Here is a 144,179-nt window from a genome sequence, read left to right on the forward strand (position 1 = left end):
AGACCAATAAAATCAACACACTACAGTTGGCGAAAGAGAGAAAAAGTTAGAGAAATAGACAAAAGAAGAGAAAGACTGAGAGTCCAGGATCCAAATTAAGTGATAGAGAAAAGGTACTAGTGGCTTCTCCCCTCCCTCCCTCCCTCCCTCCCTCCCTCCCTCCCTCCCTCCCTCCCTCCCTCCCTCCCTCCCTCCCTCTCTCTCCCTCCCTCTCTCTCCCTCCCCCTCCCTCCCTCTTTCCATGAGGTGTCAATGTTATTTTGTTTCAGGAAGTGTGGCCGTTGAACACATGACTTGCACTGCCAAACACATAATTTACACTAGTTTTTCAAGGCTGCAGAAAAATAATCCCTCTCCCCCATGCCCTCAAATACATACCAACACACAGAGGCAATCTTAATCCTGTCAATCAAGGACAGGAAATGATAACGGCTTTATGGAAGAGTTGCTGTACCAAATACGTTTGGAAATAAAACTAGATTCGATTTAGATCTCCACAGTAGCCATTTCCGTTTGTAAAATGTTCCATATTTTATGGATTAGAAATGACAAGGAAGTTCCTCCTTTACCCTTTTAAGATTGGTCTACTCATGAGAGAGAATTTGAAACATTTGTAATGTCATCATGACCTAATAGAATGACAATACGGGGTAGAAAGTACATTACTGAGTCACCTGTTAACGAGTCAAAGCAGTGATTCCAAAATTGCTAGGCCCTTTAGGCCTCTGTCAAGAAACAATGTCTTTGTTTACTTGGTGAATCACAAGACACTTCAAAAAGCTTTAGGTGGGTCACAGTGCAAAAAAATGTGTGGGAAGTGAATCACTGAATGAGAACAAGGGTCATGTATGTATAGTTACAGCGCAGTGCAAGAAAGAAGAACTTGGAAGATTTACAGTCAGCTTTACAGTCAGATAGTCAGCTGACATCTGTTTTGATGGCTAGTATGGGTCGGGGGACCTGCTCTTGCCGTACTTTGTAATCATAGGCTACTATCTCAATCTCCCATCTCTGCTCAATCTCCCATTTCTGTGAAGCCAACATCCTCCTGCTCTCCATCTCTGCGAAGCCAACAGCCTCCTCCTTTCCATTTCTGTGACGCCAACATCCTCCTGCTCTCCATCTCTGTGAAGCCAACAGCCTCCTCCTCTCTATCTCTGTGAAGCCAACAGCCTCCTGCTCTCCATCTCTGTGAAGCCAACAGCCTGAAGCTATCCATCTCTGTGAAGACAACAGCCTCCTGCTCTGCTCTCAGTGAAGCCAACAGCCTCCTGCTCTGCTCTCTGTGAAGCCAACAGCCTGCAGCTATCCAGCTCTGTGAAGCCAACAGCCTCCTGCTCTGCTCTCTGTGAAGCCAACAGCCTCCTGCTCTGCTCTCTGTGAAGCCAACAGCCTCCTGCTCTTCTCTCTGTGAAGCCAACAGCCTGCAGCTATCCATCTCTGTGAAGCCAACAGCCTGCAGCTATCCATCTCTATGAAGCCAACAGCCTCCTACTCTGCTCTCTGTGAAGTCAACAGCCTCCTGCTCTGCTCTCTGTGAAGCCAACAGCCTCCTGCTCTCCATCTATCCAGCGTGCTCATGTCCTAATCAGTCAAAGCCTTTAATGTTTAACCTGAGTATTAAGGGTTCAAGTCAATGATAAACCAGCAAGTCGGTGATCCCAGCTTTTTTTTTACACCCAACCAGACAACACCATGTGTGCTGGCTGGTATATTTCCACAATTGAAATATTATCCAATATCAAGTGTGCAGTGTCAGTAAACATGATATTATCAGAACACATACTCCAACATGTTTTTAATACCACGTATTGTAAAGATATTACATTTAAAAAATTGAATCATTCATGAATGTGTCATAAATAATGCAGTTTGGATCAATGAGAATTAGTCATTGGCTTTGGTTTCAACACATTTTATGACACATTTCACAAACAATTCTGCACCAAGCTTCAAAGTTCATCATAATATTATGCCACATGTTTGATGGATCTGCAGTCACACTTAATCTATATAACATGTTTTCTACCTGTGTCAGGAACGCTATCTAGGACTGATGATTGTGGTTTGTTTTAAACTGGATCTTCAGTACTATGTGGCATGTGTCAATGTGACATGGATTTGGTGTAAAATAAACTGGGCTTCAGTACTTCACACCCAATACTGGTCTGTTGTAAACCAAACTGGAGCTTCAGTACTGTGTGGGTCAGTGAAATTGGTCTGTTGTAAACCAAACTGGAGTTTCAGGAGTGTGCTGGTAATTTGTGTCATAGCTGACATTGTTGACAAAGCAGGACATCTGGAGAACTACAGTAACTCCTCACTCCCCCTTCTCCCAGACTACTAGAATCTTCTGGAGGTCCTGGAGTCCTGTGGGGGCAATTACCACAGCTGAGAAAGCTTAAACAGGGGGTTTGTGGTCTTACAGCTAGCTCTAAGGGGCTGGGTCACTATCCCCATGACTGGGGTGCAAAGTTGTGGACTCCAGTCACATGACTTGGACTAGAGTCTGACTTGACAGAAAATAAAAAACTTGTCACTTGACTTGGAGCCTCAAGTCTCGGGATTTGAGACTGGTGACTTGAAATGATCTGACCAGGTTTTGTAATGTTTTGTCACAGAGTCAACGTGGAATACTCTACACACAGCCAGAGACAGTAGCCGCAGTATGGCCCTTGCAAAACACGCACACTCGGCACTCTGATTGGACCAGCAAACTGTCAATCAACAGGTCTGGTGAATTGTTTGCTGTTGCTTTCACACGTTTAAATGGATAGGCCCTATGTGGTAAATCTAAATTCCATCTAATACTTCGATAATTGGTGGTGTTTCATCAATCCATCCCCGTACTGTTTATTGCAACATGTAGACATTTTTGTTTCCTGTTTGATAGGCCTACGATACATTTTTATTTGATAGCCAACCATTTATTACCCTGCTCTGAGTGGGCTCGATGTTTATAGTGCGCATGAACATTCGTAGAAGTTCTGAAGGTAGAAAGTAGAAGGTAGAAGTTCTGTTTATTTAATTACCGCGTTCAAGACAACTTAGAACTCGGAAATATCTGACTTCCAAGCGTTCAAAACAACTGGGAACTCGGGGGAAAAAAACAGACTGGGGAAAGTTCAGACTGGGGCAAATCGATTTGAACTCCGAATTTAATCTCGGGCCTCTTTCTAGAGCTCCGACTTTTCGACTTGCAGATCAGTGAAGGCAAAATCTGACCTCGTATTCTTCCTAGTTCCCAGTTGTTTGAACGCGGCATAAATCTTACGTCTCGGTCATTTTTGTTGTGCGTAATAGGGAGCGCGCACGCCTCAATCCGCATAGCAATAAACTACGTGGCCTACGTGGAGTTTGAACAATAATTTTCTCTTAATCGACGTATGCATGGTGTTGAAACGTCATGAATAATCATTAAGTCTGGTTAAGACGGACAATAAACGTGTAAATTGCCTTTTACGCAGTAGAACCAGTTTATTGGTTTGAATTGCCAACTGGGTAATTGTATGGTCCAGGGGGCCAAGCCCTTATATTATGTAGGCCTACATAACAGGGGGGGGGGGGGGGGGGGGGGGGGGGGTGTACAGTTTTTCCCTCTACCAGTGTCTGTTCAGATTGTATCAGGGTTAACCTGTTCTTCTGGGCTATTGCCGGTGTATATTTGGTAAATCTAATTGTATATTATGTATGATATGGCGCTTCCACCATTGGACCACCAAGACCTGTATATAAATCTACACTGAGCAGCCAACCTGCATTTCCTTCTTCTGATTTCTGCCCTTATGACTGCTACAAGGTCCCGATTTTACAATGACATAGGCTGACATATCGTAGACAAAATAATGAAAAGGGCGGTCTGGTAGCCTCAGTAAATAGACACAGATTTGTAGCTGAACAAGTCGTTGAATGTATAGATTTAGTTATTACTTGGTGCTCCTGCCTCTAAGTGTTTCTCAGGTTCCCTTTTCACCTTGTGGGTTCCAGGATAATGTGCCTGGTGATTTAAATAAAAACTTAAAAACAGCAATACAGAAGACTTGGATGACTTATTCTGTTTTTCAAAAATATATTTTATTCAAACTATAAATGCAAAAATGACGCATGAAACAGACCAGAAAAAAAAGAGAGACTACATTCTTTTCAATATGTTCAACATTGATTGGAGCTTCTTTAACATTGCAATGGTTGGAGGATACCAAAACCCTTTCAATCATTTTGGGAACACACTTGTCGAATAGTGTGTTCCCAAAGTGGAATAGAACTAGTGTTGGGGACACTACTCTGAAAATATATTTTACCAAGCTACCAATTACTTCACACTGAAACAAGTTAAGCTACACTAAAGTCACCCTTCGAAAAAAAGATAGTTTACTTAACTAGTTACTTTGAAAAAGTAGTTCACTACATCAAACTACTTTGATAAAAAATATCATATGTAAATCTGAAATGTCAAGACTATAAATTACAAGGCAGATGCCTTTGGGGTTAACAGCCTATTAAAAACAATTCTTTGAAGTGAGAATTAGGCAGGTCTGATGCCGAAAAAAATAGACAACATCCATATTTTATTTTTGCAAAAAAAAAAAAGTAGTGTGTAGTTCCAGTAGTTAGCTACACCACTACATGGTAAAACATTTATTCACGAGTGAAAACACTACCTAGATTTGAATTATATTAGTGCCGAGCTACTACAAAATGTAGTTAAATTACTAGCTGAACTACATCTAGTTTACTACTCCCCAACACTGGTGAGAACCCAGCGCTTTGGATTCATTCACCTCCTCTAGCTCTATCAGCAAGGGCTTTACTAAAACACACAAACCCAACCGGTTACTGAAGACAACAGCCTTACAGCTTTACTAAGAAGAGGAGAAATAAAATCAGAATACATTAAATAAAATTCACAGATGCACAAGAGTTTCAAGTTTTAGCCATGTGAGAGAAAAGTCAGACTGACAAGAACCGACAACAAAACGAGAAAGAGAGACCTTTGGCATCACCATTGACTTTAGAAAACGTATTGCCAAGATTGATTAACGGCAGGCCTGTATCCACTATCTAGGTCAACATAGACAAAATACCAAAAGTAGAACATTAATACTTTTTCATTTGGCCCTTCTCAACATTGTCTGAAAAGAATTCTCTTTTAATACCCAGTTTAATATTTACTATCAAATGCCTGCATATAACAGTAAGGCTTCAAAAGGCTTGTCACAATCAATAAAGATCCCATGCTACAGATGGCAACTGTGAAGATTACTTATTTTCAGAAGATTATCTTGTATTGCTCTCCCCTATAGGTTATTTCTTACATTTAGGAACTCCACTTTAGAGTTGTGCAGCATAGCACAGGAGAAAAGAGGTTTGTACTGAACATGGGTTTCAGACAGTCATTAATACAGATGGCAACCGCCTTTAAGGCTTTTTCTGTAAGTCCTAGGGCACACTATAAATTCACACTTCATCGTCTCTGTTTTACCACTTCTGAAGGAGCAGACTACACCCCGGTCTCTACAATAAGAGATTGTGTCATTAATTCATATACAGGTCTTCACATTAAAATGAGAGAAAACAATGTACAGGGGGAAAAAAATGTTTACAACAGTAACATTAAGAATAAAAAAGAAACATAATAAAAAGCATACTACATCCTCTGATATGTTCATATACTGATATATACACACACACACACACACACACTGCCAGTCAAAAGTTTGGATACACCTACTCATTCAAGGGTTTTCATTTATTTGTACTATTTTCTACATTGTACAATAATAGTGAAGACATCAAAACTATGAAATAACACATATGGAATCATGTAGCAACCAAATAAGTGTTTTTTGAGATTCTTCAAAGTAGCCACCCTTGAAAACAGCTTGGCACACTCTTGGCATTCTCTCCACCAGCTTCATGAGGTATTCACCTTTTCAATTAACAGGTGTGCCTTGTTAAAAGGTCATTTGTGGAATTTCCTTCTTAATGTGTTTGAGCCAATCAGTTGTGTTGTGACAAGGTAGGGGTGGTATACAGAAGATGGCCTTATTTGGTAAAAGACCAAGTCCATATTATGGCAATAACAGCTCAAATAAGCAAAGAGAAACGACAGTCCATCATTACTTTAAGACATGAAGGTCAGTCAATACAGGAAAATTAAAGAACCCTGAAAGTTTCTTCAAGTGCAGTAGCAAAAACCATCAAGAGCTATGATGAAACTGGCTCTCATGAGAACCGCCACAGGAAAGGAAGACCCAGAGTTACCTCTGCTGCAGAGGATAAGTTCATTAGAGTTACCAGCCACAGAAATGGTAGCCCAAATAAATGCCTCACCGAGTTCAAGTAACAGACACATCTCAACATCAACTGTTCAGAGGAGATTGCGTGAATCAGGCCTTTATGGTCGAATTGCTGCAAAGAAACCACTAAAAGGACACCGATAAGAAGAGACTTGCTTGGGCCAAGAAACATGAGCAATGGACATTAGACCGGTGGAAATCTGTCCTTAGGTCTGATGAGTCCAAATATGAGCTTTTTGGTTCCAACCACCGTGTCTTTGTGAGACACAGAGTAGGTGAACGAATGATCTCTGCATATGTAGTTCCCACCATAAAGCATGGAGGAGGTGTGATGGTCTGTTGACACTGTCAGTGATTTATTTAGAATTCAAGGCACACTTAACCAGCATGGCTACCACAGCATTCTGCAGCGATACGCCATCCCATCTTGTATGCACTTAGTGGGATTGTCATTTGTTTTTCAACAGGACAATGACCCAAAACACCTCCAGGCTGTGTAAGGGCAATTTGACCAAGAGTGATGGAGTGCTGCATCAGATGACCTGGCCACCACAATCACCCGACCTCAACCCAATTGAGATGGTTTGGGATGAGTTGGACCGCAGAGTGAAGGAAAAGCAGCCAACAAGCAGCCAAGCAGCCAAGCATTCCAGGTGAAGCTGGTTGAGAGAATGCCAATTGTGCAAAGCTATATTTGAAGAATCTCAAATATAAACTATAGTTTGATTTGTTTAACACTTATTTTGTTACTACATGATTCCATATGTGTTATTTCCTAGTTGATGTCTTCACTATTATTCTACAATGTAGAAAATATTAAAAATAAAGAAAAACCTTGAATGAGGTGTCCAAACTTTTGACTAGTACTACATATAGAGTGCCTTGCAAAAAGTATTCACCCCCCTTGGCTTTTTTCCTATTTTGTTGCATAACAACCTGTAATTTGATTTGGATGTCATGTAATGGACATACAAAATAGTTGAAATTGGTGAAGTAAAGAAAAATTACTTCAAAGAAATTCTAAAGAATTGAAAACAGGAAAGTGGTGTGTGAATATGTATTCACCCCCTTTGCTATGAAGCCCCTAAATAAGATCTGGTGCAACCAATTACCTTCAGAAGTCACATAATTAGTTAAATAAAGTCCACCTGTGTGCAATCAATCTAAGTGGTGTTGCAAACTCTGGGGCCTTTCAGAACAGGTGTATGTATGCATGTATGTGTATGTATATGTACACACACACCTGTTCTGAAAGGCCCCAGTCTGCAACACCACTAAGAAAGTGGCACCATGAAGACCAAGGAACTCTCCAAACAGGTCAGGGACAAAGTTGTGGAGAAGTACAGATCAGGGTTGGGCTAAAAAACGTTGAACATCCCACAGAGCACCATTAAATCCTTTTTAAATTTTTTTATGGAAAGAATATGGCACCACAACAAACCTGCCAAGAGAGGGCCGCCCTCAAACTCACAGACCAGGCAAGGATAGCATTAATCAGAAATGCAACAAGGAGACCAAAGATGACCCTGCAAAGCGCCACAGCGGCGATTGGAGTATCTGTCCATTAGGACCACTTTAAGCCGTACACTCCACCGAGCTGGGCTTTACGGAAGAGTGTCCAGAAAAAAGCCATTGCTTGAAGAAAAAAAATTAGCAAACACTTTTGGTGTTCGCCAAAAGGCATGGGGAGACTCCCCAAACATAAATGGAAGAAGGAACTCTGGTCAGATGAGACTAAAAATGGAGCTTTTTGGCCACCATGGAAAATGCTATGTCTGGCGCAAACCCAACACCTCTCATCACCCCGAGAACCCTATCCCAACAGTGAAGCATGGTGGTGGCAGCATCATGCTGTGGGGATGTTTTTCCATCGGCAGGGACTGGGAAACTGGTCAGAATTGAAGGCATGACAGACGGCGCTAAATACAGAGGAATTCTTGAGGGAAAACGTTTCAGTCTTCCAGAGATTTGAGACAGGGACAGAGGTTCACCTTCCAGGAGAACAATGACCCTAAGCATACGGCTTAAGCAACACTTCAGTGGTTTAAGAGGAAACATTTAAATGTCTTGGAATGGCTTTGTCAAAGCCCAGACCTCAATCTAATTGAGAATTGGTGGTATGACTTAAAGATTGCTGTACACCAGTGGAACCCATCCAACTTGAAGGAGCTTGAGCAGTTTTGCCTTGATGTGGCTAGATGTGTCCCGCTTATAGAGACCTACCCCAAGAGACGTGCAGCTGTAATTGCAGCAAAAGGTGACTCTACAAAGTATTGACTTTGGGGGCGTAATGCACGCTCGAGTTCTGTTTGTCTTATTGCTGGTTTGTTTCACAATAAAACACATGTAGCATCTTCAAAGTGGTAGGCATGTTGTGTAAATCAAATGTAAAGCCCACAAAAACACATTTTAATTCAAGGTTGTAAGGCAACAAAATAGGAAAAATGTCAAGGGGGCAAATACTTTCACAAGCCACTGTACACAGTACACACAATCAATTGTCTATACAGATTTTTTTCCCCCCAGGTAAAAAATGAGAACCAAACAGGTCAGACCATGGGTTGCTATTGTTTTGAGACGGAGATGAGACAGTGTAGGCTACAGGCAGTCTTTGCCCTCCTGGGCGTGAGTGAGGCAGGATGTGTGGAAAGGAAAGCACGTTGAGCACCTGGGCAAGCGAGGGAGTAAGGGTTAAGACCTGAGGAGATCTAGGGTAGCAGAAAACTGAGGGAGGGATCCAGCAGCCCGTTGCAGCAGAAGGTCAAATCTTATTAGCACAGTCATTCACTTAAACCATTTTCAAATTAACTTTTATATTTATTTTTTTGCTTTAAAATGGAAAACAATCTCAATTGATATTGAAATGACCAAAACCAAATCAAAACGGTGTAACCTCACTCTGTCCAGCTTTCTAAAAGGCAATCGAAATGAAAGCTAGACAGTCAAGAAGAATCGAAAATTCCAAATGCGATGGAAAGAGGACTTTTAACACATTCTGACAGAGGAAATATAATTAATTGTACTTGCAGCCCTCCGGACCACGGCGAAGACCCATGTGGCAAAATGAGTTTGACTCCCCTGGCTTACACACACACACACACACTTGTACTTCGACCCTTCATGCCCGTCTCTGAAGCACTGAAAATAATGCACAGCATTGGGACGAACCCTCTATCCTCTCACTCAGTCGTTAGTAGAGTTGCAAAATCCTGGTTGGAGGATTCTGGATTTCCTCCTTATTCCCTCCGGATTCCAGAGTTCCGCCAAACTGGATTTTGGGATAACCAGGGAATTTCTTGAAAGTTCCCAGAATTTTGCAACCTTAGTAATCCTTACAGTAAAGTCAGTGGAGTTGCATGGTTTCTCCGCTTCCAAGTCGGAGAAGGTTGAGAGACAGCACATCAATATCGATTCCACCACCACCAGGCCAATTATCAGCAGCAAAAAAGTCTATTGGAGGAATAATGTAGAATTATCCAGAGGTGACATATGGTAAGGCCATCTTACGCTGAGAGACAGGCCACTGAAATAACTTAACCATTCAACCACGCTCCCTGGGGGGGGGCCATGGCACGCACACACGGAAGTAAACCTAGAAAAATAAATACCCAAAAATGTGTCTTGTCACAGAACAGTTCGTTTGTCAAGTTTTTCCTCTTCGGTTATTTTTTTGGTATTTTTCCTGGGTGTTTTTTCTAGGAAGTTAATATTCATTGGTTTCCAGCATGCGGTGTTGGGCAGTGAGGGTGAATGTGGAGGGCTACAGATCTTGGTAAGACAGGTAGGAGCGTATGCGGGGCGGGATGGGTAGCGTCTGCACCTGCTGGGTGGACATGACCCGTCGTAGTGCCATGCGACACAGGTGCTGCAGGCTGGCAATGCTCTTTGGGCACGCCCAGAAATGCACGCTGCCGTCTCGAGACCTGAGAGAGAGAGAGTTATTTCCAAGTCGATCTATCCCTCACAACAGCACTGAAAAGGTAGGTACTAGGTAGCTGTAGTCTACCTTACACAACTGGTTGAAGCAATGTTGTAAGAGACCCCAGTGCCTGGGTTTAACCACCAACATATAGGGGCCGCTGCCCTTCCTACAGCATGCAAATAAAAAGCTGGAAGACCTGTTTTTGGCAGCACATAAAGTCTTGATTGATCCCCTGACACTTGCCTAAAGACTGGGGTTTGTGCGATTCAAACAGGATTAATCCCTACCAGTATGTAATCGGACTGAGGTATGGGTGTGTGTGTGGCAGGGAAGTGTAGTTAAGTGTGTAGGAGTGTGTGTGCCTCACCCAGCTGCTAGGAAACTCCCGTCAGTAGAGAACGCACAGCAGAGGCCGTTAGTGAGGGGGGCGATGGCCTGGGGAGACATCTCATCAATTGTCCAGAAACGCACCATTCTGGGGAGAGAGGGAGGGACACACCGAGTTAGTGGGTGTGTGCATGGGGGGGTGGAGGGGTTAGCAGGTGGGTGTGTGTATGGGGGGGGGGGGGGGGGGGTTAGTGGGTGTAGGGGGGGTTAGCGGTGTGTGTATGGGGGGGGATTAGCGGGTGTGTGTGTATGGGGAGGGGTTAGCGGGTGTGTGTATGGGGAGGGGTTAGCGGGTGTGTGGGAGAGAGAGAGAGAGGAGAAAATAAAGAGGGGCGCTGGTCAGACAGAACACATGGGAACTGCACTAGGGCCTAAACAAGCTGGCTGAAATACAGCATAAAAACACACGACAACCATGTGAACAATGAACTGTAGGATTCATTCAGATTGTTCCACTTCAGTGGTTTTCTATTTTCAAAGTAAAAAAGGGTGAAGTTAATTCTAAATCAAAGAAGCCATTTATTTTCGCTATTCAATAAAACTTCAAATGTTTTCTCCTCATCCTATCTGAAAATCTCATCGTGGGAGCAACAACAAAAATTGTGTCCGCCATTTTGTCAGGCTCGTTCCTCCTCTCCCTCTAGCACTGCCTTCTCAATGGTAAACACTTAGCAGCCTAACCAATGAAGGGAAGGGCGGGGCTAAGGAGAAAAAGCATCAGCGGTTGATTAATGGCTGTCATGTGAGGGTCATGTGACCAATTCGCAAAGGGGGCCCTGCCTGGCTGCAACAGATATGCTCTCACTCAGACCCCATTAAGACTTGACTCTCTCGCTCTCTCTCTCTCGCTCTCTGCTTCACAGCGCTCTGCTACTGCAGCAAACACTTTTTCATCAGCAGAGACAGAGAGCATGCAGTTTACTGTGTACACTGAAGTGTGACAGTGCAAAAGGGTGTGGTGAAGCAGCTATGGTCAACACAAATATACACCAGCACATGCTCTACACCTGAGGTAGAAGAGAACGCCTTAGAGAGAGGAACAAGTGGACATTAGCCATAAGAATCTCAACCATTTTTAAAGCTGAGCTTTTCTTTCTAGGAACCTTCCGATGCGCCAGACACGGGCCTCAGGTGTTGTTCTTTACCGGTCGTCAGTGATGCTGGCAATGTGACGCCCGTCGTGACAGAACGCTACAGAGCGTACCCAGCGATCGTTGGCCCCTCCAGCAAAGATGGGCGAGGGGGGGGGGAAGAGGTGCCTGAAGGAGAGAAAAAAAACTGACATAAAAAGGCCTTAACATCGTGTCTTTGCTTTGCCTTAGTTCCTGGTGTGTCTGACTTACGCTAGCTCAAGCAGCACAGTGCCCATGTGAGGGTCCCAGATGATGACACGGGTGTCGTAGGAGGCGGTGGCGAGCAAGGCTCCGTCGGGAGAGAACTCACAGGACACCACGTCGTTATGGTGACCCTCCAGCTTCCGGATCAGGGAATATTTATCCATATCCCAAAGGAACACCTACAGAAGGAAGAGGTCCATGTTAGAGCCCACGGAATAACACTATGCAGGGACAAGCATTTAAAAGCTACTAGCATAAAATGTAAAAACAGACAATCTATATTACAAGTAATTAAATGAAGCCAAGAAAAAATAAAGCAAGAAATAAACAGAAAAATCATTGTATGCTCAGTGTCATTTTATGGCTTATGTCTTGAACTACAGACCAAACGATGCACAAAATAAATCTCATGCTACTCAAGCAGCAATTCCATGTTATGTTACAAAATGCATGTCACTGCACATCTGGTTTCTTAACATAGCTGCTAAAATTGTGCTCCATTTAAATTGTAATTTCTATGACCTAGGGCTAGCATTTAAACATATTGATATCTAATTACAATGTTTTCTTAATACTAACATTTAGGTCTACAGAAAAATGAGAAAATAAAACTTTAGGTAACATAATGTTACTCCACTGGTTTCCCCTTTCAGAGTTCTAGTTCACTGTGATTACAAAAGACTCGCACCTCCGGCGGAAGCCTACGAAGAGACATACTGCAAGAGAAAAAAAACATTTGATGGCCAAAAGGTTGACGCCTTTGGACACACATATTTGCAACATCTGCACACAGTTTTCAACAGTCAGCCACATGGGTTTGAACGATCCTTTGCTCCAGCGAAATGTAGTGCCTGCTCAAGAGCAACATGCCTTGTCGTTTGTTAAAACTTTCAATTCATCAGAACAGATCTAATTCAATTTAAATTCTACAGGAGGCTTTAACAGTGATGTTGAATTTATTTGTAACTTTTAGAACCAAAACCAGATTGTATAGGCCTATTCAAAACATAACAAGGAGTTCTGCAAACATTGCACTTGAGCAAAGGTGCAACATGTCCGTTAACGTAGATGAATGCCATTCCACAATCAAGTCAATGGTTTCTGGGGGCTACTTCAGTTCATATTCTCCTACGCCCTCCTCTAGCGTTAGTGTGAAATGAAAGGAATCCAAGTCATGAGGCTACTGCCTGCATTTTAGGCAAGCTGCACCACTCTACAGTTTAGAAGACACAGTTGCCAGTGACTGGATGAGGAAAATCTGCTCCGAAATGGCAGACAGTTACAGTTGCCTCTTTTGTATTCTGTAAACTTTTTAGTGAGGCTCAGTTCTTTTTAAACATTTCTGTTCAAGCAATTCAGAGTACAGTTCGAATGTATTTTGGATGAGGATTGGTTCAGTGCTAAGGCGAGTGTATGTAAGTTCAGTCACACTATGAGAGACTGTTCTTCCTCTCCCACTATGGTTCTCTCCCTCGGTTTTAACAGAAAAACTTGTGAATGCTAATCAAACATAGGGACATATCCGTGGGGGAGCCGAAAGAGGAAAATACTGCCCTTTGGCCAATTATGAGGCAACAGGGAATTCAATAACTAACAGCATGTTTTTTTTTGACTCCAACATTGTCCATGTTAATTTTGGGACAAAGGCGGACATTTATGGGGATGAAGGCAGTCTGCGGAGCCACAAAGAGTCCTTTCAATTCTCATTTACGCCAACAATGACCTGACCCCTGCACACTAACTCCATTACAAACGGAGCGGTGCGGCCACAACACAGACGGGTGTGCTGACTGGCCCTGAAATGTGGGCCACAGGAGAGAAGTCAGAAGGACGAGGGAGAACTAAGGCTATCAAACTACAATAACTGATGCTAAGAGCCTCATTATGGAGAGACAAATAAACAACGTAATTCATACAAGTTAGACTGTGGGCAGGCGGCGAGACTGGCAAAACACTACAAACCTAACAAAATGTCAGTTAAGGTGTGCTATAATAGGTAGGGTTTCTATTTAAGTGTGTGTGTGTGTGTGTGTGTGTGTGAGGGGGGGGGGGGGGGGGGGGTAGAGAGGGGCAGTAGGAGGTGAAGGAGAGGGGTAAGGGACTGTGTGGGTGGGAAAGGTTTTACTTTACTGCCATTTACAATCAAAGTTTCATAACGGATATAAAAGGAGGTACTGCAACAGCGGAGGTAGACAAACATGGAGACAGCAGCACCTACGTATGGGAGACCTTGCGGTCAGGTAGGTGCAAGACTGCCCCCTGGGCAGGGGCACAGTGCGTCCCAGCCCGGCAGTAGTAGTGGCACTGGTGCCACCAGCCAGCGGCCTGCACCGGCTGCTTTATGTCAGCGCGGCGCTCCCTCCCTTCAAAAACACTCACACACCTGCCACCTGTGACAGGGAAAGCAAGACACTTATGGACACACAGCCTAACAACAATCTAGCTGCACCCTGCACAAGGAGGATGGAGCTGGCTACAGTAACTAACTACTAGCATGTTGATGTGGTTGTTGCAAAGTGTATCTGTGACTGAGGCCATAGAGGTCCGATCCCTCACTGGCTGGGCAGCCATCTTGGGGACAACACTACTTAACCATCTAATTTTCTCCTTATGTAGAATGTATCAAAAAGGGAAGCCAATTTTTTTGATAGAACATTTCTTTGAATGATTTGGGTCTGCATTTGGGTCATTAAATAAAGCATAGCAATCTGTATCCCCCACTTTAAAACATCAAGTGAACTGTTTAGATTGTAGATCGAGAATAAATACTGGAACTATTACAAATGTGTGATCATTTGTTTAGTCTACATAGGTAACACTTCAAAACAAAGCCAAACCGAACTCCAGCCAGGGTTGTTGAACTATGACACCAAGCATAACGGTCAAGACTCAGTTGATGGGACGGGGGAAGGTGGGAGTGTTTCATTGGTAGGTCATTGAGCATAACTAGACACAAGCAATAGCACACAGAGTAGCAGTTCTCAAAAAGGAGAGAAAGGGGAACAGGTGTACATACCGATTTACCGGCTCCAACAGAGCAGAGGACTGAGGAGTCTGGTGAGAATGCGCTGCAATAGACCCAGTTCTGATGACTCCGCAACACTTTCACCATGTTACCTACAACACAGAATCACCGCTGGTTATGACATGTACTTTATGAAAAAATACACACTAATTATTTGCTTAAGAAATTATTGTGATGAAGTAACAGTAACAAAATCAGAGTTATGTTTCCAAAGTTCACAGGATTTTCTGCAAAAGGATTTTCTATAGGGATAATTTGGCTTTTTTAAATTAATGGGCTTAACTAGGGCTGTGGTGGTCATGAAATTCTGTCAGATGGAGAATGTCAAGCAAATAACTGCCGGTCTTGCGGTAATTGACCATTAATTAAAACACACATTTAGAATCTCCTGGCTTCCATGCATGGCCTACAAGCAAGCCACTGATGCAGACCTTTGGAACATCTACATTTTTAAAAGGCTAATAAATCCATGTAATATAGCCTACATCACAATAAATCCATTATTTTAGACAAAAAGAAAAGTAAAGAAACATAAGAAAATGTAGTCTATATCAGAAGAAAAGAATAGCCTACTCTTGGACCTGGGCCAAATGTGTCATTATTCTCTGTTCATGTGAGCCTAGAACGCATGTAGGGGGTGTGGGGCCTTTCAAGGTGGAACCGCCAGCAGCAGTAGCAAATTCCACTGGAACAAAGGCAACTCATCACATGCTACCTACTTCTTTAGCTTAATGTTTGTGGATGTGTATTAGCTCAACACTCAAAAACGTCATTTGCATGTATCAGTGTGGCTTGCTGGCACAGCTGTACAAAGCTATGTAAATAACCCTGAAAAACTGTTTCAGTTCCAAGATAATAAAAAACTGAGTCAAGCTAAATCAAAAGCTGTTCCTCAGGACTCTGTTCTTACCGTCATCTTTCAGGTCCCAGACCCTCAGGGTTTTGTCTCTGGATGCCGATACCAGCATGAGGCTGCCGTCAGGGGCGAAAGTCAGGTCTCGCACTATATCTGTATGGTCCATGAGATTGAGCAACAGCTTTCCTGTAAAGGCAAACAACCCCAGAGTTAATAATAAAACTAAATTAGATAAGTGTGGGTTCCTCACCCATGTGCAAAGTAACGAGGCTGCTGTCAGTTTATATAGAGGCACATAATTTATATATATAAAAAAATATATATAGAGATTGAGTAGAGAAAAGACAGAATTTAAGAGGGGGAAAGAAAGAGGGCGGTCACAAATGAAATCTCCATGTAACTACTAGATCCACCGACTGGGCTTTCTTCTCTCAATCTGATGAGGTAGAGCCTTGGAGAGCTCTATTTCAAAGGCTGGGCCTGGTGTTGACAGTCAGAGTGGCATGGGATACCCTCTGGGTAGACTGTCATAGAATAAGTGCAATCAAAGTAATCCAGACTTAATCCCGGCAATTTGTTGCTTCCTGATACGCAGTCCCAACACTGGTTACATTGAGGGGAGGATGGGACTCAATTACAGTAGTTATTCTCAAATAGTCTGCCAACAATATAACACCCTAATTGTTTTGATTAGTTTACTCCAATTGGGGAGGAGTGGTGGGGTTTGGAGATATATATATATAAAAAAAATAATTGAAGAAAAACCTTTAAGTGTGACATTCTGACATCAATCAAAATCTCCAGTTCACTTTATCCCCTGACTGTCTATAGTCTCTAGGCTTTGTTTCCTGTCCTCCATAGTGGGGAAAACACAAACTATTAAATCCTGGGCTACTGTTGTCTGGTGTGAGTTGGGACATTCCTAAAAAAAAAAATAAAAAAAAGTATAATCTATCCATCTTTTATTTTTAATAGTCATGACTCACACCAGACCACAGTAGGCCAGACACAGACGCTCATCAGCACAGCAGAAAATGGCAACATGGCTCTGGGACCAACCCCTGACAACTACATCTCCACCCAATTGCAACACAGCTAGCGGTTAACTGTAAATCATTGGCTGTCATTGTATCCCAGTACACACCCTCCCACCAATCAAGTCATACTCTGTGGAGATTACTATTTATCCACACAGAAGTTGGCCAAATACTTTGACTAGGGATTTCTATTTGTCCTTTGTACATACGTAGGCATTAACATACAGTGTTTCTGGTAGATACATTTTCAAAGGCAGGTTTAAAGGGCCCTGTATGTAGGTGTGTGAGAGAGAGAACTAAGAGAGCAGGGAGCCTGGCAGGGTTGGGACGTCAGCACTGTGTTGGCAGCAGCAAGAGAGAGTCCGTGGTCAAACATCATCAATCAGGTTTGTCAGTAAAAAAAACAACCTGGGAGCAGGACAGGAGGCGCAAGCAAACAACCAGCAGGGCTAAAACAAACGTCAACACGTTATATAACCCACTGACTGTCTGCAACACACAGACCATAAAACAGGATGCCAGCTAGAAGTGGGTGTGTAGATGACGTGATGGGTAGAAGGCAATGGCAACCTGGTTTCCCATCTGGAACAGAACAATGAGCATTCTCTTGGCTGTTCTATTAGAATAAAACTCATTTTATAGCCCTGTGTGCATCAGGAAGGCTTAGGTAACCCTACTGGGATAAGGTTACATCTACTCTCTTTAATGACAGGCTGCTTAAAAGATTACCAAAAATCCTGCATCTGTGCAACGGGTTGATGTAACAGCAATCACGCGTATGATCCCCAGCGGTTCCCCCATATTCATTTAAATCGTTGCCGACCACTCCAGATATTATGGAGAAAAAAAAAAAATCATGGCTCAAAATAATATCATCTTTGAGAACCTAGAATCACCCAAATAAAAATACATATCATGGCATTGGAGCCCCACTGACTTATGTTTGAGTCACTCAGATAGCATAAGAACACAACATAAATCAGAGCAAAACATGAAGAATTGCAGGAAAGTAGCTTTAAAACTGCAATTTTTTTCTCAGCTCAATGGATGTAGAAATGCAGAAAAGTAGCCTTTTCTTTATCGAATTTCCTCCCTGCCCATGACAAAATGTGTATAATTGCATGAAATGCCCTTAAAAACATCAAAAACATCTGTGGCCAAGAAGGGGGCCTCTAAATAATAAGCCCAATTTTTATAAAGAAAAAACCCCGGAGTGAAAAGTTACAAAGTATATTTATAGCATTTAACGCATTCAAAGTCTTTTGGGGGTATTCCAATTAGGGAAATATTTATTTAAAGCCACTACGCCGCTCAGTTGCGCAAATACAGTGGGGCAAAAAAGTATTTAGTCAGCCACCAATTGTGCAAGTTCTCCCACTTAAAAAGATGAAGGGCCTGTAATTTTCATCATAGGTACACTTCAACTACTACAGTCAAAATAAGAAAAAAAAAATCCAGAAAATCACATTGTAGGATTTTTAATGAATTTATTTGCAAATGATGGTGGAAAATAAGTATTTGGTCACCAACAAACAAGCAAGACCTGTAACTTCTTTAACCTGTTAGATCTCTAGGGGCGCTATTTCATTTTTGGATAAAAAACGTTCCCGTTTTAAGCGCGATATTTTGTCACGAAAAGATGCTCGACTATGCATATTCTTGACAGTTTTGGAAAGAAAACACTCTGAAGTTTCAGAATCTGCAAAGATTTTGTCTGTAAGTGCCCCAGAACTCATTCTACAGGCGAAACCAAGATGATGCATCAACCAGGAATTAGCAGAATTTCTGAAGCTCTGTTTTCCATTGTCTCCTTATATGGCTGTGATTGCGCAAGGAATGAGCCTACACTTTCTGTCGTTCGCCCAAGGTCTTAGCAGCATTGTGACGTATTTGTAGGCATATCATTGGAAGATTGACCATAAGAGACTACATTTTCCAAGTGTCCGCCTGGTGTCCTGCGTGGAATTCGGTGCGCAATTGCCAGCTGCTCGTACTTTTCCATTTGATATAGGGGAGAAACCATGTGTCCAAGAACGATGTATCAATGAAGAGATATGTGAAAAACACCTTGATGATTGATTCTAAACAACGTTTGCCATGTTTTCAGTCGATATTATGGAGTTAATTTGGAAAAAAGTTTGCGTTTTGAGGACTGAATTTTCGGATTTTTTTTGGTAGCCAAATGTGATGTATAAAACGGAGCTATTTCTAATACACAAAGAATCTTTTTGGAAAAACTGAGCATCTGCTATCTAACTGAGAGTATCCTCATTGAAAACATCAGAAGTTCTTCAAAGGTAAATGATTTTATTTGAAGGCTTTTATGTTTTTGTTGAAATGTTGCGTGCTGGATGCTAACGCTAATGCTAACGCTAAATGCTAACGCTAAATGCTAACGCTAAATGCTAACGCTAGCTAGCTACTTTTACACAAATGATTGTTTTCCTATGGTTGAGAAGCATATTTTGAAAATCTGAGATGACAGTGTTGTTTACAAAAGGCTAAGCTTGAGATATGGCATATTTATTTCATTTCATTTGCGATTTTCATGAATAGTTAACGTTGTGTTATGCTAATGAGCTTGCTGATAGATTTACACAATCCTGGATACAGGGGTTTTTTCATAGCTAAACGTGACGCAGAAAACGGAGCGATTTGTCCTAAACAAATAATCTTTCAGGAAAAACTGAACATTTGCTATCTGAGAGTCTCCTCATTGAAAACATCTGAAGTTCTTCAAAGGTAAATGATTTTATTTGAATGCTTTTGTTTTTTTGTGTAAATGTTGCCAGCTGAATGCTAATGCTAAATGCTACGTTAGCCATCAATACTGTTACACAAATGCTTGTTTTGCAATGGTTGAGAAGCATATTTTGAAAATCTGAGATGACAGTGTTGTTAACAAAAGGCTAAGCTTGAGAGCTGGCATATTTATTTCATTTCATTTGCGATTTTCATGAATAGTTAACGTTGCGTTATGGTAATGAGCTTGAGTCTGTATTCACGATCCCGGATCCGGGATGGGGAGATCAGAAAGGTTAAGAGGCTCCTCTGTCCTCCACTCGTTACCTGTATTAATAGCACCTGCTTGAACTTGTCATCAGTATAAAAGACACCTGTCCACAACCTCAAACAGTCACACTCCAAACTCCACTATGGCCAAGACCAAAGAGCTGTCAAAGGACACCAGAAACTAAATTGTAGACCTGCACCAGGCTGGGAAGACTGAATCTGCAAAAGGTAAGCAGCTTGGTTTGAAGAAATCAACTGTGGGAGCAATTATTAGGAAATGGAAGACATACAAGACCACTGATAATCTCCCTCGATCTGGGGCTCCACGCAAGATCTCACCCCGTGGGGTCAAAATGATCACAAGAACGGTGAGCAAAAATCCCAGAACCACACGGGAGGACCTAGTGAATGACCTGCAGAGAGCTGGGACCAAAGTAACAAAGCCTACCATCAGTAACACACTACGCCGCCAGGGACTCAAATCCTGCAGTGCCAGACATGTCCCCCTGCTTAAGCCAGTACATGTCCAGGCTCGTCTGAAGTTTGCTAGAGAGCATTTGGATGATCCAGAAGAAGATTGGGAGAATGTCATATGGTCAGATGAAACCAAAATATAACTTTTTGGTAAAAACTAATTGAGTTGAAAGTCCGTGTTGCCCAGCAACAGCCCCAAAACATCACTGCTCTAGAGGAGATCTGCATGGAGGAATGGGCCAAAATATCAGCAACAGTGTGTGAAAACCTTGTGAAGACTTACAGAAAACATTTGACCTCTGTCATTGCCAACAAAGGGTATATAACAAAGTATTGAGATAAACTTTTGTTATTGACCAAATACTTATTTTTCCACCATAATTTGCAAATAAATTCATAAAAAAATCCTACAATGTGATTTTCTGGATTTTTTTCTCTCATTTTGTCTGTCATAGTTGAAGTGTACCTATGATGAAAATTACAGGCCTCATCTTTTTAATGTTAGAACTTGCACAATTGGTGGCTAACTAAATACTTTTTTGCCCCACTGTAGGTTCTAGGTTCTAATGCTTTTGAAGGGGAAATTATATTTCAGATCCTGACAACATAATTGAATTTTCAATCATTTTGGAGTACATTTGGAGTACATGTCATTTTAAAAAGTCACCAGCAGTGACCTAAGTCATTCTACAGGAAAAAATATCACAGGAGTGCCCGACTCCCCCAACACTGCTGCTGTAAAGAATACTAGGGGAAACACAGCACAGCCAGTGATATTATAAAACCCTTAATTCCATTTAGGACACGACTGGCGAGCTAGCACCAGTTGAGCTCCAGGCAAGAGATAATATGTCCTCTCCCCTTCACATAGGTGCAAACAGCCACACCCAATTTTGGCCGTGCTGCTTTCAAATATAAGATCTGTGAGAAAGGACGAGGTGGACTTCCTGGAATGAAAACATAGTCCAGGATTTGTGTGGAGAAAGTTGGTCCGATAAACCCACCTATGAGGCTTCAACTTCCTCTACTGAGAACAGGCATGCTGATTCTAGAACTTGCATTGGTACATGGAACTAGAAATGATGCACTGTGAAAACAGAAGAGTACAGCTGATTGTGATGTTTATGTTTAAATCAGGTTCTCACCAGTATAGACATCCCAGATCTTGATGCGTCCGTTGTTGAGGCCCGTGGCAAGCAGCAGCTGGTCCTGACCGAACTTGAAACGGTGCCACTCGATGTTGACGCAGCGACTCTGCTTCTCTGGCACTGACGAGCCGAAGGCCAGGCCCCACACAATGTCACCGCAGTCGATGGTGTGCTCCCTGGGCTCGCCCACTGGCACCACTGTTCCACCCTCGCTGTTCTGCCGTGACAAACGGCGAGTGCCTGCTCTGTTGGAGCCTTCCCCACCACTGGAGAGGGGGATAGAAGGAGAGGGGTAATGTGGAAAGATGGGGAGCAAGATGGAGAGTTCAGAGAAAGAAAGAGAACAGAAATGGAAGACAGGGAAATGAGGGTAATGGAGGGAAAGGAGAGGGAGAAAGAGGAGTTACAGGTAGGCCTACAGTGCGATTGTCACATTAATTTTTAATGTAACAAACCTGAATTAAATTGATCTAGGTGCCAAACAGCTAAAAAAAACAATGCACATTCAGGAGGAGAGCACTGAGTGATACATGCAGTCTAAGTGGTGAGACGGTTGGCTAACATGTTCCATAAGTTGTCATATTGTTAAGAACGATATTATGATGATGATTATTCCCAATTGGAATTTGGCCTCCAGGTATCCTCTCAAAATGCAGAGCTCACCATAAAGCAGGTCTTAGTAACTGATATCCCGGCCCTTGAGCCATAAGAATCAGCCATTGGTGTCAAATGTATAGTCTATTGAACCACTAGGTCTCAGCCTTGATATAATGTTGTGACCCAGGGCAGGATGAGACAATGAACAGATGAGTATTTAGGTCTGCCCTGGTGGGAGAGAGATTTGCTGCTGACTTCTTAGAGCAGCCTTTCTCAAACCCTGGTCCGTGGACCGGTGCCGGTCTGGAGGAATGCTTGCCGGTACGCAGAATAATTGAATTAAATAAATACTTACCATAGGCCTATTTGCGCAATGGGCTGAACTATGCATACTGCAGTCTAGGTTGAAGACAGGATACAGCGCATTCGGGAAGTATTCAGACACCTTGACTTTTTCCACCTTGTTAAGTTAAAGCCTTATTCTAAAATAGATATCAATATATTATACACTGCTCAAAAAAATAAAGGGAACACTTAAACAACACAATGTAACTCCAAGTCAATCACACTTCTGTGAAATCAAACTGTCCACTTAGGAAGCAACACTGATTGACAATAAATTTCACATGCTGTTGTGCAAATGGAAAAGACAACAGGTGGAAATTATAGGCAATCAGCAAGACACCGCCAATAAAGGAGTGGTTCTGCAGGTGGGGACCACAGTGCTCAGTGTGAACCTGCTTTCATCTGTGAAGAGCACAGGGCGCCAGTGGCGAATTTGCCAATCTTGGTGTTCTCTGGCAAATGCCAAACGTCCTGCACGATGTTGGGCTGTAAGCACAACCCCCACCTGTGGACGTCGGGCCCTCATACCACCCTCATGGAGTCTGTTTCTGACTGTGAGCAGACACATGCACATTTGTGGCCTGCTGGAGGTCATTTTGCAGGGCTCTGGCAGTGCTCCTCCTGCGCCTCCTTGCACAAAGGCGGATGTAGCGGTCCTGCTGCTGGGTTGTTGCCCTCCTATGGCCTCCTCCACGTCTCCTGATGTACTGGCCTGTCTCCTAGTAGCGCCTCCATGCTCTGGACACTACGCTGACAGACACAGCAAACCTTCTTGCCACAGCTCGCATTGATGTGCCAACCTGGATGAGCTGCACTACCTGAGCCACTTGTGTGTGTTGTAGACTCCGTCTCATGCTACCACTAGAGTGAAAGCACCGCCAGCATTCAAAAGTGACCAAAACACCAGCCAGGAAGCATAGGAAATGAGAAGTGGTCTGTAGTCACCACCTGCAGAACCACTCCTTTATTGGGGTTGTCTTGCTAATTGCCTATAATTTTCACCTGTTGTCTATTCCATTTGCACAACAGCATGTGAAATGTATTGTCAATCAGTGTTGCTTCCTAAGTGGAGAGTTTGATTTCACAGAAGTGTGATTCACTTGGAGTTACATTGTGTTGTTTAAGTGTTCCCTTTACTTTTTTGAGCAGTGTATTTAATAAGAATATTTCATTCATTCAGATCTAGGATGTGTTTTGAGCAGTGTATATTGATTTGATTATATAGTCACCCCCTTCAATCTACACACAATACCCTATAATTACAAAGCACAAACAGGATATAAAAAATGTTACAAATGGAAATAACATTTGCATAAGTATTCAGACTGAGCAGGACTTTGTTGAAGCACCTTTGGCAGCGATTACAGCCTCAACTCTTCCTGGATGATACAAGCTTGGCACACCTGTATTTGGGGAGTTTCTCCCAATCTTCTCTGCAGACCCTCTCAAGCTCGGTCAGGTTGGATGGGGAGCGTCGCTGCACAGCTATTTTCAAGTCTCCCCAGAGATGTTTCATCAAGTTCAAATCCGAGCTCTGGCTGGGCCACTCGTGGACATTCAGACTTGTCCCAAAGCCACTCCTGCGTTGTCTTGGCTGTGTGCTTAGGGTCGTTGTCCTGTTGGAAGGTGAACAGTCGGAGGTCCCGAGCAGCTTTTTCATCACGGATCATCCTTTCCCTCGATCCTGACTCATCACACAGTCCCTGCCGCTGAAAAACCACCCCGCAGCATGATACCATACTGCCACCATGGTGACAGGTTTCCTCCAGACGTGATGCTTGGCATTCAGGCCAACGAGTTTGATGAGGAGTGGCTGTCTGTCTACCATAAAGGCCCAATTGGTCGAGTGCTGCAGTGACGGTTGTCCTTCTGGAAGGTTCTCCCATCTCTGCAGAGGAACTCTGGAGCTCTGTCAGTGGCCATCTGGTTCTTGGTCACCTCCCTGAAAAAGGCCCTTCTCACCTGTTTGCTTAGTTTGGCCGGGCAGCCAGCTCTAGGAAGAGACTTGGTGGTTCCAAACTCGTTCCATTTAAGAATGATGGAGGCCACTGTGTTTTTGGGGACCTTCAATGCTGCAGAAATGTTTGGGTACCCTTCCCCAGATCTGTGCCTCGACATAATCCTGTCTCGGAGCTCTACAGACAATTCCTTCGACCAATCAAGTTGTAGAAACATCTCAAGCATGATCAATGGAAACAGGATTCACCTGAGCTCGATTTTGAGTCTCATAGCAAAGGTTCTAAATACCTATGTGAACAAGGTAACTTTTTATTTTTTGCTAAAATATTATATGCAGGTATATCAATAGAATGAAAGACTGTTATTTGTTAATAAAGATTCAGTTGTTACATCGTTTTTATTGACAACGCAGGTACTGTGATCGTGTAATGACTAAGTTATATTTTTATTGTTTGTCAATTATAGACAGGCAGCCCCTGAAGAAAGCCCAGAGAGAGACACAGTTTCTCTCATATGCATATCTTTGTCTATTAAACCTTTACATCTAGAAGTTGTTGGCCTTATATGTTGCATCTTGCACACCTTGACCAGTTTTCAATTTCTAACAATATCTCTCTATTAGACAGGACTTGCCTAAACCATTCTGGCCTGGTTAACACAACAACACCCAATAGGTAAGACAAAACAGTGTACAACATGTCTACAAGCTGAAAGGCTCTGGGGGCATCGCATGACATTATTGTGTGGAAAAAGAGCCAGCTCTGCAGAAAGGCAACTGATAATACACTCCACAGCACACTGACCTCGGTTTCCTCCTCATAGGGAGGGATAGCACATATAATGAACTACTAGAATATTCTAGAAAGAGACCAATAACAACTAGAACTGTAAACAACAATTTTGACTATCAGAATCTAGAATGAATTTCAAGTTATGTGGTGTTATAGAATGTTGTGGATATTAGAAATCAGATTGGATGCACCTATGATTTAGTCTGGCTGACACCTAACTCAAAGTCCTCCCGACTTCAGAGTCTGTAAAAGCTATGATGATGTTGTCAGCACGATGCGTCAATAACGGGGGCTGTGCTTTTTAAATGATTTGTTCTCCTCTGTCTTTCTCACTCAAACACCCACACGGACAGCCACCTACAGTCCCTGAGCATCCACCCCCTTCTAATACAACTGTTAGATGTTCAAGCCCAAACAATGTGAGGTATCAACCCCCAAACAAAAAGTCAGAACCAATCAAAATTCAACAAGAATTAAGCACAACTCTGCGCAAATAATGCATTCGCAACAGCATCCTCTCCACACCAGTATGTCAGCGCTACATCTCTGACCATGTGAGCCACGTCAGCAAGGCTACTGAGGCCTATGACTCAAATAGGATGTAGCCATGAAATAATGTCAAAGTGCATTTACAGCCCTCAACATTGTTTTAGTATTGATTTGATGTGTCATTGTTTACAGAAGGGTTTACAGGCAGAAATGTAGAAGTTGACTTCATGGCAGTAAACCGTACATTATTTTACAACATAAGGACATAGTAATAAACCCCAAGCTGCTATGTTTTGCTTTCTCTTGCCAAAGACAAGACCGCCGTTGTACAAGTTTGACTGCATTTTAAAGCAGCTTTTGTACCGGGCCAAAATGATAAACGCAAGGCCCTTGAGTATATATCCACTCCTGAATAACAAGAAGCAGTGTTCTTTCCTCTAACTTGGTTTACCCAAAACTCCCCATTAATGAAAGTCCACTCTACGTGATCAACAATCAGCTGTTGCTCAAAAAAAAAAAAAGCAGACTCTAGTACAGAACGTTAAGATATTCAAGCAAAACAAAAGTACATATTGTAATAAGCACTAGGAGACAGGAAACAACAATAACTAAAAATATGTAACTCTGAAGAGAAATCTCAATAAAGGACCAGTCTGTTGAAGGGCATGAACACGATTGTTTGGGCTACAATGGGACTTTCCCAAACCCTGTTTCACCCAGCAGTGACCTTGGTACGTGTGCAGTAAGGTGAGATGTATCAGTGTGACCTGTGGAGTGGAGGAGCGCTGAAAGGGCCTTAAAACCACCAGATAATGTAACCGGCAAGGCAGCCGCCAAACCAATACCCAGTGGGCACCAGCAACATTCACCATCTCTCTTGCTCCCCTGCCCTCTCTGCCAAATAGGACTCCACATCAATCAGTGCATTCATTGCACAGGATATTCAGAAACATCATGGTTGAATTTCAAAACTCAAAGGAATTGTTGCCTCGAAAGGCCTCCCTCAAAATGTAAACAGACCTTTAAAAAAGGGCCTAACCATTTGTTTTATGTGGATAGACCTAGTACAGGTACTTACAAATTCTTCAGGCATTTTGACCAGGGAACGAGCCTCACGATGCGATGCCCTTGAGACCAAGCGAAGTAAGAACCATCAGGTGCAAAGGCTACAGTCCAGGTCTCTCGCCCAGACTTCTGGTCAAAGGGAGCAACAGGCACTAAGAGTTCACCGATGAACTTAGCCTTACCTTGAAACAGAAGAGCAACATCTGAATGACAGTGTAGAAAAGATGCTTCAAGCCCAACTGACCATAAATGGCCTGTTGGAACCAGCCTGAATGCTGCATTTATCATTCTATTACACAAGCCTGGTCGCTGCATTCATCAATCGATTTCACTTCATAGTGAAATAAAATGAACACGGATCAGGCTGCTTCCACCAGGCTCAGCTGACCTCTGGTGTAGCTGGATATGAATGTTCAATGTCAGAACAGATGCTTAAAATTATTTTTACTGAGAGATTGAGAGTCAAGACTTATTTGACGTCATTAGAAATGTAAACGAATGAGAATGAAGTTGGCTATAATACACAACATATTATTAGTCCAAGAAACGCATTTTAACTGGGTACCGTAAACATATGGTTGGCCAAGTAAATGAGACAACACATATATATCACGGGTTTTTACGCAACAGTGTTGCATCAAAACACCCGTTGTATAAAACATCTAGCGTGCGTAAGATATCAGTGCGTTCCCCCGACTAGTGAGGAATGAGTCATACTGAAGAAACGTAGTTATCACCACCACAGAAGGACATGGAAAACAAAGTGTGCCGACTGCTCGCGCTGTGGGTGGCCACAAAGTTTCTACCATACCGTCTTTGGTGTGGGGCCACCGAGCATAATCGGTGGGGGCATGGTGAATATGGGACAGGCGGTTAGTGTGCGAGTCTCTGGTTAAAATTATATAGGTTATGGAAGAAACGACTTGACCTATAAAATACATAAAGTAAGACAACTTATGGCGCCATCGACAGATAAAAGGTGTAAAATAGTAGCTAGCTAATACATATTAACTAGCTAGCTGAATATTCAAACAGTCAACCCCTCCCTCAAACACAACAGAGCAAGATAGTGAAAAGAATCTCAACTTACCTATTTCATTTTCATTTACAGAATCTGGGAAGCTTGCCATCTAAATAGAAACCGGATCCGTGGAGAAATGCCTATTGGTTTAATAACAAAGGTTTTTTGGGGAAGTAAACCAAAAAGGTAGCTAGCTGCTAATTTTAATATCGCGGTAGCCCAAAAAATCTATTATTTTTGTAAATATCTTCTTTGCAATCCGTGTGCAGACTAGGTTTTGATAAATTCAGCTGGATGTCTACAATCTGCGTTTATTAAAATCGACGAAATTACTGAGTTACAGCACACCACTGAATAGAGAGAACGGCGAAATACAATGGCTGAGGCGTAGACTAGATGGCATCTTTTCATTCTATAGGGGAGGTCTCTCTGATTGGGACGTTTCCGTCAAACGTCATCACAGTTACCAAGGTGATAAAATGGCACCGCCCCTTCATTTGTAAGCGTTTTCAAGTTTTCCCTCTCATTTATCACCATTGATATACAGTATTTCACTCTTATTGTGCACAGTTCTTTTGCAACGGCAAATAGTATATATCACACATATTATATTTCCAACTAGAACAATTTTTTTCTGTTGAAACTTAAAGCTGTGGGGGGGGGGACAACAAAGTCAATTTTGCATAATTTACATTGGGGGATGGGACACATCACGGACACATTTGTGTCAATGGTCACGTGACCTTTACCATTCATAAACATGAATGTCACAATACCAAAGATAGTTTATACTGCACCTATATACCTTTCTGACTGTAACAAGAAAGATGTGTGCAACCAGTGCATTATAGTATCTATTCCCAACGTGTTTTGTCTTAGCTACAAACATTTCACTTCAAATCTAGCACACAAAAGTCCTAGGTCTTTCTCTTTCTTCAAAAAGATAGGCCTCACCAGGAGCGTTGAGCAATAACAGTCATTTTCACGAGTCAGTTGTGACAATCTTGTGTAAGGGATTTATAGAAATGCATAGTCACTTTAATAACTATACTTACATGGTGCATGTGACAAATACAATTTGATTTGATTTGAAACAACTTTAATGAAAAGGGATGTTAATAAATCTTTACAAATGTAACACAATCACATCAGACAGGGTACAACACAACTTGATTACTTCAATAGCTATAAGAAACTTTCTTAAAGTGTAAGAAAGATCTGATCCGGAAATCAATTTTGAGTAAAACAATCACCTAAAGAACCTTAAACATATTTTGTGGGGAGAAACTGGCTTCTGACCTTGTCCTTCCAAAATATGACACAAACAAACACATTTTGAATCATACAAATTTTGAAGTTCTTTAAATGTATTTCAGTTTCAGTTTTGATAATGAGCATCGCTTTTCATATGTTTGACCTACATTGACTGGTAGGATTGGTTACAGCCCAATCCAGAAACAGATCTACAAAAATGGTTTAGGGGCTATAGGGGTTGTTTCTGGACAGACCACACAGATCTCATCGAGTTCAATACAAAAGAGGCTGAAAACCCTCAGCTCTGTGGTGGTAGTTATTCAAAGTAAATATAGCATACATTCTTATGATAGGGTTATGAGCCATAGAAGATTGCAGGCTCATGAGTGCATTGTAAACAAGCATGTTGTCTGCTAGTACTGGCCTCATCTATATTCATGTACATTCATCATGAAGCATATCACTGTCTGGCACACATACAGTACAATAAAATAATCTGTACGTCTCAACATCTCAACAACAACAAAAATCACTGACCAAGCATTTGTGGTGCTGTATGTCTATTGGTCAGAAAAGGTTAAAACGTTAGAGTGAGAAATTACTTTGAGTATGCTCTTCTCCATACAACAACTAGGCCTATATGCAGGTCCAGCATTTGAAATCATGTCTGGCCTCCAAAATCATATTTGAAGCTTCTGATGGAATAAACTACCGGCCTAGATTCTTAATTGTGCTTTTACCAAGTCGGACCAATTGGAAATGGAAGAACAGTAGAAAGAAGATGGAAACTTCCCTGAGACGATAACGTATCTACAAGTTTCTATGAGCAGTCATCAAACATCAATCCATTTTGAAATCACATCACAAAACCATGCAGACGAGTGTTGCCCTCGACAGTACAATAACAAAACTGCACTCATGTACAGATGTCAGTCAAAAGCCTGGAACTGAAGATACAAAACATTTAATTTCTCGCTTTTTTGAAAAGAACAAAACTAAGCAAAAGACCAATGGAGTGCAAGCACTTGGTGACTAACTGATATCATGCAATGTTGGAATAAACAGACATAAACCTGCTGACTGGTCAGTGGGTGAAAGGTCACAGGATATTGTAAACAAACATAACCTGCTTCTTGTCACTGATGCTCCCTCGGTTGCTGCAGATATGAGTTAGAATGTCTTCTATGGAAATAAATGAAAGCACTCCACTATCATGGGGTGACATTTGAAACAGTCTGGTACAGTAAAAGCTATATGTTTTTTTTTATAAAAGCCCATTTTAAAACACCTATATAGATATGAATGTGTGAATAGCATGACAGTAATAATGAAGGTAAATGGATAGTCTGGTGGCAGTTTGAGTAAGCTGAGTGATCTGTTGTTCAATAACAGTACAAATGATTGGGTGACATTATGGCAATCTGGCAAATTATTTTCATTATGGCAAGGGCAATAAACTCCTTTTATTGGCATCAATTTTTGAGAGTTTGTGAAGACCTGTATGAGAAATGCTGAGAGCAAAACTAACAAACAAGAAATTGACAACACACAGAAATTGTCTAAGGGGCAAAATTCCAAACCCAATCCATAACATCAACAGACTTCAAAAGGAACACCAAAAGGGTCAGTTTCAGCCTCCCTTCACACAATCAATACTTGAATTTTCTCCGTATGTACAACAAACAGACATTTCTCCTTATGTACAACACATGACCTATCACCAATGAGATCTTCTATCAACATCCCTGACAGAGAAGGGTTAAAACATGTCTCAATCCTGAATCAAGGAAAAATGGTAAATGGGTGATTTGAACAATCTTACATTTCAATCGTAAAAATATTAATTTTCAATCGTGGATACGTCATAATTTGAGAGGTAGCAAATCAACCATTTACATGTAAATCCATTTTAGAAGGAAGAGCTGTGTGTTCCAATTCCCCACCCTTCTCCCCAAAGTGCACTTGGCTTGCTCACTCCTGCAAATACATTTTAAAACATTTAAATATGTTTCCTACACCAGTCATTCCCTCCCTTTTTAATGATTGTGAGCAAAGAGCACACTTTGGGGAGAAGGCTTCAGAATAAGATTGAAGCTGGTAATCATTTCCAATAGTTGGGAAATTGACAGATCAATGTGAAGCCTTGCAAATCAGCTAGTTGCTCAAAGGTTTGATTTCAAATCTACCTCGACTGTCTGTTGAAGCTCATATCACAGCACTGGGTCATCATCAGCCTTCTCTTTTCTACTGATACATCCAACAGCATCTTTAATAAAGAACAATGCCAGTCCTCACAGAGGCATCATCCATATCCTGCTCTGCTCTCTCCATACCCAACACTTCCCATTACAAGTGGTTCATTTCCCAATACACCACAAAACAAAACACATGTTTATCATCAATGTGCACAGATGACTGGTATATATGTTTATCAAATTTTTCAACTAGTTATATTGTGTACTCAATAATACTGGAATTCAGCAATATGCACCCCTCCTTCCTCTCAACAAGATATAAATGCTGTTTTGAAAAATACATGGGAATACTGAGATATGGCAGTCAGTGTAGCTTGAGGAATATTTTAGTTCACATGAAAGCTTATGTTTATTGTCAGAATTCCTGAAATTGGATTAAAGGGAAAGCTTGGCATTTAGTTACACATTGACATAACAATATGGGATGAAATATGACCTGCTAGGGACAAGTGACTATTTTGACAGGTTGGAATGCCTCTTTTATATAGGGTGCAGCAGAAGGGTGTCAAATTGCTCAGAGGAAACTCTAGATTTACAGGGGGGGGGGGGGGGGTCGACTATAATGTTGACTGTAATGTTAGGGTCTCTGTTTACAAGTCTTTTCTGTTTCCTGAACTTTCAGGAAAAATGGGATTGAACTTGGATTGAGCTGTGATTCTAGTTGAGATGTTTAAAAACGTGACACGTCATCACTGGTTACTGTCTGTTTAAAACTGTGACCAAATGGACGTAGCAACACATGGCTACTGGGAGTGAACATGGTTTATTATGGGACATTTCAGAGGTGCACACTTTGGCTCAGGAGTGACCTATCCCAGCCATATAAAATAGATTAGACTGGTAACACTAGATGAGTCCATATGGTAAGATCATCCTCACCAAGGATGCCATGCCTTCTGCAATGGGGATTAAAGGGAGCGGATATTAAACAAAAATACAGAACAGTCAAAAGACTAATGCATCTGTCCTTTACATATTAAATCATATATTAACTAAGAGTTATAATACAGAGATTATAATGGTAATCCAATGCGGTTATGAACAGTCAGAGTTAAGGAGAGGTGGTGTGTGGCTAGCAGTTTGCTTCTTCTCCCCCTGGGCGAGTGGGTGGTCCCATGTCACTTCTTGGCCTGGGATTAGCTGGTCTGTGTTAGGGGAGGGAAGAGCCGAAGTATTGCTTGGCCACCAGCCATGGGTCATTCTGCTGTCACCATGGAAACACTGATGTGGTACAGCCTTGGAGGATCTGAAATGGAGGAGGTGACATGTTTGTCAGATTACAGCCAAAAGTTGATCTATAAACAAAGGATTTATTTCAACCAACTTTCAAATGGGAAATTTGCACATTCTGAAATGGCATTTTTGTCCCCCCCAGTTTTATAACTTGGAATGTGATACAAAGCAATGCTACGGTGTGTTTTAGGATCATGCTGATGCCTCCGAGCGGTCGGCTAGGCTGTGTGGAACATTTATACGACTGAAAAAAATAAATACAAAAATATGAAAACTTATGTCCCACCCACTTCTAAAACCAAAGTTGTTTGATTAGAGCAGTTATAGTAGTTACACAGAGTAAAGCCATACAATTCCCAACAGGGAAGAACACAGGTTTTCACCATGACAACAGCTCCTTGTGTGGCACATCATCTTCTTGAGTGTCTGATCTCCTGGGCTGGCCATCTTCTGGGCTTCCCTCCACATCCTCCAGGAGGTTGGCTGTAGAGTTGGCTATGCCCAGTCTTAGTGGGGATATGGTCGAGGAAAACACCTAAAGGGCGGGATATGATACATACAGTGCATTCGGAAAGTATTCAGACCCTTTGACCTTTTTCCACATTTTGTTACGTTACAGCCCTGTTCTAAAACTGATTAAATAAAACAATTTCCTCAGCAATCTACACACAATACCCCATAATGACAAAGCAAAAACAGGTTTAGATTTTTTTAACTGTGAGAGACGGAATCTAAAACAAAAATCCAGAAAATCACATTGTATGATTTTTAAGTAATTAATTAGCATTTTATTGCATGACATAAGTATTTGATCAACTACCAACCAGTTAGAATTCCGGCTCTCACAGACCTGTTAGCTTTTCTTTAAGAAGCCCTCCTGTTCTCCACTACCTGTATAAAAGACACCTGTCCACACACTCAATCAAACTGACTCCAACCGCTCCACAAAGGCCAAGACCAGAGAGCTGTGTAAGGACATCAGGGATAAAACTGTAGACCTGCACAAGGCTGGGATGGGCTACAGGACAATAGGCAAGCAGCTTGGTGAGGAGGCAACAACTGTTGGCGCAATTATTAGAAAATGGAAGAAGTTCAAGTTGACGGTCAGTCACCCTCGGTCTGGGGCTCCATGTAAGATCTCACCTCGTGGAGCATCAATGATCATGAGGAAGGTGAGGGATCAGCCCAGAACTACACGACAGGACCTGGTCAATGACCTGAAGAGAGCTGGGACCACAGTCTCAAAAAAAAACATTAGTAACACACTACGCCGTCATGGATTAAAATCCTGCAGCGCACGCAAGGTCCCCCTGCTCAAGCCAGCGCATGTCCAGGCCTGTCTGAAGTTTGCCAATGACCATCTGGATGATCCAGAGGAGGAATGGGAGAAGGTCATGTGGTCTGATGAGACAAAAATAGAGCTTTTTGGTCTAAACTCCACTCGCCATGTTTGGAGGAAGAAGAAGGATGAGTACAACCCCAAGAACACCATCCCAACCGTGAAGCATGGAGGTGGAAACATAATTCTTTGGGGATGCTTTTCTGCAAAGGGGACAGGAGGCCTGCACCGTATTGAGGGGAGGGTGGATGGGGCAATGTATCGCGAGATCTTGGCCAACAACCTCCTTCCCTCAGTAAGCGCATTGAAGATGGGTCATGGCTGGGTCTTCCAGCATGACAACGACCCAAAACACACAGCCAGGGCAACTAAGGAGTGGCTCCGTAAGAAGCATCTCAAGGTCCTGGAGTGGCCTAGCCAGTCTCCAGACCTGAACCCAATAGAAAATCTTTGGAGGGAGCTGAAAGTCCGTATTGCCCAGCGACAGCCCCGAAACCTGAAGCATCTGGAGAAGGTCTGTATGGATGAGTGGGCCAAAATCCCTGCTGCATTGTGTGCAAACCTGGTCAAGAACTACAGGAAACGTATGATCTCTGTAATTGCAAACAAAGGTTTCTGTACCAAATATTAAGTTCTGCTTTTCTGATGTATCGAATACTTATGTCATGTCATGCAATAAAATGCAAATGAATTACTTAAAAATCATACAATGTGATTTTCTGGATTTTTGTTTTAGATTCCGTCTCTCACAGTTGAAGTGTACCTATGATAAAAATTACAGACCTCTACATGCTTTGTAAGTGGGAAAACCTGCAAAATCGGCATTGTATCAAATACTTGTTCTCCCCACTATATATAAATATAAAACAAAAATAAACAGAAATATCTTATGTACAAAAGTAATGAAGCTGAGGGAATGAAGCTGAGGTGCATCCTGTTTCCATTGATCATCCTTGAGATGCTTCTACAACTTGATTATTTCTGCAGCATTGAAGGGCCCTGAGAACCCAGTGGCCTCAATCATTGTGTAACCTTTATTTAACTAGGAAAGTCATCATTCTTAAATGGTATAAGTTTGGAACTCCACCAATTAGGCCAGACAGAAGCCACTCTTAAAAAAAGCACACGACAGCCTGCTTAGAGTTTGCCAAAATGCACCTAAAGACTCTCAGACCATGAGAAACAAGATTCTCTGGTCTGATGAAACCAAGATTGAACTCTTTGGCCTGAATGCCAAGCGTCACGTCTGGAGGAAACCTGGCACCATCCTTACGGTGAAGCATGGTGGTGGCAGCATCATGCTGTGGGGATGTTTTTCAGCGGCATGGACTGGAAGACTAGTCAGAATCGAGGTAAAGATGAACAGAGCAAAGTACGGTGAGATCTTTGATGAAAACCTGCTCCAGAGTGCTCAGGACCTCAGACTGGGGCGAAGGTTCACCTTCCAACAGGACAACGACACTAAGCACACAGCCAAGACAATGCAGGTGTGGCTTCAGGACAAGTCTCTGAATGTCCTTGTGTTGCCCAGCCAGAGCCTGGACTTAAACCCGATCCAACATCTTTGGAGAGACCTGAAAACACTCCAACCTGACAGAGCTTGAGGTCTGCAGAGAAGACTGGGAGAAACTCTCCAAATACAGGTGTGCCAAGCTTGTAGAGTCATACCCAAGAAGACTCGAGGCTGTAATCGCTGCCAAAGGTGCTTCAACACAGTACTGAGTAAAGGGTCTGAATACCTACGTAAATGTGATATTTCTGATGTTTATTTTTGATAAATTAGAAAATGATAAGGCTGTAACCTAACAAAAGGTGGAAACCTAACAAAAGGGGTCTGAAAATTACCAAAGGCACTGGACATCTGTATTATACAGTATGTGGTACGTGATCATTGAGTTCTATAAAACACTGCAAAATGGAACCCATCTAATGTTTCTGATTGGAAATTAGAATCGACTGGCAATGAAGGATACGACTGGTGCTTCAGGAGCGTTCTTCTTTTTAACTTTCTTCTCTTTGTCTTGTCAGAGAATGATCTGGCGATTTCAAACAGCTTCTTTCTTGTTGCTAGGTGGGAGAGACAACAGTATCATCACAAAATAAATGACCAGAACAAAGGATTGTAAAAAAGGGTTTGCCTATGTATGCTGTTGTCTTGATTGAGTTAGTTAACAAGCCATTGCCAGAAAGACACGGGATGGTAATAATGTGTAGAGGTTGTCTTACATTTGCCCATGTGTTTGAGTTTGTCTCTAAACATGGCGTCATCTGACACAGCAGTACAAGCCTCCATCGACCCTGACGCACAGTGCTCTCCTGGAAACAAAGAAAGAAGTTGTAAAAGACAAACATATAATGCACGCACACACACACACACACACACACACACACACACACACACACACACACACACACACACACACACACACACACACACACACACACACACACACACACACACACACACACACACACCATGTGCTCACACATACTGTACGAACACAAGAACACACATGCACAAATAATGAACCTGAGTAGTCGACCAACAATTTACTTCAACCATTTTTGATTTGACCATGTAAAGTCTTAATTGGTTACTGTAGTTGTCGTAAAAAAAAATATCTGGGAACTTTAAGACTTGATGGAATCTAAACAAAACTTGTAGTTTAAAAAAAATGTTTTTACTATTTAACAAAGGTAAATTATATAAAGAATGATAGTAAAAATCTCTGGAGTACTTTAAATGAAATTCCAGGCAAAAAAAGCAAACTCAGCACCAACCTTCATTGAAACGGATGGCTTGTTCATAACAAAACCCTTGGATATTGCCAACCATTTTTGTTGACAAGATTTGCTAACTTAGGCATGACATGCAAACAACAAACGCTGAGCCTTCATATTCATGCATAACGGACCAAATAATGAAAGTCAAGCACTGTAGTTTTGAGTTCTGCAAAGTTGGGGTGGAAGAGGTGAAAAACTTGTTGCACTCTATAAATAAGGACAAGCCCCCCGGTACCGACAACATGGATGGTAAATTGCTGAAGTTGATAAAGGAATACATGTTTGCACCTTTCTGCCACATCTTCAATTTAATCCCAGAAGACAGTGTGTGCCTGTGCCCTCAGGCCTGAAGGAAGGCAAATGTAATTCCGTTGGCTAAGATTAGCAATCTCAAACTATAAAAAGTTTTTGGGACAAATCACCCACTCAACCTTATCTAGGATCTATTATTGAATAATGTGGCGATTGAGCAAGTTGAGGAGACTAAACTGCTCGGAGTAACCCTAGACAGCAAGTTGTCATGGTCAAAACAATTAGACTCAATGTTTTCTAAAATGGGAAGAGGTCTGTCAATGTTTTGTTACACCTGAACTACTGCCCAGTTGTGTGGTCATGTGCGGCAAAGAAGGATATACAGTACCAGTCAAAACTTTGGACACACCTACTCATTCAAGGGTTTTTCTTTGTTTTGACTATTTTATACACTGTAGAATAATAGTGAAGACATCATAACTATGAAATAACACATATGGAATGATGTAGTAACCAAAAAAAGTGTTGTACAAATCAAAATATATGTTATATTTGTAATTATTCAAAGTAGCCACACTTTGCCTTGATGACAGCTTTGCACACTCTAGGCATTCTCTCAACCAGCTTCATGAGGTAGTCACCTGGAATGCATTTCAATTAACAGGTGTGCCTTGTTAAAGTTAATTTGTGGAATTTCCTTCTTTATGTGTTTGAGCCAATCAGTTGTGTTGTGACAAGGTAGGGGTGGTTTACAGAAGATAGCCCTATTTGGTAAAAGACCAAGTCGATATTATGGCAATAACAGCTCAAATAAGCAAAGAGAAACGACATTCCATCATTACTTTAAGACATGAAGATCAGTCAATGCGGAAATCTTCAAGAACTTTGAAAGTTTCTTCAAGTGCAGTTGTAAAAACCATCAAGAGCTATGACGAAACTGGCTCTCATGAGGACCACCACAGGAAAGGAAGACCTAGAATTACTTCTGCTGCAGAGGATAAGTTCATTAGAGTTACCAGCCTCAGAAATTGCAGTCAAAATAAATGCTTCAGAGTTCAAGTAACAGAAACATTTCAACTAGAGGTCGACCGATTATGATTTTTCAACGCCGATGCCGATTATTGGAGGACCAAAAAAAAGCCGATACCGATTATTCGGACGATTTTTATTTATTTATTTGTAATAATGACAATTACAACAATACTGAATGAACACTTATTTTAACTTAATATAATACATCAATAAAATCAATTTAGCCCCAAATAAATAATGAAATATGTTCAATTTGGTTTAAATAATGCAAAAACCAAGAAAGTTAAAGTGCAATATGTGCCATGTAAGAAAGCTAATGTTTAAGTTCCTTGCTCAGAACATGAGAACATATGAAAGCTGGTGGATCCTTTTAACATGAGTCTTCAATATTCCCAGGTAAGATGTTTTGGGCTCGAACCAGGAACACATCGACAACAGCCACCCTCGAAGCAGCATTACCCATGCAGAGCAAGGGGAACAACTACTAAGTCTCAGAGCGAGTGACGTTTGAAACGCTATTAGCGCGCACCCCGCTAACTAGCTAGCCATTTCACATCGGTTACACCAGCCTAATCTCGGGAGTTCATTCTGCCCCCGAACAAGGCAGTTAACCCACCGTTCATAGGTTGTCATTGAGAATAAGAATGTGTTTCTTAACTGACTTGCCTCGTTAAATACATTTGTAAAAAAATAAATAATAATAAATAGGCAAAAATTGGCGTCCAAAAATACCAATTTCCGATTGTTATGAAAACTTGAAATCGGCCCTAATTAATCGGCCATTCCGATTAATCGGTCAACCTCCAATCTCAACATCAACTGTTCAGAGGAGACTGATTCAATCAGGCCTTCATGGTCAAATTGCTGCAAAGTAAACACTACTAAAGGACACCAATAATAAGAAGAGACTTGCTTGGGCCAAGAAACATGAACAATGGAGATTAGACCGGTAGAAATCTGTCCTTTGGTCCGATGAGTCCAAATTTGAGATTTTTGATTCCAACCAACGTGACTTTGGGAGACGCAGAGTAGGTGAATGGATGATCAGGTGTGGTTCCCACCGTGAAGCATGGAGGAGGTGTGGGGGTGCTTTGCTGGTGACACTGTTGGTGATTTATTTAGAATTCAAGGCACACTTAACCAGCATGGCTACCACAGCATTCTGCAGCGATACGCCATCCCTTCTGGTTTGCGCTTAGTGGAACTGAAATTTGTTTTTCAACAAGACAATGACCCAACACACCTCCAGGCTGTGTAAGAGCTATTTGACCAAGAAGGAGGGTGGTGGAGTGCTGCATCAGATGACCTGGGCTCCACAATCACCTGACCTCAACCCAATTGAGATGGTTTGGGATGAGTTGGATTGCAATTGGTTCCAGAACAGAGCAGCATGTATTCCATGAAGATTTACATGGAGGGTGAATGTCAGTGGTACGCATGTCAAAGTTGAGGAGAGATTGACTGCATCACTATTGGTCTTTGTGGGAGGTGTTGATGGGTTAAAAAGGTACTGAACTGTCTGTTCAAGCAGTTGGAACACCGTTAGGACACTCATCGGTACCAAACAAGACATGCGGCCAGAGGTCTCTTTACAGTCCCCAGGTCCAGAACAGAGGCTGGGAAATGCACAGTATTAAATAGAGCCATGACCCAGGTAACTCAAGCTAGCAATACAACCAAATAAAAAAACAGATAAAAGAACATCTTACGGAACGACGGGGACTGTGAAAAGACAGATATTTAAAAATATATATTTTGTATTATTATGTAATGTTATGTAAATCACTGTTTCCTGGCAGTGGCTAATTGGGGATCCTAATAAAATACTAAGTTAATCACTCCAGAGAAAGCTATTTATTGTGTCAACAACTACTTGGAGAAGATTTCACCAAACCTAGTCTTAGCAAGTGATAAAGATAGGTGGTTAGATGTGGGATGTGATAAAGTGAAGTTATCAAAACAAACCAAGTCATTGAAATGTGTAGGCCTATTGTGTGTTTGAATAAGAATGAGCACCCACACACACATTTACTGGTGAAGCTTATGAATGATATCTACCTGCTGTGGAATTCTCCATGTGAGTGGATGAATGATTGGACTTGGATTTCTTTGATTCATACTTCAAGCGATCTAAAACAGAGAAAGCTGGATGTTATGATGCAATACGGGACACTAAGAAACATTTATGAAGTGGGACATGTTTCCCAAATGTATACTATTGTAGGATGACGCATCATAAGATACAAAAGGGACTTTGCAACTAGCATATAATGAAAGAAAGAGGAGCATTTTCAACAGTGGCTGACTTGCTCCGGAGAAAGCATAAACTTGACTACTGTACTAGCCTACTGTGTCCTGAACATGTATTGAGTGTGTTAAAGTATATCATGCAGGTGACCATGTATGCATATATCTGTATGTGACACACACACACACACGCACACCTCTCTCTAGGGCGACGAGGAACTCGCGGTTGCGCTGCAGCTCCCTCATGAACTCCTCGTTCTGGAGGAACAGGGCGATGCGCTCATCATCCAGGTACTGTTTCAGTTTACGCTCTTGCTCCGTGCCTGCCCCCTCCACGCCCTCGGCACCGCCTGGCCCCCCAGGGGCCCCTAGGGCGCCACCAGCCCCTGGCCTGGAGATACCTCCCTGGGCCGTCTGCTGGGCAATGGAGGACAGAGAGGAGGAGGAAGAAGGCTGGGACAGACTGCTCTGTGAGCCCTAGAGGAGGAGAGATGGAGAAAGAGAGGTTTAATTTAGTTACTATTTATTTCTGTAAGCAGGATGTCACTCTGCTGTTAATGATGATGTCATTATGGGGCAGCAGGTAGCCTAGTGGTTAGAGCGTTGGACTAGTAACCGGAAGGTTGCAAGATCGAATTCCCGAGCTGACAAGGTACAAATCTGTTGTTCTGCCCCTGAACAAGGCAGTTCCTAGGCCGTCATTGAAAATAAGAGTTTGTTCTTAACTGACTTGCCTTGTTAAATAAAGGTAAAATAAAAATAAATAGGGGCCTCCCGAGTGGCGCAGAGGTCTAAGGCTGTGCCACTCTGGGTTCGAGTCCAGGCTCTGTCGCAGCCGGCCGTGACCGGGAGACCCATGGGGCAGAGCACAATTAGCCCAGCGTCGTCCGGGTTAGGGGAGGGTTTGGCCAGCAGGGATGTCCTTGTCCCATTGCGCAACAGCAACTCCTGTGGTGGGCCGGGCGCAGTGCATGCTGACACGGTCACCAGGTGTACGGTGTTTCCTCCGACACATTGGTGCGGCTGGCTTCAGGGTTAAGTGGGCATTGTGTCAAGAAGCAGTGCGGCTTGGTTGGGTTGGGTTTTGGAGGACGCACGGCTCTCGACCTTCGCCTCTCCCGAATCCGTACGGGAGTTGCAGCAATGAGACAAGACTAACTACCAATTGGATACCATGAAGTTGGGGAGAAAAAAAGGTTAAAAAAAAAAAAAAATGTCATGGTGCTGTTTTTTTGTGTGTGGTTTTCTTCACATCTACTGTGTACCTGTATACTGTCCAGTTGCTGTGGCAGGATCCGCAGAAAATCATCTGGAAGTTTGCCAAGCAATGGCGGATTCCAGTTCCTGAAGCTGCGGACCTGCCGGTGACCTGGAGGTGGCTGAGCCTCGAACCTAGGTCAGACAAGGGTCAAAAAAAGGTTACGGTCAGACTAGATAGAGATTCATATGCCATGTCATACTATAATTAAACGAAATGCACACGTCATACATAGCGTACTGATGCTGTGAAAAGTAAGCAATGCATGACAACACAAATAATAATTAATGTCTGTTTGTCTTTACAATAAAATCATCTTTGAGCAGTGTATGTGACAAATAAGATTTGATTTGATAACTGAATCTCTTAGCTGGTGGTGTGAAGCAGAAGAAATGTGGCCATGATCTTGAATCATAGAATCTTGGGCTTGAAGAAAATTAAAATACATGGAGGTTTGTTATTAACTGGTCCAGTGATACACAAGCACTAATTACACACACACACACACACACACACCAGCTTGAGACAGCATTGCAGTCCTTAAAAAGGCCACCAGGTGGAGCATTGACTAACAATAAGAGCATGTGGTCAACTGTGACATCAACAGACCTCTGCTCCTAATTCAGAGCATGTAAATCCCAGAGCCCCATAGGACCACTTCCTCTGGGCTTTAAAAAAAGAGTACAGGCTAGGGGATTGCATGTGAACAAAATGTCCTGTTGGGTTTTTTTAAAACACACATCCTTCCTTCCTCCCTTTCATAAAGTAATCAGTATTCATGTTTGAGATGCACATATTCTATACAGGATTAAAGGATTACCACTCCGGGCAATTCTTAGATCTGTTGAACTGTATAGTATAGTACAGAGAAGGCTAGTGGGAGGCTGGTATATAGGAGGACAGGCTCATTGTATTGGCTGGAATGGAATAAATGGAATGGTACCAAACACATCAAACACATGGAAACAATGTGCTTGACACAATTCTTTCCATTCGAGTCATTACAGTGAGCTTGTATGAGCTTGTCCTATAGCACTTTCCCTCCAGCCTCCTCTGATTGTATGACAATTTACCTTGGTGGAGGAGTGGGCGGGGCCTCTGGGTACTTCCTGTCATAGATGTGCATGTCATAAGTGGGCGGTGAGTAGACAGGAGGCGGTTCCTCGTCAGAACTGTCCGGTTCTAATGTCCTCTCCAGAACCTGGCCCGGGGAATGGAGGAGAGCAAGAGAAAGATAGAGCATGTCCCTGATCAATAACATTCATACACATTTATCCATTTAAAATCAGTCATGTCAGTAAGATAAATCATTTCAGTTTTAAGAAAGAAGCTGGTTAGGTTAGTGTCTGATACGGTAACTTGAGCACACAAACAGCATTACTTTTAGGCATTAGTGCTGCCTTTACTATTTATATTCTAGTGAGATGAGATGGGTTGCAGTTCCTTTCTTTTCTGTGTGTGGTAGTGGTGCATAATGTATTATTTATTATTGATTAATACCTAGACTACAACAAGAACAGGAGGGGAGGGAGGCCAGCAGAGGATGTGGACCAGCGGTCCCCAATTACATTCAGCCATGGGCCCATTTTTCCTTGAGCAGATGGTCAGAACATAGCTATAAATAATTTGTAGACTGCAAATTAACCGCAAGAATCCCAAACAGATATAGTATTTTACAAAAACATAATCATTTCAAACCTTTATTACAGTTGAGATATGATCACATATGCCTTTCTATGCGTGGGAATACTTGTGAACATATTTCATAAATAAAGAAAATATTTGCGCTAAACTTCGGTGATATACCGTATGCTGGGGCATTTAGACATACAGTTGGTATGATTTTCAATACTGTAAATCATACCGTCAGCACGTGCTACACCACTGCTTATAACTAACTATAAGTTAACTATCATAGATGTGCCAAATAAATTACATCCAGCTCAGGGCTTCAGCTTTGCATTTGGTTTGCTAACTTGCAAGCTAAGTGGTTAGATGGCAAGATCAAGCTTCTTGCTTACAGCAGAAACAAATCCATCCCTTTCCTGGATCAAGATCCATGTTGCCCAATTTATTTAATTTAAGATATAGCTGTCACGCCCTGACCTTAGTATTCTTTGTTTTCTTTATTATTTTGGTAAGGTCAGGGTGTGACATGGGTGATATGAGTGTTTTTGTCTCATTCTAGGGTGTTTGTACTGTCTAGGGTTTTTTGTAGATTTATGGGGTTGTTTTCAGCTAGGTGTTTATGTTGGTCTCTGGTTGCCTAGATTGGTTCTCAATTAGAGGCAGGTGTTTATCGTTGTCTCTGATTGGGAACCATCTTTAGGCAGCCATCTTCTTTGGGTATTTCGTGGGTTATTGTCTATGTGTAGTTGCCTGTGTCAGCACTCGTTATCATAGCGTCACGTTCGTGTTGTTGTTTTTGTTCAAGTGTTCTTTGTGTTTTTCGTCATTCAATAAAATAATGGATTCACACCACGCTGCACTTTGGTCCGCTTCTTACGACAATCGTGACAATAGCGTCTTTTGTGGGCACTTCCGGGAATACCGTTTACCTCAGTATGTTACAGGAAGGACAAGTTATGGGACAGACAGTATAGTATTTCAGTTAAGAACATTCTTATTTTCCTTGACGGCCTAGGAACAGTGGGTTAACATTCTTATTTAACTTAACCTCGTTAACTGCCTTGTTCAGGGGCAGAATGACAGATTTTTACCTTGTCAGCTCGGGGATTCAATCTTGCAACCTTACAGTTAACTAGTCCAACGCTCTAACCACCTGCCTCTCGTTGCACTCCACGAGGAGCCTGCCTGTTACGCGAATGCAAAAAGAAGGCAAGTTGCTAGCTAGCATTAAACTTATATTATAAAAACAATCAATCAATCCTAATCACTAGTTAACTACACATGGTTGATGATATTACTAGTTTATCTAGCGTGTCCAGCGTTGCATATAATTGATGCTATTTCGCAAAAAGGACTGTCGTTGCTCCAACGTGTACCATATTTTTAAACCTGCATATTTAGTTAATATTGCCTGCTAACATGAATTTATTTTAACTAGGTAAACTAGGTGTCACTTCTCTTGCAACAGAGTCAGGGTATATGCAGTTTGTGCCGCCTGGCTCGTTGCGAACAGCGTGAAGACTATTTCTTCCTAACAAAGACAGCCAACTTCGCCAAACGGGGGATGATATAACAAAAGCGCATTTGCGAAAAAATTCGTTGCACGACTGTACCTACCCATAAACATCAATGCCTTACTTAAAATCAATACATATAAGTATATATTTTTAAACCTGCATATTTAGCTAAAAGAAATCCAGGTTAGCAGTCAATATTAACCAGGTGAAATTGTGTCGTTTCTCGAGTTCATTGCACGCAGAGTCAGGGTATATGCAACAGTTTGGGCCGCCTGGCGAACTAATTTGCCAGAATTGTACGTAATTATGACATAACATTGAAGGTTGTGCAATGTAACAGGAATATTTAGACGTATGGATGCCAGCCGTTAGATAAAATATGGAACCGTTCCGTATTTCACTGAAATAATAAACATTTTGTTTCCGAAATGACAGTTTCCGGAATCGACCATATTAATGACCAAAGGCTCATATTTCTGTGTGTTATTGTTATAATTAAGTCAATGATTTGATATTTGATAGAGCAGTCTGAGCAGTGGTAGGCAGCAGCAGGCTCGTAAGCATTCATTCAAACAGCACTTTAGTGCGTTTTGCCAGCAGCTCTTCGCAAGCACAGCGCTGTTTATGACTTCAAGCCTATCAGCCTAATGGCTGGTGTAACCGATGTGAAATGGCTAGCTAGTTAGCAGGGTGCGCGCTAATAGCGTTTCAAACGTCACTCGCTCTGAGATTTGGAGTAGTTGTTCCCCTTGCTCTGCAAGGGTCGCGGCTTTTGAGAAGCGATGGGTAACGATGCTTCAAGGGTGGCTGTTGTCGATGTGTTCCTGGTTCGAGCCCAGGTAGGGGCGAGGAGAGGGACGGAAGCTATACTGTTACACTGGCAATACTAAAGTGCCTATAAGAACATCCAATAGTCAAAAGGTATATGAAATACAAATGGTATAGAGAGAAATAGCCCTATAAATACTATATAACCTAAAACCTCAACTTGGAATATTGAAGTCTCATGTTAAAAGGAACCACCAGCTTTCATATGTTCTCATGTTCTGAGCAAGGAACTTAAACGTTAGCTTTCTTACATGGCACATATTACTTTCTTCTCCAACACTTTGTTTTTGCATTATTTAAACCAAATTGAACATGTTTCATTATTTATTTGAGGCTAAATTGATTTTTATTGATGTATTATATTAAGTTAAAATAAGTGTTGATTCAGTATTGTTGTAATTGTCATTACTATGGTATGGTTAAGACAGTATGCTACAGAAATGGTATGACAGTATGATACAGTATGGTATAGAAATAATGACAGTATGGTACAATAATGACAGTATGGTATGGTACAGATAGTATGGTACAGTTCAGAAAGCGTATGACAGTACGGTATGGTACAGAAAGGGTATGACAGTATGATATGGTACAGAAAGGGTATGACAGTATGATATGGTACAGAAAGGGTATGACAGTATGGTACGGCACAGAAAGGGTATGACAGTATGGTACGGCACAGAAAGGGTATGACAGTATGGTACGGCACAGAAAGGGTATGACAGTATGGTACATAAAGGGTATGACAGTATGGTACAAACAGGGTATGACAGTATGGTATTGTACAAACAGGGTATGACAGTATGATATGGTATACACAGTATTTTATGGTACATACATGGTATGACAGTATGGTACAGAAAGGGTATGATGGTATGGTACAGTATGGTGTGGTACAGAAAGGTACAGGAAGGATATGGCAGTATGGTATAGACAGTATGGTATGGTACAGACAATATGGTACATAAAGGGTATGACAGTATGGTATGGTACAGAGAGGGTATGACAGTATGGTATAGTATGGTACAGAAAGGGTATGACAGTATGGTATGGTACAGTATGGTTCAGACAGTATGGTACAGAAAGGGTTTGACAGTATGGTATGGTACAAACAGGGTATGACAGTATGGTACATAAAGGGTATGACAGTATGGTAGAGACAATATGGTACATAAATGGTATGACAGTATGGTACAGTACAGACAGTATGTTACAGAAATATATGACAGTATGGTACAGTACAGACAGTATGGTATGGTATGGTACAGAAAGAGTATGACAGTATGGTAGAGACAGTACGGTACATAAATGGTATGACAGTATGGTATGGTACAGACAGTATGGTACAGAAAGGTATGAGTATGGTACAGTACAGACAGTATGGTACAGAAAGGGTATGGTACAGACAGGGTATGACAGTATAGTATGGTACAGACAGGGTATGACGGTATGGTACAGTATGGTATGGTACAGAAAGGGTATGACAATATGGTACACAGTATGGTACAGAAAGGGTATGATATTATGAAAATGTGGATCCCGTCCAACCTTACTCTTTTCCTGGTGATTTTACAGTATTTTACGTCCAACATGATAACAATGCAGTGCATAGCATCCGTCTTACGTGCTCCTGGACAATTCTGCTATTTCATGTGTTTTTTAAGCTGATCTTAACTTTTTTTGTACAAAAGGTCTCTACCATCAATTCCTATGAAAGAAAACTTTGGAACATCAGAACAGCAATCACTAACCTCAAGTTGGACAAACATTTCTATGTTCTGCTTACTCCGGACCAGACCCTAATCCCCGGGACTCGAAAGGAAGCTGTGGCGAAAGAGAGGCAGGCGAGCCAGAACCCTGACGTGACTAGGTCGGCGAGCAAATAGACAACTACTGCTCTCTATTCAACTGGCAAACATGCAACACTGGAGAACAAACTGGGTGAGATCTGTTAGAGACTATCCTATTAACAGGACCTGAAAAACTGTAAAATCCCTACATTTCCGAGAGTTGTGGCTGAATGAGGACATGAATACACATCTTTCTGGCTTTTCTATGCATCATCAAGACAGGACTGCAAACTCGGGTAAGACGAAGGGATGATGAGTGTGTCGCTTTGTTAACAACAGCTGGTGGGTGAGCTCTAATGTTAAGGAAGTCTCAAGGTTTGCTTGGCTGAGTTAGAATACCTGCTAAACTGCAGACCATACTATTTACCAAAAGTGTTCTCATCCATATTTTTCGTAGCTGTCTATTTACCACCACAAACCAATGCTGGCATAAAGACCTCACTCAACGAGCTGCATTGAGCCATAAGCAAACAAGAAAATGCACATTGAGGCAGCATTTCTCATAGCCAGTGATTTTACTGCAGGGAAACTTACATCCGTTTAACAATTTTTACCAGCATGTCACCTGTGCAACTAGAGGTAACAAAACTCTAGATCATCTTAATTCCACAAACAGAAATGCATACAAGGCCCTTCTTTGCCCTCCCTTTGGCAAATCAGACCATAACACTATCCTTCTGCTTCCTAGCAAAAACTCAAACAGGAAGTGCCAGTGACTCGTTCAATATGGAAGTGGTCCGATGAAGCGGATTCTATGCTACAGGACTGTTTTGCTAGCACAGATTGGAATATGTTCCGGGATTCATCAGATAACATTGATGAGTTTACCACATCAGTCACCGACTTCATTAATAAGTGCATTGACGACCTTGTCCCCACAGTGGCCGTACGTACACACCCCAACTAGAAGCTATGGATTACAGTCAACATCCGCACTGAGTTAAAGGCTAGAGCTGTCGCTTTCAAGGAGCGTGACACTAACCTGGACATATAAGAAATCCCGCTACGACCTCCGACAAGTATTCAAAACAGGCAAAGCATCAATACAGGACTTAGATCGAATCTTACTATGCTGGCTCTGATGCGCGACTGATGTTTCAGGGCTTGCAAACTATCTTAGATTACACCGGAAAACCCAGCCACGAGCTTCCCAGCGATATGAGCCTAACAGACAAGGTAAATGTCTTCTGCGCTCGCTTCGAGGCAAGCAACATTGAGCCATGCATAAGAACACCAGCTGTTCTGGACGACTGTGTGATCTCGCTCTCTGTAGCCGATGTGAGGAAGACCTTTAAACAGGATGCATACTCGGAGCATGTGCTGACCAGCTGGCAAGGATCTTCACTATGGCGTCTCAAGATGGACAAACAGTACTATTGCCATTTTTATTTTTTAAGTGAAGAGAGTCAGTGACCCTGCACTGACTGACCTCTGGTGGGATGCTGTCATCGGAGTCAGAGCTGTCATCTGATCCCTCTCCGTCGATACTCATCTGGAGGAGCTGGTCGATGGTGGCGTCCACCGCCCCGTTGTTGGAACGCAGGACGCACTCGATGACCTCGTAATCCATGGTGGGGAACATGATCTTGAAGTCCTCCATGGCCTGGTTGAACTCCAGGCGCCGGACTTGTCGGTTAGGCCGGCTGTTGTTGAGATCTCCTGGGGTGGAACCACCACTGCCTCCCCCTCCTCCTCCACCCCCCCTGGAGCCTCCATTACTGCTGCTGCGCCTGAACAGGCTGGTCATCTTGCTGCCCTGACTGGTGCTACCACCTAGGGGTTAGGAGGGCACCTAGATACTCACCTCGCACCCTTAATCCTCTACCTTTCTTGCCTTTCTTTCTTTCTCTCCCTTTATCACTACGCTCCCGTCTGATTGTGTTTCTCCTGACTCACAGTCTCATCATACCACCACATGGATGGCAGTCCTCTGAATGGAGTGGAAGAATCAAATGCTCTTTCTTTTTCTCTTCCTCAGCTTGTTATTCAGCTGCATCCAGCACGGCTGGCTGTAGAGAAGGGGGTCTTTGGTTTGTGTCCACTCCTCAGTCCCGTCACCAGTTTCAGGTCCGGGGAGCGCCAAATTGGGGGACCTGCATCTCTGGTCTAAAACAGTCAGCACCTAAGAGGGAGATAAGGAGGGCGGGGGGGAGGGGTGAACGGGTTAGCAAAGCTACCATGTTTCTGTAATACGCACAGTTAATTGCTCCTTTAATTAACAGGCACCTAGGCTCTACACAGAAGCAGTCACCTAGGCTCTACTGAGAAGAAATCACCTAGGCTCCAATCCCAATAAAACACCTAGGCTCAATACAACTACGGGCTAAAAGGCTACAGCCCCAGAGCCATTGAAATAGAATAGGGAAAACTGACATGGTTCCACAAGATTTGACATGGCCTTGTCCAATAGGGTGTCTCATGGAGAAAGATGGACTGCGTCCCCACTCCGCCTTTCTGCTCAACCTTGCCAGGCATTACCATGGCAACCCAGACAACGTCTGTAGACTAAACAGTTGGCATTTGAATGAAAAGGTGAAACTTTACATGGCCAGCACTGTAGGAGAATATCATATTTTGAATCACGTTATACGCCTATAATCCGACTCACCAACAAGGCTAGGATATACAGTTGCAGTCTCACTTTCCAGTTTCTAAAACAAAGCCTGTTTCTTTCTCCCAGGGCCAAATAAGAGCCATAGAGGAACAAACGTTCTGCCAACTAGGACTGAAGGAGGAACCCAAACATTGGCCTACACACAGCCAGTCCAGAGAAAGTAGGATGGATGGCCAAGCTGCTGCTAACAGAGGCCATGAATTTGTGTGCCAAGCAGGGGGGGGGGGGGGGGGGGGTTGCACCACACACAAATCTATACAACGAGCACAAACTGGTGCCCAGCTTAACCCCCAGTTTACTTTGGACTATATCAGGCCATGGCAGATTAGTCTAATGGACATCTATGAGACCAACTAGACCGCTGACTGACTGACTGAGATGCTACTGGAACGGCTGGGTATGGACATGGAGGGAGTGACAGCTGCAGCTGAAAATCAACCAGAACCAGTCAGCCACCACAAGCGCTCGAGAGCAGTAAAAAAAAAAAACATGCAGCAAGAGCAAAGAAAGGTACCATTGGTCAATGAGGATTATCCACATGAAGATCTGTGATGCATTTAGCATGGGCTTGCTTAGCTGTCCCTTTTTTTCTCTCTGACACAATTGAAGGACCTTGCGAGAATTAAGCCTGATAGAGACAGAGGGTCAATGTGTCTGGATGACCTTGGACTACTCAACTGATGGACTGGTTTTTTATAACCAGCAAACAATACATGGATATAAGTGAATGGATTTTTACTGGGGATTCACTTGACATTGACACAAACAGATATTCCTTTCATGGCATTCAAACCATTGTGAAATTCTTTCCATTTAACCATTAATCCACCACTAAAGCGAAGGCGGACAGTTTTTCAAAAACCACAGAAATGTGTCAGATGAATATCAAGGGAAACTCCAAGCAGTCCGTTTCGAAATGTTTTGAGCTTAGACCCATTCTAAACCAATGGCTTGAAAATGAAGTATCATGTAACATACTAGTCTGTGACCTATTGACCTTCCGACTGGACATCTACCAGCTCTCATGTCATGCTTGATGGAGCTTACAAAAATGCCCCATTCCACAACTGTTAGCCTGGTGTAAGCCTACATTCAGTTGCAGACCTTCTGTCAGATTCTCAGAGGCTAGGCAGGGATTTCAAATTAATTTTTCCCCGGGGGCTGCCTACGACCTTCAACGAGGTCTGTAGGGCCGCACTGAAAACTGGTTATATTTTCTTGCCATCAACATCAGCAAAAAATTTGCAAACAAATTGTCCTCTATCATTTTTGCTCCCTAACTGTCAAGCTTTCATTTAGGTAATTATTAGCAAGCTGGACACATGTTTAAAACCCTTTGGCTAAGGGTAATGTCAAATTCTGAACCTTTGAGTTGTTATGGGAACTCACACCTAGGCTACACGTTAACATGGGTTCTCAGTAACCAAACATCTGGTTGTTGCCTGGAGTCGAACTTGATACATACACTCCATGGCCAAAAGTATGTGGGCACCCCTTCAAATTAGTGGATTCAGCAAGTTCAGCCACACCCGTTGCTGACAGGGTATAAAATTGAGCACACAGCCATGCAATCTCCATAGACAACCATTGACAGTAGAATGGCCCCGTACTGAAGAGCTCAGTGACTTTCAATGTGGAACTGTCATAGATGCCACCTATCCAACAAGTCAGGTCATAACATTTCTGCCCTGCTAGAGCTGCCCTGGTCAACGTTAAGCTCACAGAACGGGACCACCGAGTGCTGAAGCATGTAGCCCGTAAAAATTGTCTGTCCTCGGTTCAGCTCATAAAAATCGCCTGTCCTCTGTTGCAACACTCAATACCAAGTTCCAAACTGACTCTGGAAGCAAAGTCAGCACAAGAACTGTTCGTCTAGAGTTTCATGAAATGGCTATCCATGGCCAAGCAGCCGTACACAAGACTAAGATCACTATGCACAATGTCAAGCATTGGCTGGAGTGGTGTAAAGCTCACCGCCATTGGACTCTGGGGCAGTGGAAACGCATTCTCTGGAGTGATGAATCACGCTTCACCATCTGGCATTCCGACGGCCGAATGTGGGTTTGGCGGATGCCAGGAGAACGCTACCTGCCCCAATGCATAGTGCCAACTGTAAAGTTTGGTGGAGAAGGAATAATGGTCTGGGGCTGTTTTTCATGGTTCGGGCTATGCCCCTTTGTTCCAGTGAAGGGAAATCTTAACTCTACAGCTTACAATGACATTTTAGACGATTCTGTGCTTCCAACTTTGTGGCAACCGTTTGGGGAAGGCCCTTTCCTGTTTCAGTATGACAATGCCCCCATGTACAAAGCGAGATCCATACAGAAATGGTTTGTTGAGATCGGTGTGGAAGAACTTGACTGGGCTGCACAGAGCCCTAACCTCAACCCCATAGAACACCTTTGGGATGAATTGGAATGCCAACCGCGAGCCAGGACTAATCGCCCAACATCAGTGCCCGACCTCACTAATACGCTTGTGGCTGAATGGAAGCAAGTCGCCGCAGCAATGATCCAACAACTAGTGGAAAGCATTCCCAGGAGAGGTGGTGGTTGTTATAGAAGCAAAGGGGGGACTAACTCCATATTAATGCCCGTGATTTTGGAATGAGATGTTCAACGAGCAGCCATGTAGTGTATTTACATTGCTAGTTATAAAAGTTTATGCTACGTAGAGTAAACACTAGAATAGGAAACAAGATCCTTTACCTTCAGGTTACCTCTCCACAGCTGAAACAGAGAGCAGAGTTGCAGTGACAGTTTAGTTCACAGAATCCCTGACAAGTGCCAGAATCCCTGACTAGGACTATAGCTAGGAGTCATCTCTGGGTCCAAGTACCTGGATTTTCCTCATCCTGGTTTCCATTACAAGAAAGAGGCCAAGGGGGAAGAGGAAAAAAACAGAATTCCAAAAATGTAAGGGTCCTCTGAGAAGAACTGGAGTGTCCTTTCGATGCTCTGGTTAATAGCTATCACTACTCTCCCCCTCGCCCTCCCTCCCTCCCTCTTCTCTGTCCCTGTAGTGCTGGGAAGAGAAATCCCTGGCTACGATGGGGGAACAATGCATCCAGTGCCAGCCCAACCCACATGGTAGTGCCAGGCCCCGTCCAGCAGCACAGACAGAGTCCGTCACTTCTCCCACTTCGCTCTCTTTTACATGGAGACTGGCTCTGATGTAAACAGGGTCATCTCGCCTTGGCACTGATGATAGTGTGTGCGTGTGAGACTGAGACAGCGGGGTCTTCTCACGGTTGTGGAAACTTAGCTGTAAAGTGGATTATCCCAAGGAAGGCACCTAATCTCAAAAGGCATTGTTCAAGAGGACTATTGAAACCAGTGCTGCACATGACTGTTTCACCTGATGTCCTATGCATCCTCTCTGCAGTAGACAGTCAGAGGGAAGGCAGGCCATTTCCATGTAAAAGGACTGTTACATTCCCCAGCAAGAAAACCAAAAAATGTTGCTCATACAGAAAGGGGAACTAACAAAGAGTCACTGACAACAACCCAACAAAACAGGTGGGTTTTAGGAGGGGGTTCTGAAAGACACTCATGGGAGTGTCCACTGAGAGTTGACTAGCAACAACAACTGGAAACTAAAAAGACACCCACCATGACTGCCCAGTACATTTGATCAAGAAGAGGCAAACAAAAGAAACACCCACACCAAACTTGAAGACAGGAAGCAAACCAAAAAGGTGGAGCAAAACAAAAATCTGGGAAATCAGACAAAGGAATGTTTTTCTAGAAATCAAATAGGGAGAGTCAACTAAAGGTGTTGACCCTCTACTTATCTCAAGACAACTGGAGCACTAAGCCAGCCACTCTTAAATAGCACCTGGGCCACCACGGGTAAAACACCTTCCCACCAAGGAGATGGCAACCAGCACAGATGTAACACATACTGACCAACGAGGTGACACAAATTGGTGTGTCCTACGTGCTAACAAGCTATACTTGCTAAAGTCCAAGCTCAAAACATAAATGGTAAATCCAAAGTCTGTAACAGGATCCATGAGCACCTACGTCAAGTTTATAGGAGCCAGGGGTCGGAACCGGTTCAGGGAACAGAACCAAAAAACAGAAAATGATTCAATAAACAGAATCAGAAAGGAAAGGAAAGCGATCTATACCGTTCTGGAAGATAACCTTTATTTGAAGAGCATGGGAACCGGTTCATAACGTTATTTTATGTTCCAGGCATTTTTTTCTTGTCCCACAAAAATGGCAACAAAGTGCATATGCAAAGCCCTCATCTGTCACTCAGAAACGTATTGCAGCGTCTGCCTGCCAGCTGAAAATCTTTGGCAGTGTGTGTGTGCGTGGTTGTGTAAACTTCCTAGGTAGCCCATAGTTGTTTCTACCATGTTACCCTCTGTAGCTTGTGTGGTCTGGTCTGTTGAGGTCACATTGGAACATACAGAGTACGTGCTGCTGAAAGGGTGAGTTACCTTCCCGCTGGCAGCTTGGGACACTGGGATCCCCAGGCAAGGACGTCACTGGCCAGCCAGGAAACAGGATATCAGACAATATGATAAAGTGCTTTATGATAGAACACCCTGTCATGTCTTCACATTATCATGCCAGAAACATCATAATTCTTCCTTATGACTACTAAATGCTCGGATACAATCAGGGATGACTACAAAGGATCAATCCCCCAACTTTCCAGTAAAGAATGCTGATAATATTATAAATTATGCATCTGATCCATCTCCGGGCTATAAAAATACATGTAGAATAACTGTCAGCATTATGGGACCAGAATCACCCCCTACTTGTAAACACTTCCCTATCGTAAATACATATTATAGCTTCCTTCTTTTGGGCTCAACATCCCTATTTTTGTACCAGCAGCCCAAGATGATGGAAAACTGCATATTTTTTTTCAGAAGGTTGATTATGTATATCAAGGCCTAAGCGTGCGCCTCTCAGCAAAGAACCCAGGCCCAGCCATAGACTCCTCTCTCCTTCACACACAGACCTCTTCACATCAACAAGACCATATTCATCTGCACCTAAGAACCTGCTATATTTAGCAGGGAATCCATTGTTCTTTGTCCTCCTGGGCCTGTATGTGTGGCTGTCTCCCAACACACAGTGAACAAAAAGGAAACAGCAGCGCAGCCCTGGTCATTGTGCTAGAGCAGGTAAAAATTTAAAATACACGACCCTTCGATAGAGTACTAAGAAGTCCCCATCTGATGGATTACACTCATCTAAAGTAACTATGTGGAGCAACACTCTGAATGACTAAATGCAGCCAGTCATTCACTTTGATGCTGGAGCCCTTTAAACTAGCCTACATTAACACAGTTAAGCAGAAAATGGAGGAGGGGATGATCATGAATTAATCTGGTTTCAATATGTAGGAACACGATGACAACAGAAAAATACATTAAAAAATTACAGAATTAATCTCCTCTCTAAATTGCCTATCTATGTAGTGGAGAACCGTCTCATTACTCCAGGGTTGCAGTCTTCTCAGATGGTAGGCTCCATCTCCCAATGAGATTACGTGTCCCAGGCTTGTATGTCCCCCATGACAACCAGACCCCTGCATTCCATCTGGGGCCATCCTACTGTAGGTGGGACATCCTGTGTTGACCACTGCTGCTAGACTATCACATTATTTAGGGCCAGAAAGCTCCATTTATACATCTCTAACTTACGGGAGAAAATATAATTTCAGCTATGATAAATCCACACTCAATAAGTGGCAGTAAAACACCACAATGAAAATCATCTCTGTAGTCCTTTACTAAATCTCCCACAGAAATGGTAAGACTGTCTGTGTCAATACTCTATAGGCCTACATCTTCACAGACACGTGACTGAAAGTCCTTTGAATCTTGGCTAGTCTAACTACAGTCTTTCCCCTCCATCTATGCTCTGCCATTCATTCTCCCAACAAGACCAGCTAGTTCACAGTCCTGCCCTGTGCCTTTCACATGTGTTCAACAGCCATTTGAAGAGAGTGAGGCCCACTTTTCTTCAGAGGGGCAGGCAGACAAAGGCAGAGATGGCAATCCCCCTCCCCCACTCTCAAGGCCCAACAATAACAACAATAAACTCACCCTTATTAGCTCTCAGGATGCAACGGCTGTTATGCCAGCCATCTGCATGAGAGACAGAGATCCACGACACCCACTTAGACTACAGCTAGTGCCAGACCCAGCTAGTGCCAGACCCAGCTCCAGGAAGACATGCCTAAAATTGATACAGAGCCCGAAAAACACAAAGATAGATTGGTCCTACTACTGTTCAAAAGTACAAAAATATCCTGAAATGTAGCCGTACATATCAACCAACTGTCGCTTTACACAAGATATGAGCCCTACTACTGCATGTGTTTCCAAAATGCCGCCTTAATTTGCACCTACCAAACACGCACAGATCAGCGTGACAGGATTCTTACATTTCTGTCGAATTTGTGACACTACGCAATGAGCATAACCAAGCCGCCACTCCCCCAGGTGCGCAATATTTTCATAAAAGCAAATTATTGGGCACAATGACATCACTTTTACAGTAGCCCATCATACAATGACTGTGTAATGCAAATGGATGAAAGAGGGAAAGTTTGCCTACTTGTTTTAGTAGGTTACACACAGTATTGGTCATACATACAAAATGGAGGTCAAACGGAAATGCAGCAATATACACATGTAATGTTGAAAAGAAGCCCCAAGAAGACTGGTAGCCCAAGATATGCACATTAAAACAGCACACACCGTAATCATTGATTCAGAACCATGGACAGAACGAGTCAGCATAATGAAAAGATAATGTTAGATGCTCCGTCAATTTTAGAGCACAACAACTAATGGCCGTTGTCCCTATACCTGGCAAATAATGCCAAGCTCTATATCTATCAAAAGCAATTAGATCCGCAAAAGCAAGAAATTACATTAAGAATCACAGATAAATCTAAAAGATGCATTGAAGTAAAAAGCAAAATGCCTAAACTATGCATTACATTTAAAAATCAGCTAAACAACCAGTGAGGGAAAACCAATAAATGTATAATTCTGTCATGGCGACCAGGGCCATAAAGGTAGTAGCTTACTATTTAGACGAGTTGCAGCCTCCTCCTCATGAGAAGTTCGATTCCATTCTCCTTCCTGCCGAAATGTACTTGTTAGGTTGCTCTCAAATGCCAGCTGGACAATCTGGGCTTTTCGTTGATGTAACATGCTGCATCTGTCTTCACTGCTATACGTTCTTCAGAGTGAAGGAATTTTTCGAATATTTCCCAATCTTTTCGCACAAATCCATGTTTCCGTGCCAACAGCACTGTCGGCATTGCTGACAAAGACCTGCCGTATCTTTGAAGAACACTGAGCGAAGTCCATTTGTTGTTGCTAGCTGTGGTTCGAATTCACTTTGCAAGAACCAATAAACTCTGCTTCCCCTGGTTAAGTTTTGTTTATATCCAACATGTCGTCAGGTACTAGTGGCTGGGGTAACGGAGGTGCAGGTGCTTGTTGTGATGTTACCCTCGTACTGTTGGTGGTAGGCCCTGGCTCCGTCTAGATCTTGTTGGTCAACAGGCAGCGTGGACTGCTAGGATCCTCAACCTCGGTGGTTAGGCCAGTGGGCAGCTATGTGAGCTCGGCATCGCACTCGACATGGTGGTCCTCTGTTGCTCTTGGCAGTGCCCAGACATTTTTGGATATCCATGTTGATTAACCAGCTATAATTATTCAGCTCGCCACTACCAACACTTAACGAAGCTAGTAGCTACTAGCTAGCCTATTATTAGCTGTAGCTGTCTGGAAAAGTGAGTAACTTTTTCCCTCTGAGAAAAAAAACCCTTCATTTTTAACGACAAAATATGACATTATTACATCCCCGCCTCCTCAGATCATGAGCGCACACCCAGCATAGCCTCTGTCCCGGTCTGCGCTACTGTCAGGCCTGACAATGTTCTCTACATTGGCAAAACCGTAATTCATATATCATTTGTTATGTTCATGAGGGAACAAAACGGTGTGTGGGGGGCACAAATTCTATCGGGGAGAGGGGGGGTCCATGCCCAGCTTTGCCATCCCTTAGAGCCGGCTCTGGCTAGGGTTGTGATGGTCATGGAATTTTGGATGACGGTTAACGGTCAGCCGAATGACCGAGGTCACTATAAAAAACACTTTTTCTCCTCTCCTCCACTCCTGCTGCTGCAGGAAGGGGGGGTGTTGCCTAAGCAACCAAAGATGTGTTTGTTACAACACATTGCTTGCTTCAACAAGGAGCAACAAAGTTTCATCACCTTGTAGAGTCCATGTAACAGCAGAAAAAACTCATCCACACGAATGCCTGGCGGTTCCGTCTTCAGTAAGCTTGTAAGTTTGTCCCACAAAAAGTAAAAAAGGTTATAATGGGTAGTTTTATTTCCATGACAGTCTTCACCCAGAACCAGCGGTTAGGCTACACAGTTATACATTAATAGCGCCAGCCCTAGCTACAGCCATGTGAGAGGGCAAAAGCTGCACAGAGGCACACATACATTGCTATTTTGAGAATGTAAAAACATACACATGGCATGCACACATTAGTTTCTCTTTACTGTGTCTAAGGTAAAACAAGTGTTCTCAGATTGTGCACATGATGTGAATTAAAAAAGGGATCATATTCTGCCTGCGGGCCAAGCACGACAGCCAGATGCTGCAGCTCTTAAAAACAACATTTTGAAAAGCAGGCCTTGAATCCAGTGCTTGGGGCAGTAGCGTCATCACCAACTCACTCACTAAAGCTGCTTATAAAGAAGCAGAAGATCAATGGTATACAATAATGTACTAATAAGAGTGAAGTCTGATTCAAATTATTAATTGATCGTTCAAAACATCTGTAGATATTAAAGAAGCACGAGGACCACAGGGAATACATCCAAGTACCAAGTAAAACAATATGGTGGCCCTCACTCTCAAATCCGTCCAAGTCTACGTTTAGTTTGTGTATTAACTTAGCCTCACACAATGAACTCAGTGGCGCCAAGCCCAATGGCCCCCAGACTTCCAATAGGGGTGATTCCATGGGACAGGGAGTGGACTCTGTGCCCCTCTGCAAACAAGACCTCTTCCCATCTCATCTTGTTTTCACAGCTGACAAAGGAGTCCAAAAGCAACCAAAAAGGGTCTATTTCAACAGAGCCTGACCCAGACATTATCCCTATCCCCATTAGCACAACAGAGCATCGTGTAGCATTTACAATAGGTGCATCCGGCCATGGCCTGACTGTACTGAAGACTAATCCATAAACATAACATTTATTCAGTCATGTGGCTTAGAAGTACAAGTTCCAGGCCTTTCAGTGTAATCATATTTTCACTGTGATCTGTTATGCACACCATCCCTGCATTCATCTATTTACCTGGCTATTAGGTTTGTAGCATTATTATTTTTCAATAACTCTTATATGGCATAGTAGTCTAAATCAAATCTCATCCATCCCTTAAAAGGGTAAAAGCTACAAGTCATTGCATGTGATGCAATCAATAAAAAAAAATATATAAGGCCTGTTATCTAATACCTAATAACATTTTTTGGAAACAATTGGCCACCATTGATTTGGTGAGGCTTTGGTGCCACAGTGAGAGGGCCTCAATCACTGTAAAGAAATAGGAAACAGGAAGTTGTCAGATGAGATAACGCTTCCACAACAGAAGCAGAAGACAGATACGCCTTTAGCGAGGAGGGGGCGAAATGCTGTCGAGAGAAAGGTCATTGCTTAACACTGAGACAATCACCTGGGGTCTTGATATGGGATCAAATCAAATGTTATTGGTCGCGTATTGCTTATGTTTTTAGCTCTAGCTCTAATAGTACAGTAATACCTAACAATACACACAAATCCCCGACATAAAAAAAGAAGGAAATATCAGAACGAGCCATGTCAAAGTGCAGAATATAAATATGTATGTATATAATGGTGTGTATAGACAGTATGGACAGTATGCCACAGACATTCAGTCAATACATTATTGAGTAAGACATTCACAAGAGACTTCTAGACACGTTGTCCCGTTTGCCAAAATTTCACTCATGCACACCATAACACATAACTCTAAATTCCGTAGAAGTATCAGAGTTAATTTAACAGGATTCTAAAGATTTTTTTGTCGTTTTGTCATTATTCAGAGGACCTAAAAAGAGGCTTCCGGAATAAAAAAGGAAATGTTCCATTCAACAACGCCGCATAATTTGCACATTGCTCCTGCAGCCCTGGCCAACCACAACATCTTGGCGACAGGATGACAGAAGTGATAGTGAAGAGGAGCCAAGACCAAGTGATAGCGAGGTGGTGTGTAATAAATCACACAGTCTGACATGTCTGGCTCCAACTGCCTCCTCCAAATCAGAAGCACAATGGCTTTCAGCAGTCACAGTAAGCAGTGGGACCTGAGAAATATGGAGTTTTAATGGACAAGGAGGAACCAGAATGGCAAATGTCTTTGAAGACACATTTATTTTGAATGAAGTGCAGCTCCTGTGGAGTTGAACCCCTATCAGGCCCCAGTTCTCTTTCCCAACTCTTGCCTTTGGCATACACTGCTGATCCATAATTTACATACCACATACACACGTTCCATTAACATGTCAAGTGATAGGCCAGAGTGTAGGCCTAGGCCACTTAGAGGGTACAATAACAACATTCTAATATAACTTCAACTTCATTTTTACGTGTATTGTTAGTCACAGTTGAAGTCGGAAGTTTACATACACTTTAGCCAAGTACATTTAAACTCAGTTTTTCACAATTCCTGACATTTAATCAGAGTAAAAATTCCATGTCTTAGGTCAGTTAGGATCACCACTTGATTTTAAGAATGTGAAATGTCAGAATAATAGTAGAGAGAATGATTTATTTCAGCTTTTATTTATTTCATCACATTCCCAGTGGTTCAGAAGTTTACATACACTCAATTAGTATTTGGTAGCGTTGCCTTTAAATTGTTTACCTTACAGCCAAACAGTTCTATTTTTGTTTCATCAGACCAGAGAACATTTCTCCAAAAAGTGCGATCTTTGTTCCCATGTGCAGTTGCAAACCGTAGTTTTGCTTTTTTGATGGCGGTTTTGGAGCAGTGGCTTCTTCCTTGCTGAGTGGCCTTTCCGGTTATGTCGATATAGGACTAGATATTTTTGTACCCGTTTCCTCCAGCATCTTCACAAGGTCCTTTGTTGTTGTTCTATGATTGATTTGCACTTTTCGCATCAAAGTACGTTCATCTCTAGGAGACAGAACACGTCTCCTTCCTGAGTGGTATGACGGGTGCGTGGTCCCATGGTGTTTATACTTGCGTACTATTGTTTGTACAGATGAACGTGGTACCTTCAGGCGTTTGGAAATTGCTCCCAAGGATGAACCAGACTTGTGGAGGTCTACAATATTTTTTTCTGAGTTCTTGGCTGATTTCTTTTGATATTCCCATGATGTCAAGCAAAGAGGCACTGAGTTAGAAGGTAGGCCTTGAAATACATCCACAGGTACAGCTCCAATTGACTCAAATGATGTCAATTAGCCCATCAGAAGCTTCTAAAGCCATTACATAATTTTCTAGAATTTTCCAAACTGTATAAAAGGCACAGTCAACTTAGTGTATGTAAAGTTCTGACCCACTGGAAATGTGATACAGTGAATTCTAAGTGAAATAATCTGTCTGTAAACAATTGTTGGAAATATTACTTGTGTCATGCACAAAGTAGATGTCCTAACTGATTGCCAAAACTATAGTTTGTTAACAAGAAATTTGTGGAGTGGTTGAAAACCGAGTTTTAATGACTCCAACCTAAGTGTATGTAAACTTCCGACTTCAACTGTTGTTAGGAATTTTATGAATAAAGACTAATCAATATATACATTTAAATAGAACTATAACTAATTAAACTCTACCCTGTTTTATTATATCTGATTAATAATGTTAGTTCATAAGGAAGAGATTATGTAGCATGAACAAGGAGTAATTAAACACCATTCCAACTAGGTTGTAGAGGAATGTGTTGTGTGTGTTTGAAGTAAGCAAAGGGGATCATTAACCTATGTTTGAACCCACTCAGCTATAACTCTGTGGCGATTAAATAAGACGGCGAGAGCCTCTCCAGGTTTTCCGTATCTGGAACTGTCTGCTAAGTAATGATAGATAATGGTGAGACCTCAGAAGTTAATCTTGATATAGTGTGTGTGTGTCAGGAGTGTGCGCTAGTGGTTTGGAATAAATATTTGAACCTGCTTTGTCTAGGTCGAGAGGAGATTCATTTTATAACCTATGACGTCATATTTTATATATAAACTGTTGTACATGGTTCTATGGGCAGCGCGCTCCGAGAATACAGTGCCTTGCGAAAGTATTCGGCCCCCTTGAACTTTGCGACCTTTTGCCACATTTCAAGCTTCAAACATAAAGATATAAAACTGTATTTTTTTGTGAAGAATCAACAACAAGTGGGACACAGTCATGAAGTGGAACAACATTTATTGGATATTTCAAACTTTTTTAACAAATCAAAAACTGAAAGATTGGGCGTGCAAAATGATTCAGCCCCTTTACTTTCAGTGCAGCAAACTCTCTCCAGAAGTTCAGTGAGGATCTCTGAATGATCCAATGTTGACCTAAATGACTAATGATGATAAATACAATCCACTTGTGTGTAATCAAGTCTCCGTATAAATGCACCTGCACTGTGATAGTCTCAGAGGTCTGTTAAAAGCGCAGAGAGCATCATGAAGAACAAGGAACACACCAGGCAAGTCCGAGATACTGTTGTGAAGAAGTTTAAAGCCGGATTTGGATACACAAAGATTTCCCAAGCTTTAAACATCCCAAGGAGCACTGTGCAAGCGATAATATTGAAATGGAAGGAGTATCAGACCACTGCAAATCTACCAAGACCTGGCCGTCCCTCTAAACTTTCAGCTCATACAAGGAGAAGACTGATCAGAGATGCAGCCAAGAGGCCCATGATCACTCTGGATGAACTGCAGAGATCTACAGCTGAGGTGGGAGACTGTCCATAGGACAACAATCAGTCGTATATTGCACAAATCTGGCCTTTATGGAAGAGTGGCAAGAAGAAAGCCATTTCTTAAAGATAACCATAAAAAGTGTTGTTTAAAGTTTGCCACAAGCCACCTGGGAGACACACCAAACATGTGGAAGAAGGTGCTCTGGTCAGATGAAACCAAAATTGAACTTTTTGGCAACAATGCAAAACGTTATGTTTGGCGTAAAAGCAACACAGCTCATCACCCTGAACACACCATCCCCACTGTCAAACATGGTGGTGGCAGCATCATGGTTTGGGCCTGCTTTTCTTCAGCAGGGACAGGGAAGATGGTTTAAATTGATGGGAAATTGGATGGAGCCAAATACAGGACCATTCTGGAAGAAACCCTGATGGAGTCTGCAAAAGACCTGAGACTGGGACGGAGATTTGTCTTCCAACAAGACAATGATCCAAGACATAAAGCAAAATCTACAATGGAATGGTTCAATAATAAACATATCCAGGTGTTAGAATGGCCAAGTCAAAGTCCAGACCTGAATCCAATCGAGAATCTGTGGAAAGAACTGAAAACTGCTGTTCACAAATGCTCTCCATCCAACCTCACTGAGCTCGAGCTGTTTTGCAAGGAGGAATGGGAAAAAATGTCAGTCTCTCGATGTGCAAAACTGATAGAGACATACCCCAAGCGACTTACAGCTGTAGTCGCAGCAAAAGGTGGCGCTACAAAGTATTAACTTAAGGGGGCTGAATAATTTTGCACGCCCAATTTTTCAGTTTTTGATTTGTTAAAAAAGTTTGAAATATCCAATAAATGTCGTTCCACTTCATGATTGTGTCCCACCTGTTGTTGATTCTTCACAAAAAAATTACAGTTTTATATCTTTATGTTTGAAGCCTGAAATGTGGCAAAAGGTCGCAAAGTTCAAGGGGGCCGAATACTTTCGCAAGGCACTGTATAGTAATGGCGCCGGAGGGGATGCCTGCCATTTTACGGGCTTCTAACCAACAGTGCTATTTTGTTAATTTTTCTGCATTGTTTGGAACTCATTTTGCACATAATGTTGCTGCTACCGTCTCTTGTAACCGAAAAAGAGTTGATGGACATCAGAACATCAGAACAGCGGACATACTCACCTCGAACTGGACAAAGATTTTTTATTTAATGAGTACTGTTTTGTATTTATTATGGATCCCCATGTAGCGGGGTGCGTAATTGGCGGCAGAGAAGTCAGGCGCAAGAGAGCAGAACTGGGTAATAACTGGAGATCTATTAAGCAAAACAAACGGCATCCAGAACAACAAGATAAATAGGCACAAAAATAACCTGTTGTGCGCTCACGGGAACGTGCACAAGCACTACAATAAACAATCCCACACAAAGACATGGGGGGAACAGAGGGTTAAATACACAACAAGAAAATAAGGGAATTGAAACCAGGTGTGTGGAAAAACAAGACAAAACAAATGTAAAATGAAAAGTGGATTGACGATGGCTAGAAGACCGGCGACGCCGAGCGCCGCCCAAACAAGGAGAGGACCCACTTCAGCGGAAGTCGTGACACCCCATTAGCTGCTGCAAAGCAGCAGCTACTCTTCCTGGGGTCCAGCAAAATTAAGGCAGTTCATACAATTTTAAAACATTACAATACATTCACAGATTTCACAACACACTATCTACATTATTAAATCATGTGTATGGATTGTGCATGTTAGTGTGTGTGTGTGTGTGTGTGTGTGTGTGTGTGTGTGTGTGTGTGTGTGTGTGTCTGTGCCAATGTTTGTGTTGCTTCACAGTCCCAGCTGTTCCATAAGGAGTTTTTTTTTAATCTAATTTTACTGCTTGCGTCAGTTACTTGATTTGGAATAGTTCCAAGTGGTCATGGCTCTATGTCGTACTGTGTGCCTCCCATAGTCTGTTCTGGACTCGGGGACTGTGAAGAGACCTCTTGTGGCATGTCTTGTGGAGTATGCATGGGTGTCAGAGCTATGTGCCAGTAGTTTAAACAGACAGCTCGGTGCATTCAACATGTCAATACCTCTCATAAATAAAAGTAGTGATGAAGTCAATCTCCTCCACTTTCAGCCTGGAGAGATTGACATGAATATTATTATTATTAGTTCTCTGTGTACATCCAAGGGCTAGCCGTGCTGCCCTGTTCTGAGCCAATTGCAATTTTCCTATGTCCTTTTTTTGTGGCACCTGACCATACAACTGAACAGTAGTCAAGGTGCAACAAAACTAGGGCCTGCAGGACCTGCCTTGTTGATAGTGTTGTTAAGAAGGCAGAGCATCGCTTTATTATAGACAGACTTCTCCCCATCTTAGCTACTACTGCGTCAATATTTTTGGACAATAACAGTTTACAATCTAGTGTTACTCCAAGCAATTTAGTCATCTCAGCTTGCTCAATTTCCACATTATTTATTACAATATTAAGGTGAGGTTTAGGGTTTAGTGAGTGTTTAGTTACAAATACAATGCTTTTAGTTTTAGAAATATTTAGGGCTAACTTATTCCTTGCCACCCACTCAAACTAACCGCAGCTCTTTATTGAGTGTTGCAGTCATTTCAGTCGCTGTAGTAGCTGACGTGTATAGTGTTGAGTCATCCGCATACATAGAAACTCTGGCTTTACTCAAAGTCAGTTGCATGTCGTTAGTAAAAATGTAAAAAAGGGGCCTAAACAGCTACCCTGGGAAATCCTGATTCTAACTGGATTATATTTGATAGACATCCATTAAAGAACACCCTCTGTGTTCTGTTAGACAAGTAACTCTTTATCCACATTATAGCTGGGGGTGTAAAGCCATAACACATACATTTTTCCAGCAGCAGACTATGATCAATAATGTCAAAAGCTGCACTGAAGTCTAACAAGACAGCCCTCACAATCATTTTATCATCAATTTATCTCAGCCAATCATCAGTCATTTGTGTAAGTAAGTGCTGTGCTTGTTGAGTGTCCTTCCCTATAACCATGGTAGAATACCTCATGATAAGCTATAGACCACACTATCTACCAAGAGGGTTCTCATCTATATTATTCGTAGCCATCTATTTACCACCACAAACCGATGCTGGCACAAAGACCGCACTCAAATAGCTGTGTAAGGCCATAAGCAAACAAGAAAATGCTCATCCAGAAGCGGCACTGCTAGTGGTCGGGGACTTTAATGCAGGCAAACTTAAATCCGTTTTACCTCATTTCTATCAGCATGTCACATGTGCAACCAGTGGGAAAAAAACTCTAGACCACCTTTACTCCACACACAGAGACATACAAAGCTTTCCCTCTCCCTCCATTTGGCAAATTATATCCTCCTGATTCCTGCTTACAAGCAAAAACTAAAGCAGGAAGTACCAGTGACTTGCTCAATACGGAAGTGGTCAGATGATGCGGATGCTACGCTACAGGACTGTTTTGCTAGCACACACTGGAATGTGTTCCGGGATTCCTCCAATGGCATTGAGGAGTATACCACCTCAGTCATTGGCTTCATCAGTAAGTGCATCGACAACGTTGTCCCCACAGTGACCGTACGTACATATCCCAACCAGAAGCCATGGATTACAGGCAACATCCACACTGAGCTAAAGGCTAGAGCTGCTGCTTTCAAGGAGCGGGACACTAATCCGGACGCTTATAAGAAATCCTGATAAACCCTCAGACGAACCATCAAACAAGCAAAGCATCAATACAGGACTAAGACTGAATCCTACTACTACTCTAGCGCTCGTCGGATGTGTCAGGGCTCGAAAAATATTACATACTACAAAAGGAAACCCAGCCGCGAGCTGTCCAGTGACGCGAGCCTACCAGACGAATCGAAATGCCTTTTATGCTCGCTTCGAGGCACATCTGTGTCAGTAAAAATGTTATTGGATTTTTTTTTTTAAACAACTTCGCTGTCATTTTCAACCTCTCCCTGACCGAGTCTGTAATACCTACATGTTTCAAACAGACCACCATAGTTCCTGTGCCCAAGAAAGCGAAGGTAACCTGCCTAAATGATTACCGCCCTGTAGCACTCAGGTTAGTAGCCATGAAAGGCTGGTCATGGCTCAAATCAACACCATCATGCCGAAAACCCTAGACCTACTCCAATTCGCATACCACCCCAAAAAATTCACAGACGATGCAATCTCAATCGCACTCCACTCTGCCCTTTCCCACCTGGACAAAAGGAACACCTATGTGAGAATGCTGTTCATTGACTACAGCTCAGCATTCAACATCATAGTTCCCACAAAAATCATCACTAAGCTAAGGATCCTGGGACTAAATGCCTCCCTCTCCAACTGGATCCTGGACTTCCTGACAGGCCACCCCCAGGTGATAAGGGTTGGCAACAACACCTGCCACACTGATCCTCAACACTGGGGCCCCTGAGGGGTGCATGCTTAGTCCCCCTCCTGTACTCCCTATTCACCCACAACTGTGTGGCCAAACACGACTCCAACACCATCATTAAGTTTGCTGACGGCACAACAGTGGTAGGCCACCTGACCAACGACAACGATGAGACAGCCTATAAGGAGGAGGTCAGAGACCTGGCAGTGTGGTGCCAGGACAACAACCTCTCCCTCAATGTGAGCAAGACAAAGGAGCTGATTGTGGACTACAGGAAAAGAAGGGCAGAACAGGCCCCCGTTAACATTGACGAGGCTGAAGTGGAGCGGGTCGAGAGTTTCAAGTTCCTTGGTGTCCACATCACTAACAAACTATCATGGTCCAAACACACCAAGACAGTTGTGAAGTGGACACGACAATACCTTTTCCAGGAGACTGAAAAGATTTGACATGGGTCCCCAGATCCTCAAAAAGTTCTACAACTGTACCATCGAGAGTATCCTGACCAGTTGCATCACTGCCTGGTATGGCAACTGCTCGGCATTTGACCGTAAGGCGCTACAGAGAGTTGTGCATACGACCAAGTACATCACTGGGGCCAAGCTCTCTGACATCCAGGAACAATATAGACCAAAATGCTTCTTAACAGCTTCTACCTCCAAGCTATAAGACTGCTGAACAATTAATCAAATGGCCACCCGGACTATTTAAATTAACACCCCCCCCCCCCCATTGTTTTTACACTGCTGCTATTCGCTGTTTATTATCTATGCATAGTCACTTTACAAATTACCTAGACTAACCTGTATCCACGCACATTGACTCGGTACCACCTGTATATTTTCTCGTTATTGTTATGTAATTTTCTTGTGTTACTTTGATTATTTTTATAATTTTTTTACTTTTGTTTATTTAGTAAATAATATTTTACCCTATTTCTTAAACTGCATTGTTGGTTAAGGGCTTGTAAGTTAGCATTTCACGGTAAAGTCTACACCTGTTGTATTCGGCGCATGTGACAAATAACATTTGATTTGACACTGAGTGTACAAAACATTAGTAACACCTGTTCTTTCCATGACAGACTGACCCTGTGAATCCAGGTGAATCCATTATTGAAGTAACTTGCTAAATCCACTTCAATCAGTGTAGATCAGTGGTTCCCAAACTTTTTATAGTCCCGTACCCCTTCAAACATTCAACCTCCAGCTGCGTACCCCCTCTAGCACCAGGGTCAGCGCACTCTCAAATGTTTTTGCCATCATTGTAAGCCTGCCACACACACTATATATATGATACATTTATTAAACATAAGAATGAGTGTGAGGTTTTGTCACAACCCAGCTCGTGGAAAGTGACAGAGAGCTCTTATAGGACAAGGGCACAAATAATAATATAATACAATAATTTTGCTCTTTACTTAGCCATCTTACATATAAAACCTTATTTGTTCGTAAAAAAATTGTGAATAACTCGGGTTAATGAGAAGGGTGTGCTTGAAAGGATGCACATACAGTGGGGAGAACAAGTATTTGATACACTGCCGATTTTGCAGGTTTTCCCACTTACAAAGCATGTAGAGGTCTGTAATTTTTATCATAAGTACACTTCAACTGTAAGCCGGAATCTAAAACAAAAATCCAGAAAATCACATTGTATGATTTTTAAGTAATTAATTTGCATTTTATTGCATGACATAAGTATTTGATACATCAGAAAAGCAGAACTTAATATTTGGTACAGAAACCTTTGTTTGCAATTACAGAGATCATACGTTTCCTGTAGTTCTTGACCAGGTTTGCACACACTGCAGCAGGGATTTTGGCCCACTCCTCCATACAGACCTTCTCCAGATGCTTCAAGTTTCGGGGCTGTCACTGGGCAATACGGACTTTCAGCTCCCTCCAAAGATTTTCTATTGGGTTCAGGTCTGGAGACTGGCTAGGCCACTCCAGGACCTTGAGATGCTTCTTACGGAGCTCTCCTTAGTTGCCCTGGCTGTGTGTTTCGGGTCGTTGTCATGCTAGAAGACCCAGCCACGACCCATCTTCAATGCTCTTACTGAGGGAAGGAGGTTGTTGGCCAAGATCTTGCGATACATGGACACATCCATCCTTCCCTCATCCATCCTCCCCTCAATACGGTGCAGTCGTCCTCTCCCCTTTGCAGAAAAGCATCCCCAAAGAATTATGTTTTCACCTCCATGCTTCACGGTTGGGATGGTGTTCTTGGGGTTGTACTAAGCTATATTTTTGTCTCATCAGACCACACAACATTCTCCCATTCCTCCTCTGGATCATCCAGATGATCATTGGCAAACTTCAGACGGGCCTGGACATGCGCTGGCTTGAGCAGGGGGACCATGCGTGCGCTGCAAGATTTTAATCCATGATGGCGTAGTGTGTTACTAATGGTTTTCTTTGAGACTGTGGTCCCAGCTCTCTTCAGGTCATTGACCAGGTCCTTCCGTGTAGTTCTGGGCTGATCCCTCACCTTCCTCATAATCATTGATGCCCCACGAGGTGAGATCTTGCATGGAGCCCCAGACCGAGGGTGTTTGACCGTCATCTTGAACTTCTTCCATTTTCTAATAATTGCGTCATCAGTTGTTGCCTTCTCACCAAGCTGCTTGCCTATTGTCCTGTAGCCCATCCCAGCCTTGTGCAGGTCTACAATTTTATCCCTGATGTCCTTACACAGCTCTCTGGTCTTGGCCATTGTGGAGAGGTTGGAGTCTGTTTGATTGAGTGTGTGGACAGGTGTCTTTTATACAGGTAATGAGTTCAAACAGGTGCAGTTAATACAGGTAATGAGTGGAGAACAGGAGGGCTTCTTAAAGAAAAACTAACAGGTCTGTGAGAGCCGGAATTCTTACTGGTTGGTAGGTGATCAAATACTTATGTCATGCAATAAAACGCAAATTAATTACTTAAAAATCATACAATGTGATTTTCTGGATTTTTGTTTTAGATTCCATCTCTCACAGTTGAAGTGTACTTATGATAAAAAAAATCACAGACCTCTACATGCTTTGTAAGTAGGAAAACCTGCAAAATCGGCAGTGTATCAAATACTTGTTCTCCCCACTGTAACTCTGCAATGTTGGGTTGTATTGGAGAGAGTCTCAGTCTTAAATAATTTTCCACACACAGTCTGTGCCTGTATTTAGTTTTCATGCAAGTGAGGGTCGAGAATCCACTCTCACATAGGTACGTGGTTGCAAAGGGCATCAGTGTCTTAACAGCGCGATTTTCCAAGGCAAGAAACTCTTGAGTGCAGCCCAATCCAGAAATCTGGCAGTGGCTTCTGATTCAACTCAATTTTCACAGAACAGCTTGTTGCAATTTTGATGAGGCTCTCTTGTTCAGATATCAGTAAGTGGACTGGAGGCAGGGCATGAAAAGAATAACGAATCCAGTTGTTTGTCGTCGTCCGTTTTGGGAAAGTACTTGCGTTATTGCGCACCCAGCTCACTCGGGTGCTTCGCTATATCACAATTGACATTGTCCGTAAGTTTGAGTTTATTTGCACACAAAAAAAAATCATACAATGATGAAAAGACCTGTGTGTTGTCCTTGTTAATGCAGAAAGAGAAGAGCTCCAACTTCTTAATCATAGCCTCAACTTTGTCCCGCACATTGACTATATTGCAGAGAGTCCCTGTAATCCTAGATTCAGATCATTCAGGCAAGAAAAAACATCATGCAGATAGGCCAGTCGTGTGAGAAACTCAACATGCAAGCAGTCAGACAGGTGAAAATGATGGTCAGTAAAGAAAACTTTAAGCTTGTCTCTCAATTCAAAAAAATGTGTCAATACTTTGCCCCTTGATGACCAGCGCACTTCTGTATGTTGTAAAAGCGTTACATGGTCGCTACCCATATCATTGCATTGTGCAGAAAATACACAAGAGTATATTAACAAAGTTAACCATTCCCTTGGCAGCAAGAGCCTCTCGGTGGATGTACCCAAGTGCAATCGGGAGCAACTGCTTGCACGCGTGTTACCACTCCACTATGTCTCCCTGTCATGGCTTTTGCTCCATCAGTACAGATACCAACACATCTTGACCACCAAAGTCCATTTGATGTCACAAAGCTGTCCAGTACTTTAAAAAATATCCTCTCATGTTGTCCTGGTTTCCAGTGGTTTGCAGAAGAGGATGTCTTCCTTAATTGACCCCCCATAAACATAACGGACATATACCAGGAGCTGTGCCAGGCTGCCACATCTGTTGACTCATCCAGCTGTAACGCATATAATTTACTGGCTTGTATGCGAAGCAGTAATTGTTTCAAAACATCTCCTGCCATGTCACTGATGCGTCGTGAAACAGTGTTGTTTGATGAAGAGATTGTCTGTATAGTTTTTTGGGCCTTTTCCCCCAGCATTGCCCCATCCATATCCACGGCAGCAGGAAGAATTAAATCCTCCACAATAGTATGGGGCTTGCCTGTCCTAGCCACTCGGTAGCTCACCATATAAGATGCTTCTAACCCCTTCTTATTAATGGTATCTGATGCTTTTATGCGTCTTACTACTCGAAAGTCGTCTTAATTCTCGCTCAAAAAACTCCCGTGGCTTATTTTTCAAATTGTCATGTTTAGTTTCTAAATATCTGCGCAAGAGTGAAGGTTTCCTGTGAGAGAGTAACGGTTAATGTGATTGGATGTTAATTATTTGACGAGGCTACCTGTATTTGACATGGTGTTGTTGTTTTGCTGAATACTAGATGGTTTCATTTTACTTTTGGCAGTGAAACGAAGCTACTCAGGCGAGAAAAAAAACTCACCCAAATGTATAGCCCTGTTGCAAAATATAAATGTACTGTTTGAAGATGTAAAGAAATGTATAAAAAAAAACTATACAATTTATAAATGTATAAAAAAAATGTATAAAAAAAGTAAAGTAATAAATATTTTTTTAAATGTGAATCACATTTTTTTTTGGCGTACCCCCGACGGCATTGTACCTTAGTTTGGGAATACCCGGTGTCGATGATGGGGAGGAGAGGTTAAGTTAAAGAAGGAATTTAAAGGCTTGAGAAATGGATTGTGTATGTGTGCCATTCAGAGGGTGGATGGGAAAGACAAAAGACGTAGGTGCCTTTGAACAGGGTATGGTAATAGGCGCCAGGCACAATAATTTGAGCGTGTCAAGAACTGCAACGCTGCCGGGTTTTTCATGCTCAACAGTGTCCCGTGTATCAAGAATGGTCCACCACCCAAAGGACATCCAGCCAACTTCACACAACTGTTGGAAGCAATGGAGTCAATATGGGCCAGCATCCCTGTGGAACACTTTTTAACACCTTGTAGAGTCCATGCCCTGACCAATTAAAGCTGTTCTGAAGGCAAAAGGGGATGCATCTCAATATTAGGAAGGTGTTCCTAAGGTTTTGTACACTCAGTGTTGGAGCTAGAAACAGAAGCATTTCACTGCACCTGCAAAATACATGTACATGTACACAACCAATAACATTTTTTTTTTAAATTTTACCCCCTTTTTCTCCCCAATTTCGTGGTATCCAATTGTTGTAGTAGCTACTATCTTGTCTCATTGCTACAACTCCCGTACAGGCTCGGGAGAGACGAAGGCTGAATGTCATGCGTCCTCCGATACACAACCCAACCAGCCGTACTGCTTCTTAACACAGCGCGCATCCAACCCGGAAGCCAGCCGCACCAATGTGTCGGAGGCTACACCGTGCACCTGGCAACCTTGGCTAGGGCACTGCGGTCGCGTCCGGTTACGACAGAGCCTGGGCGCGAACCCAGGGACTCTGATGGCACACTGCGCCACCCGGGAGGCCCTCAATAACATTTTTTGAACAGCAGTGTAGGATTGGTGAATTTTTTCAACTTCCAGGTCAGAGGTAAAAAAAATAAAAACATAGGAAAAGAAAAAGCGCTGCCTGCCTCCCTGAACCAATTACAGTAATAATTTGTGACCCATAAGCATGATGGGAGTGGGACAGACAAATCAGAGACAACGGAGCACTGAACCAAAGCCTAGTGACTACTGTGACAGTGACAACCCATAATCCTCCTGTTCAATGACCTGGTTCTGGGAACAGAGGAGGAAGAGAGTGAGTGAATGAGGGAGCAGAGCGAGAGATAGAATGTTAGAGAGTGCTTGACTGAGTGAGTGAGTGAGTGAGTGAGTGAGTGGAGGGCACATCGGTGTCAGTAAAAGTGTTATTGGCAATTTCAACCAACCCTCCCTCTCCCATTTGTCGTCCTCCTCTTCCTGTCTTCCTGGAAGCCTTAAATGTGTGTGCCTGCTGCATCTGAACACACGTTATAAAACTAATGACAATAATGGTAATAGCAGGCCCTTTCTGGGCCATCTGTCAGTTTTTACCTCCTACTACCCCAGGGAAGGAGTTGAACAACTCACTGAGATGATTCATGGATCTAATTTCACCCAACACAACCCAGGGAAGAGTGCGCTTGAGATACCCTTTAATGAAATGGCAAATAAATGGCTTGTTTATTTTTTACGTCAAAGCAGAAAGCACCTTTATATTAAGTTGTTTTAAACACAGAAGAAAGTGATAGAACAAAACTTTCCACAGTCAAAAGTTGCATGCTAATACCATGGCTACTAAGACTTACAAATCAATGTAGGGCTACAGCAGGTAGTGAAAAGAGCCCATAGACCGACCATACTCGTCAATGGGTCCCCGCCCAACCCTTTCATCCCCTTATCCACACAGAACTCTGGGATAGAGGAGAACGTTCCCATGTGGCATCAAATGACCACTGACGATTACCGTGGGGTGACATAGGAGGGGGACAACAAGGGAGAAGGGGGTTATTCAGATGGGCCTCACTCTGGCCCGTCTGCCTGCCTTTCCCAGCATCCCCAGGGAGGGCCAAACAGAGGGTCAGGACTCAGGAGCCATTTGCAAACTGGGGACACTGTGAAGGGGGAAGGTAGTGGTAGCAGCTGTCTGGAACAAGCAGACGTAAAGGAGAAGATGGGGTCAGGTTTTTTTAACATGCCTCCTCCTCCATCAGTCTTTAACTCTGATCATCCCATGGATGAACAGACCATTGGCCTTGTGGGAGACAGAGATCCAGAGGTTATGGGGGTTTCAATGGAGATGGAAATAAACATTTAAATAACTGACACAAACCACTCAAATTCATTAGTATGTAATAACAGTGCAATTACTAAAGTACTATATAGCAATGCAATAACAATGTAATTACTAAAGTACTATATAGCAATGTAATAACAGTGTAATTAAAGTACTATATAGCAATGTAATTACAATGTAATTACTAAAGTACTATATAGCAATGTAATAACAGTGCAATTACTAAAGTACTATATAGCAATGTAATAACAGTGTAATTACTAAAGCAGTATATAGCAATGTAATAACAATGTAATTACTAAAGTACTATATAGCAATGTAATAACAGTGTAATTACTAAAGTACTATATAGCAATGTAATAACGGTGTAATTACTAAAGTACTATATAGCAATGTAATAACAGTGCAATTACTAAAGTACTATATAGCAATGTAATAACGGTGTAATTACTAAAGTACTATATAGCAATGTAATAACAGTGCAATTACTAAAGCACTATATATCAATGTAATAACAGTGCTACTAGGCAGCAGGGTATCCGTTAGTCAAATGTGGCGCCAGACTACGTGACCGGGAAGATTTTTAATTTACAGGCCATTTGAGAAATTTACCAGACCCAAATGCATTGGGTGCATAACCAATTAGAGCATCCACCCACTCTACTCACAATTACAGAAATCACTTTTAGATTCTGGTAATGCATCTTAACAGAACATGCAACTCATGTAATGAAGCAGCCACTAAAACGTCACTTTCAAACATTTACCAAAATGCAATTCGCAGGAAAGCACCAATCTAAACAGAGCAACGGATATCGGTTCCATACGTGACAGAGATGAAAATCTCTGTTAGAAACTTAGAAAGAGGGGGAATCTAAAGATGCAACATTTAGGATGGGTTGCTAAAATAACTAGGATTATGCCTTTGGCTTCTGGACAACAAAAGAAAGTTGATATGAAAACCAATCGAACAGGAGAGAAATGACTTTGGCGTTGGGTCCAATAGGGAAGTAAAATAAAATAAATGTGCTAAAATGATATAACTACTCCTGTCAATACAGAAATAAATAAAATATTTAAAAATACTTTACCAGAAATCATGATTTAGCCACAGAGGAATCGAGGAACATTAGCTTATTTAAAAAAAATTGCTGTGGAGTGTTTCAAATCACAAGCTCGTAGGCTTATGCCTATTTGGGAAGCCTGCAATTTGTGCAGCGCCCGTGGCAATAGGCATAGCTGATTATTGAGTTGCAGATGTCAGTGAAAACCATCTAAAATGTGTAAAGATAATATGTCTTGAGAATAATTAAAACATGTTGAGACAATGGCCTCCTGAGTGGTGCAGAGGACTAAGGCACTGCATCTCAGTGCTAGAGGCGTCACTACAGACCCAGGTTCGATCCCAGGCTGGCCCAGCGTCGTCCGGGTTAGGGGAGGATTTGGCCAGCCGGGATGTTATTGTCCCATCGCGCTCGTGGCGACTTGTGGTGGGCTTTTTTTTTTAATCAATTCCCAATTATATGTCATCAGTATTAAATGTACTGTTAATCTTGTCATTTGGTTACATACGGTGGGGCAAAAAAGTATTTTGTCAGCCACCAATTGTGCAAGTTCTCCCACTTAAAAAGATGTAAATGTAAATGTTCTTCATAGGTACACTTCAACTATGACAGACAAAATGAGAAAAAATATCCAGAAAATCACATTGTAGAATTTGTTATGAATTTATTTGCAAATTATGGTGGAAAATAAGTATTCAGTCACCTACAAACAAGCAAGATTTCTGGCTCTCACAGACCTGTAACTTCCTCTTTAAGAGGCTCCTCTGTCCTCCACTCGTTACCTGTATTAATGGCACCTGTTTGAACTTATCAGTATAAAAGACACCTGTCCACAACCTCAGACAGTCACACTCCAAACTCCACTATGGCCAAGACCAAAGAGCTGTGAAAGGACACCAGAAACAAAATTGTAGACCTGCACCAGGCTGGGAAGACTGAATCTGCAATAGGTAAGCAGCTTGGTTTGAAGAAATCAACTGTGGGAGCAATTATTAGGAAATGGAAGACATACAAGACCACTGATAATCTCCCTCGATCTGGGGCTCCACGCAAGATCTCACCCCGTGGGGTCAAAATGATCGCAAGAACGGTGAGCAAAAATCCCAGAACCACACGGGTGGTCCTAGTGAATGACCAGCAGAGAGCTGGGACCAAAGTAACAAAGCCTACCATCAGTAACACACTATGCCGCCAGGGACTCAAATCCTGCAGTGCCAGACATGTCCCCCTGATTAAGCCAGTACATGTCCAGGCCCGTCTGAAGTTTGCTAGAGAGCATTTGGATGATCCAGAAGAAGATTGGGAGAAAGTCATATGGTCAGATGAAACCAAAATATAACTTTTTGGTAAAAACTCAACTCGTCGTGTTTGGAGGACAAAGAATGCTGAGTTGCATCCAAAGAACACCATACCTACTGTGAAGCATGGGGGTGGAAACATCATGCTTTGGAGCTGATTTTCTGCAAAGGAACCAGGATGACTGATCCGTGTAAAGGAAAGAATGAATGGGGCCATGTATCGTGAGATTTTGAGTGAAAACCTCCTTCCATCAGCAAGGGCATTGAAGATGAAATGTGGCTGGGTCTTTCAGCATGACAATGATCCCAAACACACCGCCCGGGCAACGAAGGAGTGGCTTCGTAAGAAGCATTTCAAGGTCCTGGAGTGGCCTAGCCAGTCTCCAGATCTCAACCCCATAGAAAATCTTTGGAGGGAGTTGAAAGTCCGTGTTGCCCAGCAACAGCCCCAAAACATCACTGCTCTAGAGGAGATCTGCATGGAGGAATGGGCCAAAATATCAGCAACAGTGTGTGAAAACCTTGTGAAGACTTACAGAAAACATTTGACCTCTGTCATTGCCAACAAAGGGTATATAACAAGTATTGAGATAAACTTTTGTTATTGACCAAATACTTATTTTCCACCATAATTTGCAAATAAATTAATTAAAAATCCTACAATGTGATTTTCTGGATTTTTTTTTCTAATTTTGTCTGTCATAGTTGAAGTGTACCTATGATGAAAATTACAGGCCTCTTATCTTTTTAAGTGGGAGAACTTGCACAATTGGTGGCTGACTAAATAATTTTTTTGCCCCACTGTACATTTCTGTTAATGCATGTATTAATTAGTAATTTACTGCTTACAGATTTTTTGATTAACCACTTGACAATTTTGAGAAAAAAAAACGTTACATGAAAATCGTAACTGGCACGCAGAACAGTAGAAATGGTAGGATAAATATAGCCAAGGAGCGCCTTCGGGACAAGTCTCTGAAAGTCCTTGAGTGGCCCAGTCAGAGCCCGGACTTGACCCGATCTAACATTTCTGGAGAGACCTGAAAACATCTGTGCTTCGCTCCCCAGCTTCGCTCCCCAGTCAACCTGACAGAGCTTGAGAGGATCTGCAGAGAAGAATGGAAGACACTCTCCAAATACAGGTGTGCCAAGCCTGTAGCGTCATACCCAAGAAGACTCAAGGCTGTAATTGCTGCCAAAGGTGCTTCAACAAAGTACTGATTAAAGGGTCTGAATACTTACGTAAATGTGTTATTTCTGATTTTTTATTATTCATTTGTTGAAAAAAAAAGTTTGCTGTGTGTGTAGATTGATGATGGGGAACAAAAAATAATTCAATCAATATTTTAGAATAAGGCTGTAACAAAATATGGAAAAAGTCAAGGGGTCTGAATACTTTCCTAATGCACTGTACATCAACTGGTATTTCCATCCATGAATAAACAGCATTATTTTTCAATGGATGTTTTTTCTGCCGGTCATTTTGGCCAGCAACAATTTAATCAGCTTTTCATATTTTTTTTATTTTTTTTTGCAATTGACAACCAACATTAACGCTGCTGCACAGGTAACACTTTACGTAAAGTAGGCCCATTACCGAACATATACTAATTTAAAATTGTTGATCCATCCACATGATTGGCTTCACAGTATTGATAATGTGCACGTTTTCAAAAGATGGGGGAGCATTTTAACCACAACAATCAGTTCACTTTGGCACGCTCTGGGACATCATGTGAGTAGGAGGCCAACTGAAGTGCAAACCTTCAGAATACCATCTCTGTGATCTCTCAAGCCATAGGCAGCGGTCCAAAACATTTCTATTGAACGATAAGCGCATCTGACACGCATCTGGAAACATGGTTGTGAGTTCTGTTCAGCCTCACCGGCCAATTCATGGGCTGTCGTCTGAAGCTGTTCTGTTATGGGAAAGAGTCAACCAAAGTGTGAACAAACTCCTGACCCGGAATATTTTGAAACCTATAAATCCAAGAGCACGAAAAGAGGAATATTTATGGATTCTCAGTTTAGATTTATGACAGAGTGGCATTAAAGCAGCCAAAATGTTTTGGACATATCAGAGCAGTCTGTGTTACATGAGAATGTCATCATTCTTGACAAAGACATGCTTGGACATCTTATGAACACCATCAATAATTTTGCACTGTTTAGCTGGCAGAGCGTAGGAATGACAGCCAGAACATATTTTGAGCACATTCATGATAAAAAGGCACTATAATTCCATAATTATCGATAAACTAGCCTTACTTGCCATTTTATTGTGAAAACTTTGTTGGCACATGTGAACTTTCATAATATACTATGTGAGATAATTTAAGTCTCTGCATCTTATTGATAGTAAATACATCTTTACAGTGTGGCGTTATTAAACGGTGAACCATCACATCACAACATTGCTCTAGCAGCTTTCTTGGTTTGTGTTGCTGACTAAAATCAGGCACGTGCTGCTAGATGGCTTTATGAACAAATTCCTGTCAACTGCAGGTAACTGCCAAAATAAGTCAAATGGTGTAGTGTCTTGATTGGGTGTTGGGCCACCACGAGCCGCCAGAACAACTTCAATGCGACTTGGCATTGATTCTACAAGTGTCTGGAACTCTATTGGAGGGCTGCAACACCCTTCTTCCACAAGAAATTCCATAATTTGGTATTTTGTTGTTAGTGGTGGAAAACGCTCTCAGACACAGCTCCATAATCTAAATAAGTGTTCAATTGGGTTGAGATCAGGTGACTGACTGACTGACTGACACACACTTTAAACCCTCTATGCTCCTCTGAGACCCCTCTTTCAAAGTCACTGAGATCTCTTCTTCTAGCCATGATAGCCCCCCAAAAATGGTAATCTGGGCATTGTTATACTTGACCATAAGCATGATGGGATGTTAAATGCTTAATTAAAAGCAAATACTTTCATAATACCTTGTATCACTCCTTTACCCAAGTGTTTCCTTTATTTTGGCAGTTACCTGTCAAAATACACAATATGATTGTTTAGGATTTGAGTTTATGATATTAAAACATTCTCTAACATTTACTGCTCATGAGGACAGCTAACGTTAGTCAGCTAAATCAGTGAATGCAAACTAACGTTAGCTTAATGAAGTGGATTGTGTGAAAGGAATGGAAACTGGAGATGTAGGCATTGCAATAATTTGGCTGGCTGAAATACTGTAGTGCATATAAATAGTATGATGCAAATACGATAGCATTTAGTTAAGACAAGCAAGCACATATCTGTTCACTAGCTAGATAACTACGGGTAACGTTAACTACTCGGGACACAACAAAATATGTTTATAACTAACCCTTGTTCTATCTGTGACAAATGTGCCATGGTGCAATCCTGGGACGCTTCTGTTCTTAGGGCCTCGCTGACTCCCAATTCCACAATGAAAACATGGAAAAATCCATCAAGGTTCACCTTACCCAGTGTCCTTTGGATATTCATAATCTTCGTAAACTGAGAACACTTAAAACGTTCCTTCGTTGGCTGTTTTAAATCACTTAGCAAGTAAAACAAATTGGCATCTAGCTGGCGTTAGCTAATGTGGTTATTCCTGATAGCATAACTTGCTAGCTAGCTGGAAAACAACAAATGTAGCTAATGTTACTTACTAATTGAAAAGCAGACAAATGGTTTCCGAAGGGGAACTACGACGGTGATTTCTCCTGTGAATGTTTTTTTATTATTGACAAAAAAAGATTGTGGGTGACTCCCTTCAGTGCCCGTGTTTTGATAGTCCGAATTATTGCAACAGAGAACTGTCCACAAAACTATCCTTATGTTGGTTGATAATAGTAGTAAACCAGAGCAATGGAGAGAAAAAATGTCTGTCAATCGGAGGCACAGAGCCTGCATCGTGTTGTCCCAGAAACAAAGAACAACACAGCTTCCTAGCGGAGAAATGGGAGAAATACAGCAGTGAGCGCATGAGAAAGGGTAGCCTATTACTGTTATAGAGGCTCACGATCAGAATTTGCGCTTCAGTGGAAAGCATGTATGTTTGATGAATGTCTGAAGACATAATGACAGAAATGTACTGCACTTCATTATGAGACAAAAAACACATAGGCCTACCCTTTCCTTCAGATATCCTATATGGTCCTTTTTAGGTCAGCAATATGTGTGACTGACCTAATTCCTCCCTTTGGTGATACCTATAATGTAGTCAGGACATTTAGCTACTGTTTAGCTACAGTAGTTGCCTTGGTAATCAAACATACATGCTAGTTCAGCTAACCAAACCATCAGGCCTAACTTGCTATTACGAAAATTGAATTAAACAATGCCAATAATGTGGGGGAACTTTTGCTTACAAAAGTAACTCAAATATAGAACATGGCCCGAGGAGGTGTGATATATGGCCAATATACCACGTTGCGTAGTGCTTAAGAACAGCCCTTAACAGTGGTATATTGGCCATCTACCGTACCCCTTCGGGCATTATTGCTTAAATATACCACGACTGTCAGCCAATCAGCATTCAGGGCTCGAACAACCAACTTTTTAAACAACATTTAATAATACTGTATACCACGGGTATGACAAAACATTTATTTTTACTGTTGTAATTACGTTGATAAACAGTTTATAATAGCAATAAGGCACCTCGGGTGTTTGTGATATATTGACAATATACCACGGCTAAGGGCTGTGTCCAGGCTCTCCGTGTTGCGTCAAGATTAGGAACAGCCCTTAGTCGTGGTATATTTGCCATATACCACACCTCCTCGGGCATTATTGCTTAAATCACTATCAATATCCAAGTTCAACCAATATGTAACCATAATACACAATACAGAATTATGAAAATATCTGGGGAAACTGTCAAGTGTAAATGTGTTTCTGAATGAGAAGTAAGTGACAAATGCGATGTGTTTCTTAGGACTTGCATGGTAATGAATGGATCCATTATACTGCCACATGCCAGGGCCACAACACAGGCTGCAGAAGGACAGACACACAGCAGCTGCCACATGCCCAGGAGCAGATTCCCAGTGATGGCACAGATGATGTATGTGTGGTGATGGCGGAGTGGAATGAGAGTGCAAATGAACACTCACCGGCCAGTTTTAGGTACAACCGTCTAGTACCGGGTCGAACCCCTCTTTGCCTCCAGAACAGCCTGAATTCGTCTGGGCATGGATTCAACAAGTCGAAAACATTCCACCGGGATGTTGGTCCATGCTGACACGACTGCATCACGCAGTTGATGCGATTGGACGGCTGTACACCACCGCCACCAGCCTGTACTATTGATACCAGGCAGGATGTGTCAATGGATCGCGTACCCACTGGAGCCGCTTCTTTTTGTTTTTAGCTGATACAAATTAAACCCGGTGTGGTCTTCTGCTTCAATAGCCCATCCGTGACAAGGATCAATGAGTTGTGCGTTCTGCACACCACTGTTGTACTGTGCAGTTATTTGTCTGTTTTGGCCCACCTGTTAGCTTGGACAATTCTTGCCACTCTCCTTCCAACTCTCATCAACAAGCTATTCCTGTTAGCTTGCACAATTCTTGCCACTCTCCTTCCAACTCTCATCAACAAGCTATTTTCGTCCACAGGACTGCCGCTGACTGGATTTTTTTATTTTTTGTGTCGCACCCCTTACGGTAAACCCTAGACACTGTAGTGAATGCATGAAAAGCCCAAGGAGGTGCAGACGTTTCTGAAATACTAGATCTGGCCTGCCTGGCACCAACGATCATACCACGCTCAAAGTCACTTAGGTCACTCGTTTTGCCCATTTGAACGTTCAGTCGAACAGTATTTTTTATTTTATTTAACTAGACAAATCAGTTAAGAACAAATTATCATTTAGAATGATGGCCTATCAAAAGTCATCCTGCTGGAATGGGGGCTGGGATTAAAAATATAGGACAAAACACACATTACGACAAGAGAGACACCACACCACTACATAAAGAGAAACCTAAAACGACAGACAACACAGCAAGCATGGTAGCAACACCACATGGCAACAACAGGATAGCAACACAGCATGGCAGCCAAACATGTTACAAACATTATTGGGCACAGACAACAGCACAAAGGGCAAGAAGGTAGAGACAATACATTACGTAAAGCAGCCACAAGTGTCAGTAAGAATGTCCATGATTGAGTCTGGCCGAATGCAATCACACCGGCAAAACGTCAGTATAGAGACAAAGTGGAATCGCAATTCAACGGCTCAGACACGAGACACACAGTGGTAAGAAAAGGTTTGTGAACATTTTGAAAATACCTAGATTTCTACATAAAGTGGTCATAAAGTATAATCTGACCTTCATCTAAATCACAACAATAGACAAACACAGTCTGCTTAAACTAATAACATTCACACTACAGGGTGGGAAAAGTATGTGAACCCTTGGATTTAATAACTGGTTGACCCTCCTTTGGTAGCATTAATCTCAACCAAATGTTTTCTGTAGTTGCGGATCAGACCTGCACAATGGTCTGGAAGAATTTTGGACCATTCCTCTTTACAAAACTGTTTCAGTTCAGCAATATTCTTGGGATGCCTGATGTGAACTGCTCTCGAGGTCATGCCACAGCATCTCAATCAAGTCGAGGTCAGGACTCTGACTGGGCCACTCTAGAAATCTTATTTTCTTGTGTTGAAGCCATTCTGTTGTTGATTTACTTCTGTGTTTTGGGTCGTTGTCCATTTGTATCACCTAACTTCTGTTGAGCTTCAATTGGCGGACAGATAGCCTAACATTCTCCTGCAAAATGTCTTGATAAACTTGCAAATTCATTTTTCCATTGATGATAGCAAGCTGTCCAGGCCCTGAGGTAGCAATGCAGCCCCAAACCATGATGCTCCCTCCACCATACTTTACAGTTGGGATGAGGTTTTGAGGTTGGTGTGCTGTGCCTTTTTCTACACACATAGTGTTGTGTGTTCCTTCCAAACAACTCAACTCTAATTCCATCTGTCTACAGAATATTTTGCCAGTAGCGCTGTGGAACATCCAGGTGCACTTTTGCAAACTTCAGACGTGCAGCAATGTTTTTTTTAACAGCAGGGGCTTCTTCCGTGGTGTCTTCCCATGAACAACATTTCTTGTTTAGTGTTTTACGTATCGTAGACTCGTCAACAGAGATGTTAGCATGTTCCAGAGATTTCTGCAAGTCTTTAGCTAAAACTCTAGGATTGTTCTTAACCTCATAGAGCATTCTGTGCTGTGCTCTTGCAGTCATCTTTGCAGGACGGCTTCTCCTAGGGAGAGTAGCAACAGTGTTGAACTTTCTCCATTTATAGGCAATTTGTCTTACCGTGGACTAATGAACATAAAGGCTTTTAGAGATACTTTTGTAACCATTTCCAGCTTTATGCAAGTCAACAATTCTTAATCTTAGGTCTTCTGAGATCTATTTTGTTTGAGGCGTGGTTCACATCAGGCAATGCTTCTTGTGAATAGCAAACTCAAATTTTGTGAATGTTTTTCCTAGGGCAAGGCAGCTCTCACCAACATCTCCAATCTCATCTCATTGATTGGACTCCAGGTTAGCTGACTCCTGACTCCAATTAGCTTTTGGAGAAGTCATTAGCCTAGGGGTTCACATACTTTTTCCAACCTACACTGTGAATGTTTAAATTATGTATTCAATATAGACAAGAAAAATACAATAATTTGTGTGTTATTAGTTTAAGCACACTGTCTATTGTTATGACTTAGATGAAGATCAAATTTAATTACAAATGTATGCAGAAATACAGGTAATTTCAAAGGGTTCACATACTTTTTCTTGCCACTGTATGTGGCAGGGTCTACAGACAATCACGGACTACAAAGGGAAAACCAGCCACGTCGCGGACACCGGCGTCTTGCTTCCGGACCAGCTAAACACCTTCTTTGCCTGCTTTGAGGATAACATAGTGCCACCGACACGGGTGGGCCTACCAAGGACTGTGGGCACTCCATCTCCATGGCCGACGTGAGTAAGACATTTAAGCGTGTTAACCCTCGCAAGGCTGCCAGCCCAGACGGCCTCAGAGCATGCAAAGACCAGTTGGCTGGAGTGTTTACGGACATATTCAATCTCTCGCTATCCAGTCTGTTGTTCCCACATGCTTCAAGATGTCCACCATTGCTCCTGTAACCAAGAAAGAAAATGTAACTGAACTAAATATCGCCCCGTAGCACTCACTTCTGTCATCATGAAGTGCTTTTAGACACTAGTGCTTTTAGAGACTATCTTATGCACAGATTCTGTCAGACCTGGGCCCTGACAGTAAATCTCAGTAAGACCAAAATAATGGTGTTCCAAAAAAGGTCCAGTCACCAGGATCACAAATACAAATTCCATCTAGACACTGTTGCCCTATAGCACACAAAAAACTATACATACCTTGGCCTAAACATCAGCGCCACAGGTAACTTCCACAAAGCTGTGAACGATCTGAGAGACAAGGCAAGAAGGACATTCTATGCCATCAAAAGGAACATAAATTTCAACATACCAATTAGGATTTGGCAAAAAATACTTGAATCAGTCATAGAGCCCATTGCCCTTTATGGTGGTGAGGTCTGGGGTCCGCTCACCAACCAAGACTTCACAAAATGGGACAAACACCAAATTGAGACTCTGCACGCAGAATTCTGCAAAAATATCCTCTGTGTACAACGTAGAACACCAAATAATGCATGCAGAGCAGAATTAGGCCGATACCCACTAATTATCAAAATCCAGAAAAGAGCCGTTAAATTCTATAACCATCTAAAAGGAAGCGATTCCCAAACCTTCCATAACAAAGCCATCACCTACAGAGAGATGAACCTGGAGAAGAGTCCCCTAAGCAAGCTGGTCCTGGGGCTCTGTTCACAAACACAAACACACCCTACAGAGCCCCAGGACAGCAGCACAATTAGACCCAACCAAATCATGAGAAAACAAAAAGATAATTACTTGACACATTGGAAACAATTAACAAAAAAACAGAGCAAACTAGAATGTTATTTGGCCCTAAACAGGGAGTACACAGCGGCAGAATACCTGACCACTGTGACTGACCCAAAATGAAGGAAAGCTTTGACTATGTACAGACTCATTGAGCATAGCCTTGCTATTGAGAAAGACCGCCATAGGCAGACATGGCTCTCAAGAGAAGACAGGGTATGTGCACACTGCCCACAAAATGAGGTGGAAACTGAGCTGCACTTCCTAAACTCCTGCCCAATGTATGACCATATTAGAGAGACATATTTCCCTCAGATTACACAGATCCACAAAGAATTCGAAAACAAATCCAATTTTGATAAACTCCCATATCTACTGGGTGAAATTCCACAGTGTGCCATCACAGCAGCAATATTTGTGACCTGTTGCCACGAGAAAAGGGCAACCAGCGAAGAACACACACCATTGTAAATACAACACATATTTATGCTTATTTATTTTATCTTGCGTCCTTTAACCATTTGTACATTGTTAAAACACTGTATATATATATATATATATATATAATATGACATTTGTAATGTATTTATTGTTTTGAAACGTCTGTATGTGTAATGTTTACTGTTAATTTGTATTGTTTATTTCACTTTATATTTTCACTTTATATGTTATCTACCTCACTTGCTTTGGCAATGTTAACACATGTTTCCCATGCCAATAAAGCCCTTGAATTGAATTGACTAGTCAGGATCATATCACCTCTACCTTTTATTTTTTTATTTCACCGTTATTTAACCAGGTAGGCTAGTTGAGAACAAGTTATAATTTACAACTGCGACCTGGCCAAGATAAAGCATAGCAGTGTGAACAGACAGCAACACAGAGTTACACATGGAGTAAACAATAAACAAGTCAATAACACAGTAGAAAAAAAGAGTAAATAGAAAAAAAGTAGTCTATATACATTGTGTGCAAAAGGCAAATAATTACAATTTTAGCAGATTAACACTGGAGTGATAAATGCTCAGATGGTCATGTGCAGGTAGAGATACTGGTGTGCAAAAGAGCAGAAAAGTAAATAAATAAAAACAGTATGGGGATGAGGTAGGTAAATTGGGTGGGCTATTTACCTATGGACTATGTACAGCTGCAGCGATCAGTTAGCTGCTCAGATAGCAGATGTTTAAAGTTGGTGAGGGAGATAAAGGTCTCCTATTTCAACAATTTTTGCAATTCGTTCCAGTCACAGGCAGCAGAGAACTGGAAGGAAAGGTGGCCAAATGAGGTGTTGGCTTTAGGGATGATCAGTGAGATACACCTGCTGGAGCGCGTGCTACGGGTGGGTGTTGCCATCGTGACCAGTGAACTGTGATAAGGCGGAGCTTTACCTAGCATGGACTTATAGATGACCTGGAGCCAGTGGGTCTGGCGACGAATATGTAGCAAGGGCCAGCCGACTAGAGCATACAGGTCGCAGTGGTGGGTGGTATAAGGTGCTTTAGTAACAAAGCGGATGGCACTGTGATAAACTGCATCCAGTTTGCTGAGTAGAGTATTGGAAGCCATTTTGTAGATGACATCGCCGAAGTCGAGGATCGGTAGGATAGTCAGTTTTACTTGGGTAAGTTTGGCGGCGTGAGTGAAGGAAGCTTTGTTGTGAAATAGAAAGCCGATTCTAGATTAGATTTTGGATTGGAGATGTTTGATATGAGTCTGGAAGGAGAGTTTATAGTCTAGCCAGACACCTAGGTACTTATAGATGTCCACATATTCTAGGTCGGAACCATCCAGGGTGGTGATGCTAGTCGGGCGTGCGGGTGCAGGCAGCAAACTGTTGAAAAGCATGCATTTGGTTTTACTAGCGTTTAAGAGCAGTTGGAGGCCACGGAAGGAGTGTTGTATGGCGTTGAAGCTCGTTTGGAGGTTAGATAGCACAGTGTCCAAGGAAGGGCCAGAAGTATACAGAATGGTGTCGTCTGCATAGAGGTGGATCAGGGAATCGCCCGCAGCAAGAGCAACATCATTGATATATGGTGGTGAACCAGGCAAGGCAGTCATTAGAAAAACCGAGGCTACTGAGTCTGCTGATAAGAATATGGTGATTGACAGAGTCGAAAGCCTTGGCCAGGTCGACGAAGACTGCTGCACAGTACTGTCTTTTATCAATGGCGGTTATGATATCGTTTAGTACCTTGAGCGTGGCTGAGGTGCACCCGTGACCGGCTCGGAAACCAGATTGCACAGCGGAGAAGGTACGGTGGGATTTGAGATGGTCAGTGATCTGTTTGTTGACTTGGCTTTTGAAGACCTTAGATAGGCAGGGCAGGATGGATATAGGTCTGTAACAGTTTGAGTCCAGGGTGTCTCCCCCTTTGAAGAGGGGATGTCCGCGGCAGCTTTCCAGTCCTTGGGGATCTCAGACGATATGAAAGAGAGGTTGAACAGGCTGGTAATAGGGGTTGCGACAATGGTGGCAGATAGTTTCAGAAATAGATTGTCAAGCCCAGCTGATTTGTACGTGTCCAGGTTTTGCAGCTCTTTCAGAACATCTGCTATCTGGATTTGGGTAAAGGAGAAGCTGGGGAGGCTTGGGCGAGTAGATGTGGGGGGGGTGGAGCTGTTGGCCGAGGTTGGAGTAGCCAGGAGGAAGGCATGGCCAGCCGTTGAGAAATGCTTGTTGAAGTTTTCGATTAGCCTCAGTGCAGTGGGCAGCTGGGAGGAGGTGCTCTTGTTCCCCATGGACTTTACAGTGTCCCATAACTTTTTGGAGTTAGTGCTACAGGATGCAAATTTCTGCTTGAAAAAGCTGGCCTTTGCCCACTGCGTGTATTGGTTCCTCACTTCCCTGAGCATATCGCGGGGACTATTCGATGCTATTGCAGTCCGCCACAGAATGTTTTTGTGCTGGTCGAGGGCAGTCAGGTCTGGAGTGAACCAGGGGCTATATCTGTTCTTAGTTCTGCATTTTTGAACGGAGCATGCTTATCTAAGATGTTGAGGAAGTTACTTTTAAAGAATGACCAGGCATCCTCAACTGATGGGTGAGGTCAATATCCTTCCAGGATACCCGGGCCAGGTCGATTAGAAAGGCCTGCTCGCAGAAGTGTTTTAGGGAGCGTTTGACAGTGATTAGGGGTGGTCGTTTGACTGCGGACCCGTAGCGGATACAGGCAATGAGGCAGTGATCGCTGAGATCCTGATTGAAGACAGCGGAGGTGTATTTGGAGGGCCAGTTCTTCAGGATAACGTCTATGAGGGTGCCCTTGTTTACAGATTTAGGGTTGTACCTGGTGGGTTCCTTGATGATTTGTGTGAGATTGCCGGGGTGTTAAGCATATCCCAGTTTAGGTCACCTAACAGAACAAACTCTGAAGCTAGATGGGGGGTGATCAATTCCCAAATGGTGTCCAGGGCACAGCTGGGAGCTGAGGGGGGTCGGTAAGCAGGCGGCAACAGTGAGAGAATAATTTCTGGAGAGATTAATTTTTTAAATTAGAAGTTCAAACTGTTTGGGCATGGACCTGGAAAGTATGACATTACTTTGCAGGCTATCTCTGCAGTAGACTGCAACTCCTCCCCCCTTGGCAGTTCTATCTTGACGGAAAATGTTATAGTTGGGTATGGAAATCTCAGAATTTTTGGTGGCCTTCCTAAGCCAGGATTCAGACACAGCAAGGACATCAGGGTTGGCAGAGTGTGCTAAAGCAGTGAGTAAAACAAACTTAGGGAGGAGGCTTCTGATGTTGACATGCATGAAACCAAGGCTTTTTCGATCACAGAAGTCAACAAATGAGGGTGCCTGGGGACATACGGGGCCTGGGTTTACCTCCACATCACCCGCGGAACAGAGGAGGAGTAGGATGAGGGTACGGCTAAAGGCTATCAAAACTGGTCGCCTCGAGCGTTGGGGACAAAGAATAAAAGGAGCAGATTTCTGACCGTGGTAGAATATATTCAGGGCATAATGCGCAGACAGGGGTATGGTGGGGTGCGGGTACAGCGGAGGTAAGCCCAGGCACTGGGTGATGATAAGAGAGGTTGTGTCTCTGGACATGCTGGTTGTAATGGGTGAGGTCACCGCATGTGTGGGAGGTGGGACAAAGGAGGTATCAGAGGTATGAAGAGTGGAACTAGGGGGTCCATTGTAAACTAAATCAATGATAACTAACCTGAACAACAGTATACAAGGCATAGTGACATTTGAGAGAGACATACAGCGAGGCATAAAGTAATAAAGTAATCGCAGGTGTTGATTGGGAGAGCTAGCTAAAACAACACAACAACAGCTAATCAGCTAACACAACAACAGCAGGTAAAATGGCGATGACTAGGCAGAGAGGGTCGGATTAACTATACACAGAGCCTGAGTTCGCGAAAAAATAAATAAACAGAATGGTGTACCGTGATTAATGGGCAGTCCAGCAGGCATCAGCTATGTAGCCAAGTGATCATAGTGTCCAGGGGGCAGCAGTAGATGGAACAGGGGAGCCGCCACTACGCTAGCGACACAGCGTTTAAAGTTAGTAGCCCTGAGCTAGTAGGAGCGTCTGCTCCGACGGAGGCCGGATGAAGGCACAGCGGATGGAGTGTTCGTCGGCAGACCAGTCGTGGTGGTGCGGCGGGGCGCCGTGTCGACAGAGAATCCAAGCCAGATGGTGAAAGAGGTATTGTGGAATTTAGTTTTCTAGCCGGGAGATGTGCCTGGCTCACGGCTAACTGGTGCTAGCTTCGTGGCAGTGGCGTTATATCTAATCGGTAGCAGCGGTGATCCGGTGCCAAGGTCCAGAGTTTACAGCAAGCATCCGGTGGAGTTTTGGGCTCTAGCCGTGTATGAGTGGGGTTTGGGTGAACAGCTGAGTAGGCCGGGAGGTGGGCCTCAGGGATAGCTTCGGTACTGGGTGCCACGGTGAGTGAAAACTAGCTGTGAGCTAACTAGCTGTGAGCTAACTAGCTGTGAGCTAACTAGCTGTGAGCTAGCTAGCTGTGAGCTAGCTAGCTGCAAGCTGTGAGCTAGCTAGCTAGCTGCAAGCTAGCTGTGAAGATCAAAAGTAGTGGTCCAGGGATTACGGCAGGAATCCGGCATTGATGTGGAGAGACAGTCCGAAATTGGTAGACTAGCGAGTATTATCCAGGCTAAAAACAGGGCTGGTATCTGTGCAGAAGGTAAAAGCCGCTAGCAGTGGCTAACAATGACTAAATAGCTTGTAGCTAATTAGCTGGTTAGCTCCTGGAGATTCTTGAATGTGTTCGAAAATTGAAAATAATAGCGATTCCGTATCACATTGGGTGAGGCAGGTTACTGGAAGGTATAATCGAATAAAACAATCGAAAAGAGATTGAATATAAATTGAAATATGGATACAAAAAATATGAAAAATACAAAAGTACACGAGAGGACAAAACAAACACGTCTTCACTGCTACGCCCCCTGACACACTAGACCCACTTCAATTTGCTTACCACCCCAATATAGCTTGACTATAGCTCAGCATTCAACACCATAGTACCCTCGAAGCTCATCATTTAGCCCTGGGTCTGAGCCCCGCCCTCTGCAACTGGGTCCTGGACTTCCTGACAGGCCGCCCCCAGGTGGTAAGGGTAGTTAACAACACATCCGCCACGCTGATCCTTAACACTGGGGCCCCTCAGGGGTGCGTGCTTAGTCCCCTCCTGTACTCCCTGTTCACCCACAACTACACGGCCAAACACGACTCGAACACCATCATTAAGTTTACTGATGACACAACAGTGGTAGGCTTGATCAACGACAACGATGAGACAGCCTATAGGCAGGAGGTCAGAGACCTGGCAGTGTGGTGCCAGTGAGCAAGACAAAGGAGCTGATTGTGGACTATAGGAAAAGGCAGGCTGAACAGGCCCTCATTAACGTTGATGGGGATGTAGTGGAGCGGGTAGAGAGTTTCAAGTTCCTTGGTGTTGTCATGACGTTGGCCTGGGGTAGGTTTATGACCGTCATAAATACCTCTTCCCCCCTTTTTCCTCTCTGTACCCTACTGATGTGAAATTTGAAAACCCCTTGGTTAACATAGAGATTCTGGGAACATCAGAAGGTGGGGGGAAATGAACTATATTCTGGTAATCCGACCAATTGAACATATGCGGTGGTACTTAATGAATATGATGTCAGTTCGGTTGTCATCTGAGACATTCTCCTCAATGATAGGGTGACATAAACTCTACAGTGGAAAGTCTACACATCAGAGTTATCGGATTCACATGAAATTGTTGTTCAATTTCAATGTTTGAATATAAAATTATTGGTGTAGAGATTAAATGTAATTTTAGCTTCTAAATGAGAGATTTGGGTTTTCATAAGGTTGGGGCTCTGCTCAATCAGTGGCCCGCCCCTGACATGGGTTATAATACTTTTCAAACACGCCCTCCTCTCCCTTCCTATATAAAGCCTTGATTACAATATAACCTCCTGTTCCAAGTACGTGAGGTATGCAGCCTCTGCGTTAAAAGGACTAACATGTCAACTACAGAACTAAGCCAACCTCAGCGTGAGCTTTGGTTGCGAATGGTATGAACTTTGAACTCTTATTCACTACAGAAGTGATACCTCCTAGCCGTTGAGTTAGAAACAGCCGCTGCAAACGCGGGCTAGGAAAGAACAGACAGAGTATCCCATCTACCACACAACGACGTTACTACAACGTATCCAATTGACCACCAGAGACATTCTTCAAAGGACTTGGTTTGGCAACATGGCCTTCCATCTACCACCAACCTTCCGAAGCGCAGCTCAGAGTAAATATTTATTGCATTTTACTTTTCCAAATGGGCGGTAATTTAGAATGCATAAGATACTGTATTTACGATAGCATGGCTTCTCCCTTTGTCCCTCAGTCTTCCCGCTCTTTCACTCAAACCCAGCCCTTTTCTTTTGTGTAACCAGCTGTCATATCTGTTCCGCCCGCTAGGGACGTTTTCCTTTATGATGTAATTTGTAATCAAGGTATGATTAATTCTTTGTATATGTAATTCTTCTGTGTGATTAGTTAGGTATTTAGTAAATAAATAATTAAACCCAATTTTGTATTGCTGATTCAACTTGTTAGCCAGGGTTCGTGAAGATAACCGAGAATGTACAACTTTCAGATGAGACTGAATTAAGGTGACGATTAATATTGACTGCTATTGATGTAAAATATTACTAGGTCTTTAAGAGTTTATTCAGAAGATAACAGCTCTATAAATATTATTTTGTGGTTCCCCGACTCTCTAGTTAATTACATTTACATGATTAGCTCAATCAGGTAATATTAATTACGGAGAAAGGATTTTATAGAATAGCATGTCATATCACTTAATCCGGCATAGCCAAGGCACATCACCCAAAAACTATCATGGTCCACACACCAAGACAGCCATGAAGAGGGCACGACAACACCTTTTCCCCCTCAGGAGACTGAAAAGATTTGGCATGGGTCCTCAGATCCTCAAAAAGTTATACAGCTGCACCATCGAGAACATACTGACCCGTTGCATCACCGCCTGAAATGGTAACTGCTCGGCACTCCCCTCTGTAAGGCGCTACAGAGGGGAGTGCGTGCGGCCCAGTACATCACTGGGGCCAAGCTTCCAGCCATCCAGGACCTATATACTAGGCGGTGTCAGAGGAAAGCACAAAAAATTGTCAAAGACTCCAGTCACCCAAGTTATAGACTGTTCTCTCTGCTAGCACACGGCAAGCGGTACCAGAGCGCCAAGTCTAGGACCAAAAGGCTCCTTTACAGCTTCTACCCCCAAGCCATACTGCCCGACAATTAATCAAATGGCCACCCGGACTATTTACATTGACACCCCCCCATTTGTTTTCATATTGCTGCTACTCACTGTTTAGTCATTTTACCTACATGTACAAACTACCTCGACTAACCTGTACCCCCGCACATTGACTCAGTACCAGTAGCCCCTGTATATAGCCTCGTTATTGTTATTTTATTGTGTTACTTTTGATAATTTTTTACTTAAGTTTATTTGGTAAATATTTTCTTAACTCTTTCTTAAACTGCATGGTTGGTTAAGGACGTGTAAGTAAGCATGTCACGGTAAATACCTGTTGTATTTGGCGCATGTGACAAATAAAGTTTGATTTGATTTGAATTGTATCATCCAGAAGGCGAGGTCAGTACAGATGCATCAAAGCTGGGACCTAGAGACTGAAAAACAGCTTCTATATTAAGACCATCAGACTGTTAAATAGCCATCACCAGCACATTAGAGGCTGCTGCCTTATATACATAGACTTGAAATCACTGGCCACTTTAATAATGGAACACTAGTCACTTTAATAATGTTTACATATTTTGCATTACTCATCTCATATGTATATACTGTATTCTATCCTATTCTGCTGTATCTTAGTCTATGCCACTCTGACATTGCTCGTCCAAATATTTATATATTCTTAATTCCATTCCTTTACTTTAGATTGTGTGTATTGTTAGATATTACTGCACTGTTAGAGCTAGAAGCACAAGTATTTCGCTACACCCGCAATAACATCTGCTAAACACGTGTTTGATTTGAGATGGAGATAAACCGGTCCAGTTTGAGTGTTTCTTTGCAGCTCGTTCCAGTCGCTAGCTGCAGCGAACTGAAAAGATTAGCGACCCAGGGATGTGTGTGCTTTGGGGACCTTCAACAGAATGTGACTGGCAGAACAGGTGTTGTATGTGGAGGATAAGGGTTGCAGTAGGTATCTCAGATAGGGGGGGGGGGGGGGGGTGAGGCCTAAGAGGTCTTTATAAATAAGCATCAACCAGGGGCTCTTGCGACAGGTATATAGAGATGGCCAGTTTACAGAGGAGTATAGAGTGCAGTGATGTGTCCTATAAGGAGCATTGGTGGCAAATCTGATGGCCGAATGGTAAAGAACATCTAGCCGTTCGAGAGCACCCTTACCTGCTGATCTATAAATTACGTCTCCGTAATCTAGCATGGGTAGGATGGCCATCTGAATCAGGGTTTGTTTGGCAGCTGGGGTGAAAGAGGAGCGATTACAATAGAGGAAACCAAGTATAGATTTGACAGTCTGCAGTTTGGAGCGATGGACAGTGTACCGTCTAGCTATACTCCCAAGTACTTGTATGAGGTGACTACGTCAAGCTCTAAACCCTCAGAGGTAGTAATCACACAGGTGGGGAGAGGGGCATTTTTCTTACTGAACCACATTACACTTGTTTTGGAGATGTTCAAAACAAGGTTAAGGCCAGAGAAAGCTTTGTTGTAGAGCACTTAACACAAAATCCGGGGAGGGGCCAACGGCTTCCTACTGCCTGAGCTATGTTGTTGATGTAAGTTGAAAAGAGCGTGGGGCCTAGGACCGAGCCTTAGTGTACTCCCTTGGTGACAGGCAGTGGCTGAGACAGCCGATGTTCTGACTTTATACACTGCACTCTTTGAGAGAGGTAGTTAGCAAACGAGGTCAAAGACCCCTCAGAGACACCAATGCTACTTAGCCGGTCCACAAGAATGGAATGGTTTGTAAAAATTATAAAAATAGCAGACCAACATTGCTTAGAATCAAGGGCAATGTTGACATCATTTAGGACATTTAAGGTTGCGGTGACACATCCATAACCTGAGCGGAAACCTGATTTCATACCATAGAGAATTCTATAGACATCAAGAAAGCCAGTCAGTTGATTATTGACAAGTTTTTCCAACACTTTTGATTAACAGGGCAAAATAGAAATTGGCCTATAATATTTAGGATCAGCTTGATCTCCCCGTTTAATTAAAGGATGCACCGTGGCTGCCTTCCAAGCAATGGGAACATCCCCAGAGAGGAAAGACAGGTTAAAAAGGTCAGAGCTAGGCTTGGCGATGATAGGGGCTGCAACCTTAAAGAAAGGATCTAAGCCATCTGATACAGATGTTTTTTTGAGGTCAAGTTTAAGGAGCTCCTTTAGCACCTCAGACACAGTGACTGCATGCAGGGAGAAACTTTGTAGCAGGGCTGGGGGAAAAGAGGGAGGAGCATCGATGCTAGTCACATTAGAAGGGCTGGGAGATGAGGAAATGTTGGCTGGGCAAGGAAGCATGGCTGAGTCAAATAGGTATCCTAACTTAATGAAGTGGTGATTAAAGAGCTCAGTAATGCGCTCCTTGTCAGTATCAACCACATCATCAACAGCTGTGAGGAGGAGGGTTTATTCTCCAGGTCTTTCACTGTTTTCCAGAACTTCTTGGGGTTAGACCCACAGAGAGAGAACTGCTCCTTAAAATAACTTACTTTAGCCTTCCGGATAGCCTGAGTGCACTTATTTCTCATTTGCCTGAACGAGAGCCAGTCAGCCTGAGTATGCGTGTGCCGATCCTTTCGCCAAATGGAATTCTGGAGGTGGAGTAACTCTGCCAGATCACGGTGGAACCATGGGCTGAACCTTTTAATAATTCTTATTTTCTTTACGGAGGCGTTTGTTAACAATACCACTGAAAATATCAAAAAGAAGGTCCAACCATCTTCGACTGAGAGGATCAAGCCGATTCTATTCCAATTTACAGAGGCCAGGTCATGAAGGAAGGCTTGCTCATTAAAGTTTTTTAGCAAGCGTCTATGACAAATCAGGAAAGGTTGTTTAACTAAGCAGCCATTACGAAGGTCATTACGAAGGTCATTACGGAGAGCATTACGGAGGTCATTACAGAAAACATCAGACTGATACCTATCAGGATTATTTGTGAGGATAACATCAGCCTTTTCTGGGTGTTTGGAGTCATACCTTGTGGGATTGGTAATAATCTGAGAAAGATTTAGGGAGTCCCATTGCTACAAATTCAGCCTTAGTGTAATGGGCTAGGAGAGCACTTGGGGCAGGTAGGGTACAGGTAGGGTACAGGCTGGTACTGATGGTGGACGATAACACCCAGCAACAGTTAACACAGAGCTATTTGAAAGCTTAATTCTTAAAACCAGCTGATCAAATTGTTTGGGGACAGACTTGGTAGAGACAACAGAGCACTGAAGGTGTTCCTTGGTGAAGATTGCCACTCCACCACCTTCGGGAGAGCTATCTTGCCCAGAAAGGTTAACATCAGTGTTCAACACACTCTTCCTTAACCACGTCTCAGTAATGACCAACAAATCTGGATTGGAGCGGTGAACCCACACTTTCAATTGATCCATTTTAGGTTATAAACTTCTAGTGTTAATGTGCAGAAAACCCAGGCTTTTACAAGAGCAGAAATCAGTGAAGCAGATATCAGAGCACAAGTCAGAATTGGGGCTAGCAACAGTAGATGGGCCAGGGTGTAAGTGCACATTTCCAGATATTATCAGCAATAATACAATCAGGGCACGGCAGAGGACAGGGAGAGCTCTGCAGCATTGATTTTTTTTATGACATTTGAATGTGCATCAGATGGTAACAAGATCATATTGTACAGCAATTTCATCAGGTAACATGAATACAAAGCCGGCGAGAGGTGGTTAGAATAGGATGGGAGACCAAGAGTCTGAGTAACTAACAGAGACAGAGCCGCGAGTGTGGGAATAAACATTGTCTGTCCCACGGCCGGGTAATAAGTTCATAGTCAACAAAGCATGCAGGAGTCATGGGACAAATAGCATAAAGCACAAGAAAAAAATAAAATGATATGGTGCTAGCCATTGTAAGTTCAAAGAGTCACTCGCACCAACAAGAACTTGAGTGTAACAATGCCTCAATGCCTGCCTAAAAATAAAAAAATAAACCCTTTTTCAGGACCCTGTCTTTCAAAGAAAATTCATAAAAATCCAAATAACTTCACAGATCTTCATTGTAAAGGTTTTAAACGTGGTTTCCCATGCTTGTTCAATGAACCATAAACAATTAATTTTCATGCACCTGTGGAACGGTTGTTAAGACACTAACAGCTTACAGTTGGTAGGCAATTAAGGTCACGTTTATGAAAACATAGGACACTAAAGAGGCCTTTCTACTGACACTGAAAAACACAAAAATAAAGATGACCAGGGTCCCTGCTCATCTGCGTGAACGTGCCTTAGGCATGCTGCAAGGAGGTATGAGGACTGCAGATGTGCAATGTCCGTACTGTGAGACGCCTAAGACAGTGCTACAGAGAGACAGGACGGACAGCTGATCGTCCTCGCAGTGGCAGACCACGTGTAACAACACCTGCACAGGATCGGTACATCCGAACATCACACCTGCGGGACAGGTACAGGCAACAACTGTCCGAGTTACACCAGGAACACACAATCCCTCCATCAGTGCTCAGACTGTCCGCAATAGGCTGAGAGAGGCTGGACTGAGGGCTTGTAGGCCTATTGTAAGGCAGGTCCTCACCAGACATCACCGGAAACAACGTCGCCTATGGGCACAAACCCACCATCGCTGGACCAGACAGGACTAGCAAAAAGTGCTCTTATCTGAAGAATGGCGGTTTTGTCGCAAGAGAATTACACCATTGGCCTGTACTTTGGAGTGGGATCGATTTGGAGGAGGAGGTACCATCATGGTCTGGGGCGGTGAGTCACAGCATCATCGGGCTGAGCTTGTTGTCATTGCAGGCAATCTCAACGCTGTGTATTACAGGGAAGACATCCGCCTCCCTCATGTGGGTACCCTTCCTGCAGGCTCATCCTGACATGACCCTCCAGTATGGCAATGCCACCAGCCATACTGCTCGTTCTGTGCGTGATTTCCTGCAAGACAGGAATGTCGGTGTTCTGCCATGGCCAGCAAAGAGCCCGGATCTCAATCCCATTGAGCACGTCTGGGACCTGTCGGATCGGAGGGTGAGGGATAGGGCCATTCCCCCCAGAAATGTCCGGGAACTTGCAGGTGCCTTGGTGGAAGAGTGCGGTAACATCTCACAGCAATAACTGGCAAATCTGGTGCAATCCATGAGGATATGCACTGCAGTACTTAATGCAGCTGGTGCCCCCCCCCCTGTTCAGGGACACATTGCATTTCTGTTAGGAACATGTCTATGGAACTTGTTCAGTTCATGCCTCAGTTGTTGAATCTTATGTTCATACAAACATTTACACGTTAAGTTTGCTGAAAATAAACAGTTGACAGTAAGGACATTTCATTTTTTGCTGAGTTTGTGGTTATATAAAACCACAGACTCCCTTTCAGAGCGATCCATATTCATGAATGCGGTGGTGTACCTAAAACTGTCCAGTGAGTGTGTGTGAAGTCCTCACTCCGTCCTCTTCAGTCATGTTTATCCTTGCCTTCTAAATGACTTGGGAGCCGACTCCTCATGCACGGAACCAGATAACACGGACACTCATAGTAAGAACAAACGTCAGGACTAAAAAAAGGCACCAACAGGTGTGTGAAAATAGAATATTGTGTACAGTTAAAAATAATAACAGGCTGACACACCATTCAAGTTTCCAAGTTTAATTGATAAAAATAAAATGTGTAAAGAAAAAAACAATTTTGTTTTCATGCACAGCGCATGGTTTGGCACAATACACCTAAAATCCTCTCAATACGCAAACAGTCACAGAGGCACTTATCAGTACACCATACTCCAATAGCATGCCTACTGTGAGCCAGGCAGTGTAGACACCTGAGGGGGAGGGGGAAAGAGAAATAGAGTTAGAGAGAAAGCGAGAGACCTTTTAGGAAGTGTTGGGGGAGCCAAATGTTAACTCTGTCCTCCCTGCAGACTCAGTATGGACAATCCACAATCATGTTTTATAATTATTTTATTTAGACAACCCAAATAAAAGGCACATAAAAACATTGCGCATATGTTTACAATTATTCTTGACAGACATTTAAAAATGTAGGAATGTTACCTTTCTGCTAATCAGAAAGCCTAGTCTTTGTATATACAAAATTACCATTGTTAATGTTCTAATACAAAAAGATTTATAAAAAGGTTCTAGTTTTTTTTCCCTTGCATGTGTCTATCATAACTAACGTCCTCTGAACTAAATGGTTTTGTACAAAGATATACATTCAGCAGCCTTCACAGGACTCCAAGATCTCCCAATTCAGAGAAAGATTTGAGATCAGACCAACTTCACTCTTCCAAAATCAAAAAGGTTAAGACCAAAACAAATCATTGCATTTAACAAAATAAATGTAGTGTCATTGCAAACAAATTAAAAGCATTTGGTTAAAAATAAACTGATGATGCATAAGAGTAATGGCCCTTTAAAAAAAACACAGACCATGTTCTCAAATATGTTAACAGAATGTTACTTACAAAACACTTTATTCAGTGTTCATCACACTTCAAAAAAAAAAAAATCACAACATTTCAATTTGGTTGAGGGGGCTGTCTAGCTCTTAGCCATCTGAACAGTTAAGGCTTCCTTCACAAAACAAGTCCATCACCATAGACATGACATCTGCGAAAGTGCAGGCAGCGCCATTGAGGCCATCTCTATTTTGAAATAGTCAATATTCCATTACTTCCATGACTTGGCCAACAAACTGAAAGGGCGCGTACTGTCACGAAGAGTGTTGTTTGAACAGGTTTAAATCCAAGGTTGGCGATTTACTGCCAACTGCAGTTAAGGAATGTTTCCTCACAAGTTTAATTCATTGGCTGATCCCTCCTGATGACCTGGATGGAATTATGTGATGTGTTCCTTCCTTAACCCATTGGAAGTCCCACGTAGTTGACTACTTCAAAAAGTCCTCATTGGTGCTGCCCATGCTAAAATGGGCTTTTGGGCACTAGTGTTGTCTAAGTCTATGTCCATCACATTAAGAGGAGGAAGCAGAAGTGTGGAATAGTGTTGTTGGAAAGCAGGTCAGGCACACTAGCTACAGCTACTGCGGAAGGACAACACACATACTTCAAAACTAGTTTTTTTGTAGTGTTTTCAAACAGTAAAAAAAGTCACTAGCCTTCTAATGAGTTTTTAAAAAACTAAATCCAAACTTGGACGAGCTCAGACGTCCACATGCAACATCGATGGAAAGGGAATCCAAATGGCAACAAGACCACCCGCCATTCCATTCCAGCAATTCCCTTGGGGCACTGTGTTGGCATGCATACAATACTATCAAAGGCCTCAAACACCTTACCGCTCCCAAGACCGACACAAGGAAGGCGAGGCCACAAGTCTCTGAAGAGTGTCCACCAGTGTAATGTTTGAATGCACCGCCTGTTCCTACCAAACCCATACAGCCTGATTTTTGGGCAATGTGTCGTGTCAGCTACACATGCTCTTTAAGAGTACATGCCAATTGAGTGAGAGGCCGGTGTACTGAACGTAGGCCTAGGCAGAGCCAGTAGGCACGGCAAGGAAGCAGCCCTGTGACCCTTGACCTATAACCTTTGATCCTTCTAGAACATGTAGTGGATACAGCCTCTAGTCTCTGCTTCCACTCTCTTTCAGGGCACCTCAGGCCCCAGATGGCAGTTTTGGTTCTACAGTAATATAACAAAAGGACCTCAGGAGACAGAAAAACCTTAAACTAACCTTGGAAGTAAACTATGCAAAAGTAGTCCAATGGACGGCCATATCGACAACGATAAAGTACTTGCAGCTCTGACCTGTGCTGAAAGATATCTACTTTTTTCTTTCTTTTCTGACAGGCAAAGACAAAATAATTGTGTGTTTTAATATTTACAATGAAAGGGTAAAAGGTCAAGGTTGTGTGTTAAACTTGATTTGATCCTTATACTCATCAAAAGATTGGGCAACTCTCAGTAAGGTTCTTGAGTAGAAGTAAACACATAGGATCCTAAACTAGCAATCAAAAAGAGAGGGGGATAAAATGGCCCCATCAAAAACTCTCCCAACATAACTATATTCACAAAAATTTTAAAAGGTGAACTTTGGGACCACTTTTTCAGCATAGTGTCTACTGTGCCACTAGGTGGCTCTGGTAGCCTCTACATTAACAGGGCTCTCAGCCAACACTAAACCTTTTGATCCTTGATAATACTGCTGTTTTCAGGACATTAACTTGGGGATATGCTTTCAGTGCCAGACATTTCCTCCTTGTGTTCCTGTAACATTACCACTAATGTCCTCTGGCTACTTTGTGAATTCATATAACACACAACTTACAACTACTTAAAAAAAAAAAAAAAAGATGTATAGGTTTACAGTATCCAGCAGTGAGAAGTGACCATTTTCCAGAGATGTTCAGGACCTGGGAGAGCTCACATTATGTAGTCAAAGGCATTGGCCTAAGATATAACTGTGGTGCCTTAAAATTATCCAGAAAAATCACCCTCCTGCAAAATGGTAGCCTTTGTCCCTTTTGTTGTAATAATTGTAAGGAGTTCAGTACAACTATTAAATACTGATTAGCAGGCTATAATAACAAAGGAAAACAAATATAAAAACCATCTGCTCTGTAAGAGAGCATTTAAAAAGACATTAATACCAGCAATACATTTGTGTTACAGTTTCATTCCAATGCCAAATGTGCAGGTATGTTGACGCAAGAGGCGAGGCATAACCCGTTTGTTTACGTCAGGCTTCCACTTGGTGCATCATTCAAAAGCTCCATTTCTCCTTTTGAGACTTCACATGCCTTCCAGGACTGTCCTCCTACCGGCGGTTAAATGAAATAAAATGCACCAGCATCTACAGGGGCTGGCCAGTCCACCTCTCATCATGCTGCATTCACTGCTGCAGCAACTGCAGCCAGACAGACGGGTACAGCATCCAGCTAGCCCCCCATACTACAACATCATCTATAGTACTCCTGGTAAGGAGGAAGGTCTGCTAAAGCAAGGGAGGAAGAGGTGGTGGTTTGGGGGTAGAAGGAGAGAGATGGAAGGGGTTGATAAAGAGATGCTAACCAGGGGCCAGGGAAGGGGTTACTACCAGGGAGGGGAGGAAGGCAGGACCTGGGAGAGAAAAGGCATGCTATCCATGGGCCGCATGGCGATGTTAAGCGGCCCGGTTATATTCATGGGCATCCCAGAGGTGATGGCCACAGGGTGGGCTATATTCATGGGCCCGGTGATGGTCACTGGGTGCTGCAAGTTGATTGGAGAGGTGATGTTGACCGTGCTGGTGGTGATGTTCATCTGGGCAGCGATGGTCACCGGGTTGCTGGCGTTGCTGCGGTTCATCGCCGAGGTGATGGCGGCAGAGTTGGTGACAGGTGTCGCCGAACCAGAGTTGTGCACGGTGTTGGAGTCTGAGGAAAGACAAGAGGGCGGGAAGGAGCGAAATAAAGACAGAATGAGCTGGATGATCGGTCCTTACAAACCATTTAGGATAACCCCAAGCTCCACAGGGTTAGAGGGGCTGTGGTTGGAGTCACTGCAGCAGTCACACACACTAAAATGATTAGACATGAAAAAACAAAATGGTAGGATTCTTATGAACCTACCTTGAAAACGAGAGATGTCCATAAGGACTTGGAAGGAGTTATTTAAGATCTCTCCTACCGTCAACTCACCTGAGGGGGCAATTCAAAAAGCAGGATCAATGTGCTAGCCAGCTAACTTTCAGCGAATATTCAGAAACACTTTATTTCATACTATAGTCAACTTGAAATGGTATGGTATAATTAACTCAATACCTTTAACAACCCATATTCCACTTAAACCTTCTGAGTTGTAATTTAAGGTTTATCAAAGTTATTTGGCTAGCTAACTTATTGATCCAGCTTAATGAAATAAAACCCTGATACCTGAATAACCATAACACACAAAAACACACAAGCATCTGCAACGACTTGGTTGGAAAACCACTACAGCTACACACGCTAGGCTAGAAAACAGATCTGTAGTGGAAAATGGGCCACTTCAATGCATAAGTAAGAATATAGAGCTACAAATTTGGAGGGGTTGGGATCGGGATGGGTTTCAGCTTTAGTTACTAGATTACCTTTTCGTATCCCTGAGTGGTGGTTCCACTGCCAGTCACTTAGCCCTATTCAGAGATACAGACAGATAGGGGTTACATTTATTGACAGGACTGATTGGGACAGGGCATCATTTGGGCCTGGGTGGCAGCAGGGCATAGGTTTGCAGGTCATTGGGTTAGATACACGAACGGTCAATCAAATGGTCTTCTACCAAGTACTAAAATGTTTATAGCGTGTCGTAGCTGGTGGGAACAAAAATGTGATTTATTGTATCTTATGCATACCCATTGTATAAAATGTGATTTATTGTATCTTATGCATACCCATTGTATAAAATGTGATTTGTTGTATCTTATGCATACCCATTGTATAAAATGTGATTTGTTGTATCATATGCATACCCATTGTATAAAATGTGATTTGTTGTATCATATGCATACCCATTGTATAAAATGTGATTTGTTGTATCATATGCATACCCATTGTATAAAATGTGATTTGTTGTATCATATGCATACCCATTGTATAAAATGTGATTTGTTGTATCATCTGCATACCCATTGTATAAAATGTGATTTGTTTTATCATATGCATACCCATTGTATAAAATGACAAGGGTTTGCTGAACAATAGCCCTTGCTATTTTAGAGTGATCAATCCCATGAAAAATGCGTCAGAGCGATCTTATTCTTCCAAACTGGACCTTTGACAAACCAATGACAGAGCAGACGTCATGAACCTCAATTTCAAGAGCTGACCGAAACAAGATACCCACTGAGTTTGAAAACCGCACACACAGACCCATCAACACTTAATGAGAGGATATTAAATGATTTGTTTGGACGGATCGCATATCGCATTTGAATGACTTGTATTGCTGCACTAGTTTGCTGTGTGCGTCAAATGAATTGAACGTGCAAAGCCCTTTAAATTTAGACCGTCTCCTACCAGATTTCTTGCTCCAGGCTATCCATTTCTGTCAGCAGAGACACTTGTCAACACCACCACACATGTGCAAACAACAAACAAACCAGACTGGGCTGGCCTGAAGGTGAGCCCCAGCACACTGACATGATCATGATATCAATTCATGAATGAGTGGTAACGACACAGTCCTTGTCAGTTGTGGACTGTTGTGCAGTACATTTGAATCTGTAAGTCAATTTGTTGTGGTGCTGCTCTGAAGGAGATGAATGTCCATGAAAATGGCCAAGATAAATATGGCATTTTCCTAAACATTCTTTATCCTGACCCAAATATATATTGGAATCAAATACAGCCGGACATGAGTCACTTCCCACTCTTATGATTTTGTGACTGGAAAAAAATCTGAAATCTGACGACAACTTCAGAAACCTGGGGTGTATTCATTATGGAAACCTTTTAAGAACCAAACAGATAAAAACAAGAGTTTCTATTGGACAAATTCAGGTAGGTCCCTCCACGTTTCATTCCGCTTGCTTCCATTTAGGAAAAGTGTAGCTACAGAATCGGAATGATTACACCCCGCATGACAAACCTGACAAAGTGCTTTGTGCTTTCCTATTGTGTATAGTACAGCACTGAACAACAAGGCCTGGGGTGCTTTCAGCATAAAGATGGAGACTGAATAAGTACCTAAATCATTTTTAAGAATACAAATACAATTTAATACCTAGGTCTGGAGGACCCCAGGCTAGGTGTGGCTTAGGGGAGGGAGTGGTGGAGGCGGCCTGGCATACCTTTATTACAGGGATTGTTGAAGCTGGCCTGGCCGTGGGTCTTGAGGTGGCTGGTAATGTAGGCAGCGCTCAGCATCTTGCCACAGATGTTGCAGGTCACCTTGCCCTCGTGTCGGATCATGTGGGAGCGCAGGCGGTCTTTGGTGGCGAAAGCAGAGGTGCAGGCCTGGGGAGGTATACAGGGACATTGAGGGGGATATTAGAAGAGACAATCTCAATCTGTCTGTGTACACAGTCTGCATCCTGAAGACTCAGGGGAGATTCAATATTGTATACTAATTTACAATTGGGAGATCGCATACTAATCATATCCTTAATCCAACAAACCAGGAGTGAATATGAGCGTGAACATAAACAGGGAAGGGGGCGTCCGGAGGAGGATGCCTGGCTCCTTACCGTTACTTGGCATTTGAAGGGTCTCTCTGAGGAATGAACATGCTTCACATGACAGCTTAGATGGTCAGGCCTGCAGGGGGAGAGAGGACACAGAAGAGCACAGGCACTTTAAAACCTGGTATAGTAGCTAGAATACAGGTAACAGCTTTATAACTGACTCCATACATTGACAGTAGCTGTACGCACTACTACACCGTTGACGTATTTAAATTAACAAATGGGCCAACAAAAGGTGGCAGGCAAATGACAAATTCTCTGAACCCACTGCCATTTCTTAATAATTAAATTATGTAAATTGTATCGAAGGCTATTACTGCGGATATTTTATGTAATGAATGTTAGTCTCATGGCGGCCCATATTTGACCCATGGGACACAAGCATTCCTTCTCCCAAAGTAATAATCTATGTTCTTGCAACAAAACCAGAGTTATTAGGTTGAGCCCCACCAAAAATAAATTACCAGAGAAGGATGGAATTTTGTCACTTCAAAATCTAGCTAGAACTCTATCCGACAACATGACAGAAAATCATACCTGTTCTACAATATACCCCCGAAGAAGACAATGATGTGGCAACCACAGCTGTGTCTCTTAGTTCTCCTCCTCTGCCCCAACTAAGCCGCACTAGTGAAATGTTGCTACTGGACAAACGCAGCCAGAGAATTCCTCTCCAACAAAAGAGGAGAGTGTGGCTTGAAAAAGTCTCGAAGGAGGCGGTTTCTCACTAGCAGGCTTTTTGTGATGGCTAGCAGGAGTCCAATCCCATCTCCTCAGGAGTGCAGTGAAGCTGAAAAGCTCATATCTCCCCTCCAACACAACGCTCCTTCGTTTAAGAGGGGAATAGCCTTTTTCAGGACTGCCAAATGTGAAAATGAACATGCACCTCTCGCCGCACAAGAGTAAGATGTTACTTCGCAAGTCATTAGATATGATACAATATCCTTCACTTCCCTAGTTGCTAATAATTTAGCTCAGAAACATACCACCATGTTGACAGACAACTTAATGGATGTCTGAAGGGGTTGGGGTGAAGAGACATGTGCTCTCCAATATTGGAAATAGCAAAAAGGAGAGGTGCTAAATTGGTGATTAGAAATCAGACCCGTCAATGAGTCATAACACTACCATTGGCCTTGGGAGCTGCAGGAGTGACACTGGAGACCCAGGACCATCTCTTCTGGTGCCGTCTGGCCCCTGCAGTAGTCTCCCTGTCCCGTGCTGACATCCCTGAGAGGGGGGGACACGAGGGACTGCTGTGACGCACGTAAAGCTCCAGATACTGTTTAAATGCACGCAGTGCCCCACCATGTATGTCATGAGCCAGTACTAGGGTCTAAACGGAAGCTGCGTGGGGCATCAGTAATAATGGCCAAGCTTCATAAAGCTACACACAAACAAGAAGTGGTCCAGAACAACAATTAAAGGACAAGGTCTCAGAGATACCATATAAATAGGCCTTCCGGTATGTGATTTTAGGCATTGAAATGATACTCCACTTATTGTTCTTTGCTTGGGGAATTTCATTCAAAGTGGAAATTGTACATAATGCACATAGCCAGAAGGTGTATTAAAGCATCATAGAGGAAACATCAGTATGCAAAGCACTGGTCCTAACAGCCTATCAATTGACAGTGATTAACCAGTCCAATTCAACTCAATTACATTCCAACATGTGGGGATTTCCAACATTACAAGTCATCACACCTTAAAATGATTTGGCTACTGACAACTGAATATCAATTAAGTGGAATGTTTTTACCCAACCAAGCCCACCATGTACTTGTATGCCATCATCCATGCATCTAACATAGTTAGATTTCAGCAGGTGCAGACCCACAAAACAATCTGCCCAATTGTAGCCCGTTATGCCTTCATTCTTTTACATAGTCGTATCCTGTACATAAATGTATCAGATTCTGAATAAAGACGACTTTTGGAAAGTTGTAATATTGCCCTCTTGCTTTTCAACCCCACAATAAGGAAATATATTAGAGGTGGAGAGGGGAATCACCTTCACAGTGCAGTGGTAATGGTAAGAAATGTGTGAAATTCCAACTAACCTCACACATAATAAATTTACTCTCAGAATGCATTGACAATTACAACATCATGTGCTCTGGACAATAACATTATGGAGTTTATACTCAGCATTTTGTAAGTGGACAAGAAAAGGGAAACTTGAGTAAGTTGAACTGTGCCACGCACCTGGAGAAGCCCTTCCCACAGACAGAGCAGATGTAAGGTTTGTGAACACCCCCGTCATGTGAGCGCACGTGGTAGGTCATGCGGTCCTTCCTCTTGAAGCGCTGCTGGCAAATGGGGCACTCAAAGGGCTTCTCGTCTGAGTGGGACAGCTTGTGACGATTCAGGTGGTAGACGTCACGGAAGGCCTTGCCACACATCTCACAGCCGTGGTTCTTCTTCACTGGCTTGGCAGGCTTCTTGGGCTGGCTCTGCTGCTGATGCTGCTGCTGCTGCTGATGTTGATGCTGCTGGGGCACCATGGTGGGAGACATGATGCTGGAGCCCGTGGAGGCCGAGGTGGTTGCTGTGGTGAGGATGCCAGCGATGGTGGAGATGTAAGAGGGCTGGCCGCCGCTGTTCTCGCGCTGCGGCACTGTGGAGATCATGGGCACCATCGTGGGCGCCGTCTGTGTCTTCTTGGGACGGGACACCATCTTGACGCCAGTGTGGCAGGACTCGTGCCGTCTGAGATGGTAACTGTCCCGGAAGGCTTTGTTGCAGTAGCCGCAGATGAACGGTGTTTTGGACTTGGGCTCTTTCTTCACCACTGCAACGGGACCACCGCCACCTCCTCCCCCTGTCCCGCTGGCTACATTGTCCTTGAGGAGCTCAGCGACGCTGACCGGGGGCTTCTGATCCAGGAGGATGGGCATCACAGGCTTCTGGTCCACAGGCTCTGGTCCTCCTGACTGGAGGAGAGGCAGCAAGCTGTTCTGGGCCACCTGGTGCTGGTGATGCAGGGCTTCATTGGCCTGCTGGAAGGACAACACAAAGACAGCCATGCAGAAGCACATCAGTACACAGTCTAGACAGTCCCACACCCTCAAAGCTACTACAGCAGAGGCAGGGAAGAGAAGGAGAGACACCGGTTTCTGACTGCTCGAGAGCTGAAACGGACTGCCTTGTCAGCAGAACTACCACTGTTTCCAAGATGTGCTTACAATTGTAATTAGTGATGGGGATGAAAATAAAAACAGAAAGCAACAAGACTTCCCATTTCTCCAAAAGGACTGAGCAGAGTATGACAACTTTATCCCCTTTTCTTCTTTGAAGAGTCCATTTGAATGTCAGTTTCTATTTCCAGATTCAGTTGCCGAATTCCATGAACTAAGCTATACTATCTAAAAGCTTTTCTGGTGACATCTAAGGGTAGCCTTGTGGGTGACATTGAAGCTCAAAAAGATGTTGTTCAATTTATACCATTATTGTAAGTCTTCCCCAGTGCCATTCAGCCAGCCCAGTTACTACAACCCCAACCCTGTCAGCATGAATGCAGCATTCGAAAAGGAAGGACAGGCTTTAACAGAAAGTGGGTGGGGTTACATCCTGCCTGATTGGCCCTGTCCGGGGGTATCGTCTAACAGGGCCACAGTGTCTCCAGACCCCTTCCGTCTCAGCCTCCTTTATTTTACCGCCTTTTCTCCTCAATTTGTGGTATCCAATTGTTAGCAACTCCCGTATGGACTCAGGAGAGGTGAAGGTCGAGAGCCGTGCGTCCTCCGAAACACAGCCCAACCAAGCCGCACTGCTTCTTGACACAATGCCCGCTTAACCCAGAAGCCAGCCACACCAATGTGTCAGAGGAAACACCGTACACCTGGCGACCGTGTCAGCGTGCATGTGCCTGGCCCGCCACAGGAGTCGCTAGAGCGCGATGGGACAAGAACATCCCTGCAGGCCAAACCCTCCCTTAACCCGGACGACGCTGGGCTAATTGTGTGCCGCCCCATAGGTCTCCCGGTCACGGCCGGCTGCGACAGAGCCTGGAATCGAACCTGGATCTCTAGTGGCTCAGCTACTCACTGCGATGCAGTGCCTTAGGCCACTGTGCCACTCGGCAGGCCCAGCCTCCAGTATTTATGATGCAATAGTCTGTTTCGGGGGAGTTAGGGTCTGTCTGTTATATGTGGAGTATTTCTCCTGTCTTATCCTGTGTCCTGTGTGAATTTAAGTATGCTCCCTCTAATTCGCTCTCTGAGCTCTAGGACCTTGCCTCAGGAGTACCCAGTCTTCCTTGCTGTCCCCAGTCCACCTGGTCATGCTGCTGCGCCAGTTTCAACTGTTCTACCTGCTACCTTGTCCAGGACCTGCTGTCTAACTCTGAATGCTGGGCTATGAAAAGCAAACTGACATTAACTCCCGAGGTGCTGACTTGTTGCACCCTCTACAACCACTGATGATGATGATTATTAGACCTTGCTGGTCATCTATGAATGTTTGAACATATTGAAGAACAATCTGGCCTTATATGGCCATGTACGCTTATAAACTCCACCCGCCACAGCCATACAAGGACTGGCCACCCCTCAGAGCCTGGTTCCTATCTAGGTTTCTTCCTAGGGAGTCTTCACTAGTCACCGTGCTTCTACATCTGCATTGCTTGCTGTTTGGGGATTTAGGCTGGGTTTCTGTATAACACTTTGTGACATCTGCTGATGTAAAAAGGGCTTTATAAATACATTTGATTGAATAAAACAGTAACGGCCATTAATTTCTCAGAAATAGAAAGGGAGTCATTTCCAGCCCAGGCATCTGAGCCCCTCAGAAAAAACAAGAGTGCAGCCTTGATGAATGTGGCAAGAGATAAGGGGACGAGGGTCAGGAGACAAGGGTTATTAGGGGAGAGAAGGGTTAAGAGGCAGCTGTTGCAGGTTCCATACAAACTATAAAGAACAAAAATATAAAAACGATTTTACTGAGTTACAGTTCATATAAAGGGAATCAGTCAATTGAAATAAATTCATTAGGCCCTAATCTATGGATTTCACGACTGGGCAGGGGCGCTGCCAAAGGTGGACCTGGATGAGTTGTAATAGTTTCAGACGATCCCGCAGGTGAAGAAGCCGGATGTGGAGGTGCTGGGCTGGCGTGGTTACATGTGGTCTGCGGTTGTGAGGCCGGTTGGACATACTGCCAAATTTTCTAAAACAATGTTGGAGGCGGTTTATGGTGGAGAAATTAACATTCAAATATCTGGCTACAGCTCTGGTGTACAGTCCTGCAGTCAGCATGCCAATTGCACACTCCCTCAACTTGAGACATCTGTGGCATTAATGTGATAAAACTGCACATTTTACTGTGGCCTTTTATTGTCCCCAGCACAAGGTGCACGTGTGTAATGATCATGCCGTTTAATCAGCTTCTTGATATGTCACACCTTTCAGGAGTTTCGATTATCTTGGCAAAGAAAAAATACTAACAGCGATAAAAACACAATTGTGCACAAAATGTGCACAACTCCAGATCTGCTCAAATGAGTCCTTCAGAGATGAACACACAGAGCTCCCTGCCACTCAATCTAAATCTGTTGCATGTAAGGTGATCTCCTGTGGTGATTGAGCCGATTAGTTCTCTCTACTGGCAGAACATCTAGCATGGGACAACCTGTATGTTAGTCAACAATACCTAACCCCAACACAACTGAATATGATGCAAGACTGAGGAGCCGGACTTGGCACCACAAGGAACCTTTGGATACTCACAAAACTACATTATATTGACAAAAATGGTGCCCTCGGTAAACAAATATTGTCCAGAATGGTTGCATTGACCAATTGGTCAAAGTTCAGATAGTTTCTCATCTACATCAACATTTCCTCCCATGTCTGCCTCCTGAACACGGTATCCATCTGCAACGATGAGCAACTGGTCCCTTCACTATTCAGTGTCGTTTTGAATGGTGGTAACAGAACCTATCAATGCTAATGGTTTGAAATGCAACTTCTGTCATGTCTCAGGACAAGTTGTAATAGCTGCTTACACATCTGCTATAAATATCCCTTTTGGAGCAATTTCACACCACTTTCAAGTGGCTCTGAGGGCACAGGCTGGTTGAGGCACCATACTCTCAAACTACACCCCCCCCCCCGAATCACATTCATCACACAGGCTCATATAACCTACTACAACCAGTCATTAAAACCTAACATTTAAAATATTTCCTTTAAACACACTAAATTAGTAAATTATTCCATTATGACCGCCTAATAATCATACAAAATGCTGCTGATTGTCTATTGTTTTGCAGTGGTTGAAAAAAATGTGTAGCAGTGTAACAAAAACTGATAAGGTAGCAAAAGAATGACCCAACACTGGTAGCTAATAGAGCAGTGTACAGAGGACAGCTGCAGCTGCTGGCATTGTCCAATTGGTCACGGCAGGCCCCAAAGAATGGGTGGGGGGGGCAGGGGGTTTATGAATATTTTTGGTTGGTGTGTGAATAGAGTTTCACATTGTAACCAGCAACCTTACAACGGGCCGACCAAAGACACCCCGATTGAGACGATCTTGTTATTTTCCGTAATCACCATAGGGCAAGGTTAAAGAGCTGACCCCTGGGCTTTCAGGTTCAGCCAAGCATCCCAATACGGTCAGCCAGGCAGGCAGGGGATGGTTGTCTGGGCTGGGGGAGTCTGAAAAAAAATCCAAATTGTGTTCCTTTTTCTTTATGCTCTTTTGTGGAGCGGTAGAAGACACAAATCCGAGCAGTGATGCACTTACGGCCCGCAGGGGGGCCTTTGTAACACCAGTCCTGCCTGATTTGGGGATTCTGTTCAGCTGGCGGACACTGCAGACTGCTTAGTGAGTTACCATAGGCAGCAGTGCTTTGGGAATGGGAGAAAAACATGGTTCAGTCACAGGGTGTTATGTCCCCTTTTTGTCCTCTGTCCACACTTTAGTTGGATCCAGACTGGAATTCTTACCACCATTAGCATTTCTTCTAGCTGTGTGTGTGTGAGTGAGAGAGACAGCAAAGTGCTCAGACCAAGACACACATACGCATAGGGAGCTGCAGCCCGCTGTGCCTTCACGCTGCTCTGATGATTTTGATACAAATCCGCTCTGAAGGCTGAGGTCATTCCCAGATAAATAGTGTTGTAACGGAGTGGGGCGTGGAAAATAACAAAAAAACTACAACAAATAAAAATCAGCCTGTTCTGTTGTTCAGTCAGTCAGGGATGTGGAGGCAGGGCTTTACAATGGAGGAGAATCTCATTCACCACAATGTTAATCTGTTTAGATATCAGACAACGAGGCCCCAAGGCAGCAGCTTGCCATTTGCTCAGACAAGTGCCCAAATTATTTTATGATCCCAAAAACAACAGTAATAGTTCAAATATATTGGTATTGCTTTTGTTCTCACAAAACTTGATAAACACACTCAATGTCTGGCACCAACCTGCATGAGGGAAGCAACAAGATCCGAGTGTTAACCCTGAAACCAGGACTAAGATCCTGACTTCACACTATGCTCTATCTATGTTTCGAGGGCTGGGTGGGGGTCATGTCATGTGCAAAAAACCTGTGAAAAAGGAAGTTGGGGAATTTACAGGGACATATTACTGTGGAGAACATTAACTTACTCTGATCCCTGTGTAGTAGTCCCTACGTGGATTCCCTGGAACCATGGGACCTACAGAAGACTAATACAAAAGAAAAGGAAAATACTGGGCTTGTTAATAAAATGTTAACATTAACAGTAAAACAAAACCCTATTACGTATCGTCTTAAAGGAATCATAAAAATGTAGGTTTGTCCTAAAAATCGGGAGAAAAGAAATGACTCATTTTCATCTGATTCAGGATTACGAGAATACTATTGAGAGCTGCATAGCTTGACACCCCCCCCCCCCCCCCCACGCATAACCTCTGATGCCTACAGAACAATAACAAGTGACGCACAGCCTCATTAGACGCTTCACCAAATCGAGCAAATCAAACGGAGCCTCCAAATAACAACTACTTCGTTTTCATTTTCCTCCACTGCTCCATCACACCAGCTTCAGGTATTTGTGCCTTGTTAGACACAAAATAAAACCATTATCATGGGTCCCTGGCTCACGGCAATTAACTGGCAACAGCTGCAACTCTCAAGAGCTGAGGGAACAGAACTAAATATGCCTACCACTATGGCTGCAATATGATTATGTGGAGTAGGTAGGGGGGGGGGGGGGAGTGGAAACTTGGTTTGAAAACGTACATTTTCAACACTGGTGTTCACATTTGACCTGAGATGGGGAGTAGAACACTACACAGTAAGCCATTTGAGAGGATGTGTGAAGCTTAAGGGTCAAGTGTCCAATTCATTTAATAATTTAACCGACACTGCATTTTGTTATGCATCTTAGGTTGTCACATAGGACAGTAAAAAAGGTACATGTCCACTAGGAGAAACAGCCTGTTCCCCTTATGCTAATGACACATTCAAAGAAAATAGAAAAGGGTCTTAAATTATGACTGATGTGCTTTCCCATACCCCGACAGAGGATGTTTCAAATATCTACACTAGTGTAGATACTCTGGATTCTCAAATGCAATCCCTCAGGTGTGATGGAAAGACGTCTATTTTTAAGCTCTAGCAGACACGTGACTGCTGGTGGATGAATTCTCAATGGTTACATAATGTCTACAATCTATGAATGTAGTGTACCTGCCAAGTTGACGGCTTTCGCGTTTACTACCTTAAGTATTTTTTATAAATGTATATATATTTTTGACTGCTGCCTTATTTACCTAGTTCAGGGTGTCCCAAACTCGGTCCTCAAGACCCCAATGGGTGTACGTTTTGGTTTTTGCCCTAGCACGACACAGTTGATTCAAATAATCATCAAGCTTTGATCATTTGAATTATCTGTGTAGAATTAGAGCAAAAAACAAGATGAGGACAGAGTTTGGGAAACACTGGGCACATGAATAATGTTTACATACTGTTTTACCCACTTCATATGCATATAGTGTATTCTAGTCAAGGCTCATCCTATACAACTACTGCTGTACACCTTTGCTATTCATATACTGTCCATACACAGACCATCATATATTATATTCCAGACTCTGACATTTCTCTTCCTGGTATTTCTTAATTGCTTTATTTTTGTGTTTATTGTTAGGTATTACTGCACTGTTGGAGATAGAAACAAGCATTTCACTGCACCTGGGATAACATCTGCTAAATATGTGCAAGTGACCAATTAAGTTATTGGACGTTTTACATCGTTACAAGCACACATCAGTAAATACTAAAAACTCCTGAATAACCGTGATCATGTGCTTACTTATTAAAAGGGTAAAAATAAGAAGTTTGGATTTAAATATTTCCAAATACAATTGATGACCATCCCTAGATTTGCAATTTACATCGCACTAAAGTCAAACAACCAAGGACGTGAATACCCTCTGCAAGCTGCCAAATAGAAATCTCAGACATACGGCAGAGGGGTTTCAAATGATCAGTAGTGCAAGAATTAGCTAGCAGCTTACTGCATAGTCTGAATTCTTTCTCCAACCCGCGGTTACATATTTTGGGACGAGGAAAACGGGGGAAAGTTAAGAATCAGAAGTGAGGGGTCCCTCCTCTCCATCCTCGTGCCCAGAATGTAAAGGAATGAGATTTGCTAACGGTAGACATTTATTCAAATTGCATCAAAACTAGTAAACAAAAACCACTGATTGCGAAAATGTATTCGTTGGTTAGCATGGCTCTCCGCTTGAGTGAAGGTGGGGATTGTTCTCGTTCTTTACGAGGCTAGCTTACAGCGGGCTAGCTTTCTAACTAACCAACGCGCGGCCATGGTCACTTTGCTTGCTTTTTATATTTAGCTAATTGGGGGCCAATCCGATTTATAAACATGCACTGGCGGACTTGAACAAACATCTGTCGAAACACAAATTTTCTACAAAAAAATGGGGGAGACCGACCAGATTTCCCCCCTCTCGAGCGTCATCCATACTTCACAGCTGGAAGTCTAGGCTTGATGTCGCGAGCTAGCTCGCTAACGTTAGCTCGTTTAGCGGATTGGGCTAGCCAATATTAGCTAGCTAGCTACCGTTGTTTTGCTTGAATAACTATTAGAAATCAACGTTTAAATTCCCTAGGGGCAACGATGCATTAGGTATGTAGTAACATTTAGATGTAGTTAATCAAATTTACCACTCATACGTGACACTTACCTGGAATAAAAATGTACTCCAGCTCGGTTCCATTGCAACACTTAAAATCTGCAGGAAACCTAGAAGGAATCTATAACAAAGCAGCTAAACATGGCAGCTCCTACAACTTCCTGTAACGCTCCGGGCTGAACCATTTCCAGTTTAGTTTTATGGGACGTTAGAGATTTTTCAGAAATCAATATATTGTAAATTGCCTTGTATTAACATAGTATTCATATAAAACATGTTTCTAATATATATGTATTGCAAAATTACTGAATAGCATATGATGTGGCGTGTCAAACAGTAAAATATGTACTATATGGAACGTGGCCCCCCATTTGTCGAGCTTAACTAGTCCATTAGAGCGCCTTCAAGAGATAACATAAAATTAAATAATTTTCAGTATGCCATCGTCAAAGATGGTTACTGATTGTGCCCTTATATATCATTCATTACATTATGCTTCAACACAAACACCAGGTAAAAAGCAATATGTTGTTTCTATACAGTTTAGCTACTATTTGTCAACCCCTTCAAATAACATTTTAAGAAATCCTTTCAAGATTTGCTGGGATTGGAAAATATTTACATCAACACACAATTGCATAACACAATTAGGATACGACATGTGCATAACATGCATTTATATGATTTTACAGATGTAAAAAAAAATGTGCTCAGGACCTACCATTTGTCCATTATCTGATGGGGGCACAGCGGTCTAAGGCACTGCACCTCAGTGATAGAGGCGTCACTACAGACCCTGGTTCGATACTGGGCTGTATCACAAACAGCTGTGATTGGGCGTCCCATAGGGCTGCACACAATTGGCCCAGCGTCGTCCTGGGTAGATTGTCATTGTAAATAAGAATTTGTTCTTAACTGACTTGCCTAGTTAAATGAAGGTTAAATTATAAAAATTATCAATGGGTCTACAGCTCTAGGCATGACAATCCTTAGTACTTCGTTAGCAATTTCTGTCTTTGACAGATTGATGTTTTCAGAAAGCCAGATGCTTCCTCAATATTTGAATTTAGATGAACTCGATCAATAATTCAGTTAATGATCATATTTGGCCCACTGGCACTGGCTGCCCTGTAGTTTACATATGACACACACAGACCACACCAAATCCAGCCTTTCAGCCCAACAACACAAAGTAACAATTGAATTCCAGCCCTCACAAACTGCAGGGTAATGGTCCTGATGTCCTCTGTTCCAGAGCCCCAGTGTATGGACCACACCATGATGAAGCAGAGACACGGATGCTGCGGAGGATACTGAGACTTGGTCTTTACATTTGATCCCATGATAGACATTCAAGTGGATGGATAGACTCTAAACATACTTATTTTAAAGGAGATACAACCTGTTCTGTGTGTTTCATCTGTGGACTTGGATTTGATTGTTATTGATGTTAGCTGCTTATAGGGACTTCAGTATACAATTTGAAGGGATACCACAGTCCTGTTTAGTCCAGACAGTTCCTGGAAGACAATTTTAGTGAACTGTATGTATTGTGAGATTTGTATTTCTGTTTTAGGTCAGGCCTATAAGTGGATGGGGCACAGCACTAAGGCTAGTGGCCTAGAGAAAGACAAATGCTGTCGTCATAACTGGTGACTATAAGCCTAAAACTGCTGGATGATTCCTCTACTTTGTCATCACATTTCATTCAAAGATTGAGCATAGTCTGGAAAAGTGAGAAATATTAAATCTTCCATTTCTCTAAATTGTATTTTTGAAACAGGCTTAGAGCAGAAGCTTTGCATAAATTGGCATTGTTTTCCTTTTCCAGTTTTTTCCCTGCTGTTATTGTTTGACTATTCCCGGCTGTTCAGAAAAGGTGCCTCCCATTGTATTTTAAATCTTTGTTAAACTGTACATTGGCTGCCTTTGTATCCCCACAGTACAATGAGAGTTTCAGATAGAGTGGCTGAATATGTCTGAATATGCCTATTCTCCCATACGAGGCTCAACACCGTTCAAATCGTCCATTAAACAGCACTCATATTAATTATAGCCAATGCGGACTGCATGGCAAAGCATTTTTGACAGATTTGCATTGGAAAGAGACTAACTATCCAGGGGTGAGTGGATTTCTAACTGTTTTGTTCGGATTGTTCTTCTCTGTTTGCATTTTCAATTGTTATGATAAAGGGAAAAATGGGAAACAGTATTTTCTGCTGTTACAATTTGCAATGTATTCCCCTCATTGATATGTGCATACTCTATACGTCTCGTGTATCAACAGCTGTCTGAGAAGTTATGAGATAATGAGTGACATTTTTGGAACATTTATTTATTCAACAGAATAAAAAGGTTTTCTGTATTGTGAGTTGCAATACAACCATCTTAGATCAGATGAGAAGCCATTTGCTCTCACTGTTTGCAAAACATTAGAAAATGTTCCTTTACATAGAATTAAAATTGGTGTCTAAATGATTCCTACTGTACTGTTTTAGGTAGTAGTGGACTGAGAGGTTGTGATCCCCCCAGGTTAAACCATGGGAGACTGGTCCATTCTCGGACGCTTCCTGTCCGAGGTGCAGAACCACTCCACAGTGATCGGCAAGATCTGGCTGACCATGCTGCTGATCTTCCGCATCCTGCTGGTGACCCTGGTGGGGGACGCGGTGTACAGCGATGAGCAGTCCAAGTTCACCTGCAACACCCTGCAGCCCGGCTGCAACACCGTCTGCTATGACACCTTCGCCCCCATCTCACACCTGCGCTTCTGGGTCTTCCAGATCGTCTTGGTCTCCACGCCGTCCATCTTCTACATCGTTTACGTCCTGCACAAGATCGCCAAGGATAAGAAGCCGGAGGTCCAGAGGGGGCAGGTGATGGCTGAGCGGACCTCCAAGAAGGTGTTTGGGCAGCTGGTGAAGAAAGGGCTGGAGAACATGGAGACTGGTATGTCCACCTACTGCCCTGGATACAGAGAGGAGTGGGGTGGTCAGGAAGGGGAGGGGGTGGAGCATAGCCTGCTAGAGGAGGACTGTGGAGAGGTAGGGGCGGACCCAACTCAGCTGTCCAGCCAGGTGCTGCTAATATACATCCTGCAAGTGCTGCTGCGCTCCGTCATGGAGATCACCTTCCTGGTGGGGCAGTACTACCTGTTTGGCTTCGAGGTGCCCCAACTGTACCACTGTGAGACCTACCCCTGCCCCACCCGCACAGACTGCTTTGTGTCACGAGCCACCGAGAAGACTATCTTTCTCAACTTCATGTTCAGCATTAGCGTGGGCTGCTTTGTGCTCAACATCGCAGAGCTGCACTACCTGGGCTGGGTCTACATCTTCCGCGTACTGTGCTCCGCTTGCTCAACCTGCTTCCAGCCCGAGAGCCACCCTGTGGGGCTGTACGACCACCACAACCCTCTGCTGCTGCAGCTCAAACACTCTCTGAGAAGCAGGCTGGTCCTGCAGACTCCCACGCCCATGGCCCAGGAGAAGGCTGGGGGCCACCTGCTCACTCACATCCCAGCCATCTCCTTTGAGACCGACTCTACTGTGGAGTGCACCTCCAAGAGGACTCCGGAAGAGAGGGACCGGGTGAAGGTTAAACTGGCCAACATGGCCTTGATGGGAAGGATCAAAAAGTCTTGGCTGTGAAATGCCCATTATGTGTGATTATCGAATTGATAATTTTCCACTTTTGAAACAACAATGGGAAAGACAGGGTTTATAGCAAAGGTTGCTCAGATTGGGCTTTTGGAAAAATTGGGAGAATGAAAGTGCACTCCTGATTCAGAGAGAAAGATCCAGCTTAATCATCCATACCATTGTTTAAATTACAATAAAAAAACATTCAAACTGTTCCTGAGTTTCGAAAGACAGAGAAAGGAAAACATCATTATCTTCAGTCTGTTCACACCTGTTCACACAAGTCCTACTGTCCACAATCTCAGGTTTCTTCAATACAAACACACCTGTTTCAGAAAACCTGATCACTTTCACATTCGAACAATGTTTGTAGGATACTTTTCAATAACTCAATAAATGTAAGTGTTGAAACCATACATAGCTGGTAACTTGAGCTCGGCAGAGTAGTTTTGACCTGTGTCCAGATGCAGTCATTTATGTTGTCTAAAGGCAATTTGTCTCTTATAACAATGTTATTTTTCTGAATAATCTAATTTAATTGACTGGTAGGTAGTCACTAACTATTTGTAGCATGTGTTCCTCTGTTTATTGATATTTACATGGTGTGTATGTGTTAAGATGTTAAGTAATTAATGTTGATATTATCCAAAGGGTTTTTAACTGAAATGTTAAATGTTGGTGTCTCGATCTCAGACATTTACGCTCATATTTGTAAATAGTATTTCAAAAATGGCAGAATCAAACAGTATTGGAATAGTGACTTGTATTTTGCATCTAGAAGTGGAAGAATTTTAGAAGAATGCTATTTCATCAGTCAAATGTTGCACTGTTTGATAAGACAGGGTAAAGAAAACCTCCATTTTAATGAGTTTAGTTGTGAGTTTGACATTTTACCACAAGAAGTCACTATAATACTATACGTTATCAAACAGGGTTGTGCTGAAAATCAAATGAACCACAGCCAAATTAATTATTTGCAACTAAGAGTAAGATTAAAAAAGACATGTATAACTCACTTTCTTGATAAAATACATTCTAAAATGTAAATATATGTGATTTCTGAGTATGTAGTGCACATATCTTTTTAAGGCCCAAAGCAGACGTTTTTATATCAATATCAAATCATTTCTGGGTAACAATTAAGTACCTTACTGTAATAGATTACGATGAAAATGGTGAAAAATGTATTTTTTGCAAAAAAAACTTTCTCAAGCAACAATTTTGCCAGGACTGTCTGGGAGTGGTCAGTGTGGAGGGGAAATTAAAACTAGCTGTTATTGGCACTCTTTGTCGTTGGTCTATAAACCAATTTACACATGGTGATGTCGCCATGGAAAGCCAAAACTCTCGCCCATGCAAACCTGCTGATTAGAAGGTGCTGTATAGATGTGAGAAACTCTCTTTTCATGGCACTTCAATATCAAAGTGAATTTTTCGTAGCAGGTTAGGAAACTGAGGTTTAGGTTAGGAAAAGGGTTAGGGTTAGTGAAAATGCTCTCCAAACCTTCTACTAAAATTACTTTGCATTGAAGTGCTGTGAAAAGAATGTGTCCCTGCTCAGGTGTTGCATGCATCAACCAATGGTTGTGTGCCAAGTCATCCATTGTGTCATCGACTGACAGATTGCTATAACATATGTGGTTAGCTGACACACAAAATACCTATCCAGGCAGTGTAAGATCTGGCAAGTGTCAGCAAGGCCTGGGCAGAGGAACATGCTCCGTATTTTCAACCAGAACTATCAGGAAGCAACCCCGATCACATTTTTGTAAAACACATTTACAGTGTTAGTTTCATCAGCTGTTGTACAATATGAAATACAATTATTTTGACTTCACAGGGCCTTTAAATGTAGGCAAACAAGTTTTCAGCATTCAAACTAATCTACCCAGCCAGATTCAGCACCATGGACAGTGAAGATCAGAATACCTGCGATCTGACGATTAGAACAACAGTGCTATTTTTTTTTTTTTGTTCAATTGAAAGTTTTATTAAAGTTCTTGTTTTTCAATCAACCAACAAAACACATTCCACATTCACAGGCTTTAAAAAAAGAAAAAGTCAAAAAATAATAATACATTTGAAAAAATAAAAATACAATTAAAATGAATGATAAAGTCAAATAAAAGCATTTATTTTCCTTGGTGCACACGTACTCAAAAACGAAATTAAAATAAAAACACACAAAAAAAACATTTAACACATGCAGCAGCACTATCAAGGTTCTTATCAGCTATTTCAAGCATTCGCTGAGACGACGGGCCAATAATTTGTTTTTAGGTTTTACAGTACCTTACACAACATGTATCTGCGCATTTCCCTAGTCACCCCGTTCACTCTGTCCAGTTTGAAATATAGTTGAATAGTGAAGACCAGAGTCTATCAAACTTGGGCTGTCTCTTGTGGAGGTCATAAGTGAGCTTTTCAAGAGGAAGAAAGTCAACAATCTGGTCAATCCACATTTTAAATGTAGGAGGGGTATTTGAGGCCCACAATAGAAGAATACCTTTCTTAGCAAAGTATGTAATAGTCATAAGCAAATTTTCTCTGTCAGGATCAAGAACAAAGTTCTGCTGGGCATTAAGAAGATAGATACACGGGGTCATATCAAACTGTACCGCTAGTATTTTCTGTGCAGCAGTATGTACAGATTGCCAGAATCTGGCAATCTCCCTACAGCTCCAAAATACATGCATATAGGTTCCACTTTCAGAGGTACATCTTTTACAGTTAGGAGACATATCTGTTTTCATTCTATGGAGTCTCAAAGGAGTATAATACAATTTGTACAAAAATGTGTAATTAGATTCTTTCATTTTTACACTGGTAGAGGAGCAGTATACCCTGTCGCAAACCTCTGCCCATAACTCATCACTGATAGTCAGACCAAGGTCCTTTTCGCAGATTATTTTCAAAGGAGTAAAGGAGGAGCTTCCTTTCTCAGAAAGGAGTCTATAGATGTAAGATATTTTGCCTTTAATGGATTGTGCTGTGACAAGAAGGGTTTCAACTTCATTCAACTGAGTTCTAAACCTCTTGGAGGTAAATGAGGAAATTACATGTCTAATTTGGAAGATATTTGAAAAAATGGGATCTTGGCACATCGAATTCACTGCAGAGCTCTTGAAAGGATTTCAGTGTAGTGGTTTTCTGATGAAATAGGTCTGAAAAGGTCCTGATTCCTAGAGTATGCCAAAGATTAAAGTTGGCCTCCCTCAGGGCTTTTGGCAAGTCTGGGTTGCCCACTATAGGCGAGTGAGAACATATTTGGGAGGAAATGCCCAGGTATTTCTTACAGTCCCTCCACGCTAGTAGGGTGCTGTAAATCACAAAGGTTTTGGCTATGTTGCCCACTTCACTAAAGTTATTAATGAATATAATTGAGCTTAAGGGCAATGAACCACAGGATTGGGCTTCTATCTGAATCCACGTTGACTCTTGTCTGTTTGTGATCCATGTTGTACCAGTAGTACAATTGAAGGGAGGGAAGGGCAAGACCACCCTTAGATTCAGGTTTCGATAGAGTGGAAAACTTGATCCTAGGTTTTTTATTGCCCCATATAAATTCGGTGATGCTTTGGTTAGTTGTTTTGAAAAAGGAACCTACTGGGAGATAGCATGGGAGCATCTGAAATAAGTAGTTCAGTCTAGGGAGGACGTTCATACGGATTACATTAATTCTTCCTACTAAGCTAATTGGGAGGGAGATCCAGGTTTGGAGATCGTTCTTGATTCGGTCCAGGAGTGGAAGATAATTTTCCTTAAAAAGGCTATTCAGATCTGGTGTTATGAAGATCCCGAGGTATTGAAACCCCTGTGTTTTCCATTGGAAAGGACAAAGTGTCTTCATAGAGCTGGTGAGTGTAATATTGAGAGGGCAGGCAGTGGATTTGTTAAAATTGATCTTATAACCTGAAAACTTGCCATACTGAGCAATTGTGTCTAAAATGAGAGGGAGGGATTTCTCAGGGTTGGATATGTAGAGCAAGACATCATCCGCGTAAAGCGAAATCTTGTGCTGCAGGCCGCCTGCAGAAACACCCATAATACTTGGATTGCTCCTTATCAGCTCTGCCAGAGGCTCCGCCCCCAACAAGTAGAGCAGCGGGGACAGCGAGCACCCTTGTCTTGTGCCCCGTTCCAGAGGGAATCTGTCAGAGTTCAGTCCATTAGTAGTCACCATGGCATTTGGATGAGAGTATAGTGATTTGATCCATTTAATAAAATTTGGGCCCATATTGAACTTTTCTAAGACTGAAAACAGAAAGCTCCACTCCATCCTGTCAAACGCCTTCTCAGCATCCAGTGAAGCCAGTAGGACAGGGGTCTTCTGTGCGTTTACTTGATCAATAATATCAAAAAGACGGCGAATGTTATCAGAAGAGTATCTGTCTCTAATAAATCCAGTTTGGTCCGCTTTTATTATTTTGGGAAGAAGAGTGTTAAGTCTTTTGGCGAGCAATTTGGTAATTATTTTATAGTCGAAATCCAACAAGCTTATGGGCCGGAAGGACGAGCAGGATAGGGGGTCCTTGTCTTTTTTTAGCAACACTGTAATGCGAGCTGTGTGCATTGAGTCTGAGAGAACTCCGTTTTTGCCTCCAGGATCTCCTCAGGAGTGAAGGGGTAGTGGAGATCTTCTTGGTCGGTCTCTGATAGTTTAGGTAGCGAGATTCCCTCTAGGAAAGAGTGGAGTTCTGCCTCCGTGTGTTTTCTCTCAGAGGTATATAGTTTGCAGTAAAAATCATGAAAAGTTAAATGGATCTTTTTTGGGTCATATGTGACCTCGTCCTCTGCTGTTCGGATAGCCATGATTGTACGCTCTGACTGCTCCTTTTTTAATTGGTAAGCAAGCAATCTACTGGGCCTATTGCTATACTCATGGTATTTCTGTTTAGTAAAGAAAACCTTTTTTTTTTTATCTCCCGAGTGTAGTCCAAATTCAGTTTGGCTTTGGATGCTTTAAGATGACTCCAGGAGGTGCTGTCTAGGGATTGTTTATGTATTTTTTCACAGCATTCCAGCTCCCTCTCAAGATCTAGCCTGTGTGCTTCCATTGCTTTTTTCTTAGAGGAAGCATATGCAATTAGATGACCTCTTAGTGTGGCTTTAGCAGCGTCCCACATTGTGGCCGGAGAAACAGGAGAATCTTTATTGTCTTGTGTGTAGTTGTCTACCAATGTATGGAATGCTTCGTTTGATAGCATGGAGGTGTTGAATTTCCAGCTCTTTGACTTTGGGATGTTTTTGCAGAGGTCAAAGCGGAGGTGGACAAAGGAGTGATCTGAAAGTGCTATGGGTCCGATTGTACAAGTGGCTGAATTTATGAAACTCTTTGGGATAAAAATGTAATCTATACGGGAGTAGGTGTTATGGACATTAGAGTAGTATGTATAGTCCATAGATGAGCTATTAGTCTCTCTCCAGATATCTATCAGTCCCATCTCTTTAGTAAGAGAGTTCAACATCTTTGCAGATCTAGGATTTGTGGTGGGGACTTGAGATGATTTGTCTAGGGTTGGGTTAAGGGTACAATTAAAATCTCCAGCCACCACTCCTATGGAGACACAATGCTCATTGAACAGGGTTATAATTTTTGACAAAGAAGGCAGGAGTATCTGTGTTAGGGGCGTATATGTTTAATATAGTAATTGGTTGACCATATAGTGACCCAGTTATCAAAATAAATCTCCCCTCTGGATCAGATATGTTTTTGTCAATTATGAATGGAACATTTTTATGGATAAGTATGGCTGTGCCTCTACTGTTTGATTTGAAAGATGAGAAATACACCTGTCCCACCCAAGCTCTGCTGAGTTTGGCATGTTCAGCATCACAGAAGTGTCTCTTGTAATAGCGATGTCTGCTTTTTCCTTTTTTAGAGCACATAGTGTCTTTTTTCGTTTTATTGCATGCCCTAGACCATGGCAGTTCCATGTCAATAGATTCAAGGTACTAGTCATCGTCATCGAGCAGTAATCGAACTTTAGTGCAAGTCATCGCTGGGTAAAAATGGATGGTAATTACAGCTGCGTTCACATAAAAGGAAAATAAATGGTGTACATAAAATAATAATCTCTGAACACCCCAGCCGAGTTCCCAAACAACTCGACACATCCCGTTGGATCTATTACCCCCCCGCTCAGTCTCAATTCTGTGTTCCGAATAAAACAAAAACCGGGAACAGTTAGCAACGCACAACACCTCTCCCCACCAAATAAATGCCTCATCCTCTCCACCCCGCATTGAGTAAATAACATAGTTGCCCTCGTCCAGACCACAGTAAAAGAGGGGAGAAAAATAAAATCAATAGCCAAGCCTACATATACCTCCCCCGAGGGACATAGGGAACCCCAAGTAATAATAGCAGAAACAACAAAAAAACAGGGAAATAAAAGTAGGCTGAAACATTAGTAGGCCTAGGTTAGGCTATACAGCCCATCCCTCTCAGTTAAAGGAAAATAAATATAAATTGGACGGCTATAATGACCTTTAGGGGGTGGGTCTCTGGATATCGGCTATATGTCGTCTTACCTCCTTTAGTAATGGCATTAATCGCATTTAGTCATTGGTCTGTTTCTCATTGGCCAGGATTGTCTTTCAAAAAACGTTTTGCCTCTTCGGGAGTTTTGAAGTGTCGCAAGGCTCCTTGGTGAAGAATCCTGAGCTCGTTTGGGTATTTGAATCCCCTGAAGATGCCTCGGTCAATGGAGTATTTCTTCACTTCGTCGAATTCTCTGCGCTTTCGGCGTATTCCAGCTGACAGGTCCTGGTGTAAAGCGAGTTTGGCGTTTCCCACTGTGATGGTGTTGTTTTTCGCCGCCTGTAGGACTCGTTCCTTGTCGGTGAATCTCAGGAAACGTATGGTGATTGGGCGCGGTGGTTGTCTGGCTGCTGGTGGGGGCCTCAGTGCTCGGTGAGCTCTCTCGAGTTCTATGGGCCTGTCGGTGGACATGTGGAGTCACTCGGGAAGTTTGTCTTGCAGGTAGCGGATCAGTGGCATGTTTCCCTCTTCTTTTTCACCCAGATTGAATAGAACACAATTATTCCTTCGCCCCCTGTTTTCCAGGTCCTCTGTTTTCTCTTCCAGATGCTCGATTTTCTTTTTAGCATATGCTATTGTTTCCATGGCATCTGTCAATAAGTTTTCCATGGATAGGATTCGCTCTCTGCCTCGTCCAGGCGCCCCGCGTTTATGGTTATCTTGTTGTTGATGTCAGGCAAAGCGTTTTCCAGGATTGTCACCTTGCCCCCTATCGCACTGAGCTGAGAGTTAATGGCATCTAATTTAGTGTTTAGTTCTGTACGTTGGGATCTCAACTCAGAAAGGATGTCTTCGACAGAGTGCGAGGTTGGCATTCGTTGTGCCTCGTGGGGGAGCGGGTTCTCTTGCTCCTGGCTAATGGCGCTAGTTTTTTCTGAAGCTAGCTTCTTCTTGGAGGCTTTTTCCGTCGCTAATACTCGAGTCCGGGTAAAAATGTCACCTGTAGTGTCGCCGCCATGACTTTTTCTTACTAAAGCTAAATGAGTTTGAACTTGGAGTGGAGGTAAGATTAGGAATTGGAAACTACTTGTGCGGAGCTCTTAGTTCATGCGGCCATCCCGTCCAAGGGTCACGTGATCCCCAACAGTGCTATTTTAAGTGATTTTCAAGACACCCAAAGTCAATTTAAATCCACAACAAAATCTGCAGGATAAAAAGCAATATAATCAAACATTCAAATAAGTAAACAGGCTATATTAAAGTGCACTAAACATAGAGACAGATTAACCATGGAGAACACGAAACATGATGACAGATTAACCAGGGAAGTGAATTTAACAGAGGTTAAAGCTAAAACAACAGAATCTGGGTACGTCTGTGTGAAGAGGTGTGGCTTTAGTGTGGATTTGAATAGTACACAAGTAGGCCTACGCTATTTTTGCACTGTAAAACCTTTTTTTAAGTGTTATGTTTTCCCAGATTCATAGTGTTATGCAGCCCAGGCCTATCTAGGAAGGCTGGGCATAAATTGTTTGCTCACAGCATCACATGATGACGTGGGCAACATAAACACTTAAACTCTGTAGATTAAAGTTAATAGTAATCAAAACTAATTTCACCACGAAAGGAAGTGCAATCGAAATGAATGAAGAAGACAGGGTAATTCTAGTGAGTTAATAAAATGACAAGGTGTTGCCTGTCAGCGTTGTAGACTACTGCCTCACAAGCCCGGGCTTTAGTGGCACTGGCATACGCGCTTGCCTCTGCACTGAAGGAGCCACCGAACGCGTCCCCGTTGCAGATCTCACTTTCTCCCGCTACAGTATGTCCTACAATGACACATTTGGTGGGGATTGGCAGCCAACAATAGGATTGGATTGGGACTAAATCAAAGAATAAAACGATATTGAAATGAATAGTATTAACAAATATTTCCCAGAAGATTTTGGGTTCAACCTAAGGCTGACTAGGACAGATCAATCAACTTGATCCGACACAGTAAGCCTACATGTCATACGTAAGTAAATCCACAAGAGAGACAATATTGCAAAGGCAGGACCATGTTCGATGGAAGGCGTAGGGGTAGGCAATCGAAAACGTTTGACGGGGAAATTTCTGTCAATATTAGCTAGTCCTACTGAGTGGGCAAGTAACCTTTCCCGCGCTCTTCCTAAAAATACTATTTGTGATGTCATAAAGGTCTAACGTTCCATGACGTAGCATGTAGCCCTAAATTACAGTCCCTGCTTGCAATATTGTCCTCACTCTCGACCTGAACTCAACTTGAATGTAACCAACACAGACAAGGACATGCTTTTTGAGATATAAAATAGCTTGAATGGATGAAGAAAGGGTAAGCTAAATTACTTCATACAATATTGGGGGAAAGTAAAAAAGGGTAAAGCAATATAAGCGGATATTTCTTGTAAAAAGCTATAACATATTGTAAAGCAAATGTACCATTCTTTATAAAGTCACCAGCTTAGCGCTGATATGGCTGTAGCTCTATTTATGATGTCCTCTGCACAGATCTACTCTGACATTGACATATTATTACTTATTGGAATGTCTGTCCTTCAGGTAGCACAGAGGGAGGATGGTGATCCTCAGAGGGAAGGAAAGGAAGTTGTTGAGGAAGAACCGGTGGCCACGCCCAAAGAGGAGGCCAAGAAGGGAAGGAAGGTAAGATGGCAGGAGTGACAGAGCACATAATAGGCCTACTGGGTTACACTCTGTACCTGATAGCAGTCATACCATAGATATCTATATATCTCAGATAACAGTAGCTGTTTTCAAAACGTGTTTTAAGAGCTGCTTTGATCTGGCCCATAGCCTATTCATAAATTGTCTCAGAGTAGGAGTGCTTATCTAGGATCAGTTTTGCATTTGAGATCATAATGAATACAATTATTTGGGCAAGGTTGAGCACACACCTTATCTGATGAACTTTATGTATACGGGCCCTGGTGTTACATGTCTGCCATCATTTGAGCTCTGGAATCTGTTCTGTTCTATCCTAGGCAAAAAGTAAGAGGAGTGGCAAGAAGTCAAGGAAGCTGGGCACTGACAACGATGCAGGTCAGAGATTTACCTCTGTAGTACTACATTGTTTCTCTATTCTGTCTGTGATGTGCAGGTTGTATTATCCATTTTCAATGAAACTGTAGTCTACTGTAATCAGTAAGAAAGGTCACATAGATAGCTTTATTAAAATAGGCCTATTCTAAAACCCTAAAACAATGAAATCAGAGTATTAAGAGATAAAATGTCTGATTTCTCTTTAATTTTGCTTCTACTTCCTCTACGGCAATCACATCTTTAGTCTCCAGGAATAAACACCTGGATAGAGGATCTGTAATTGAGCTCCTGGAGAAGAAAGCTGTTAAGGCTGCATTCGGCCCAGGCAACAAGGATGAGATGGAATACTCCTACCCAATCCTCATCTCATTCCTGCGCAATCTTACTGATGAGTATGTTAAAAGTTTTTCTGTAATGTTCAACATTTATGAAATATTGTGCAGTGGGAACTAAACACTAACTAAAACACTTATTTTAAATTGTCTAGGCAGTGGCAAGTGATCTACAAAGGACTAAAAAACCCTGTAAGTTTCCCTACCTGCCTTTGACCTTTGATGTGTCAATGATCTGTTGAATTCAGAGATTAGCCATCAAGTCATATTCTGTTATTCATGTTCTCTGTCAGACTTCATCAAACTTTGAATTCAGTCACAGACAAGAATAACAATGTTGATCAAATGCATTCTGTTCGATCTAGAATACTTTACATCACAGTTCCATTGAAAAGACTGTTTTTGTTCTGTTTGTTCAAAACAGATGACGAAGGAACAGCTTGCCAAATTGTGCAAGACAATTGTAACCTTCATCGCACAGACCACCCTGCAGATCCTGCTGCCAGCCCTGGCCCGCGTACTTGGGGTAAAGGACTTTGCTGACGACGACACTGACTCACCCAAGAGGGGTGGCAGTGCAAGATCCTTTGCTGCCTTTGATCAGGAAAGACTGGAGCTCATCCAGGAAGTTAGATATCTGGCGAAGAAAATGTATAAGGGCGGCACAGGGGCTCAACATCTCAGGTCCCTAACACCCTCTTCTAAGAGGTATGTTCCCCTCAAGGTTTTCATGTATGGATTTCACCGAGATCATCTATCCCAGTGTTAGCCAATGCAATTTACTCTATCTGATGTAGTACAAAATGTAATGTATCAGCCTTTGAGCATATTCAAATGAATGAGCATGTAAAGCGATCAAAAGGACATGTAGATATTTAGAATACTAAAATTACAACGCTTGACCGATTTGCCAAGTTAAGACAGGAATTATCATGCTTTGCTTGTTCGTTTTAAAGTTCCCAGACCTCAGTGAAAGTCCTCCTGGGAATGACAGAGGACAGAATCATCAAAAGTGTCCAGGAGCAACTGTCTGATCATAATATCCTGTCCTCTTGCCCACCTGAGCTGACTGTTGGTCTTATCAAGGTGGTGGTCGAACAGCTTAACTCTGCCCTCTCTGCGACCATCAGCAGAGCCATTTCAGGGCGGTCCTCCCCTATTTCTTCTGGTACCCAGGCCGCTGAACAAATGGTCAACATGGTCCAGAAATGTTTTGATGATCACACCACCCCAGAGGACCAGAGCTCTACCTCTGTATTAGAGTCATGCATTCCACCTGCAACAGAAGAAGTGATGACTGTTATCGCAGAGATGGTGGGTGAATTGGAAAAAGAAGATCCGGAATTGGCTAAGGTTTTTCGAGAAGTGGCTGTGAAAGTTAAAATGTTGGCATCTGGCAGTGACCTTGTAGTGGAGCACCTGGATGTTGAAGACTCTCCTGTTCCAGAGGAGCTGAACATAATATGTACATCTTGCAAAGCAATGATGCAAAATCTTGGCACTCTGTTTAGTGTGAAGTTCAAGACCAAAGCCTCAAAGGCTGTGAGTGAAATTCTTGTGAGAAGGTTAATGAGCGATATCTCTGGTATGGTTCAACCTTCTCATTCGTTTAGTACCACTCCAAGCTTGATGAATGCATCTAGCCCATCTGACAGGATCCTTGATTCTGCGGCCACTGAGCTCATACAGACCAAAGTAGAATCTGAGGCATCAAAAATAATTGATAACTTTGTTGAAGATGTCAAGGACATTGTGCAGTATGCTGAATTAGATCAGCCAACAAGCACCCAGAGAGATACCCAAGTGGGACACTGTACGACAAAGCGGAAACCCTTCCATGCAGCTCGTAGACTCTGCGAGAGACTTCAGGCAAAGCTGGAGACATTGTTCCTCAGAATGGGTGGAGCTCCAGTCCAAGGGGAAGAACTTATGGAAAAAGCTGACTCCAGTGCTGTGCTTCTGGAGCATACTGACTCCAGTGATCTGCCTGTTTCAATCCTGAGCTTGCCTTCCCCATGTAGGAGTGAATCCCCTATATCAGAACGTAGTTCATCTTCTTTATCTGATGGATGTGATTCAACTGACTCTGTAGGAGAGAAAACACCAGAGCAACCTGAAACCAGTAAGAGTGAGGCAATACTGCAAGTGGTCAACTCAACAGGACTTGGTTCTCTCCGTAAATGCCAAAGTGAGAACTCTCAACCATTACTGTCTCTCTGTGATTCCAACATGGTGCCCTGCACCAAAGAGGTCTTGTCCCAGATTGTGACCATGTATAGGTCAGAGGTGGCAGATTTGGAATGCACATCATCTGTTGCAGAGGGTTCCTCTTACAACTCCCTTGAAGTCTGTGGCTTTTTGGACAGTGTCATGTCTTATCTAGAAGACATGCCTGTGTCTGGTTCTTCATGGTTGGAAGGATTAAGAGATACTCCAGCCTCAGTCATTGAGAAACTCTCCAGTGAGGAGTTCCAGATGAACGCTACCAACGAAGTGCGAAAAATACTGATCAAATCAGTCAGTAGCTTTCCCAGCAAAGTCAGTTCCAGCCAGACAGATTCTCAGATGTTGCCAGCAAAATCAACAATTTCCTTAAGGCATACAGATATAACTGCTTTTGAAATCGTTGGATCAATTACAAATGACATGAAGAGCCTTTTCCCACCCACAGAGTCTTCTACTACTCTATGGCAGGCAGACTCTATGCTTCAACAGAGTGATGAGAAAACCTCAGAGTACACTGAGGCCACACCCAAAGGCTCACAGTCTGGTTTGGAAGTATCTGAGAAGAAGATCTGGACAACTGCAAAGACTATTTACCACAATGTGAAGACAAAGATGAGGAATTATTTTACATGGCAAAATCCAGTCAAAGCAACAACGGCTCAAGCCAAAAAGACCCTCAGCCATATTCTGGTTTCAATTCAGAAAGAGCTGTCAAAATCGGACCAAACGGTGACTGCGCTTTCACAAATAGAGAATGTGGTTGGAATGATGCTGAAGGATGTTGAAAGGGTAAGCAGTGAATGTGGTGAGGAACTGATCTATCAAGCGCCACAGCGTTCTTCCTCCTCGTTGTCATCCTCATCTGCCAGATCAAAGAAGTCAGAGTGGGAATTTTCACTCCCTGGCACTCCCATCTCTTCTGATTTACCAGAGAGTATTACTCAGCCCATTGTGAGATGCTCAGTCATCGACATGGGCAAATCTACTAAGCCAAAAACATTGGTGTGTGATGCCAGGGAAAGCATGTCTGCAATAGTGGATACCATCATAAAGGAGGTACATCCAGAGGAAGAAGGGGAGGTTGCATTCCAACCTGATCTAACAGCTGCAATAGCAAGACTGGAGGAGCTCATATCTCAGGGTAGGATTGGTGCTCTCTCACGTGATCTTACTCACCAAGTCAACCGCATCATTTCTGAGAGCAACTTGACCCCTCTGGTTCTGACAGTGGCGGCTGGAAAGAGTGCATCCGATACAGTCCTTACTGAGCTGAAGAGGAATGACAAGACGGTGGGGAAGCCCACAGCTTACAAGCTGGTTCAGCTTTTTGCAGAGGAGTCTGTGAAGCGCCTCTTGCTTCCTAGCCTTGTGCCCTCTACAGCTTCAATGAGTTTGGCTCAGGGAGTTAGTGTGCCGGCTAGCGTATCTGAAGATAGGATTTCATGTTATTTTTCTACATCAGCATTTAGTGACACAGTCAGCCTGTTTACCAAAGTAATGGTAAGCCAGGTCATGGACTCTGTGGTTTCTGATGCACAAAGCAGAGGGTCATCTCCAACCGGAACTGTAACTGATATAGGCAGTCTACTGAGTGGTAAGTCCTACCCTCTGCCATCTTTCTCCGCCATCAGCATGACAACAAGTGGGACCTCCAATGCTGCACGAGGCTTTGAGGCCAACATAGATGCTGAGGAAAGGGATACCATCAGTTGTTTCGGTGTACCTCAGAGCATTGTTTGTGATCAGAATTCAACCAGCCCGGATGTTGCTTCGCTTTCAACCCCATCCACTGACAACTTAGTCAGTGATGATGACTTCACCGGCCTCATCAGCATGTTAGTGGTGAGACTTCTGTCAAAAATCCAAACCCAAACTGATCTGTACCCAACTGACGTCACACGCACGTCACAAGACCTGATTCCAAAAGTTATAGCTGCCTTCTGTGCATGGTCAGGCTGCTCTGAGACCCAAGCTTATCCCAAGAACCTGAAGAGTCACAAAGTATACAGCACCGTCTACAAACATCTGTTGAAGGAGTTTGGCTCAGAGAAAATACTCCAACTGGCCGTGTCGACTCAGGACTCCACTTTCAATAGGATTCTTGTGAAGTCATTGAGCAAGGAGCTTCTCCACAGTTGTAACGAGGCATCAAGAGCAGCCTCAAGAACATCTTTCGAAGCCACCAGGCCAGAAGCTCTTCTCATGGCTGAAGATGTGAAGGCTACCAGAGGGAAGCTGTCTTTCCTACAAAGGCTTGCCAGACTGAAATTCAACTTAAAGGTACATCACACTTATTTAAGTTAACAATTGTGTCAATGTGAGTAAACAATGTTATTTAGAGAAAATGTAAAACCATCCATTAATTCCAAAACCATTTATAAATCTTGTTGTGCTGGTGTGTAAGATGTGATCGTTATTACCGTGAGATTGTTCTGCTGTGACAGTTGTTTTGACATGTTTTTGTTTTAGCCATTCATGATGGGAAACAAGAAGGATTCCAATAAGAAATCCCGCCATTCTGAATCCAAAGACCAGACTACTGCTGAAGATATCATGTGTAAGTCCATACAGCAGGACATTTACTGTTTGAGATATTGGTGTACAAAGCTGCTATTGCAAAAATATTAAACCCTATATACAGTACATTATATATTATCGATAGTAATCTCTTATGTAAAATTATTTATAGTTTCCAAATCTCAAGATTCTGGTTCTCATTTATTTGTGAAAGTAATAATGAGTTGAAACTAAGAATACAATATACCATCATTTCTAAATGAAAGTGCATGTCAACTCTCTCTCTCTTCTGTCGCCCAACATAGTGGCACATCCTGCCACATTTGGACTCCCAGAGGGTCTTCCCTCCACCTCTCAACAGGAGAAGCCTCGCAAAAGTCACCTTCTAATCAGGATGTTTTCCACCATCTCCATAGGCCTATCCAAGCCATTCAAACGGTTTTCAAAGCAAGCTTAATACAACAATTTCCTTTAATACAGTAATATTTGCATTGAATTGATGGCCTTTGTCTTCTTTATTGTTGCCCTGTTAACACATTTGATTAGAAAATACATAGTATATTTAGTTTAGTTTATTATGCAGTCATAGTCACGGTGTAGGCTAAACAAAGTAATGTTGTCCTGAATAATGTATAGAACATGCACCCACCCACACACACACACACACACACACACACACACAGTGTTATTCATTGAGCTCACACACATAGTACTTCAGATATGATCCATATGATCCAAGATCGCATAGCAGTTCAGACGTCTTTTGTCCTCGTCTTGTCGTGTCCTGTATATATATATATTTACAACTTTTTTCACATACATTTTATTTTTATTTTCCATCAACTCATCTTCTAAACACTCTCCTGCAACCAGCCTCACCAATTTATATTTATAAAAAAGTATTATTTACCTCAGATCTGCAATCCTTCAGGAAGCTAGCCAGAAACTCCAGGAGGCTGGCCAGAAACTAGCCAGAAGCTAGCCAGAAACTAGCCAGAAGCTAGCCAGGAGCTAGCCAGAAGCTAGCCAGGAGCTAGCCCAGAAGCTAATCCAGAAGCTAATCAGAAGCTAACCACGGTTTGTGGTCATCGGCTGTCCTTTAGCTCGAAAATCTATCGAAAATCTATCGCCAGTTTTGTACGGCGCAGCGCGGAACGGAACATACCGGACCAATTTTTCTCTCCATGTCCCTGGATTTCAACTGCTCTCTGGACATTCATACTCGGATCTCACAGCTAGCTAGCTGCTATCCGTGTGACAGTCGGCTTTCGTCGATTCCGGAGCAAACATCGATTGTTCCGGTGCTAGCCAGCTCCGTCAATCACTCCTGAGTTCCATCATTCACTCCTGGGCTGCAGTCACCTATCCGGACCCGTTTCACTGCCTACGCGGAGCCCCACCGGGCCTTCACAACCGGACTGACGACGTTATCTACCTGAATGAGATCCGGCTGGCTCCTCTGTCGCGACGTTACCTGAACGCCCATCTGCGGCCCGCTAACCGTTAGCTGTCTTACCGGCTGCTATCTGAATAGACAATCGGACAATTTATTTATTTTTATTATTATTATGTTTTCTTCTCGGGCCTCTATAACTATATCTATTGTTCTTATTTTTGTTGTTGTTGTGTGATTTGGATTAATCCCCTCTACCACACGGAACCCCACTAATCTACTGACCGAACGCAAGAGGTGGCTAACAACAGACTCCATCCTATGCTAGCTTGCTACCGGTTGGCTTGGCTAGCTGTCTAAATCGCCGTGACCCTAAACCAACCTCTCCACTCACTGGATGGACCCTTTTGATCACTCGACTAAGCATGCCTCTCCTTAATGTCAATATGTCTTGTCCATTGCTGTTCTGGTTAGTGTTTATTGGCTTATTTCACTGTAGAGCCTCTAGTCCTGCTCACTATACTTTATCCAACCTATTAGTTCCACCACCCACACATGCAATGACATCTCCTGGTTTCAATGATGTTTCTAGAGACAATATCTCTCTCTTCATCACTCAATACCTAGGTTTACCTCCACTGTATTCACATCCTACCTTACCTTTGTCTGTACATTATACCTTGATGCTATTTTATCGCCCCCAGAAACCTCCTTTTACTCTCTGTTCCAGACGTTCTAGACGACCAATTCTTATTGCTTTTAGTCGCACCCTTATTCTACTCCTCCTATGTTCCTCTGGCGATGTAGAGGTGAATCCAGGCCCTGCAGTGCCTAGCTCCACTCCTATTCCCCAGGCGCTCTCTTTTGACGACTTCTGTAACCGTAATAGCCTTGGTTTCATGCATGTTAACATTAGAAGCCTCCTCCCTAAGTTTGTTCTATTCACTGCTTTAGCACACTCTGCCAACCCGGATGTTCTAGCTGTGTCTGAATCCTGGCTTAGGAAGACCACCAAAAATTCAGACATTTTAATTCCAAACTACAACATTTTCAGACAAGATAGAACTGCCAAAGGGGGCGGTGTTGCAATCTACTGCAAAGATAGCCTGCAGAGTTCTGTCCTACTATCCAGGTCTGTACCCAAACAATTTGAACTTCTACTTTTAAAAATCCACCTCTCTAAAAACAAGTCTCTCACCGTTGCCGCCTGCTATAGACCACCCTCTGCCCCCAGCTGTGCTCTGGACACCATATGTGAACTGATTGCCCCCCATCTATCTTCAGAGCTCGTGCTGCTAGGCGACCTAAACTGGAACATGCTTAACACCCCAGCCATCCTACAATCTAAACTTGATGCCCTCAATCTCACACAAATTATCAATGAACCTACCAGGTACCTCCCCAAAGCCTTAAACACGGGCACCCTCATAGATATCATCCTAACCAACTTCCCCTCTAAATACACCTCTGCTGTCTTCAACCAAGATCTCAGCGATCACTGCCTCATTGCCTGCATCCGTAATGGGTCAGCGGTCAAACGACCTCCTCTCATCACTGTAAAACGCTCCCTGAAACACTTCAGCGAGCAGGCCTTTCTAATCGACCTGGCCGGGGTATCCTGGAAGGATATTGACCTCATCCCGTCAGTAGAGGATGCCTGGATATTTTTTAAAAATGCCTTCCTAACCATCTTAAATAAACATGCCCCATTCAAGAAATTTAGAACCAGGAACAGATATAGCCCTTGGTTCTCCCCAGACCTGACTGCCCTTAATCAACACAAAAACGTCCTATGGCGTTCTGCATTAGCATCGAACAGCCCCCGTGATATGCAGCTGTTCAGGGAAGCTAGAAACCATTATACACAGGCAGTTAGAAAAGCCAAGGCTAGCTTTTTCAAGCAGAAATTTGCTTCTTGCAACACTAACTCAAAAAAGTTCTGGGACACTGTAAAGTCCATGGAGAATAAGAACACCTCCTCCCAGCTGCCCACTGCACTGAAGATAGGAAACACTGTCACCACTGATAAATCCACCATAATTGAAAATTTCAATAAGCATTTTTCTACTGCTGGCCATGCTTTCCACCTGGCTACTCCTACCCCTGTCAACAGCACTGCACCCCCAACAGCAACTCGCCCAAGCCTTCCCCATTTCTCCTTCTCCCAAATCCATTCAGCTGATGTTCTGAAAGAGCTGCAAAATCTGGACCCCTACAAATCAGCCGGGCTAGACAATCTGGACCCTTTCTTTCTAAAATTATCTGCCGAAATTGTTGCCACCCCTATTACTAGCCTGTTCAACCTCTCTTTCGTGTCGTCTGAGATTCCCAAAGATTGGAAAGCAGCTGCGGTCATCCCCCTCTTCAAAGGGGGGGACACTCTTGACCCAAACTGCTACAGACCTATATCTATCCTACCATGCCTTTCTAAGGTCTTCGAAAGCCAAGTCAACAAACAGATTACCGACCATTTTGAATCTCACCATACCTTCTCTGCTATGCAATCTGGTTTCAGAGCTGGTCATGGGTGCACCTCAGCCACGCTCAAGGTCCTAAACGATATCTTAACCGCCATCGATAAGAAACATTACTGTGCAGCTGTATTCATTGATCTGGCCAAGGCTTTCGACTCTGTCAATCACCACATCCTCATCGGCAGACTCAACAGCCTTGGTTTCTCAAATGATTGCCTCGCCTGGTTCACCAACTACTTCTCTGATAGAGTTCAGTGTGTCAAATCGGAGGGTCTGTTGTCCGGACCTCTGGCAGTCTCTATGGGGGTGCCACAGGGTTCAATTCTTGGACCGACTCTCTTCTCTGTATACATCAATGAGGTCGCTCTTGCTGCTGGTGAGTCTCTGATCCACCTCTACGCAGACGACACCATTCTGTATACTTCCGGCCCTTCTTTGGACACTGTGTTAACAACCCTCCAGGCAAGCTTCAATGCCATACAACTCTCCTTCCGTGGCCTCCAATTGCTCTTAAATACAAGTAAAACTAAATGCATGCTCTTCAACCGATCACTACCTGCACCTACCCGCCTGTCCAACATCACTACTCTGGACGGCTCTGACTTAGAATACGTGGACAACTACAAATACTTAGGTGTCTGGTTAGACTGTAAACTCTCCTTCCAGACCCATATCAAACATCTCCAATCCAAAGTTAAATCTAGAATTGGCTTCCTATTTCGCAACAAAGCATCCTTCACTCATGCTGCCAAACATACCCTTGTAAAACTGACCATCCTACCAATCCTCGACTTTGGCGATGTAATTTACAAAATAGCCTCCAATACCCTACTCAACAAACTGGATACAGTCTATCACAGTGCAATCCGTTTTGTCACCAAAGCCCCATATACTACCCACCATTGCGACCTGTACGCTCTCGTTGGCTGGCCCTCGCTTCATACTCGTCGCCAAACCCACTGGCTCCATGTCATCTACAAGACCCTGCTAGGTAAAGTCCCCCCTTATCTCAGCTCGCTGGTCACCATAGCATCTCCCACCTGTAGCACACGCTCCAGCAGGTATATCTCTCTAGTCACCCCCAAAACCAATTCTTTCTTTGGCCGTCTCTCTTTCCAGTTCTCTGCTGCCAATGACTGGAACGAACTACAAAAATCTCTGAAACTGGAAACACTTATCTCCCTCACTAGCTTTAAGCACCAACTGTCAGAGCAGCTCACAGATTACTGCACCTGTACATAGCCCACCTATAATTTAGCCCTATCAACTACCTCTTTCCCAACTGTATTTAATTAATTTATTTATTTTGCTCCTTTGCACCCCATTATTTCTACTTTCTACTTTGCACATTCTTCCATTGCAAAACTACCATTCCAGTGTTTTACTTGCTATATTGTATTTACCTTGCCACCAAGGCCTTTTTTTGCCTTTACCTCCCTTCTCACCTCATTTGCTCACATTGTATATAGACTTGTTTATACTTTATTATTGACTGTATGTTTGTTTTACTCCATGTGTAACTCTGTGTTGTTGTATCTGTCGAACTGCTTTGCTTTATCTTGGCCAGGTCGCAATTGTAAATGAGAACTTGTTCTCAACTTGCCTACCTGGTTAAATAAAGGTAAAATAAATAAAAATAAAAAAATATGTCCCACTGTCACACCCTGACCATAGTTTGCTTTGTATGTTTCTATGTTTTGGTTGGTCAGGGTGTGATCTGAGTGGGCATTCTATGTTGGATGTCTTGTTTGTCTATTTCTATGTCTGGCCTGATATGGTTCTCAATCAGAGGCAGGTGTTAGTCATTGTCTCTGATTGGGAAACATATTTAGGTAGCCTGGGTTTCAGACTGGTGATTGTTCCTGTCTCTGTGTTTGCACCAGATAGGACTGTTTAGGTTTTCACATTTCATTGTTTTGTAGTTTATTCATGTATAGTTTTCCTTTATTAAACAAACATGAATCATCACCATGCTGCGTTTTGGTCCGCCTCTCTTTCACCGCAAGAGAACCGTTACAGAATCACCCACCACAACAGGACCAAGCGGCGTGGTAACGGGCAACAGCTACAGCAGCGAAAAGAGGAATGGACATGGGAGGAAGAATTGGAAGGTAAAGGACCCTGGGCACAGCCTGGAGAATATCGCCGCCCCAAAGAAGAGCTGGAGGCGGCGAAGGCGGAGAGGCGCTGGTATGAGGAGGCAGCACGGCGGCGTGGAGGGCTATTCCACCTCGCCGCACTGGCAGGGCGACCGGGACCATTCAACCGGGTAAGGTTGGGCAGGCTCGGTGCTCAAGAGCTCCAGTGCGCCTGCACGGTCCGGTCTATCTGTCACCACCTCCACGCACCAGCCCTCCGGTGGCAGCCCCCTGCACCAGGCTGTCTCTCCGGCTCATCCTTATCCTGTCCAGCGCTGCCGGAGCCTTCCTCCTCTCCAGCGCTGTCGGAGCCTCCCGCCTCTCCAGCGCTGCCAGAGCCTTCCTCCTCTCCAGCGCAGCCGGAGTCTCCCGCCTGTTCGGCGCTACGAGAGCTACTCAGTCCAGTGTTGCCAGAGCCACCCGTCTGCCCAGCGCCGCCTGAGCCACCCGTCTGCCCAGCGCCGCCTGAGCCACCCGTCTGCCCAGCGCCGCCTGAGCCACCCGTCTGCCCAGCGCCGCCTGAGCCACCCGTCTGCCCTGCGCCGCCTGAGCCACCCGTCTGCCCTGCGCCGCCTGAGCCACCCGTCTGCCCTGCGCCGCCTGAGCCACCCGTCTGCCCAGCGCCGCCTGAGCCACCCGTCTGCCCAGCGCCGCCTGAGCCACCCGTCTGCCCAGCGCCGCCTGAGCCACCCGTCTGCCCAGCGCCGCCCGGCCCACCCGCAAGGGGCCGCCAGTGCCGCCAGTCTGCCAGGTGCCGCCAGTCTGCCAGGTGCCGCCAGTCTGCCAGGTGCCGCCAGTCTGCCAGGTGCCGCCAGTCTGCCAGGTGCCGCCAGTCTGCCAGGGGCCGCCAGTGCCGCCAGTCTGCCAGGTGCCGCCAGTCTGCCAGGGGCCGCCAGTGCCGCCAGTCTGCCAGGGGCCGCCAGTCTGCCAGAGGCCGCTAGTCTGCCAGGGGCAGCCAGTCTGCCAGGGGCCGCCAGTGCCGCCAGTCAGCCAGGGGCCGCCAGAGCCCCTCAGCCCAGAGGCGCCAGAGCCCCTCAGCCCAGAGGCGCCAGAGCCCCTCAGCCCAGAGGCGCCAGTTACACCGTTACACCCACAACCAACATTCAACCAGATATCAATGATTCAGTGTAAAATACATGTACTGTAACATAAACAGTATTTAATTTACAACCAATAAAATAATACATGATGCAGGACACTCAGTTATAAGGGAATTAACTGGTTTAACTTCTCAAACAAACACACACATTTCCATTTTCTGTGGATCGCCCATGTTTACATTTTACTGAATGCCAGTCTGACCGTTGACCTGTAGATGGCAATAAAGGTCTACTTTTGCTGCAGATCCACTTCTAAAGCTCAAACCTCTCTGGACAAGTAGCCAAAACATTTGTCCCTAGTGAGAGAGAGAGTATGTGTGTGTGGCAAAAAAAGGGAATATTGCACTACACTTTTATGATACAGATACATTTTGCATCCGGTAGCATAGCACAGCTGTAGTTTTTTCAAATGCCAAATGTACATGTAGCATGCTTCTGCCTACAGATGCTTTTCTGAGTGACTTGTGTTGTGAGAGAACCAGAATTCAAACATAAACTCCTGGATTACATTTTATAATATTGTCAGCTCTTTTTAGTAACATATGGTAGCATACATGTTTCACACGGTGGCAAGTCAAGCTAGTTAGTTACAAGTAACAACATTACATTATATGGTCAATGTTTGTGTGTATCCTCTTAGCGTTTACCTTCGACATCAACAAGCGACGCACGGGCTGGTCCTGCAGACTCCCACGCCCATGGCCCAGGAGAAGGCTGGGGGCCACCTGCTCACTCACGTCCCAGCCATCTCCTTTGAGACCGACTCTACTGTGGAGTGCACCTCCAAGAGGACTCCGGAAGAGAGGGAACGGGTGAAGGTTAAACTGGCCAACATGGCCTTGATGGGAAGGATCAAAAGTCTTGGCTGTGAAATGCCCATTATGTGTGATTATCGAATTGATCATTTTCCACTTTTGAAACAACAATGGGAAAGACAGGGTTTATAGCAAAGGTTGCTCAGATTGGGCTTTTGGAAAAATTGGGAGAATGAAAGTGCACTCCTGATTCAGAGAGAAAGATCCAGCTTAATCATCCATACCATTGTTTAAATTACAATAAAAAAACATTCAAACTGTTCCTGAGTTTTGAAAGACAGAGAAAGGAAAACATCATTATCTTCAGTCTGTTCACACCTGTTCACACAAGTCCTACTGTCCACAATCTCAGGGATCTTCAATACAAACACACCTGTTTCAGAAAACCTGATCACTTTCACATTCGAACAATGTTTGTAGGATACTTTTCAATAACTCAATAAATGTAAGTGTTGAAACCATACATAGCTGGTAACTTGAGCTCGGCAGAGTAGTTTTGACCTGTGTCCAGATGCAGTCATTTATGTTGTCTAAAGGCAATTTGTCTCTTATAACAATGTTATTTTTCTGAATAATCTAATTTAATTGACTGGTAGGTAGTCACTAACTATTTGTAGCATGTGTTCCTCTGTTTATTGATATTTACATGGTGTGTATGTGTTAAGATGTTAAGTAATTAATGTTGATATTATCCAAAGGGTTTTTAACTGAAATGTTAAATGTATTTCAAAAATGGCAGAATCAAACAGTATTGGAATAGTGACTTGTATTTTGCATCTAGAGGTGTAAGAATTTTAGAAGAATGCTATTTCATCAGTCAAATGTTGCACTGTTTGATAAGACAGGGTAAAGAAAACCTCCATTTTAATGAGTTTAGTTGTGAGTTTGACATTTTACCACAAGAAGTCACTATAATACTATACGTTATCAAACAGGGTTGTGCTGAAAATCAAATGAACCACAGCCAAATTAATTATTTGCAACTAAGATTAAAAAAGACATGTAAAACTTACTTTCTTGATAAAATACATTCTAAAATGTCAATATATGTGATTTCTGAGTATGTAGTGCACATATCTTTTTAAGGCCCAAAGCAGACGTTTTTATATCAATATCAAATCATTTCTGGGTAACAATTAAGTACCTTACTGTAATAGATTACGATGAAAATGGTCAAAAATGTATTTTTTGCAAAAAAAACTTTCTCAAGCAATAATTTTGCTAGGACTGTCTGGGAGTGGTCAGTGTGGAGGGGAAATTAAAACTTGCTGTTATTGGCACTCTCTTTGTCGTTGGTCTATAAACCAATTTACACATGGTGATGTCGCCATGGAAAGCCAAAACTCTCGCCCATGCAAACCTGCTGATTAGAAGGTGCTGTATAGATGTGAGAAACTCTCTTTTCATGGCACTTCAATATCGAAGTGAATTTTTCGTAGCAGGTTAGGAAACTGAGGTTAAGGTTAGGAAAAGGGTTAGGGTTAGTGAAAATGCTCTCCAAACCTTCTACGAAAATTACTTTGCATTGAAGTGCTGTGAAAAGAATGTGTCCCTGCTCAGGTGTTGCATGCATCAACCAATGGTTGTGTGCCAAGTCATCCATTGTGTCATCGACTGACAGATTGCTATAACATATGATGTGGTTAGCTGACACACAAAATACCTATCCAGGCAGTGTAAGATCTGGCAAGTGTCAGCAAGGCCTGGGCAGAGGAACATGCTCCGTATTTTCAACCAGAACTATCAGGAAGCAACCCATAAAACACATTTACAGTGTTAGTTTCATCAGCTGTTGTACAATATGAAATAACATTATTTTGACTTCACAGGGCCTTTAAATGTAGGCAAACAAGTTTTCGGCATTCAAACTAATCTACCCAGCCAGATTCAGCACCATGGACAGTGAAAATCAGAATACCTGCGATCTGACGATTAGAACAACAGTGCTATTTTAAGTGATTTTCAAGACACCCAAAGTCAATTTAAATCCACAACAAAATCTGCAGGATAAAAAGCAATATAATCAAACATTCAAATATGTAAACAGGCTATATTAAAGTGCACTAAACATAGAGACAGATTAACCATGGAGAACACGAAACATGATGACAGATTAACCAGGGAAGTGAATTTAACAGAGGTTAAAGCTAAAACAACAGAATCTGGGTACGTCTGTGTGAAGAGGTGTGGATTTGAATAGTACACAAGTAGGCCTACGCTATTTTTGCACTGTAAAACTTTTTTTTTTAAGTGTTATGTTTTCCCAGATTCATAGTGTTATGCAGCCCAGGCCTATCTAGGAAGGCTGGGCATAAATTGTTTGCT

The 144,179-nt window shown here is 42.9% G+C and overlaps 4 protein-coding genes, 1 long non-coding RNA gene and 1 pseudogene across 20 annotated transcripts; 3 read left to right on the top strand and 3 right to left on the bottom strand.

The window, feature by feature from the left end:
• Window positions 1-4,055: 4,055 nt before the first annotated feature.
• On the bottom strand, window positions 4,056-28,206 carry LOC110507886 (WD repeat and SOCS box-containing protein 1). 2 transcript variants are annotated; one of them, XR_016492478.1, is made up of 10 exons: window positions 27,834-28,195; window positions 26,757-26,925; window positions 21,495-21,763; window positions 15,881-16,012; window positions 14,962-15,062; window positions 14,164-14,335; window positions 11,952-12,124; window positions 11,754-11,867; window positions 10,589-10,696; window positions 4,056-10,222 (listed from the first exon to the last, which is right to left on the bottom strand). XR_016492478.1 is itself a non-coding variant. In XM_021588275.3 (9 exons), exons 1-9 carry the CDS (start codon window positions 27,871-27,873, stop codon window positions 10,060-10,062), a joined length of 1,269 nt encoding a protein of 422 aa, XP_021443950.3. In that variant the 5' UTR covers window positions 27,874-28,206; the 3' UTR covers window positions 4,056-10,059. The 2 variants fall into 2 exon arrangements, 1 of the variants encoding a protein (XP_021443950.3); XM_021588275.3 differs by lacking the exon at window positions 14,164-14,335 and having other exon boundaries at window positions 27,834-28,206.
• Window positions 28,207-28,846: 640 nt separating this feature from the next.
• Window positions 28,847-80,762, bottom strand: LOC110507887 (CUE domain-containing protein 1). 7 transcript variants are annotated; one of them, XM_021588280.3, is made up of 11 exons: window positions 80,003-80,573; window positions 79,617-79,663; window positions 48,672-49,364; window positions 42,492-42,619; window positions 41,426-41,552; window positions 40,358-40,637; window positions 39,972-40,043; window positions 36,072-36,161; window positions 35,819-35,912; window positions 32,890-33,012; window positions 28,847-32,519 (listed from the first exon to the last, which is right to left on the bottom strand). In XM_021588280.3, coding segments are annotated over exons 3-11 (1,233 nt in total). In that variant the 5' UTR covers window positions 48,990-49,364; window positions 79,617-79,663; window positions 80,003-80,573; the 3' UTR covers window positions 28,847-32,518. The 7 variants fall into 7 exon arrangements, with proteins under 7 accessions (XP_021443955.2, XP_021443954.2, XP_021443951.2 ...); XM_021588279.3 differs by having other exon boundaries at window positions 80,313-80,562; XM_021588276.3 differs by lacking the exon at window positions 79,617-79,663 and having other exon boundaries at window positions 80,313-80,762.
• LOC149971291 (uncharacterized) lies at window positions 69,892-70,165 on the top strand. Its single transcript, XR_016492479.1, has 2 exons — window positions 69,892-69,983; window positions 70,016-70,165. It is a non-coding gene; the product is annotated as an uncharacterized LOC149971291 (long non-coding RNA).
• Window positions 80,763-99,289: 18,527 nt separating the features above from the next.
• Window positions 99,290-115,830, bottom strand: LOC110507889 (vascular endothelial zinc finger 1). Of its 7 annotated transcripts, XM_036965384.2 has the most exons (9): window positions 115,708-115,829; window positions 113,122-113,181; window positions 107,720-108,513; window positions 106,640-106,741; window positions 105,515-105,584; window positions 105,119-105,284; window positions 103,418-103,462; window positions 102,918-102,986; window positions 99,290-102,722 (listed from the first exon to the last, which is right to left on the bottom strand). In XM_036965384.2, the coding sequence occupies exons 1-9, from the start codon at window positions 115,738-115,740 to the stop codon at window positions 102,400-102,402; spliced, it is 1,662 nt and encodes a 553-aa protein (XP_036821279.1). In that variant the 5' UTR covers window positions 115,741-115,829; the 3' UTR covers window positions 99,290-102,399. The 7 variants fall into 7 exon arrangements, with proteins under 7 accessions (XP_036821279.1, XP_021443958.1, XP_090079937.1 ...); XM_021588283.3 differs by lacking the exon at window positions 106,640-106,741; XM_090223811.1 differs by lacking the exons at window positions 106,640-106,741; window positions 113,122-113,181.
• Window positions 115,831-116,879: 1,049 nt separating this feature from the next.
• Window positions 116,880-119,713, top strand: LOC110507143 (gap junction delta-2 protein pseudogene; annotated as a pseudogene). Its single transcript, XR_016492480.1, has one exon. The product of XR_016492480.1 is annotated as a gap junction delta-2 protein pseudogene (transcript).
• Window positions 119,714-126,127: 6,414 nt separating this feature from the next.
• LOC118944742 (uncharacterized) lies at window positions 126,128-134,430 on the top strand. Of its 2 annotated transcripts, XM_090223814.1 has the most exons (9): window positions 126,128-126,282; window positions 128,362-128,463; window positions 128,802-128,859; window positions 129,104-129,251; window positions 129,347-129,383; window positions 129,616-129,899; window positions 130,148-133,697; window positions 133,887-133,974; window positions 134,240-134,430. In XM_090223814.1, exons 4-9 carry the CDS (start codon window positions 129,199-129,201, stop codon window positions 134,389-134,391), a joined length of 4,164 nt encoding a protein of 1,387 aa, XP_090079940.1. In that variant the 5' UTR covers window positions 126,128-126,282; window positions 128,362-128,463; window positions 128,802-128,859; window positions 129,104-129,198; the 3' UTR covers window positions 134,392-134,430. The 2 variants fall into 2 exon arrangements, with proteins under 2 accessions (XP_090079940.1, XP_036821287.2); XM_036965392.2 differs by lacking the exon at window positions 126,128-126,282 and having other exon boundaries at window positions 128,134-128,463.
• Window positions 134,431-144,179: the final 9,749 nt, after the last annotated feature.

This window comes from Oncorhynchus mykiss, chromosome 27, assembly GCF_057628025.1.
Source record: "Oncorhynchus mykiss isolate SJ-2025 chromosome 27, ASM5762802v1, whole genome shotgun sequence".
NCBI lineage: Eukaryota > Metazoa > Chordata > Actinopteri > Salmoniformes > Salmonidae > Oncorhynchus > Oncorhynchus mykiss.

Bases quoted from the DNA above. Each gene is read 5' to 3' on its own strand.
- LOC110507886 (XM_021588275.3), bottom strand. From the start codon at position 27,873: ATGGCAAGCTTCCCAGATTCTGTAAATGAAAATGAAATAG. The intron at 12,125-14,961 runs GTATGTACACCT...TTCCTTCTGTAG, and splicing joins CTGTTGGAGCCGGTAAATCG to GTGTTCCTTTGGGATATGGA. The intron at 11,868-11,951 runs GTAAGTCAGACA...TCTCTCCTTCAG, and splicing joins ACTGTGCTGCTTGAGCTAGC to GCACCTCTTCCCCCCCCCCT.
- LOC110507887 (XM_021588276.3), bottom strand. From the start codon at position 48,989: ATGACCAGCCTGTTCAGGCGCAGCAGCAGTAATGGAGGCTCCAGGGGG. The intron at 42,620-48,671 runs GTCAGTCAGTGC...TCCCCGGGCCAG, and splicing joins ATGACAGCATCCCACCAGAG to GTTCTGGAGAGGACATTAGA. The intron at 40,044-40,357 runs GTGTGCGTGTGT...TCTCTGTTTTAG, and splicing joins CCTCGTCGCCCTAGAGAGAG to ATCGCTTGAAGTATGAATCA.
- LOC110507889 (XM_036965384.2), bottom strand. From the start codon at position 115,740: ATGGAACCGAGCTGGAGTACATTTTTATTCCAG. The intron at 113,182-115,707 runs GTAAGTGTCACG...CTTTTGTATTAG, and splicing joins GGAGTACATTTTTATTCCAG to TCTTCTGTAGGTCCCATGGT. The intron at 102,987-103,417 runs GTAATCTAGTAA...TTGCCCCCTCAG, and splicing joins CCACTCAGGGATACGAAAAG to GTGAGTTGACGGTAGGAGAG.
- LOC118944742 (XM_036965392.2), top strand. From the start codon at position 128,275: ATGGCTGTAGCTCTATTTATGATGTCCTCTGCACAGATCTACTCTGAC. The intron at 128,464-128,801 runs GTAAGATGGCAG...GTTCTATCCTAG, and splicing joins AGGCCAAGAAGGGAAGGAAG to GCAAAAAGTAAGAGGAGTGG. The intron at 129,252-129,346 runs GTATGTTAAAAG...TAAATTGTCTAG, and splicing joins CTGCGCAATCTTACTGATGA to GCAGTGGCAAGTGATCTACA.